We start from the raw sequence: 144179 nt of genomic DNA, 5'->3' as shown, positions 1-144179 counted from the left end.
TATTCCCCAATACAGACTGAACCTTACCACCAAAATGTGTGTTTTTTTGGTACATTGTTGATGAATTATGAGCATTTCTATCTAAGCCCTGCCTTTTTGCGAACACGTTTAGAGTACTGACGGCCACATTTATCGACTGAACATGCTCATTCCCTACGATAATGTGTCTGACCCTCCGGCGATACTGTATACTGAGTTTGGTGTTGAAAAACCAAAATTTGAAATTTAAGTGAATATTTCACTGTTTTTAACATTATGGTAATTAAAAAAAAATGAAGGAGGTGGAGCTTTCGGGTTCCAGGACATAATATGTAGAGTAGGTCCACCCGAATAAGTGGGCAAAAATATCAGGTCATTCGGAGTTATGGTGCCACTTTGTAAAGGTTTCCAAAAATGGAAATGTAGTAGTTTGGATGAATTTGTGACATGTAAATCGTCAAAAATGGTGTATTCGCTGTTAGCTTACGACCTCCACGGGTAATTTTTCAAAAATGTGCTCCTCAATTAAGTATCATATTGGATAGGGGCTGAACCTGTCCTGCATTGGAATTTTTCCGATCATTCCCCTAGGAGGAATTTGCAAGAACGTGCGTAAAATGGCTGAAAAACGCACATTTTTCAAAATGGCCGACTTTCTGGGGGGCGGGGCTAATGGAAGGCAATTTGAAATATGGGTGCAATCATAATAGCAATATGTATACAGCGTTTCGTGAATATCAGAATAACTATATCCGAGTAGTTTAGAGTAATTTGCGACATGTAAATCGTCAAAAATGGTGTATTCGCTGTTAGCTTACGACCTCCACGAGTAATTTTTCAAAAATGTGCTCCTCAATTAAGTATCGTATGGGATAGGGGCTAAACCTGTCCTGCATTGGAATTTTTCCGATCATTCCCCTAGGAGGAGTTCGCAAGAACGTGCGTAAAATGGCTGAAAAACGCACATTTTTCAAAATGGCCGACTTTCTGGGGGGCGGAGCTAATGGAAGGCAATTTGAAATATGTGTGCAATCATAATAGAAATATGTATACAGCGTTTCGTGAATATCGGAATAACTATATCCGAGTAGTTTAGAGTAATTTGTGACATGTAAATCGTCAACAATGGTGTATTCGCTGTTAGCTTACGACCTCCACGAGTAATTTTTCAAAAATGTGCTCCTCAATTAAGTATCATATGGGATAGGGGCTAAACCTGTCCTGCATTGGAATTTTTCCGATCATTCCCCTAGGAGGAGTTCGCAAGAACGTGCGTAAAATGGCTGAAAAACGCACATATTTCAAAATGGCCGACTTTTTGTGGGGCGGGGCTAATGGAATGTATGTACAAATATATCCGCAATTCCATGAGAAATGTCTATGCCAAAATTCGTAAAGTTTTGAGAAACTATATGTGACTACCACACAATAGGGGGCGCTAGTGAGCAGTTTTTTTGAAAATGTACGTTTTTTTTTTACATTTTCGAAAAGGTCCTGGGCTCTGACGTGTGTCCCAAGTTTTGCGTCCGAAGCTCATTTTATGCTATCGCAATTTAAAAATAATATATAGGCCACGCCCACATTCTGAATTTGTTGCGACACTTTGAATCTAAGTTCGTAGTCGCCCCGAGAGTATGTGTAAACAAAAAACAAAAAGATTAGTCCATCCGCTCTTGAGTTATAAATTGGTGGTGTTTTTGGCGCCCCCTATAGTCCAAAATGAAAATACTTTGGTGTGCCTAGTTCCCAAGATAGACTCAACGTTTCCACCAAAAGCTGTGATGTTTGGATACATTGTTGATGAATTATGATCATTTCAAGCCCCGCCTTTTTGCGAGGACGTTTTAATTCATGGCGGAAATATTTATCGTTTGAACATGCTCATCTCCTAGGGTAATGTGTATGACCCTCCGGCGATACTGTATACGAAGTTTGGTGTTGATAAACTAAAAATTGAAATTTAAGTGAATATTTAAGTGTTTTTAAAATTATGCTAATTTAAAAAAAAATAAAGTAGGCGGAGCTAAGGATTCCAATTGGATTATTTGTAGAGCAGGTCCACCCGGATATGTTTGCAAAATGTCAGGTAATTCGGAGTTACGGTGCGACTTTGTGAATTTTTCCGAAATGGAATTGAAATAGGTGGCGCTAGCGAGCAAGTTGGACAATTTGAACCCATTGACTCCAGAATAAGGTAGTTTTCACCAGTTCTGGCGTCCGTGCAAAATTATACAACTTTTTCAGCGTCCTAAAGGCCTCAAAAACAGGATACGCCAGCAGAAAAAAAAAAATAAGAATTCCACGAATAACAATAGGTATCCTTGCACTTCGTGCTAGGACGCCGTTGGGTCCTAGCACATCGTGCTCGGGCCCTAATTATGAATACAAATAAAATAAAAGAAGCCTCCCGTGAGTTACTACACGCTATAAAGTAGATTTAAAAAACGTTGTATAGAATAAAAGCTCACTGCGGGACGTTGTAGAAATGCGTGTGTGCACCACGACAAAGGAGCCTCATTCACTTTACATTGGTGTTGTTTGCGTGGTGCCGACACGCAAATGTAACAAAGTTCGTGACTCCACCACGCATTGTGGTGTTAAGGAGTCGTGGTGGAGTCACGCATTCTGGTGAGATCAGGTTGGCTCAAAGATCAACAGCCCCAGATGATCTTGGGGTTAATAAACCCAACCAGGTGAAACTGGATCGTTATCCAGGGAGATTGTTTTCAGGAAAGAAGCGCATTTTTGCCGCTGCATGGTACAACAACAGGCCATGGCTTGAAGATTCGTTCAAAGCAGACGCAGCCTTTTGTTTCCACTGTAGACAGTTTAAAGTAAATTATTATTATTACAGACTGATAAAGGACTGCTAAGGCATGCCGCATAAAAATAAGACATTTCATGTGAGAGTTTGTGGAGAGAGAGACAGATACGCGAGGAAACAAATAAGGAAATTAGAACTTTGGTGCGCACAGATCAGCTGGCACGGAACCTTTATTACGTGTCAGCTGTCGTTGATATTATAGCTTTTTTAGCTGTCAACCAACTCCCTCTCAGAGGTGACCACGATTCACTCCACAGCATGTCCGAGTCAGACAGTGGGCTCTTCCTATCGCTGTTTGAGTATACGCTGCACAAAGATGCAGAGTTGGCCAAAATAATGTTCTAACCAATCCTTTCGCTCGGCTGAGCGAAAGGATTCACCTGCAGTGCATAGGAAAATAAACCATGCCCAAGTCGGGCTAAACACTAACAGTAACAGTTCATCGTCTCCCTCTCTACTATTTCTCTCCGAGTGCAACGATGAGGAAGCTGCCATCCTTAACCAGTGTGCATTGCTCGTGATTTACCAGTGTTTGTGCTGCCACGCACACAATGTTTAAGTGGTTTATGTTACTCTTTATTTGTGTATATATTCGCGATAAGTGTGCGTCTTTACGCAATGCTGTTTGATATAGCCTATATCGCAGCACATGACGGTTTTGTGTGCCCTCCCATGAAAATCATATGCCCTCCCTAGTCCCTTTAGATTTATTCTGGCGCCGGGTCTGAGTAGGCGACACGCCCGTTCTAAGCCGTGTCCCTCACTCCTCACATCCCAAGCTGCATCCCCAAAAAGTGTATTATGTTGTTACATCGTTTCAGATGTTATGTTTCAGTTGTGCTCTGTCTATGTTAAAAAGCCTCAGTCACAGCCTCAGTCGCAGTTGCCCCCCCACTGTAGAGCCTTGCCCCCCCAGCTGCCCCCTAATTTTTGTTTCCCTAAAACTGTACTAAAACAAACCTACACTATTTCCACAAGCATCTCAAGCAACAAAACAAGCATTACATTAGTTAAAATTGAATCATTTTAAGTATAATTTTAGGCCCGTTAAAAACGTAGCTACGGCCCTGCATTAAACTGCGGAGCGGCGTTCACACAGACCGCGGCTCACACCGCTGCAGAGAGGGAGCGAGCTGTCCCAGCACCTATGGATCAGCTTCCCCTGGGAGCATTTCCCTTTCCACTAGTTTTGTTTTTACTAAGGACGAAAGCTTGAAACTAAATATTAATAAAACGCTGCCGTTTGAATCGATAGCGTTTAACAGACGGGCGCTGTTTGGGGCGTTACGTTACAAAATACTACGCAGACAGCGTTAGCTGGGAGATCGATCACTTTGGTAAACTACGCGGTAGCCTACTATTAAATCCACGTAAACTACACATCACAGCCATGAGGCCAGATCAATGAAACCAGGATACATCCTTTACCGTAAAAACTGGATCCAAACACAGCTGCCTGTGTGCGCTTGATCAATACTTTCTGATGTTATATTTATGATATTGTAGCGCCAGGAAAAGGGAGTCGGAGGCGGTGTATTCAGAACGGAGTTCCACTCTTTATTATCCATTAAATATAGAGAGGTCAACACATCGTCTGCTCTGCTTAACGAGCTAGCAGGAATGGGGGCTAACTCTCCAGGTATCCCCACTAAAGGGTCCGTGTGGCAACACAATAAGAGAGGTGAATTATGTCCCATAACGTGTCACCACAATATGCTACATATTAGCTAGGCTACATGGCCCTAACGTGTAAAGTTATACAAGCATTTGTACCAGTGCTTTTCACAAGTAGACTCTTGCAGGCCAGAGTATAGGAGTGATTCAACCACAACAAAAAGACCTATGAGAAGTAGGGCTGTCAAATTAACGCGTTAATAACGCGTTAACGCAAAAAAAAAATTAACGCCACTAATTATTTTAACGCGATTAGCGCATGTGTATTTTTTTTCCTCGGCCGCCCCGTAGTTTCAGAGCGCATCGAGTTTAAAATACCATCTGCTGACAGCCCCGCTCCTGCCGCCCGCTTGTGGCAGACCACACTTCCACGCTCACCGGCAGGCACCGACTGGCCATCGGGAGGACCGGGAGCACTCTATTGAAGTGTTAATAGAGAGAGAGAGACCTTACGTGCATTGTTGTTGTTGTTGTTAGCATCTGGTGCTAGCTAGCTGCGCTAACGGATATAAGGAGCTGTTTAAATGAAAACAGAGGAGCGACATTTCGCCACAACTGCACCGAGCACTTGACTTGATGCAGGAAGCCAGACAGTGGGACATTGTAGGAAAAGTCAGCACACTCATGATTGCAGCAACATGATTGCAGCGTCCAGGCAGCTCCCGTTCGAGCATATGCCTTGAGTTGCACATAGCTCCAACGATCCAACACACACACACACACACACACACACACACACACACACACACACACACACACACACACACACACACACACACACACACACACACACACACACACACACACACACACACACACACACACACACACACACACACACACACACACACACACACACACACACACACACACACACACACACACACACACACACACACACACACACACACACACACACACACACACACACACAGGGCCGGCCCTCGGCATAGGCAGTATAGGCGAATGCTAAGGGCGCATCAACCCATAGGGGGGTGTTCATTTAAAATAAATCAAACTCCCAAAAAACGTACACAGCTTCTGTGTGCTTTTATTAACATTGGAATTTACTGTGTAAGCGGCCGCGGGGAGAGCTTTAGAGAGCTCTCTCCTGAAAGACTGAGAGGCTCTGATAACCTCAGCTCAGTGAGGTAAAGGCACACCTTTATATGATCATTATAGTTATAAAAAATAAGAGAATAGGTGAAAAACGGGTATAAAATAAATATATGACAGGACAAAAAAGTTGTTATTAATAAACAAGAATACATTTTGAAAGGGGAGTGATTTGTAAAGTATCTATAAAGAAAAAGAAAATCTGCTTACAGTCCTGTTTCATCTGGGTGTTGAGAGATGTTTCCATAGAGCTCCTAATGTTGCTCTCAAAGTGCACCAGATTGATGCTTTTAACTTCAATATTAAAAAAAAAAGTATTCCCGGGGGTGCATGCCCCCGGACCCCCCTAGAGGAGGTGAGGTCCCCCCCGACTTAAATCATGTTCAAATGGATAGGAAACTAAATACAGTTGCACACATCTTGTGTCCATATCTTTCTGTGTTGGTGGTAATGCCACAACCATGCATGCGCGAGTCATAGTAAGTGTCTGCATTTGGGGGGGGGGGGGGGCGCCAGCTAAAATCTTGCCTAGGGCGGCACATTTGTCAGGGCCGGCCCCCCACACACACACACACACACACACACACACACACACACACACACACACACACACACACACACACACACACACACACACACACACACACACACACACACACACACACACACACACACACACACACACACACACACACACACACACACACACACACACACACACACACACACACACACACACACACACACACACACACACACACACACACACACACACACACACACACACACACACACACACACACACACACACACACACCATTTGTATTGTATGAGAGGTTCCAGGTTGAATTGAGGCGGATATTTGTAATGTTCAGAGGTTGTTGTGTTTAATATTCATGAGAATATTTGTCATTGTTCAAATGATAATAAACATTAGCATAAAGCATATTTGTCCACTCATATGTTGATAAGAGTATTAAAAACTTGAAACATATTCCTCTAAGGTACATTTAGAACAGACAAATAATGTGCGATTAATTTGAGATTAATCGCGATTAACTATGGACAATAATTTTTAATTAAATATTGTAATCGACTGACAGCCCTAATGGGAAGTGATCAGGACGAACAGAAAGAGGAAAAGGAAAAGAGAGATGAAGAGACCAGGAGGGTCAGAGCAGGAGGAAGAGGAGGAGATGAAGACATTAGTGAAGAAGAAGAAATATATGTGAGGAATAAAGATGAAGTATCAGAAAGAGGGCCAGAAGCAGGGATCAGGAGGCAGATGAAACTCCAGCTGGACCACATGGTATGTTCTTATTCTCCTTACATATTCCATTACAGCAGCACAATCTAGCAGCTCTTAGTATTGACAAATATTGATTGAAATGTGTTGCTGCACAGGTCACCTGTAGCTCTCTGAAGAGATGGATGATGTCATTTATGCTTAATTATAATTAAGTACTTACAGTATGCAGAATTCTGAGTATTCTCTGAATCGGGTGCCTTTTGGGTTTTTATATCTTTGAAAAATGAAACCAAAATGTTTGGTCATAACATCTGGTAGTGGACTACTTACATTTTCCCACCTCAGGCACAAAATATAAATAATTACTAGGAATTTCCTTGAAAAAATGTAACAGGGTTGAAGTTTTTGACAAAAAGTAGGCATGAGACCTTGTTTAGCTAAGATATGGCACCACATGGAAGTCAAGGACATTACAAAATTGTAATATTTTGCAAAACTATTGTTTATTTTTGTAATAAACAATTATTTACTATTATTAATTCATACAACATAGTTGAAATGTTGAGCTTGTCAATCTTAATCTGAAAATACAAAAACTGAAATATTGGTAAGAGAAGAAACTGACACTTTTGTGATGTAATTCCCTCAATGCAGATCACACATGGACTGATCCATTATTTTAATAGGAGGGTAAATGGTATGGCGTGACGGGGTTGAAACAAACTGAGGGACAATATTGCAATTTCATAATAATAATTCAAGTATTTTTTAAGAATTGATTTTTGATCAGTTAAAGTTGACAAGCATAATTATGATTATATTAGCAGCAACATTTTGGGATAATTGGCCATTTTGATTTGTTTAATATTAAATTAATATGTAATAATGCTTAGTGAGGACATGCAAATATGTCTGTCTAAGACAAAACATAAAATATATTTTGTAGTTTCCTTTCATTTAAAATGGTTGAGGTAAGCTTGGGGGACTCAAAGGGCACCCGATTGTTTGTCTGAACACCTTGTTTCTCTTGTGCATTAAGAACACTTGTGTTAGGGCATGAATTAACAATAAATAGGTTATATACAGTAGAAAATACCACATACTGTCCGCCCTCCTATGCCACCCTGGCATGACCTCTTGCCTCCCCTTTGCCACCCCATGTAAAATGTTCTAGAACCGCCACTGCTCAGTCACCTTAATTCATGTAATAAAAACATCTCAGGTCAGTAACACTCAAAGCTAAATGTGCAATACCATGTTCAGCTATGTTACTATGTATAATGTTATTGTTGTTACATCAGAAGATGTACATATTGGAATGATTTCTTAACTTACAGTAGACTATTTTTTACAATGTGTGTTGTAAGGATTTATTAAATTACTATGAATATTGTCATTGTTGAAGGCTTTTAGAGAAGGGTGAATTATAAGCCTGAATTATATAACATTTTATAGGCTAGCCTACCTAAAAACATAAAAGCCACAATAAATAAATCACAATTATTCTAGTTCTTTTTACCTCCCGTATTGTTTTCAACCCACCAGCTTTTATGGTGTTGTTACGTCACTAACTGTAAGCTTGTCACTCAGAGTAACCTACAGTTAATTTAGCTGCTGGAGAAGAAATAGATCAGGGGGGGAGGGGGGAGAGAGCTGTGGTTGATGGGCCATTAGTTGTGTAAATACACGGCTCAGAGCTGCCGTTTCATTAAGGCCCTGACACACCAACCCGATTTTGGGAGTCAGAGGCCGTCAGAGGCTGTCGGGCATTCGTGGCGCCGTAGTCAGGTTGGTGTGTCCCGCACCGTCGACCGTGACACGCCTTATTTGGACTGCCAGACCCGATGCATGGCCAATTCAACATGTTGAATCGGCCATGCATCGGGACTGGCAGTCGGACCAAATAATCACTCTGATTGGCTGTTCAGCTAGCAAATCAGTGCATGAGAAGCGAAGCGGAAGTGAGGGACGTAAACAAACGATTTAAGAAGGCACACACAGACTGCTATTCATTTTCATCTCATCATGGCGATCTGGAATGATGCAAACGAAGACCTGCTCATCACCTTGATCCAGGAGAGGCCAGCTCTGTATGATATTACGGAGAAAAGATACTCTTCTTCTTCTCTGTCTTCCGGTTGTTGCCTCTTTTGAATGACGAATACACACTACCGCCGCCTGCTGGTAAGGAGAGTTATTGCCACTCACGCACTGAAGTCGGTGCGGTGTGTTCCCGTGCGACACATGGCCAAAACGCAGGAGAACACGGCCAGGCAACAGCCGACTTCAGCGTCGGCTAGTCCTCTGGTGACTGCTTGGTGTGTCAGGGCCTTTAGGCGCATTCACACCGCAGTACTTTTCCCACAAAGGTTCATGAGAACTTATTTCATGAGAACTCTTTAGTTCTCATGAACTTTTTGGGAGTTTTACGGGGCGTGGTTTGCAATCCGCCCAGCCAATCAGACATAGGAACCATTTTCTCCCACGAAAGTCCCTGCTCTCAATAGCCGCGTTCACACTGCGGTACTTTTCCCACAAAAGGTTCATGCGAACTTAGTTCATGCGAACTCTTTAGTTCGCATGAACTAAGTACAGATCGCGTTCTGTCCCTGATAACACGTGTTATCACTCATATGTAAAATATCTGTAAATGTGCATAATTATTTACAAATGCCAAATAAAATGTAACAAAGACAACTATATTACTCATGAAATATTTAGTAACGAAATATTTCAGAAATGAATTTGAAACGTTATCAAATTAGGCTTCATCAAAGCAGCAACACACTCATTTAAACCAGACAGGTCACAACATTAAAAATGAGACAAAGGAAATTCAGCACAGATAACTGTCAATGCAAGGAAGCTGCATTGTCCATGGTCCTGAACTACAAATTATAAATGTAACATTTCAGCAGAGTCGTTACTAAAAAAAAGTAATATATTACATATTACATATTACTTAAGTATTACACTACTTCGTTACTCTCTACATAAAGTAACTCGTTACTTTACTCGCAGGGCCGGCCCGCCCCTCCCTGCAGGCAGATCACGCAGACTGCTAACGTTTCAAATGTTCTCTTTAGTTCAGTTTCCATCCTGAATGTTTTCCTATCTGACCATGGCTGTCCTCTGTCTCCTGCTATCTGTATATTTTGCGCAGTCTATCTCTGCTCACTCTGTTGCGTCGGCGTGTTCTCCTGCGTGTTGGCCATGTGTTGCACTGGAACCAGACACCGCAAAGACTTCAGCCGAGCACGTACGAACTGCGCATGCGTGAGTGGCAATAACTCTCCTTACCAGCAGGCGGCGGTAGTGTGTATTCGTCATTCAAAACAGGCAACAACCGGAAGACAGAGAAGAAGAACAGACTGTGATATAAACAAACACATAGCGTGTGCGGTAGCTCCACCTTAGCATGTATTATTTGCAGATGCTTGTTGAGGTTTGACGTGGTGTTCACAGCAGTGGATAACCGCTTCTGGCCTGGACACAGTTTGCACCTCACCGTCACATTCCTGTCTATTCTTCGGATGAACTCAAAATAATGGGCATACGTCCTCCACCCCTCGAGAGTTATTGCTGACTCAGCCATGTTTATGCAGCACTGCAGGTGGAGATGTAGTCGCGCAGATTACGTACATATAAACCTACAAAGTACTGATATAGTAAATAAAAAAAGAATTATTTTTATGTAGTTGTATATTGCAATAATAACGTATGGTTGTCACAAAATCCCACGGCACACCCGGACTTGCCTCACGGCACACCAGTGTGCCGCGGCACACCGTTTGGGAACCACTGGTCTAGAGGCAAGAGCTTCGGAGCTAAGAGGCGGCGTCGCTTACGTCTCTCTTACGTCGAGGCGGGGACAGGGGCAGATTCGTCGTTGAAGTAGACCACAAAGAAGTCTTGCATTTCGCATGTGATGTTTGTAAAGTTCAAAGTAAAGTCGTCCCTTGTAAAGTCGTCCGATGCCTTCAATTTCCTTTCGTAAGAGGATAACCAAAGTGAACAGCGCTTCAATACAATAGGCCATTGTTGTTGTTGTCGATGTGAGGGATTTCCGCGCGGTTTGGATTTTATGAAGCAGGCACGTAAACGGTGACGTCATGACGCAGCAGCCGCAGCTCTGGGCGGTGTGAACAGAGCGGGAGCAGAAAAGGGAAACCGGAGCCGAACCAGAAAAGCTCCCGCTCGGAGCTAGAAAGGGAAAAGCGCTGGTGTGAAACCCGCATTATTTAGCACAGAGTATGATATCCGTGACATATGGATCTTAACAAAGTTCCGCTGTACATCCAGCGTACTGTATCTGACTTTATTTCACATGAGCTCCAGTGTGGAACCCCACTGCACCCCCTGGTGGATCAATGATCCATTGCAGCTGGCTTCATAATAATTACATTTATTTATCACGGGGGAGGTCTCAAGTCAAGCTGGAGGTTTTCCCTTGAGCGAGGGCAGATCACGTACCAATCACGGCCCTCACGTTTCAAACTGTCTGAAATGAAGCGCTACATCTGTAACACGGACGATCAGAACACTCCCCGGTGAACACAGTCACAGACAAACGACGAACCAACAATGACAGACAGAAAAAACCGAACTTAAATACACACAGGACTAATCAAGGAAACAAGAGACAGGTGAGGAGGGCGGAGAAAACACAGGGGCACCAGGTGAACACAATCAAGAAAACAGGTAGGAGGGAACAGGTAGGAGGGAACACACTCCGTTTCTCAATCTCGAGGATTCTGGCTTCCAAACCAATATTTCAAGGATACTACGTCATCGAGTGCCACCGAAGGGCTGTTCCAATCTCCAGCATACTTGGAATTCCACGAGACCGCGTCCTTGGTTTGGGGGAAATTTCGAGGCTGCACATGAGTAGACATCACGTCCTTAAAATCCCCACAATGCTTTGCGCACGGACCAATTTCAAAAACCCTTGCGGAGAGTTGCTGAACCGACGCAGCACACATTTAAATGTAAGTATGTAGTGGGGTAGAACATGTGTTGGTAAATATGTTACTTTGTTACATTTGTTTGTTATCACCAAAAATGTGTTCCGTGAAAGCAAAGCAAGTTCATAATTAGATAGACATTGTGAGGTATTTATCTTCGGTACAGTTTATGTTGAAACCATTAGAGAGAGTGGCACACTTGTTAGCCTGTTCCATTACATTACATTGCATTTAGCTGACGCTTTTATCCAAAGCGACTTACAATAAGTACATTCGACCAGGAAGACACAACCTTGAAGAAAACAGAATCATATAAGTACATCAGGTTTCATAGAGCCAAACATTTCAAGTGCTACTCAACTGGCTATAGATAAGCCAGTCCTTTATTAGTATATAAGTGCTCTGTTAGTAGTTCTTTGTTAGTAACTCTATCGCTCGAAGTGGAGTCGAAAGAGATGAGTTTTCAGTCTGCGCCGGAAGATGTGCTGTCTTGATGTCAATGGGGAGCTCATTCCACCATTTTGGAGCCAGGATAGCAAACCCACGTGTTTTTGCTGATGGGAACTTGGGTCCCCCTCGCAGCGAGGGTGCAGCGAGTCGTTTGGCTGATGCAGAGCGGAGTGCACGTGCTGGGGTGTACGGTTTAACCATGTCCTGGATGTAGGAAGGGCCAGATCCATTCGTAGCATGGTATGCAAGTACCAGTGTCTTGAAGTGGATTCTAGCAGTTACCAGAAGCCAGTGAAGGCAGCGGAGGAGCGGAGTGGTGTGGGAAAATGTTGGAAGGTTGAAGACCAGACGAGCCGCTGCATTCTGGATGAGCTGCATAGGTCGGATGGCACATGCAGGTAGACCAGCCAGGAGGGAGTTGCAGTAGTCTAGGCGTGAGATGACGAAAGCCTGGACCAGAACCTGTTTTCTGGGTCAGCTGGGGACGTATCCTCCTGATGTTGTAAAGCGTGTATCTGCAGCAGCGGGTTGTAGCAGCTATGTTTGCAGTGAAGGACAGTTTGTTATCTAGGATCACACCCAGATTCCTTGCAGTCTGAGTTGGGGAAACAACAGAGGTGCCGATGTTGATTGTCAGGTCAAGAGTGGGACAATCTTTTCCCGGAAGGAAAAGCAGTTTAGTCTTGTCAAGGTTGAGCTTGAGGTGATGAGCAGACATCCACTGTCAGCTAGACAAGCAGAGATGCGTGCGACGACCTGGGTCTCTGAGCGGGGAAAGGACAGAATTAATTGGGTGTCGTCAGCGTAGCAGTGGTATGAAAAACCATGCGGGCTAATGACTGATCCGAGCGAGTTTGTGTACAAGGAGAAGAGGAGGGGACCAAGAACAGAGCCCTGAGGGACCCCTGTAGTTAATTGACAAGGGTCGGACTCGGACCCTCTCCAAGTTACCCTGTAGGTATGGTCTTTGAGGTATGAGGTGAGGAGGGAAAGTGCAGAGCCTGAAACTCCAAGTTTTTGGAGAGTTCGAAGGAGGATCTGATGGTTCACCGTGTCGAATGCAGCAGACAGGTCTAACAGGATGATGACAGAGGAGAGGGATGCTTCTTTGGCAGTGTGCAGTTCCTCAGAGACAGCAATGAGAGCAGTTTCTGTGGAGTGACCTGCCTTGAAACCAGACTGGTGCGGATCCAGAAGGTTGTTCTGATGGAGATAACAGGAGAGTTGTTTAAAGACAGCGCGTTCAAGTGTTTTAGACAGGAACAGGAGGAGAGAGACAGGCCTGTAGTTTATAACATCAGACGGGTTGAGAGTGGGTTTCTTTAGGAGAGGGTTTACTCTTGCCTCCTTAAGACTATTTGGAACGTGACCAGAAGTTAGAGAAGTGTTGATGAAATGGGAGAGAAACGGTAGAATATCAGGAGCGATAGTCTGAAGGAGGTTTGAGGGGATAGGGTCCAGAGGACAGGTGGTAGGACGGGCAGAGGTAATGAGGGTAAGAACCTCACTTGGAGAGAGAGGGGAGAAGGAGGTTAGTGTGTGGGTGAAAGGATGGTCTGGTGACCCAGCGGTGAGTAAAAGTGAGACAGAAAAAGAAGAGCGAATATCATCAACCTTTTTTTCAAAGTGGTTAACAAAGTCGCTTGACAGAAGGGAGAAGGGGGAAGGGGCTTTGGGGGGTTCCAAGAGGGTGGAAAAGATTGAAAATAGTTTTTTGGGATTGGAATAGGAATATTGGATCTTATCTTGAAAGAAAGTGCTTTTTGCCTGAGAGATCGAAGCAGAGAAAGAGGAGAGGAGAGCCTGATAGGTTAGGAGGTCGTCATGGTGTTTGGATTTCCACCGTTTCCGCTCTGCTGCCCTAAGGATGGTTCTATTAGCACGCAGTGCGTCATTTAGCCAGGGAGCAGGAGGGGACTGACGAGCCTGCCGAGATGTGAGAGGACAGAGAGAGTCCAGAGAGGATGAGAGAGTAGAGAGAAGAGTCTCTGCAGCAGAGTTTGGAGGCAGAAGTTGGAACGAGTCAGAGGAAGGGAGGGCTGAGAGCACCGATGAGGCAAAGGTAGAGGGGGAGAGGGAACGAAGGTTACGGCGGACAGGTGCAGGATGAGAAGAGATTAGTTTGTTATGTTTGGAAAGGGGTAGAGAGAATGAAATGAAGAAGTGATCGGATGTGTGGAGAGGTTAGAAGTAGAACAGTTCCTTGAGAATATGAGATCAAGGACATTGCCAGCTTTATGAGTTGGTGGGGATGGAGACAGTGCGAAAGCAAAGGTGGTTAACAGAGATGTTAGTTTGTCTATATTCCCTGTCTGGAGGTTGAAGTCTCCGAGAAGTACAGCGGGAGGGCCAGTTTCAGGGATGTGTGAGAGGAGATTATCTAATTCCTCCAAGAAGTCCCCCAAGGCGCCTGGTGGATGGTAGAGAACAACAGTTGGGAGAGAGCAGGAGACCAGTGCCACCTCCTCTGCCAGTGGGTCTGGGTGTATGGGAGAAGGAATATGCTGTAAAGAGAGCTGCTGGGGTGGATGTGTTGAATGGAGTAATCCAGGTCTCAGTGAGAGCAAGGAAATCCAGGGTCTGCAGGGAGGCGTAGCCAGAGATAAAGTCAGCCTTAGGAACAGCTGACTGGCAGTTCCACAGGCCACCTGAAACTAGATGTTGGATCTCAGTGGAGCATGTGGGATAGCTGAGAGCAGGGCGGTTATATCGATTAGGAGATACACAGGGCCATTGATAATTGCGAGAAGACACATGAACAGGAATGGAGAAAATACACATGATTATAGCATGAGGGGCTAGAAAACTAAATAAAATAAAAATAAAACACCAGCGGTACTTGGCTCAATCAGAGGAGGATTTGCCTCCTCTTTGCCACCCTCGTGACTCCTGCAGGACTCCAATATCTTTGTCAGTCTGCGTCTGTCTGACGCTGAAGCTGACGCTCCAGGAAAGAGCTACCTAAAATGAACGCCTGATTGCTGAGTTCTCACAGCTGTGGGGCCACGCCCCTCTAATTAGTTAACTCTCTACAGCTGATGGGCGACAGCAGAGTGTCTCTGCCTATATTGTATTGCAGGGTTGATTGACCCACTGAGACCTGTGTAACAGGTTCAGTTGAGCAGATCCAGATCCATTGTTCCATTCTTCTTCGTTTTCCGAAGCCGAGGCTTGGAAGCGTACTTGCTTCATTTTTTAAGGAAGTAACTTGGAAGTACACGACTACCAAGCCAGCATCCTCGTGATTGAAAAACACCCACAGACAGGAAACCAAAGACAGATCTACAAAACTAGGGCCACCAGGCTGGGTGGAGGGGGTCAGGAGGACGGGTTTGAGCTGACAGCCCAGGAGCACAGCGGAGGGCCCGGAAGAGATCTCGGGCGGACGGCCCGGGGGCAAGGCAGAGACCATGGAGGGGGTCTCGGGCGGACGACCCGAGGGCAAGGCAGAGTCCATGGAGGGGGTCTCGGGTGGAAGGCCCGGGGGCAAGGCAGAGTCCATGGAGGGGCGAAGGCCACAGTGGGCGAACTCAGGGGGCCGAGCATGAGGGCGAAGGCAGCGGCTGGAAGAGTCATTGGGCCGGGCCCGAGGGCGAGGACCGCGGCCGGGAAAGTCAGGGGGCCGGGAAGTTTTTCCTTGTACGATGTGAGGGTCAAAGGACAGAGGGTGTCGTATTGTCATACTGATATTCTGTACAAACTGTGAAGACCACTGAGACAAATGTAACATTTGTGATATTGGGCTATATAAATATTGATTGATTGATTGATTGCATGAGACCTCTTGTCCCACAGAGAAGCTCCTCTTCATCCTACTGGTTGTTGCGTATCACAGGAATGAAATGACCAGCCAGCCAAACTACACATACTTGAAGCTTTGGCTTTGCAGCCAGGTGTTTTTATTTACTTCAAGGAGTGTATGTATGGCTGTGTATGTCTGTATGCTAAAGAGACATTATCAAAGGACTTTGAAGTTCCAAACAATTCAAAACATCGAGGTCAAGCTGGGTCAATATCATACATCTGTTTACCTCTAAGACACATGAAACAGCACAAATGAAAAACAAAACGCCATGAGAGCACACTTAGTCCCGTCTCATTCTCACACACATACAAGGTATAAGGAGGTTTAATATGTAAGAGTGTGTATGAGTTTGGGAATGAGGGAGTGAGAGAAAAAGAGAGAAAGAAAGATAAGAGGCGAAAACTGTGACTTGCTGTAAACCAAATCTACTGTATATTGTTGTCTCTGTACACACACACTGTACATCCAGACACACACAAACACATTTCTCAGCTGATACCACTCTTTCACATCCATACCAACACACCTACATCATATTAGTTGCATACATGTATTCCAATGGCTGTCAGGGCCCCATTATACAACAGGCAAAGAAACCAAGAAATGACAAGCATGTAATTCAATGGTAAAATGTCACATCTGGTTTTTACAGTAAAAATGACAAATTGAACTATTTTCCTCCAATATAAAACCCTGACATTACAAAATGCATGATTTTATACCGGTATGGCGGAGAGATCAAAAGATGTGGTTATAATGGGAGTGGATGGGACATTTTTGTCCACGAGTGGCTAATGTGGGAGTTTTTTGTTTAATCTGATTCTGTGCAAAAACTAATAATCCACCAAAAATAAATGTTGTTGCCATAGGCGGCGCATGAGGCTCAGGTTTGGGAAGGCTAAATAACTTTTTTTACCTGACGCTGCCCGCCTCCGGCGTCTATAGAAAAGAGTTCAACTCAGTGTGCGGAGTTTAAATCTCTCAAGTCATATACAGGATAAAGGAAATACAGTTTAAACTGCCGTATGCAGAGAAGACGCCGACGTGTCGCACTTATCATTCATATTACATCATCAATCAGTTCATCGATCATATAATATCATAATATATCATATATTTCCTTATCTGAGTCAGCTTCTCCAGCCGTATCTGGCCGTGCAACACGTCTTACAGTGTCACATATTGTATGCAGAAGTATTATTTTAAGCAACACATTATGTTGACGAAACACTCGAGTCAAATGTAATTAAAGTCAGATCCACTCGTGTCTTAGATGGGGCAGTGATATCATAAAACTATACGCTTTCAAACACTCTGTAGGCCTAGTTATTTTTTAACCAGTTGTTCTGTATTCACCTTGCAGGTGCAACTCTGCGGCTTGTATCCTGGTATTACGTTACCATTGACTGTTAGCAGGCTCAATGTCGAGTCAAGGCAACATAATCAAGGAGACGGTAGCCGAAGTAATCAAAAGAAGAATTTAATTAATAATTACCACCCTGGTTGAATGAAGGAAATATAAAGTAATGACAGACAAGAACACATACTGCACAGACAGGATCAGCCACAGACAAAGGGGAAAACAGAATCCTTATACATGAGGTAATGACGAGACAAGACACACCTGGGTTAATTACAAATGGGTACACCTGGAGGGGAAACGATAAGGACTACAAAACCATAACAGGAAACTACAGCTAGACATGACACATCACACTAGGAGCGCCTGATCAGGGCACAACACATAACACCTGGATTATATGTTTAAGTCATGGATGTTTAAAGCTCATATTTGTCTAATATTAGTTTACTTTTCATTAATGAAGTATGACGCTGCGCTGTAAGTACACTTGTCCCTGTTTGTGATTGGTCAAATGTAGCTAACCCCGCCCCCGTGAACGCGCTCTCAGCTGGTGAGAGAAACCCTGGCTTGATTTACCGAGTTGATAACCAGTGTCGTAGGACCGCTTAGCGAGATCTCGTTTGTTAGTTTGTTGTTGTTAGTTTGTTTGCTACTCAAACATATCCAGGGTATGTTGAACTGGCTTCGTAGTACAGGGCACAGGTGGCTAGCAGCGATAATGTCAAAGACACAGACATGATACATTATATTTGTATTTTACCAGGATGCAGTGACACAAATATTTGGGAAGGCTTAGCCTTCCCTAGCCTACAGCACCCGCCGCCCCTGGTTGTTGCTAATCTTTGACATATCCAAGACTTTTTGATCAGGACAGAAGTTGATTGAAAGATTTAACCCCAAAAGGTTTTTAAAAATATTAATCTGTTTTCATTTCAGAGCAGTTTTTGGAAGTGGACATTTTTGTCCCGAATGACTAATGTGTGTTGTTTTGTTTAATCTGATTTTGTGCAAAAACTAATAATCAACCAAAATCAATGTTGTTGCTAATCTTTGACATATCCAAGACTGTTATAAAAAAAAAAAGAGCCAGTCCCCAGATATGTATTTTATGGAAAATAACTCATATTCTCTGTTTTCATCATGAAAAAAAACAGCGGTTTCATGTTTTCAAAATGGGTTAAAATCCTGAAAATGATTAAATTCTTGGTATTTTCTATTAGGCGGAAGTTGCTTTAAAGATTGAACCCAAACAAGTTGTGAAAAAAACCTTTTTTATATAATGTTTTTATCAAAGTCTTTTGCAGTGGACATTTTTGTCTCTAATGACTAATGTGCGTAGTCGATTTGTTACACAGTGAATTAAAGACCGATTTGAGAAATTGAAATTCCAAAAATACATCGAGAAAATAGCCTTGTTACAAAAAATCAGCCCATTTGCACCAATACAACCAAAGTTATTGCAAAATGAAAAGTGAAAAATGACCCATATGGACAAAAACATACACAGTGATACCGGAGGGTTAATTTACAGTAGAAAAGGTTTTTCTGAGAATGTTCTGCTTCAACTGTGGAGAGAATTGGCATGATCCTGTCAGTAGGTTGTTGAGAACTGTGTGGTACTGTGTGGTACTGTGTGGGTGGTGGAGGGCTGCCATGTTGTCACAGTGGATGGAAAAGCCGGCTGTAATGCTAACGTGCTTGCTACTAGCTAGGTAGCTAACTTGATCTAGCCACTCCTGGTCCTTTCATCAGACAGGAAGCGAAAGAACGAGCAAGACCCATTGCTGGTATGATTACAACCTGGTACTAAGCACACAGGCATCTTGTTAAAGTTATCTTATCTTAGCTATATTTAGTGGAAGAAAACAATTATGACATCACTTACGTGACTCCGATTTGTAGTCTTTCTAGTTGCGTATTTTTCATAGTCTTATATTTCAACAGTTTTACGACAAACTGTGACTTTTTTAACATGGAAATGATTTTTTAAGATTGACAAACATCATATGTGTAATACATGGCACAATTCAAACGGGATCGAAAGATAACTTTTCTCTCCCCATTGACTTCAATAGAGGCTTCCTAATGACGTCACAGGATTTCGCGTCAGACATCTTGGAGTACCACTCTACTGGCGGCAGTGTTCAAAAATAGCGAAAATGAAAGGCTACTACGAATCACTAAACCCGGAGGATAAGACCGTTTACAGAGAAAAATGTACGTTGATTGGTTCGGTGGACCCTTATTTGATTCCCGTTAAGGATTACAGCACCGATATAAATTCATGGCCTTCACTTTCCTACTGTGATATCGTAAACTACCTGTGTTTACTACCTGTGTTTACGCCTATTCCATTGTACACCATGGAGGAAATGAAGGCGTACAAAGGACTCTAGGCACATAAAGAGTTCACATCCGGGTGGATCCGCAACGTTTGCGTTGCATATCAAGGAGATGTGGCTGTAATAGCTGGAAAAGTGAGTACATATTTATTGAGGTCCTCTTCAGCTGGCTTTTTAAATATCCCTAAAGTCCCCCAAAATAAAATGGGTGAGGCTGCTTTTATCCACTACGCTACCAAGAAATATCAGAGGCCAACTCAGTGGAAATTTTTAAACACCAGCTTTTATTTTTGTTGTACCTATATCTATATGTTTACTTTATTGTATAGGGTTTTATATTGTTGCATCAATTAACTTAGTCTTGTGTCTTATTATGTATTTTTATTATCATACCTTTTACCTCGCCGTGTCTCTTAACCTTTTAAAATGTTAGATGTATATATATGTTGTTGCTATGTACCTGTAAAGGTCTTAACATCTGATCTGAGGGGAATTTCTAGTGGTTTATTTTTAACTTGTGATTGTAAAGCACTTTGAGCTACATGTGCTTTATGAAAAGGGCTTTATAAATAAAGCTTTATTATATATTGCAATATATTTAAATTCCAAAAGTTGTGAACCTATTCTTGGTTGTCAGCTTCTGTTATGTGCTACCATATAACAAGGTGGTTCTAAATAGTCAACAATCCAATAATATTTTTGTATTTTATTTTTCAGGTATTGCATTCTCAGAGTATTGGGCTGCCGCCAACATGTCCGTGGGTACTGATGAAGAAGGATGGTGCCGTCATCACAGCTAACTGCAACTGCAAGGCTGGTTTGGGATCAACATGTACAGTACCCATGTTGCATCTCTCCTTTTCTACATAGAAACATCTATACGGATACGTGATGCCAAGACAGTTACCCAGGAAAAGGCGTCCCCTCTCAAAAGAAACAGAAGTACTAATCAATCTGAATGACAGTGTATATATTTATTTGATTGAACTTGTGTCTTTTACATCAAATCTATATAAAGAACATGTAAGTACACGGCCCCTCTGTTGTTTCCCCGACTCAGACTGCAAGGAATCTGGGTGTGACCCTAAATAACAACCTGTCCTTCACTGCAAACATCGCTGCTACAACCCGCTGCTGCAGATACACGCTTTACAACATCAGGAGGATACGTCCCCAGCTGACCCAGAAAGCCACGCAGGTTCTGGTCCAGGCTCTCGTCACCTCACGCGCGCCTAGTCTAGACTACTGCAACTCCGTCCTGGCAGGTCTACCTGCATGTGCCATCCGACCTCTGCAGCTCATCCAGAATGCAGTGGCTCGTCTGGTCTTCAACCTTCCTAAATGTTCCCACACCACGCCGCTCCTCCGCTCCCTTCACTGGCTTCCGGTAACTGCTCGAATCCACTTCAAGACACTGGTACTTGCGTACCATGCTGCGAATGGATCTGGCCCTTCCTATACGTCCAGGACATGGTTAAACCGTACACCCCGGCACGTGCACTCCGCTCCGCATCAACCAAACGGCTCGCTGCACCCTCACTGCGAAGGGGACCCAAGTTCCCATCAGCAGAAACAAGTGGGTTTGCTATCCTGGCTCCAAAATGGTGGAATGAGCTCCCATTGACATCAGGACAGCAGAAAGCTTACACACCTTCCAGACTGAAAACTCATCTCTATCGACTCCACTTCGAGCAATATAATTACTAACAAAGCACTTATATACTAATAAAGGGCTGGCTTATCTAAAGCCAGTTGAGTAGCACTTGAAATGTTTGGCTCTATGAAACCTGATGTACTTTATGATTTTGTTTTCTTCAAGTTTGTATTTTGTTGGTCGAACGCACTTATTGTACGTCGCTTTGGATAAAAGCCTCAGCTAAATGCAATGTAATGTAAGTGTAGCAATCAAAACAAGTTGTGCACACTAAAATGACACACAAATCATCATTATTTAAACTGACACTCAAAGAGCAAAACCTCAGCTCAAATATCCAAAACTCTAAACACATGTTCTGCACCCAATTTGCAATTCAACTTTCCACTTTTTGAAAAGTAAAAGTATAACAACAGTATATTTGTTTTTCTGCACATATTTTGGAGACTTGAACAATCTTTATTTGCAGAATTCTCTATCAAATGCCATAAAACAGTGTGCTTGAGCACGATGGTGTGTAGTTGGTTTTTACAAAATGTCTTGTAGGCTACTATGAATGAAGTGTGTGTCATTTGGTGCAACAGTTTGGTTTAGGTAAGTGTTTCTGTAGTTCTGGGTGCAGTGCTTCAGTCTGCAGTATATATGAGGTGTTTTGCACTTTGTGTGTATGGTTTTGTGAATTGTGTTTAGTGTTTTGAGAAAATAAGCCCTGCTTTCAAAAAATGTGTTTTAGCATTGAAAAAAACTGTAATATGAACACAATGTTAATCTGTTATGTGAGGTGATCTCTGCAGCGTACAGTTAAAGAAGCATTTACTTGTTTTTCACTGGGTAAATTGGAAACCTGTAATAAATATAATACTTTGCCCTTTCAATTGTTTTTTTCAAAATGTATTTACCCAAGCTTAATCAGTCTGAGTTGCAGTGCCAGTCTCTGGTTCAATCAGTCCTTCTTCTGCCCCAGTGGCTCCCAGGACTGGTGTGGGTTCTTCTAAAGATGGTATATCATACCATGCTGTAGAGATGAAGTGCGATGGATGACCTTTTTCTGGCATGTTTATAACTGGCATGTGTAGCAGGGGAAGGTGCTGTAATTTTCTCGTGGCCCAATTTGACAGACGGTGCCCAGTTAGGATGATTTTTGTCAAAAAGTGCCACTTGTAGGTCAGTTATATCCTGCGTGAACTGTTAATTAATACAAATGTGACCTCTTTTGATAGGACAAGTCAGACTTTAGATATATTTAAAATGCTGGTGTCAAGACATTGGAACATGACAAATAATTGAGGAAACCAAAAGCCTCTGAAAAGGTGCCAGGGACTGTACAGCCTTCACTGTTTACATATAATCAAATGGCCAGTAGGGGGAGGAATTACTTTAAATTACAGTTAAACGAAGCGCTGCAGGGGATTGACAGACTGGTGTGAAGATGACCAAGGCAAGGGATGACTTTACTAGATACTCCACAATCTGAAATGTCGATCGATGACAGACTCCAGGATTCCTATTTCCTTGTTAAGATGCATGTCTTAGTACGTGGGTTATATGTTCATTTTGAATGTTTGTATGTAAAACCCGACACTTACCTGACGTGAAATGATCCCCACAAACGCGTAGTTGTGGTTGGATGGTTTGAGATCCTCCCGTCCGATCCTATTGAGCAATTTTTCCTGGCGACGCTTTGAAAGTTCATGTGTTGCTTCACCCTGGTGTGTTATAATAACCGCCGGTGTTGCAGTATAACGTGAGTCATGACAACTGGCGACATTCTATTATTTTCGTCATAGGAATCCGGGGCGTGTACATTGAGGACCCATTGTTGACTTACCATGTCGATCGCCTCGTTTGTCGTTTACGTTCATCTTTTGCTATATCTGCCTTCCTAAGATCACTTTGATGCACATTCAGTACTCGTATGTGAGGTTGTGGGTGAGAGGTGGATATCGTGACGCTTACAGGGAGGTATCGAACATTACAAAGTAGGAGACTGTGTGGATGCCTGTTCAAAATATTGCAAACTTGAATAAATCATTTAAATTATATATTTGTGTCCGACTTTCATTTGTACATCTTTCTTAATGTGATGTATAGTAGCTCCGATAGCGGTCCATACCTTCAGACAGCCTAAAAGTAAAACACAAGTCGTTTATTCACAGCCCGAACGCTCATCGAGATGACTGGATCACTCATGACAGGTTGTGATCAGCTCCGATTAAATTGTGATATCAATGCTGTAGCTATTCTCCAGGGAGCACGTTTTTTTATGAAATACCTGTATCCCTCTCAACACAACAAGACTCTACACTGTGCAGGAAAAACAATTACATACATGAAAATAACCTTGATGCATGGGAATGAATGGGTAAGAAGTTGTATTTATTTCCTGACCAACATTTGGCTGGAAGACTGGGATACACCATGGATTGGTTACCTCTACATCACTGGGTGAACACTCTCGATAACAGATATTATAAATATTTACTTTAATTCACCAAACTTGCATGTCTTTGCACTATGGGAGGACACTGGAGCAGTTGAAGAAACTTCTGCGCATGGACTCTAAACAGAAAGGAAAACAGCTAAGATCTAAAACTATACATTGCTTGCTTAATGAAATGTAAACAACTTCATTACTGCTTACTCTGGATGAGTGATGTAAAATGTTTGTCAATATTCTAACATGTCTTTTTTCTGTTTATTTTAAGATCGAGTGCAGATCTGGGTGCACTATGTGGTACCACACGTACTGTGTTGGGGAGCCCTCTGTCAATGCAGATTTATTTTGTAAAGGCTGCACTTCTTAGACACACACACACACACACACACACACACACACACACACACACACACACACACACACACACACACACACACACACACACACACACACACACACACACACACACACACACACACACACACACACACACACACACACACACACACACAGTTTATTATTTCTGTTGGCAAAATCCTGAATGTCCTCTTCCAGATGAGATTAACATGATAACAAAGGTATCCCAGCTGTAGCTGGGAACATGACAGGATGTGTGATTACCTAGAAGAGCATCAGGACTGTTTGAGGCATGTGATAGCTATGTGATTAACATGATGATTCAGCCTCTATGGAGATAGACATATGACAAGCATGCTCATTTCTGACATGGAGCTAATCTGAAGTAAACATTGAATACTGCTTTCTATTCCTCCATCTTGTGACTGTGTGACTGCCTCTCTTGGATATCGGCATGTGAAGGACACTGCTCAGGAACTAGTTGATGCTCTGCATGTGATGACTATTTCCATTCTGGAGAGGATCACAGATACATGGATCCTGAGGTTGAAGCTCAAGCCGGTGACCAGTGGGATTGTTCTAACAATTTCCAATAAATGTTATTCTGAAACATAACTATCACTGTTGTCTTTCCTTCTATAAATGAAGCCAACAATATGTCAAGCTGGCGCTTAGCCCTCCAAAAAGTGCATGGTTGCAACTTAGACAGTTAAGCATTTTATATCAGTGGGTCCTCATGGTGCAACACGGAAGGCAGACAGAATTGCAGACACAGGTGTCACATGAACTTTAAATGTTCTGGAAAGTTCCTAATACAGCTTTAGCCTTTTTTATCTCATGAAGTCCCTAAGTGACACACACTGAACAGTCTGGTGGGTTATGGTCCTTGTCATTTGCTTTTGTGTTCCCATAACAACATGTCCATGTGCCAGGCTAACACATGTGACAGAACTAGCTACATTTGGAAAGGTTTTTTGTTGCTAAAGTTAACATTCAAGCTATTTAAGAATAAAAATGCTTACATGACATGTCATTTGTTAAACATTAAGCTGTCTTGGGCTCTTTTCTGATTCTGATTACATATAACCTGTTGTAGAAACATTTATTGATGAAATTGATATGAAACTAATGCCATAAATATTGCTGTGACACTGATGTCACATCGGGACATTAACCCTAAACATTCACAGTAAACCCGGAGTGACATATATGCACAATTACAAATATGATTATGATCTGCTTAGTTAATTTAGCTGATTCAATTATATTTAGTTATACATACATATTCTTTATTATTCAATTCAAAGTATGTTCAAACACATGTAAACCAAAAAAATCATCCTCATTAATGAAGTTATAAATAAGAGTTAATTTACCATTAAAGCCCAATGTCACATATATGTCACATTTCAGATATTTGACACTGGGGGGGTTACTTGTCAGAAATGTGTTCTAGGTGGTCTATTTAGTCTAAATGACGTTCCCCTTAATTTCCCCAAAAGTAGAAATGGGTCCGGGTTCTTATGGGTTAAACTTATAAGCTTAAAGACATAATATAACTACTGTATTATATGTATTCAACTTGTGCCCTGCTGGACTTACTTTTCTGTGGTTGACCGTTACTGTGACATATCAGTATAGCCACGGAAGATAGTTTGTTTGTTTCATTCCCATGCATCAAGGTTATTTTCATGTATATAATTGTTTTTCCTGCACAGTGTAGAGTCTTGTTGTGATGAGAGGGATACAGGTATTTCATAAAAAAAACGTGCTCCCTGGAGAATAGCTACAGCATTGATATCACAATTTAATCGGAGCTGATCACAACTTGTCATGATCCAGTCATCTCGATGTGTTTTACTTTTAGGCTGTCTGAAGGTATGGACCGCTATCAGAGCTACTATACATCACATTAAGAACGATGTACAAATGAAAGTCGGACACAAATATATAATTTAAATGATTTATTCAAGTTTGCAATATTTTGAATAGGCATCCACACAGTCACCTACTTTGTAATGTTCGATACCTCCCTGTAAGCGTCACGATATCCACCTCTCACCCACAACCTCACATACGAGTACTGAATGTGCATCAAAGTGATCTTAGGAAGGCAGATATAGCAAAAGATGAACGTAAACGACAAACGAGGCGATCGACATGGTAAGTCAACAATGGGTCCTCAATGTACACGCCCCGGATTCCTATGACGAAAATAATAGAATGTCGCCAGTTGTCATGACTCAAGTTATACTGCAACACCGGCAGCCTGTAAAATGACTTCGGCCCCCTGTTTCGATCACCTCTGTTGCCGCAGCCAACAATGGCACAGAAGTTAACCATTGTATGTCCGGTAAAAAACAAACATTGAACAGGTATGACGTATTACGGTGTCTGTTTTGGTACTCCAGTATGGCCGTTGCGCTGACTTCACGGGTAACGTGACGTCATACGCAAAGCCTCTCTATCAGGGGTTCCCAAACTATTTCATCATGAGACCCAAAACAGAAATGTTGTGGTCCTAAGGGACCCAAGCTAAAAAAATGTCATGATTTTCCATAATATCTGTATACAGTTATAAACAAAGAATGCAACACACCATGAATTTAAAATGAAAATATTTATTTAATTATAAAAGTGCATCGCAGCAATTAGGTTTCTCACCATAACAACCTTCCCTTTGAACTTGCCCCGAAAATATAAGGATCAAAGCAGAAAGACGAAACATGGGAAGTGCAGTCAAGTATATACAGTACAAATCAAAATTATACAATTATCAAAAGTGCAATATTAAGTTTGTCACTAGCTCAAACACTATGTACACACCATTTTAAACTAAATGAACAAAGAACAAACATGTTGTAAACAGAAAGGGACAACACACTAACTATAGGAAGTGCAGTATACAGAGTACATCACAGGTGAAACCACATTTAAATGATCAGAAGTGCAACATTAAGTTTGTCACTAGATCAAAAACTATGTACACACATTTTTTAAAGACTTAAATGAACAGAGCTGTTGTAAAACACTGAGAGACAAAGAAACTCCAACACTTGGCAACTGATTAACTTTTTTTGTGTGGAGGCTGACTTGATAGGATGCTCTCAGTGCCCCTCTGTTCCCTTTGAATGCCTGAAAATAACAGAGAAGATATTATCATTAACATGGGTTATTGGGTGATTTTAAACACCAGACGGCGTACGTATACCCAATGTGGACCTGGCAACCGCATTTATCGCGCATTACATTAGTTACTTGTTAGACGCTTTTATCCAAAGCGACTTACATACTCAATACTGTGGGGAATCCCCATGGGGGATTTCTGCCTCGTGTTCTAGGCACTCCAGCACTCCCATAGCACCTTTTCTTTTTGGGGGGGGGGCTGCTGGGTGGTTCCAGCCTCAGACAGTGATGAGGGTGGTGAGGGGTCTGGATCATCAGCCACATTTGGGGGGGGAAGGAAGAGGACCAGGAAGCAGCCTCCGGATCAAAGAGGATTGTGGGGTTTGCCAAGGCTGAGGCAACAAGGACAGAAGGACTAATTGAAGGCCTTGCACCTATGGCCTCATCCATGGCCATGAAGAAGGGCCATGTTGCAGGGGTTTCTTCCCCCTGATCAGTCCCTGTTCCAGTCCTTGGCCTTTTAAGTTCCTATTGCAAACAAATGCATGTTAGAAATCTTTGTTCAGCTTTTTCAAAAACAAACATGTTTTACAATAACAATACACCATTTACCTTGCATTTCTTTTTTAGGTTCTCCCATTTCTTGGAGGCCTGTTTGTGAGACACATGTTGCCCAAGGTCCAGTTCCTTAATGATTGACCTGTTATCATAGAATATTTAAACAATATATATTGGTGTTAAGGCAATGACCCACAGTGCACATTCATTACTTTCATTGCACAAAATATGAATTGAGTATATAACTCACTCCCATGCTTCTTTTGCAGCATTGCGTTTTTTGCAGAACAGGTCATCCTTTTCCATTCTTAAAGCAATAAGTGCCTTGGTTTTTACCACAGTCCCTGAAATTACAAATCACACTTAAGTTTAAACCGATTTCGTAAGTGAATGGATACATGAATTGACACATGTGTTGTTAGTTTGATTCCGATTTAGATTTGTACATCTTCAAAATTAAAATCTAATGTAATCTTGGCAAATCAAATTAACACGTGTAGATTTATAAATACATGTTTTAGTTAAGGCAACGTATTATTTATCCTTTAAAAAAATAACCACATGGAACTCACATTTGTATGACGTTGTTTCCTCCATGCCCGAAAAACGGTTGCACACCTGTGGAGCGAGATTATCAAGCCTGCATCCATGCAAACTCGCTGTCGGAGGCTTTTATAACCCACTACGCCTCCGCCCTGATTGCTTTGGACCAGCCCTTAATATGGCGGACCCTCCGCGTGAACGCGCAAACGGAGGGGTAGGGTGTAGGGGGCGGTTTGGGAATGGGCCTTAATGTCGAGCCCTGCCGGTTACCGGCCGGCCCACATCGTCCGACCGGCCCACTTCAGTACAGGTGTTGTGTCACATTATGCCTCCCCGTCATGAAATGCCCCCCTTGTCACGGGAACGCGCATTTCTAAATGATACGTTCATTTCTAAATAAAAGTGTTACATTCCTGAAACTTGCTCCATTTATTGGTACCAGTCCTAGAACCATACCCTGAAAAATGCTTGAGGGTGGGATTCATATAAACCTCTTTTGGGGGGGGGGGGGCATTTTATGACAGGCCTGGTCATCACGATAGGTTTCTATGAATACCACCCTCAAGCATTTTTCAGGGTATGGTTCTAGGACTGGCACCAATAAATGGAGCAAGTTTCAGGAATGTAACACTTTTATTTTGTAAGATAGCAAGGGGGGGCATATCGTGATGGCCAGGCCTGTCATAAAATGCCCCCCCCCCCCCCCCCAAAAGAAGTTTCTATGTATCCCACCCTCGAGCATTTTTCAGGGTATGGTTCTAGGACTGGCACCAATAAATGGAGCAAGTTTCAGGAATGTCACACTTTTATTTTGTACGCATAGCGTATATAATAATATGCTGACAAAGACTATGTAACATTTGTAAACATATTTTGATTATTAGATGACAACTATGTAAAATTAAACAATACATTTTAAAGCACGTTTATACAGACAGGACGTAACAATAATGATTAAAAAAAAGATTAAAAAAAACAAAAACTGAAAAGGAAGTGACGAATGAATTTCGACATCTCAAATACGGAGCGAAAGTTAAACCATAAGAATCAGACTATGAGCTACCACTAAACAACTCACAGTCTGAATATTACCATTAATAAAAACCCTGAACGTTTACTTTTCGTTTTAAACATCTTTTTAAGGTGTAAACCTATGGTGTAAACGTGTCATTTAGAGGCGTAAACGTATCATTTAGAAATGCGCGTTCCCGTGACAAGGGGGGCATTTCATGACGGGGAGGCATAATGTGACACAACACCGGCTCCCGTCGTTCACTATAGGATCCGCCCCTATACGATCCGCCTCCTTGCTGCGGTCTGCAGCCAGACTCTATTGGAATCTACGGCACAACACCGGCTCACTGGTGGTGAAGCATCATGGCGGCCCCCAGCTGCAACAACCTGACGTCCCTTGCAAGGGCTTTGTCACAGCCTACACTGAATCTGAATGATAGTCCTACAAGGAGTATTCCGCTGTCCAAATGTCGAAGGAGAAAGTTGTCGATCTGCAACTCGACTGAAAGCTCTGAGCCTTCACCAATCGCTCCAGAGGCACACGTCCTGGTTATCAACACCGGAGGAACCATAGGGATGACACTTCACGATCAGGGTATGGCTAACTTAACTCATAGTGTTGTTGTTTTACAGTATCGCAGCCCGCTAGCTTTCTTGCTTTAAGCTGTTGTTTTGCAGGTTGTTCTCATAACTGAGAGCATGAGGCACGAGGAAGCAGTGTTGCCTTGGGGACTTTCTCGCTAATTCGGGCGACTTTCCAAACCCTCCACTGCGGTCAAGCCAGCCTCCACTCGGGAAAACCTAGTCAAGCCAGCCCGCACGTGATATTGCGGTGCGCGAATATCCTATGCATTACGGTAGAATCCTGGAAACACTGCCTCTGTGTTTAGATGAGAATAAAACAAAAACTGTCCAGTATCAAAGACTAATTTCACTTCAGGGTGATAGCAGGACACCCCATCTAGTCACTTAGAAAAAATCAGGACATTCTGATGTACAGTTTCAAAATAAAAGACCTTTGAAGTCTCATATATGAGCTATCATCCCTCTGTGTTAAGATGAGAATAAAACAAAAACTGTCCAGTATCAAAGACTCATATCACTCCAGGGTGATAGCAGGACACCCCATCTAGTCACTTAGAAAAAATCAGGACATTCTGATGTAGAGTTTCAAAATAAAAGAATGGTAAAGTGATGTGATGGTTTGCAACCTGCAGTAGAAATAGTAGTTAATTAATATATTTTCCTGATTTGAATTTAAAAATCTACTACTCAGGGAAGAAGGCCAACCAGTTTTAATTAGGCCAAATTAATTCACAGTATCTATTACAAGCACTTTTGTTCATGTGTAATCCATAATAAAATATAAAATTATAGTTGGATATTTGTATATTCAATATAATATAATATATAAAAGTTTGGGAACCACTGGACTAGCGACAAATTCAGCTACTTTTAATGGTGTTATTGGAGACTTTCTGGTGTTTGGAGAATCTGACGTGATGGCACGTAATTGTTATGCAGTTACTTTCCTCAACGAGCAGCGGGTGCTGAGCCCCTCCGCCGTCTCAAATCTATGGGCTTAGATATGTCTCATAATTATTTGTGTGAACATAAAAATGATTTGTGTGTAAATGTGATTTGTAAATGTAAAAGTACACTATCCACAAATGCATTTAAAAGATTTACAAACTCATAAATAAATTTGCAAATGTAAAACGGATCTTCAAATACGCAAAATATTTGTACAAATAAAAAAAGATCTTTGAATATCTCTTTTAACATTGACAACTTTCGATCAGGCATTTGTGAATCCATTTTGTATTTGTCGACCAAAAATGCGCTTCTGGATCTCACATTTCTGCTTTTGGATCTCAAATCTCTGCTTGTGGATCGTCTTTTTACACACACGAGTTTTGAGACAAACTTTCCGCCACAACGCTGAAGTTGGCTTCCGATTCAGAGCATCCGATTCGGCAGTTAAGGGACATTTAATTTACAGCGCTGAGCGAACAATCCTCCGTGTGATTTGAACCTCTTAAATCGCTGCATAGCCGATTTATTTGGACTGGATTATCCCAGAGAGTCTAAAGATTCTTTATAACCCAGTTTGAGATTTGTGAAAACTTTATTCTATTTGTGAAAATACAAACAAGGGAGATTTCAGTGCTTTTTTTCGCATCCTGACCACATTAGACCAGGTCCTGATCTAAAACCACTATACCTAGACTCATCAAATCTGGACTGGATTATCCCAGAGGGTCTAAAGATTCTTTATAACACAGTTTGAGATTTGTGAAACCTTAATTCTATTTGTGAAAATACAAAAAGTGAGATTTCAGTGCTTTTTCACATGTAGACCACATTAGACCAGGTCCTGATCTAAAACCACTAGACCTACACTCATCAAATCTGGACTGGATTATCCCAGAGAGGCTAAAGATTCTTTATAACCCAGTTTGAGATTTGTGAAACCTTAATTCTATTTGTGAAAATACAAACAAGGGAGATTTTGTTGCTTTTTTTTTTACATGTAGACCACATTAGACCAGGTCCTGATCTGAAACCACTAGACCTACACTCATCAAATCGGGTAAGTATGGACAGCTAATTAAGGAAGAATAAAGGCTTTACTTCTCAAATGTATTAGAATTTTTTGTTGCAAATAAAAATTCAACCGATAAGTAGGTATACTTATATAAACTTAATGTATTTACAGTTGCAGGCAAAACATTTCAACAGGAAATTAAATATAGTCTATAACTAGCATTGTTCAAGTTTACTTTAAGCAACAAGCTTTGTTTGCCTAATTACAGTATGTCATCTTGAGTACTAGGATTGCTTGGAATGTGACAAACATTACAAGATTAGAAAATAACACTTTGGTAACAATGGTATGAGAAAGTTGGTTCATTGTAATCCTGTCTTCTCTCTCAGAAAAATAATTGCTATTCATATTTTGCTTTAGGACAAAGCAGCAGAAGCTGTTCAAAGTGGATGAAAGACTGAAGGTTAGCCTTTTTCTTTATCTCATGAACCTGAATTCCTTTAACATCTCTTTAATGTTTTTGTTTGCTATGAAACAGTATTTAAGATACGAAAACTTTGTAGATAAAGAATTATCACCTAAATGAGGAGCATACACTTATTTTTATTTTTATTTATTTGTTTAACAGGGACAGTGTACATTAATTAACATTCCTGTAAATGTGCCAGAGTTAGCCAAGAGGCTATTTTTAATCTGTTGTCCCTGGACAGATTTTATAAGTGAACCTAAAACTAATTTCATTTAAACAAGTAAATACAATCAAATTAAAACATGCAACATACATTACTGGAATACTTAAATAAATAAAAAGACAGAACAATAAAACAAAACAAAAGAACATGTTGTGACGACCCCTCCCCCCTTCTGCCTGTCTGTGCTCCCTGCCTTGCTGTCCTCTGGCAGGTACTGGGAGTAGGCTTGTTTGAGACACATTGCGGCTCGCCTCGAAAGTAGACGAGAGTAGCCGATCGCAGCCGGGGGAGGTGTCAAAAAGCTCGTCTTAAGTCGGACAGCTCGGACTCGGAGTCGGCTTGACTGGCTGGGTTTGCAATGGCGGAAATTGCGTTGGCGTTTTTCGTTGCAGATGAAGTGGATGCAATAGAAATGCTCCTCCCTCTTAATGTTTGCAAAACTGATAGGTGGACAGGCTACAAATGATCAGTCCCTTCAGATCCGCACACATGAAGCTTAATGAGCATGAATTGAACAGACCTGCTGCTGTGTTAATTCTTTAGCTGCCACTTTAAGCTTTATGATGTGTACAACATGGATGTAATTTGATTTAATCTTGCCATTTTAAATGATGTATTCAATAAATAAGGTTAAACCAAATCATTACATTACAATAGATTTTATTTTAATGATTTGGTTTAACTTAAAGAGAATATGCACATATTACAGGTACTGAGACAACGAAATGCAGTTTAGCTTCTAACCAGGTGCAACAAGCAGTGAAGTGGAAAGTAATGTACACAATCTACAGAATAACATATAGAATGAATTGAATGATGAATAAACAGTGGGGTATGAACATGGGCGGCGCCAGAATTTTTTTGCTGCAGTAGCTTAGCAGTTGCTATATGACAGCACGGCGTTGCTAGTTAATTTTCAAAATAAACAAACAATACCAGTGGGCCAAGCACGAGCCTGTTCATATTGTAGCGTTCACCGCTATTCAAGATCACTCAAGCCTTCAATGTCGAAAACGTTCTCTTTATTTACAGAACCAATCAATAGTGTAACACTCATGACTTTCACGTAACACACACCGGAAAACGCACACACATACACACACCTGGAAGGGGCGGTCTCTCCCTAACTCCCACCAACAACATTGCCTAAATAACGCACTTTTCCTCCTCCTCCTCCTCCTCCTCATTCACAATTCCCCGTGTTAGATCTCACTGTCAGCACGCCTCGAACAATGCGCCATGTCGGAAAATACAACACATTCTTGATTCATTTAAAATGACCATTTGTAACTGAGAGAAGTGACTGCTCTTTTCTGCCGAGATGCTCAAAGGGTGAGACGCTGTGTCTGAGAATCACTGACTAGCATAATTTGTATATTCTGGAGTGGAGCTCTGCAGAGAGCAGGGTGGAGGAAATGAGGGCAGTGGATCTTCACGTGCGGAGAGGAGCAGCGCTTCCACTGCAGCTCGTGGTAGCAGCTAGCTGGTCCTGCTGCTGCGGGTGCAGCGGGTCAGTTGGTGTAGGCACCTGTTCTTCGTGGTCCCAATCCTCCCGGTTTTCATAGTGAACATCGGGATCCTTGTGGATAGCAGGGTTGTCCGGCTGGACCGGCTCCGTTGGAGAACGCGGTCGTTTACGCTGACTTGTGACTGAGAAATCTTTCCATTTTCGATCTACTGAGAATTTGCCAAGTAACAGTTCACGCAGTAAATTACAACGACCCGCCCCTGATAGATCCCGCGAAAATGTATCATATTTATACACATTCTCGCGGGCTGCGAGAATGTGTGGTATAAATATGATACATTTTCATATCAAAACAATGGGATTGCTAAGCCGTTGCTAGGCCAATTGTTGGAGTTGCTATAGCAACTCCTAGATACCCCCTGGCGCCGCCCCTGGGTATGAATACACTAGATATCAGCCTGTGAGCAGTATGAACAGTGTGTATGAATATGCTAAGATATACAAAGTATGAAAACGGTAAGCAGTATAGTATCAAATATATAGATATTAATTTCATGATGATAAACATTGTGGAACAATGATGCAAAATGGGAATGGATGTGGCGACGTAAAACTGACACAAAACAACAACAAACTTTTGCGGAGCCAATTGGAGAGTTTCATCAGCAGCACGTGGTAAAACCCACCAATGAGCGCTCAGCTCGAGATACCAGCGAGCCGTTTCCCATCAAGCATTTAGCTTCCGCAGCTCGTGGAGAGCAACTGCGCCAACTCGCCTCGCTCTCAAGGCTGTGGGCGTCTTTGTCCCGCGAGATTTCAAAGTCTCATGTGGGCGAGCCTCCAGAGCAAGTCGGACAAAATGACTAACCATCATGCAACGCACTAGCAAGACGTTGATCGCAACTGCGCAGGTCTTGCTTGTCTCAAACAAGCCTAGTGTCGTCCTGTTTGTGCCAGCCTATCTAGAGGCGGAGCCTCAAGAAGGCATAAAGACTTGCCCAGCTGGGAGGTTCACTTTCTGATCCTGATTCTGGCCTGCTGCAGCAACCTCAGCCTTCCACCTGTGTTCGTATTTTCACAAATAGAATAAAGATTTCACAAATCTGAATCTGTGTTATAAAGAATCTTTAGCCTCTCTGGGATAATCCAGTTCTGATTTGATGAGTGTAGGTCTAGTGGTTTTAGATCAGGACCTGGTCTAATGTGGTCAGGATGCGAAAAAAGCACTGAAATCTCCCTTTTTGTATTTTCACAAATAGAATTAAGGTTTCACAAATCTGAAACTGTGTTATAAAGAATCTTTAGCCTCTCTGGGATAATCCAGTTCTGATTTGATGAGTGTAGGTCTAGTGGTTTTAGATCAGGACCTGGTCTAATGTGGGGAAGATGCGAAAAAAGCACTGAAATCTCCCTTTTTAAAATTTTCACAAATAGAATAAAGGTTTCACAAATCTCAAACTGGGTTATAAAGAATCTTTAGACTCTCTGGGGTAATCCAGTCCAAATAAATCGGCTATGCAGCGATTTAAGAGGTTCAAACACGGAGGATTGTTCGCTCAGCGCTGTAAATTAAATGTCCCTTAACTTTCCCCTTAACTGCCGAATCGGATGCTCTGAATCGGAAGCCAACTTCAGCGTCGTCTTTCCGCCGGTCTCGGCTAAAATCTAGAGTTCGTGTCACTCGGTTATTTAGGTAAAATCCACCCAAATGACCCCAGAAGTGTTTTTTTGTTGCTAAATCTCTCTAAAAAGGTAAAATGTCACTTGTTTTGCATCAATCTTGATACAGGGTACTTATTATATGTTATAGTTTGGATTCCTAAAGCTTTTAGTCTCCGATCCCATCATTCAAGGGTGGTTTTCACTATAAGTAATGTTTTTTTTTTTTGGACGGACACAATAATTTAAATAGTTTTACTATGTTCAATCTGAATTTACTTTAAAATAAAAAAAAATCTATATTGATTCTGACTCTTCTACATCCAACTCACAGGTTTATCATTGCTTTGAGAAAAAATAAGTGAAGTTTTGGTCATTTGTTCTGGGAATGTCATTTTCAAGCCTCCACTTTTAAAAGATATAGCACTTTACCCTTTCACTGTAGCCCATAGCTACATTAATGGGAAACCCTACATCAGGGGTATTCAACAAAAATTCAACAAGGTCCAGTTAGAGAAAATCTCCCTATGCAAAGGTCCGGAACATCAACATGTCTAACTTGCTTTATAAATTAGTGTGATATATATTGAAGTAGCCTGTAGCTTTATCAACGTCTGCATGTAATCAACAACTGACTGCCAATCAAATAAAGAAAGTACAATTCAAAAACAACTATTTATTGTCAATTAACATTGAACTATACAGATATACAATAAAATACTGTGGATATGTGTAATGTTCCTCTCTGGCTGCATTAAAAAAAATAAAATGGGAGAAAAATAAATAAAATAGCTTTTGAAAATGTGTGCATCTTAAAAGTGCTTAATTTTAGATAAATAAAAATAAAGTGTAGCAGCAGCTTGAGTTTCTCTTTTTTCTTTGTTAACATTTTCACATCAGCCGATTATCGAACAATATCAGTCTTTACACATCATAACAATTGAACAGTTTTAAAGTTTCTCTTTCTTTCCCTCTTATATTGCAGTCCATGACTCACTTTTTTTTAATTCAGTGCAAGAATTGAGCTCGAGCTTGTCCTGCCAGGAGTTTAAATCTGCGCTGAAATGGTGTCAGTGCCATTCTCATACACACATGCAGGTGCTCATTGGTTAGCCTCGGTTAGCCTGCCCCTGGAACAATATTTAGTTTTAATTTTGATCCACGACCACGTGGACTAATCATATTGGGCTCTGAGATTGCTTATTTTTTGTGACCTCAGTTCTGACTTGAGGGAATGTTTGGTCAAACACTTTGTGTTTTGGCCCTTTTTAATCAGCTTTTAAAGGGCTGCTCGATTATGGCAAAAATAATAATCTCGATTATTTGGGTCAATAATTGATATGACGATTATTAAAAATGATTATCCATTTACTTTTTTTTGAACAGTATGTTTTGAACAGTTGATTACCCTGAACGTTAAGTAGTGCTGACTTCAAAATATCGTCGATGACATATTTCTGCGTCGACGCGTCGCTACACACACGTGGGTCACCCAAAGCAACAAGCAGTTCGCAATCGCACTTCAAACACAATGGAGACTGAAACGGCTACCACCTCCTCCTCACACTCACACACATTGCGCACGAAGCCCCCAAACGAAAACATCTCGCCCTAGGTCTTCAAAAGCATGGGAATATTTTAAAGTTAGTCCAAAACGCAAAGATATTGTCATTTGCAGTCTTTGCCAAATGGAGTTGGCATATCACACAAGCACAACGGCTATGTTGGAACATTTAAAGCGGCAGCTAGCTGTGGTGGCTACCATTAGCAGCTAGCATTTGCTCTCCGATTTTTACATAAAAATGAAATTATGGATTATAAATTCAATAATTTTTTTATACATAGACGTTAAAAACCTATGGATTAACCGATTCAGCCCCGTTTTTTCTCATTTTAATGCCATTGAACACGTCTTTTGATCAGATTGACAGCTACGGTGGTGAGACGATCTCCCTCGAAGCTCTGTAACGGCCCGTCTACACTACAGCGTCGAAAACTCCAATCTGCCCATTCACTTTCAACGGGGTGACGTCACGTTGCCTCGCTTTTTCGCCGAACTGAATTGTGGGTAGCAGAGCGGTCCGTCTCCGGAGTCAGAAGTTGAACAATGTTCAACTTCTGACGCCGGAGACGCCGGAGTAGCCAGCGACAGCCAATCAAATCCCGTTTCTGAAAATCTGACGGCTGAAGCCGTAGCCAATCAAACCGCGTCTAAGCTGGGAGAGATATCCCGCCGTTCATTTCTATAGTTCAAAAAAAGTTGGAGGAGAAACTAACTATCGCCGTAGCAATCACCCGGTTTTGTATGACCAGACCCTCTTCACCTACCGGGATACAAACCGGAGGAACCAGGCATGGAGGGAGGTGGCAGAGACAGTGGGTGAAACTGGTAGGTTTTCGCCTGTTTGGGGAGTTTATATATATATTGCTCCCATAAAATCCCCGGGGTTTTTTGCTTTGTATGTCGGGGGCGGGAGATTCATGTGATTGGTTGTTGGCCGTGTTGCTTGAATAAAATCCCCAAGCTCCAGACATGCCCAGCTCCAAGCTTTTTTTGAAGCTGTAGTGTGGACGCTCCGTAAAGGTACGTGTTGTGATGACTGTATTTGCTTCCCCTGTCGCGAGTCCGGATCACTCAGTGATGATACTATATACCTACATAATCTGTGGAGTCTCAGCTTTAATCGGATATATTGTATGTGCAGCTACGATAAGTAATAAGGGTACTTGTATCTTGAGTTCTGTGCGTTTTTTATGAATTGAACAACAGAAAAATAATCGTTAGATTAGTCGACTAATCGATCAAATAATCGCCCGATTAATCGTTTTCAAAATAATCGTTTCCCCCCCAGCACTAACGTTAAGTATAACTCAACTGAAAAACCAATATAAAAAAAAATTCTCCTCTCCGCTTCTCTCCCTGTATCGCTAATTATTCTCTTCACTCGCTTTCCTCTCCGCTTCTCTCTGCCGCTCTCTCGTCTCTTCTTTTGTGTTCTTCTGTGCTCTCGTCTCTTTCGCCCTCTGTCGGCGGCAGTTAGAATAGAATCACCCCGTCAAAATTGAAATCCCCTATTAATGTATTGATTATAGGTCTGGTCCGGATTCGGCCCTTGCCGACCCCTGTCCTAGATGTACTCAGCCAAAGACACGACTACTGTACAAGCTGCCCCTCAGGATGTAGATCGACCCCTCAGATTCTTTCAATGAATAACTAGAAGTTGACATGAGGCATTGGGCAACATCTGAGGCCTGTACTACGAAGCTGGATTTTCGCTTAGCGGGCTAACTTCAGGGAAAACTCGGGGTTTGCGGTCCTACGACGCTGGTTCTCTTTTTAGCGGGCTAGATCTCCATGGTAACTTATGCTGAGCGGCAGGTTAGGTTGCAGGCTAAGAGCTCAACTCAGTGAAAGCACTGCCTGCTGACCAATCGGAGCTCGGTGTGCGGAGTTTAAAGCGATCAAGTCATATTACAGGAGAAAGGAAATACAGTTTAAACTGCCGTTGCAGGAAAGACGGCCGGCAAAAATCACAGACTGTGGGAACGTGAACATTATTAGAATATCACCTCCCATCTTCAGAGCAATCTGACTATTATAACATTAGCGTTAAGAAACCTTAATTAAATATCTGCCACAACCGGAGCAAAGTAACATTACGTACAGTCCAGTATTATTCATATCATATCACATCATAATGTATCAGATATGTCCTTATCTGAGTCAGCTTCTTGAGCCGTATCTGGCCGTGCAATACTCAGTGTCACATACTGTATTCAGAAGTATTATTTTAATCAACACATTAAGTTGACGAAACACTTGAGTCAAATGTAATTAAAGTCAGATCCACTCGTGTCTTAGTGATATCATAAACCTGTTAATGTACGCATTCAAACACTTTTTCTTTTACTAGCTGTATTCACCTTGCAGGTGCAGCTCTGTGGCTTTGATCCTGGATAAAGTGTTTAAGTGATGGATGTTTAAAGTTTAACTTCTTCATATGTCTAATATTATAGTTGACTTTTCATTCAGGAAGTATGCCGCGCTGTCAGTATGCTTGTCCATGTTTGTGATTGGTCGAATGCTCCAAATACCAACCCTTTTCATGTGAACGCGCACCTAACTAGATAGGACACGGCTGGCTTGAGCGATCCACTTGATAACCCGCGTCGTAGGACCGTTTAGCGAGAGCGCGTATGTTTTGGATTAGGCCAACCGGCTAACTCAAACATATCCAGGTTAGGTTGAACCGGCTTCGTAGTACAGGCTCTGGAGCATGTAGTGAGGCAAACATAACATGCAAAGGTCCTATCAGCCTCAAGAACCAGGCTCCTTCATCCAAGGCCACCTATCAATGTTTTACTCTCAGTATACATTTTTCAGTATTAACTTAACTCATGATGGTGTTTGTTTTTTTGACAATACTGTTTGTTGTTTTGTCAATACTGTAATTTTATGAAAGTTATGATTGCTGGGCAATTTCCCCCTTTCATGTTGCTCTTATCAAAGTCTTTCTGTCTTGATTTCTGACCGTTGCTCTCATTACGTCCTTCAGGGCTTGTGCTCATGTGGCCTCAGCTGCCACGTGTCGTCCGTCATTTAATTGTTTTAATTGTTTTATTTAACCTTTATTTAACCAGATAAAAAAGCATTGAGATAACATCTCATTTATAATGCTGACCTGGCCAAGAAGTCAGCAACGTTACACATAACACTTAACACAAACATATAAAATACAGAGAACATAACTAAGAAAACAAAAGACGAAAAAGCAGTCACTACATTGTGCACATTTGGACAGTAAGAAAGGTACACTACTTATTACTGCAAGAGCAGCTGGTGGTAAGGACTTCAAACAACTTCAATGTAAAACATGCTATTGAGACAAGTGCCCTCAGTTTGAGGCGTGATTGAAGGTCATTCCAAGAGCAAGGACCATAATAAATAAGACTCCTTTTTCCAGCCTCAGACCGCACGGCAGGAACCTGGAACCGTATCCAGGCATTGGATCTGAGGTTGTAAGAGTCACACACTGGAGCAAATCTGGCACATATGTACAGTGGAAGCTTAATGGCTTTATACATTAATAAAAACCAATGCTGCATCCAATGCATAGTAAGTGAGGACCATCCAGTTAGGCTATACAGTTTAAATAGTAGTGAAGCATTTGTCCAAGCCTTAATTTAGAGTACCTTGAACCACAACTCTTATACAGCAACAGTGGTGCTGGGCCCAGTGTTTCACAATTGTTCACTTTTTTTATTTGTATATTCTATAACTGTTTCTTATTCATTGTCCCTCTAAGTGTTTGTTATAATATTAATTGGATTTTTCCAGCTCCCTGCAACAATGATAATTCTTACATTTACCACTAGGGTTCAGTGTGTGACCAATGTTTGGAGTTGAGATGATTTTAAACCCTTTGTATTATTCACCTAAGCTGATACTGAAGAAACTTGATTAGAGAAACCTATGAAATACTATTGTGAAAAAATAATTTAAAAATGTCTATAACCCACAGTGCTTGCTCCAAAAGCTAATGCTTTTGTTGAGAGCCTACGGAAGTTGCCTAACCTTCACGATGAGTATTATGCCCAGCAGTCCGGCTTGTACGACTACTATGGATCTGAGAACATCCTCGTCCTGCCGTAAGTGTACCCAGAATTCCTCCCTACTCATTCAGCACATAGCTATAACTTTACGTTGATTAAGTTACAATAATCCATGTTCTGCTCTTCACACTTCTATGCTCTTGCCTAGGTGTAAGGATTCACAGTACGATTGTATGTCTAATATATTTTACTTTAAATCTTTTGTATAAGAACCTTTCCTTTTCTCATAGATGCTATTAAAACATACCCATTAAAGTCATCCTCATAAACATGTCACAGAAAAATGTCTAATGTAAAGTTATTGTCATTGAGTGCTAAACCAGGCCTAAGTCGTTTTGTTTCTACAGTAGGAGCAGCAACAGCATGGACTGGATGGAAAAGACTCAGTCATGACTCATTTTAATATCTCTAAACTGCTTTTGTTGCTTTAGCCGGAATCCACCGCCCCAATCTGGCCATCAATACCACGGGTGCTGTAGTACTGGTTGCATTGTTTGTGCCTGCACTGTGGTTTGATGTCTTTAGACAAAATGTTTGGGTGTGCTTGCCTGTCAGGAAATGCATGCCTTTTGGAGGAAATACCAGGAAGGACACAGAGCTGTGCAGAGCCTGAAGTATTTTTCTGTTCTCTAACTCTACACTTGCTAATGTCACTAACAAACAGCTTCTTCAGCGTGTGGCAGAGATAACCTTATGTTTTTAGAAGTTTTGTCTTTAAAAGCAGCTAGGAACCACAAGGCTAATCTACTCTATTACTGTTTGTTTAATCCATGGTGTCTCCCTGTCTGGTGCATGTGCTGTGGAGCAGTGGGAGTGGAGCCTCCATTGACAGGCCTCTTAATTGTCAGTTATAGTGGGGCACCTCTCCCAGACACTTACCCTTACTCACTAATTTCCATACCCCCTTCATGTTGAGTGCCACTGTGAAAATCGACAGAGCGGCATAGGGGTGTATGGTAAAGATAAGCTATCCATACATCAGGCAGTGTTATACTGATATAGGTTTATACAAATGATGTAGAAAAGCCTTTTTTGGTTGAACTGTATTCAACCCTAAATGCTCACACACCGTCAGCTGTGTGGTTTGACTAATATTAAACATTTGCTAATTATAATATGTATTAAATGTTAACATAAGTTAAGTCGCTATTTTTCTAAACTACCGGAGTGGAGGTAAGATGTACATTCTTTTTATTTTAATTTTTTTCTCCTCTTCTCTCAATTAACTGTCATTGGGATTGGGGAAACGTGTGGAAATCATTTTTCGCAAGGACACATTAAGAGGATTTTCCAGGATCGAACTGGTTCATTTGTATTTTGTTATATTTACCAGTGTCTTTGCTTCCGGCAACAAAGAATGACGTAACGGACCACACCAACAAAGAAGGTAGTGGAGGGGGTCTGACAAAACAGTAACATACAGTTCTGTTTAAAATACAACCTTCCTCCTCCACTTTTATTTTGACAGTTAAGATATCACCATGTACACTCCTCCGATCGTTCTTTTTGGATTTGTCTTGTTTTTTTATGGCAATATATTGTTTGACATGTAAATGATCGGATGGAACATACCATGATGACATTTGGGATGCGGATTTTTATCTACCCGTCCCCTGTTAAGGAGGAAAATTATGAAGAAATTTATTTATTTTCAATGAGAACTGAGGATGGGAGCTCCAAGTTGCCAACAAAAAGAGGACATTTCGTTAGATCTGAGATGTACATTTCTCTGACGTTTGTTTCTCTCTGGGCTACAACAAATTGGGTAGATGAATTGCCAGGGTCAGAAGACCCTGGTTTGGGTGGGATGTTATATTGTTTTCTTTTTGCGTTTCTGTTACATTAGTTTTAATGTTAAATAATAAAAGCAGTAACAATCCCTTTTGTGGATGGGGCCAAAATATACAACGTATTAAATATAATCTCACAGATATGCAGCAGTCACCATGCAAAACATGAAAATCTATTCTTGGAATATTAAAGGCTTGGGAAACCCCATAAAAAGGAATAAAGTATTATCTCTTCTTAAAAAAGACAAAGCTGATGTGGTCTTCTTACAAGAAACCTTTCTCTCAGATACTGAACATCTTAAATTGAAAAGAGATTGGATAGGTCAGGTGTATTTCTCATCATATAAAACCCATAGTAGAGGGACAGCTATTGTGATAAACAAAACTTGCCCATTCGAATTACAAAAATTAGTTAAGGACCCAAATGGTCGGTTTGTTTTGGTTGTTGGTACTATTTTTGGAACCCCAATCACCTTTTTAAATATCTATGCTCCCAATATAGATGAACCAATGTTCATGTCAGACATGGTGCTGCTCTTCAATGAAAATTGTAAAGGATTAGGATTGATGGGCGGCGATTTTAACTGCACTCTTAACCCTACATTAGATAAATCTAACCAGTCCAAGAGCCACAATCTTAAATCCTCAAAGGTCCTTCAGGGGCTTTGTGCAGAATCCGGCCTTATTGACGTATGGCGTCAACTAAATCAGGATGTCAAAGATTACACTTTCTTTTCAAATGTCCACAACTCTTATTCTAGTATAGATTATTTTTGTATTCCCTCAAAATACATGCTTAGGGTAAAAGAATGTAAAATTGATTCCATTAATATTTCAGATCATGCAAGAGTTTATTTAACTATTTACTTGGAGAGTGGAGAATTGGTATCCAGGCGCTGGAAATTTGATAACTCCTTACTTAGAGACGAACAATTCTAATTTAAAAATGCAAATGTGGATCATTTACTATATAAAAGAAAACAATGACCCCTCTATAGATCCGAATATTATTTGGGAAGCTGCAAAAGCTACTTTAAGAGGACTTATTATCTCATACACATCTTTTAAAAAACGTGAAAAAATTAAGCTCGGACAAGAACTTAAAAGAGAAGTAAACAGATGTGAAGTACTTCATAAATCTGCATCGACAGATGAAAACTGGAAACAATTAAACACAGCCAGAGCTAAATTAAATATTGACTTAACAAATGAAATCATAACACAAATGAATCTTATCAGACAAAAGAATTATGAATTCGGCAATAAACCAAGTAAACTACTTGCCTATCAATTAAAGAAGCAGCCAGCAGAAAGGGCTATAAAGGCAATTCGTCTGAAAGACAACAAGATAACCTACCACCCAAAACAGATTAACCAGACTTTTTATGAATTTTATAACAAATTATACAAATCTCAAAGTGATTACTCACAAGATGAACTGGACAATTATCTCCATAACATTCATTTACCTACATTATCTGATTTAGATCAAGAGTATCTAAACTCATCAATTACAGAAGTAGAAGTTTTGGCTGCAATTAAATCTATGCCTATAAATAAAAGCCCAGGGCCAGATGGCTTCTCGGCAGAATTTTATAAAGAGTTTTGGACTGAACTTCAACCTATATTTATGTCAATGGTTAACAACTTCTCTCACAACAGAACACTTCCTCAATCAATGAATCTTGCATATATTACTGTACTACATAAAGATGGGAAAGACCCCTTGAATTGTTCTTCATTTAGGCCTATCTTGGATCATGATTATAAGATTATCACCAAATTATTAGCAAAACGACTGGAAATTATTTTACCTAAACTAATTAGTCCTGATCAAACAGGTTTTGTCAAGGGCAGATATTCTTCTGATAATATAAAGAGACTTTTGAATATTATAAACCATTTGGACACCAGTCAGAAGCCATCTCTGCTTCTTTCTTTAGATGCAGAGAAGGCTTTTGACAGGGTTAAGTGGAATTTTCTTTTTGCTATCTTGAACAGGTTAAATATGGGCTCTCGGTTCATAGAGTGGGTCAAATCAATTTATAAAAATCCTAAAGCAGCGGTTATCACTAACTGATTTTTTTCCACTAACAAGGGGGACAAGACAGGGATGTCCTCTGTCACCTTTGCTTTTTGCAATTGTAATTGAACCACTGGCGTCATGTGTGCGAGACAACATAAGTATTAAAGGAGTGAAGATTAACGATGAACACAACATTTCTATGCTGACGATATCATTCTTTACTTGACAGACCCAGAAAATTCAGTACCACACTTGAAAGACACGATGGAGCAATTTGGAAGATACTCAGGATATAAAATTAATTTTAAGAAATCGAATGCTTGTTTCTTAAATATGACGCCAACAGCAAATTTGGAAAAGTCTTGTTCTTTTAATTTGTCACCAGGTGGCTTTAAATACTTAGGAATAAATATAACACCACAACTGGATAATCTGTTTAAAGAGAATTACCATCCACTCATTGACAAAATCAAACAGGATTTATCTAAATGGTCCACATTACCAATATCACTGCTAGGAAGAATCAATGTCATAAAAATGAATATTCTACCGAGATGTATTTTTCTTTTTCAAATGTTACCATGCTATATATCCGCTGACTATTTTAAATCTCTCAATAGACACATCTCAAAATGTATCTGGTGTAATAAAGAACCAATAATCAAGTTAATTACTCTTATGAAACCAGAAACTATGGGTGGTCTTGGTCTTCCCAACTTTCAACACTACTTCTGGTCAGCTCAATTAAGAAATGTACTATCTTGGTATCTGGGAAGAAAGGATTCACTATGGGCCAATACCTTTGACCCGTTGCCAGTGGAAACTCTTATATTTGTTAAAGACTTCAATAAGGTGAAAAATATGGCCAAATGTTTTACAGTGGTCAATACACATTTAGCCTGGAGGGACTCTACAAAAAAAGTTCATGTTAACTCAGGTATTTCAATCTTTTCTCCTATTTTGAACAATCCTGATCTTAGCAAATATTTGTTGTCAATTAATATAAACAAATGGATGAAATCAGGTATAAAGCAATTGAAACATTAGTTCCACAAAGATATAACATTGAAATCATTTAATGATTTAAAAGCAGAATATGACATTTCAAATAAGGATTTTTTCAGATACCTGCAAATTAGGAACGTGATCCACTCAATTATTAAACGCAATAAATTGAGATCGGGATTGTTGGAAGAGGAGGAGATATTGATGTCATCGAGCACGATCAAAGGTAAAATTAGAGAATTTAATGCAGTTTTTTCTAAAAGAGCTCAGTCATCCTTTCCAACTTTAAAAAATATCTGGGAAAAGGACTTAGGGATACAGATAGATGAAACTACTTGGCTGAATATCTGTGAAAGAACCATATACTGTATATATAAATGGACGTAGGGTCCGTGACGTCACCCATATTGTGCAGAGTTGCCGAGAAGCCCTTAGTAGGCGGAGTCGGCCACTAACGGCTCGACAGTGACGTCAGAGTTCAACTCCCGCCTGTTCAAGCCTGCTCCAAATAAGGGCAAAGAGGCTCCTCCTGCCACCGAGCTGGAAGTTCCAGAGCTAGCTGAAGCTACCAAGCTAAGCTAACATGCTCCCCATCTGCACACTGCCGTGGCATTTTACGTTTCTAAGGTAAACGGACATGAAACTATTCAGCAAAACTATAAATAATAATCTAAGTTATTGAGTTTTTAGCATAATACTTCAGAATCTTAAAACCCCTTAACGTTTGTATGCAATTGTGCTAAATTCAACACTGGAATCAAGCAAATATTAATATGTTTGCATGACATTAGTTATTTATATTTTGATATCACTTAATTACACGTTTAATACATTTAAGTCAAGCTAAGGTACATGTGACGGTAGCTAGTTAGTGCTCTTACCTGTGATGCCTCCTCCAAACAGCATAATAACCAGACTGTATCATTAAAACTAAGTACCAGTTATAGATCCTTGACTTTAAACAAACAATTCAAAAGACAAAATGTATTTAAAGACCAATCTTTATTTGAATGTGCCTCTTAACCTGAGATATTAGTTATACAGTAATAGTATTGACAATCTAAAAAAACTGAGCAACTCAACAGTCAACTTTATATTTCTTATTGTCCAAAGCATTTATTATTTTCATTTTTCCCCTCTCATATTCAGTGTGGACGGATTGAGACAGCGTGGTGTTCAGAGAGCTGCAGAGACTTCTGGGAGAAACCTCCGTGTGATGGATGTCCTGTCTGTTGGTTTGGAGAGGACTGAGGGTCTTTCCTCTGCGAGGAGGACCAGGCCTGATGGAGGAGCCCATGCTGGGCAAAGCTGATGCCAACTGCACAGGCCAGTCTGTCACTTTATTTGACTAAATGTGTTTACTTATACATTTAATAGGTTTACACCTTATGTCCATATGTGCTTTTTATTTAATACTTGTTTGATTAAGTTTTGGTTCACATTTCAATAAATTGTATTCCTTTTGTCCATTATTCTTACTGAAAATGTTAGATTACACATTCACATCTGACTGAAGATTGGCCCCATTTATTTGTGACATTGCAAACTCTGCGGTACAAGGCACAGGTGATGTGAAGCTCATAAAGTGAGGCAAGTAGAAATAATCAGCTGATGGAGTGTAGATGTGGAAATAGGTGCATTCGATCAGCTGACTGTGTTTTCACAATAAAAGTAGTTTCTTAGTGAATGTCCTGTACTGGTCTTAAAATCTCATAACATCAGCTTTTAATGTTCCTCTTGGATGTTCTTCTTGACCCACAGAGAAGGAGAAAATGTTGTGTCTTTCAGGCATGTCCTATCCTAACAAAAATGACAGGAAACATAAAACATATTATTGCAGAACAAGTGTGTTATTTATGAAAGTGGTGTGTTTGTGTGTTTAGGGGCTGTTGATATAATTATCTTGTAATTGTAATGATTTTTTTTTATTTCAACAGTGAGCTACAAAGACGATCAGATTATGAATGAACAGTATGAAGCTCATCAACATTGAAATATGTTATTATCAAAATAATATGTAACTGTTATCAAAACGTAGTGCAACTGTAGAAGCTTGCTCTGTTGTCTCACTGAGAGAATAACTTTTACCAAGTTTTTTTCAGACAATATTGAGAGATAAATAGTAGCAGTTCTCACTGTGTTAAATATCTTTGCCTTCAATACATTAAATTAGAAAGCTGACAAAACCATATTTCTTTAGCCTTTATTTATACAGGTGTAGATCTCATTGAGACACAAGGTCTCATTTTCACACAATCATATTGCTTGTTAACATCTAAATGTAACATTTTGCATGGAAAAACCCCTCAACTTAACTGATGTGTAGGTGATCTAGTATTTAGTATTGTTTAATGGAATGTATAAAAGAACACATTTTCCATTCACAAGCAATAAAATCAAAGAAGCAAACTTTACATTTCTCAACAAATGTTAAATCCATAAAGATGCATAACATTTCCAAAGAAAACTCTTCAAAATGTCCGAGATGTAAAGTAAAAGAAGGAACATTTATGCATCTGTTTTGGGACTGTGATCTCTTGAAACATTTCTGGGATTCGATTCATGCGCTCACAAAAGCCGTTTTAGGCATCGAAATGAGCCAAAATCCATGTTTTTTCCTGTTAAATGACATGCCAAACTTTAAACTGAACCCCGAACATTACAGAATACTAATCACAATAACATATTTTGCCAAGAAATGTATACTTTTACTCTGGAAGAATGAACGTCCTCCGACATTTAAACTTTTCATTGATCAGATAACAAATGTCTTACCTCTTGAGAAAATGACATTGGAAAAATATAATGGTGGACATATCTTTCAAGCTCTGTGGTTGCCATTGTTTTCTTATTTGGAAAATATATCTGAGATATGACCAGTGATGGAATGGTGCTATTTTTCCTGACGGCCGGAAATACTAGTTGTGTTGTCATTGTCTATATTGTCGCTGTATTGTATAATTAATTGTATAATTATTTGTTTGTTTTACTTTGATGTGGGTTTATTTTATTTATTTTTTTCCGTTTTATGTTTATTTTCATGGCTCTGTTGTTTAAGTTATATTGATAAGCATTTTTTTTTGCGGGTGGAGGGAGGGACGGGGGAGTGTAGTGAGTGTACTGTGGTACTGTGATATTACAATATAAATGAAATGGCATCGATTACTGCACACTATAATGAAATAAAAAGACTTGTAAAAAAAAAAAAGTTAACATAAATTAGAGGTGTTTTGTGAGAGCATGTTCTACTTTTTAATATTTGCTAACCCTTGAGTTGGAATAATATTAGGATCAACTAAAGTAGGCTTATATGCAAGTCTAATACTGTTGATAGTATGCAGCTCATGTTGAAGGAGGGAATTAGTTTATTGATTTATTGAAAACCTTTATTCATGTGCTGATGAGAGGCAATGCCACCAGGCTGTTTGCCCCCCCAACTCTCTTCCACGTCTTGAGCCCCCACTCTTATCCACACATACATAGAAATTCATTATTTTTAAGCTATAAGGCATCTTAGCCTTGGTATGCTAATGTGTAGTGCACCTTAGGGTAAACTGCCGGATAGATGAATAATTGGTTATTTGAATAGTCTCTTCCACAGTTTCTTGTGGCACTTTGACTTCAAGATGATCAACAACATAATATGTTTCAGGGTCGTGGTTTGGACCTAAGACTAATTAGAAGAGGGCTTGTAGGACCCCTGGTTGGGTGAACTGGGGCCTGCTTCTTGTTCCCCCGCTGTTCCATTCAGCTCCCTTCCTGGCGCTATAAGGCTGCCCTATGGTACTGTGGGGGCTGTCCCACCCTGCTTCAAAGGGAGATTACAAATAAAATCTTTCCATGGCTGTTTGGCCAGTCACGCTACTTTACACGGAGTGTTGCAGGTGGGGCCCGGAGACACCCCAGTTGAAATCCAGTTAGAGGCGACATAAATATGTATACATGAAAGACTCACTCCTTTGTAATTGGGATGAAAATGAAACATGCCCTAACCTGATATGTTGTTTCTAAATAACCTTCAAGATGAGTCAAATCGGCCCCTTAATGTCCCTCAGCTTTGCTTGTATTTACAATACACAGTAAAGCTCCACAGAACATTAGGTTTTTATGGTGGAAAGGGAAATTGCAAAGTTCAAAGTGCTGCTCTCTTTAACATTATGCCAACATGCCCCTCCCTTTTACACTACTACACATTCTCTGTGTGTGTCTGAAACAGGTTTTGGCACCCTGCTGCCGAGACAGAAGGCCCGGTTAAATAGACTTTGTCTCGCTTCATAAAGTCAGCTGGTTTTATAGCGTTTCCCTATCCTTTCTTTAAACTCTCTTCTCAAAATTAACAAGAACTCTATCCAACTTTGTTATACAAGGGGGATGAGGACAAATAACCATTTGTCACAGTGAAGATAATAATTATTTGTTTAACCGTGTGTTTGTTTAACCGTGTGTTTAACCGTGTGTTTGTTTAACCGTGTGTTTAACCGTGTGTTTGTTTAACCGTGTGTTTAACCGTGTGTTTGTTTAACCGTGTGTTTAACCGTGTGTTTGTTTAACCGTGTGTTTAACCGTGTGTTTTGCAGTGCACATCGTCGAATTCAAAAACCATACGTTTTTACCATTTGTAATGTCTAATTTTTGGTTTATAGTGAATGTAATGACAACCACTCATAAATGTCTCTCTCTTCCAGGCTAAGTGAGGAAAAAAAGAGAATAGTCTACACTATTATGGAGTACTCACCCCTGCTGGACTCCTCCAATATGACCACAGAGGACTGGGGTAAAATAGGAAAGGATATTGAGGTACTTTCATTTTATTCATTTATACTGTAAACATTTAGTAATTAATGGCTCCTTAAATAATTGATATTGTTTATGAAATACACAATATAATATTCCAGGAAATGATGATTGTATTCATGTCGGTACATGGTCTTTTTGTCTTGTTTAGGAAAACTATGAAAACTACGATGGATTTGTGATCCTCCACGGCACAGACACGATGGCTTACACTGCCTCTGCCCTGTCCTTCATGTGTGAACATTTAGGCAAACCAATCATTGTCACCGGATCACAGGTACGGCCTTACAAAAAAAGTTCCTGCATCATTTTACGTTTTTAATGCCCTTTTTAAGACAAGACACTTTCTGTCTTCAGGTGCCGATCTACGAGATGAGGAATGATGGCAGAGCCAACCTGCTGGGGGCGCTGCTGATTGCTGGCCATTTTGTCATTCCTGAGGTGAGAAGAGGGGACATAAATCATACTCCCATATATAATATATGATTAAAGAGACATTTATTTGACAATCTCATTGAGGGAGCATTACAAATGTGCTGTGTTTGGGAAGACAAAACAGTTAATAGGAGATCACCACTCTCCTTAGTGAGCTTTCCTTCTCTTTCTAGCAATATTTTACATGTGTGGGGTTTATATATAGTTTATACATTCATTCTAAATGACCTGACCTCATTTATATGTTTATGTTGACAACAAAAACTGGGATTTGTAAGGGCAGGTGTTGAGGCTTTTTGTATTCAGAAGCATACAAAAGCTCTCTTTAACTACTTGTCTGTTGAGAATGCTTTCTAATGACAGTGTTTCGCAATACTGAGAAACAACGGCTATACATAAAGAACACTTGACAGTTATCTATCAATGTACAAAATGCTGTAAGCATTTTATCCTTTGTCTTTCCTCAATTGTGGGACCGTACTAAAAACAGATTTAAGTATTTGCTCTGTGTTTTGTTCATTTATGTTATTTCCTGCTGCATAAAACCAATTTTCTTTCCCAATTCAGGTGTGCTTGTATTTCTACAACAACCTCTACAGAGGGAATCGATCTACCAAGGTGGATGCTGGGAGTTTCAAAGCGTTCTCATCTCCTAACTTGGCTCCTCTGGCCTGTGCTGAAGTGGACATAATAAGTAAGGCAGTAGTGGAATTTGTCATCACCCTGATGTGGACATTAAATCACTTCTTTTCACTTTAATCTGTTGTCTTTACTCTTTGTTTTCAGTCAACTGGGATACAGTGTGGAGAGCAAACACCACAGCAAAGTTTCATGTGAGCACTGAGATGAACAGGAACGTGGGCCTGCTCAGGCTGTTCCCAGGAATCACTAGTGCTACTGTAAGTGTCTGCACTGGACCACAGATATGTACTCTGTCTGCCACAGCCAATTAATGTCCAGAGGTTACTCGTCGACCTTGGGCCTTGGTTGATGTGACACACAACCGAATAATTGAATAGGTTTTTTTCTCTTAGGGGAATTCATTCAGCAGCTTATCGATTTATGTGTTTCCTCTATCATTTCAAATATAATTATTTGCACACTTAAATTAACAATCCTTAAAGGGGACCTATCATGCAAAATGCACTTTTTGATGTCTTTTGTACATAAATATGTGTCCCCGGTGTGTCAGGGAACTCAGAAAATAAAACCCTCTCTCTTTTCCTCCGTACCCAAATCTCTAAAAACGGGGGTACAACGGAGCTGATCCCGATTTGCGGCCGATATGACGTCATATCGGCAATGCAGACCCACAGCACTATCACAGGGTTCCCGCGGGGTCTTAAAAAGTCTCACATTTGATAATCATAATTTAAGGCCTTAAAAAGTCTTAAATATGATCAAAAAAATTAGAAAGGTCTTAAATATGATTTAAAAAGGATTGGATTTGAAAGGTAGGCTACTTCTGTGTTGCGATCACGTCTAAATGTGTTTTGGGGAACATTTCCGTGCTGCGAAGTAACCAGTACGGTAATAGCCTTTCAGTTCCCCCCAACAATTTGTATTGAAATAAATCAACATGGAACCAGTAATCACTAACTTTGCACCCCCCAGGCCCCTTATCGGAGAACACCCAGCTAGTAACCTAGCAACCAAGCTCCAGCTAGCGAGAGCACGCTCGTGAACCGTTGCGCCGGTGTCATGCATGCCCGTCGAGAGATGCATGCACCTCGCGGGAGCGCGCACAGCGTAAAGCAAAAACTCCCAGACATTTCAATGATTTGTACGGTTTGGAAACGATATCATTTCCTTTTTGGAGGGCATGCATAACACCGGAGCCTCGCTGCGGGGAAACTTTTGCGCTGTTCTGAGTTTGTTCTAATCTGTCAAAATGACAGACTGCTTTTAGATTTTTCCATCATTGTTAAAAAGAAATCGTCATAGACGGAAAATATTCGGTTAACGCGACCACGTTTGGGTCTACGTCAACCCTAAAAGTGGAGGTGCTGTGGACGCTAAATACCGTAGCTAAACACCAACATACACACACACACACACTTTCACGGTTAGGCAGTTATTTTTGTCCTGGTTTTTAGCTAACTCAGTTCTGTGTGCTGTTATGTTCAGTCATCGTTCTTATGTTGAACGCGAATACTTACTTTGAAAGTAATTATGGGACGTATTTCTTCTTTCATAGCAATTTTCCTTCATACTTTCTTGCCGTGAAATAGGTCTTAATTTCTATTCAAAGTGGTCTTAAAAAGGTCTTTAAAAAATCTTAAATTTGAGTTGGTGAAACCTGCAGGAACCCTGTATCAGAAACGTTGCTATCAGAAACAATGCCCGACTGTTTTGGACGTAATACGGTCGGTGTTTACATTAGCATTGCTAACACTCAGAGCTAACCTATACGGCAGGGAGCATGTATGTGTGTGAAGAAGCAGGAAATAAAAAGGAACTCACCTTGTGGTATAACCAGCAAGAGAGAAAGCCTTTGAGCTCCATACTGTTTCAGAAATAATCCTTGATAATCCATGATATGGCGTTTCATTATGGCAGTATCTGCCGGTAGAATCTCCCGCTTGAGCAGGCATAATCTCCGCCCCTCTTTTTTTATCAATTTTTCTTTTTTTAAACCTTTATATCCAAAATTAGCACTTTTAAAATGGGAAGTGAAATAGAGGGATATGAGGCATGGGGCATGGCTAGAATGGGTGATCTGTTTGGTATTTTGAGCAAAACACTTCATAGAACTGTTTTTTATATCTGAGACCTATGCTAATGCATTAAAATAGCATGATAGGTGACCTTTTAAGAGTGTAATCTGATGTCTTTTCATTATCTTTTAGTAAGAAATGCCTTAAAATCAACACCAGATTATATTTAGTCAAATTGTACAAAGAGTAAATACAAATATTGTAGCGGTTGCATATTACAAAGTTTTTCTTCATACAATATTAACATGTAATAAAATATATGCTCTTCAGAGGTAACTGACTGCTCAAAACTGCTGTTTTGTCTACCTGCAATAAAATAGTTAACTTTAATTTAATTATGCTATTACCCGTCTTCCGTTACCTTCCCGGTCATGTAAACTGCCATCAAAGCTCAGCCCAGAGAAAGATGAGAAGGAGTTATGGGCCATGACCAATCACCCTGTAAAGAGGGAGGATTGGGCTAGATACTGTAACATTTAGCTGCACCTCCCCCTGCAGAGGCTGCTGGGAGAGTGACTTTACTATCTCAATCTGCTCTCGCTGCCCAGCTTGGCTATCAAGATTTCCTTACAGCCTTTAACTGCCTTTATGAGGCACTGTTTTGATTAGACACCGGGCTCTCATGCGCCCGCTGTCTCTGCTCTTCGAGAGCTTCATTGGTAATCTGCATCAAAACATTTCTGTCAAACTGCTATCACATCAAAAAATACTGACCGAGCCTGGCACATTTAATGTCACATTCTTCTTACAGTTTATGGTAACTGCTTTGGTCTTGCCAAGTGAGTTTATGCTTGCTAACACCTTCAGATTAATTGCTCTCCTTCCTGCCATTTCAGTCATCAGCAATTCTAGTCATATGCCATGGCTAATGATGTGGTGTAGGGTCTCCTGGTGCCAGCCAACCAGCGACTGAGATACTGGTTGCATAGGAGGCACCAGATGGGCTTTTAGGAGTGAAAGTAGCTGCAGGAAAGATAACATGGAATACTAATTTCCCAATTTGATTCTACACAGCTGAGAAGCCAGTTCAGTAATCAATACATCTTTTGGGTTTGTAATTTGAATCCTTTATATGTCTGTGTCCAGATGAAAGCTTTCCTGCAGCCGCCCATGGAGGGTGTGGTCCTGGAGACGTACGGCAGCGGAAATGCCCCCGACAACCGTCCTCGCCTGCTGGCCGTGCTGAAGAAGGCCATCAACGATGGAGTCATCATCATCAACTGCACCCAGTGTCTGAGGGGGACTGTGTCCGCGTCTTACGCCACCGGCAAGGCAAGTCGCCTGACCCATTCAAACCACACATTTAATTTCTCTCTAAAGTCTTACCTGCCTTATTCCAATGTTTTTTCTTTATAAGAACGATAATTGACAGCATACTCAAACATTTTGTAATGGGAAATTGCATGTTCATGCATGCGTGTGAATTTCGCCTGCATAGAATTTCCAAACCCCAGGCTTATCACCCAGTCACCGTCAAGGCCAGTCAAGCAGGAAATCAAACTGTTACGATCACCGGTCGGTTGATCAGTGCATTTCAAGTTTTTACTACATTTTCTGAGTCATTAATTTCCCACATAGAAAACAAGGAGACTGTCCAGTTGAAGGAATCAATCACATCATATGTACCTTTGGATATTCTCAGGTGTTGATGGATGCAGGGCTGATAGCTGGAGGGGACATGACTCCAGAGGCAGCCCTGTCAAAGCTGTCCTACGTTTTGGCCAAAAAAGATATAACTCTTGATGCTAAGAAAAAGGTTGGTGCCTACATTCAAAATTGGATCACCATGTAGATTACAATAATAATCATAAGGGGTGTTTTGTGTTACCCTGTGCAGATGATGGCTCAGAACCTGCGAGGTGAGATGAGCGGTAACTTAGCAGGAGCCAAGCTTTGTCTGAGCGATAGCCGCTTCATCCAGGTCATCGCCAAGTCCCTGAGCATCAGCTGCAAGGAGGTAAGGCTATACACAGACCTAAGCAGTGTGACTACTACAGTATATTACTATCACTTCACCCAAAAAATAGCCATTAGGATTATTATTAACAAAACATTGTTTTCCTTTTTGCATAATTTGACAAAAAAACCTTCAACCCACATAGAAATCGAGGCAATGATTATGAATTTTTAGAAACCTTTAAAAGCCAAAGTTGATTCATTTACACATCGGTCAAGTTGCCGTTTTTCTGATGGAGTCTGTGGTGTGTTCAGGAGCTGGAAGCCATCCGAGATGCCCTGACCCCCCCTCTGGCATGTGCTGCTGCTAAGATCGGAGACATTGAAGCCTTGGAAGCCCTAAAGGAGATGGTAGGCAACACTACAAACTTCACTACGGTTGATAAGGATCAACTGTTTGCACTTGTTTGCAAAAAAAATTAAACCCTTATTGACAAAGTGGAAGTTCTCATCTTCAAAACAATAGGTCATAGGCTGGTCACCCAGAGGAAGCCAATGAGTCGCCATATATATATATATATATACATATATAAAAAAAAATTATACTCAATTATGATCTAGGAAGGCCAATTGTAATGTGTGTTTTGGTGCCATTAGGGGTGGTAAAGGGGGTTACTTTTGTGTATGTGTTTGCACATGTTGTTATCAATGTTAACCAATAATAAAGTTGATAACAAAATAATATATTTAATAACTATTTCATAAACGCAGTGTATAGGGAAATGCCCTGTGCTGTCATCATCAATATCAATATATATCCACCTGTATCGGGCTATGAGACTCTAAACACAGCAACGCACTCAACTCTTCTGCCAATAGAGCAGCATTTACCGGCCTTGTCTGGATTATATTTGTTTAGTAGGGTCAACGCACACAGGTGAACCTTTCACACTGATGGTTCAACAACAAAAATCCAGGGTCACTATTCCTGTGTTAGAGGCTTCAGAGAAACAAACAGGCGCCAAGCAGAACAAAACATGAGGCCCGACTGGTAAGGCAGGCCCAGAGCCGCCCCAGCGTCACGTGTTCTTCGGTGTATGTGGCTCGACTTGTATGCAGTTGCGATGGAATAAGCGTGATGTTTTTATAGACACTTTTCAAATGTGATTATGCTACTGTATGTTCACACCTCTCAAATCCTTTTATAATAAAAAAATGTCCCTGCTTTTGATGAGCTTTTTACATATGTTTTTTCATTCATCATAATACTCCTTAGGGTTTGTTTCCCTTTGTTCTCATGTGCTGCTGAACAGTAAAGGGGGTTTAAAAAGTCGCCCTGATAATTAAAGTTATAAGACTGGTCATATTCTACATTGTCAACCATTCCATTAAAAACAGCAATGTGTTAGTATGTCTCGTAATATTTGTACATATATCCTAAACTGAGTCACATTAATTGTAAATTACAGTGTTCATGGTCATTATTATAAAGGAACGGTGATCTGTGTTAATAAGAAACATTTAGATCGCCAACAAATCAATCATCTTATTTAAGAGTGCAACACAATTTTAATGTTATTAAAATAAATATTTAACCATGGCAAAAAGAGAAAAAACACATTTCCCACACCCCTGTCATTAGTGTAGACCTATGGATTTGTAGAGTTCTTTTAAAAGCCATTTTAAAAGTTTAGTTTGAGAGTTTTGCTTGAAACAATTAACACAGGCCATCTAGTCCTCGTGCATGCATAATAATGCTATTGTGATGTCCATATTAAATAAACTAATTACTATCCTTGACCTTTAATCACCAGGTGAAGTATGTTAACATTCTCTTTATGTTTGTCTCTCGCACAGGGCAGTAACTTGTTTCTGGCCGACTATGATGGACGCACGCCGCTGCATGTTGCCGCCTGTGAGGGCCACCTGAAAGTGGTGAAGTACCTACTGAGTCATGGAGCTACAGTCTATGCTAAAGATCGCTACGGCGACACACCCCTATGCAACGCTGTGCGCTTCAGGTACGGCTCGCCTCATTTTGAACAATAAGGGCTGTTTTTCTAAGTAGTAATGGAATCCATGAAATTGCAAACACATTTAAAATGCCCCTTTGTCCATAAGCAGCCATTTGAGTATTCTTGAAAATATGTTGTTAATTTCCGCTAAAGAAGGGAGTTGATTAAATGAGCTGCTGCTAGGTACGGACTCTGGCTCTGAGTAAATGACAGAAAGGGAGCTGCGGGGGGGGGGTAACCAGGGGAACAACTCTAATGGAGTTTAGAGGCCAAACAATAATTATAAACTAATTAGGCTAGTTGTCATCTGTCAGCTAAGACGCTGTTTATTTTTACCAAAGTTATTTATTTTTTCTCCATGTCATTCGTTGACATTGCTCTGAATGTCTATCAGGGGAAAGCCGCTCTTAATGTTATAGTGTAAGCCTCAGGGTGAAATCGTTGTATTTGCCTAAGCTGAGCCAAATGGCTGTTGTCCTATTTTAACGGTTGGTACTGCAAGTGTGGACTTGTTTCCTTTGTGATGGTGGAGGGATGCATCGGAGCGTCGACACCTGTCGTTACACTTCCGATGCTACACACCTCTGCTTGCTTTGCCCTGTCTACATTTATATCATGAAAAGACAGTAAGTCATAGAACTGGAGTTTTGAGTTTGAGCCATAAGGTTGACACCATGTCTGATACACTTTGAATGGCAGACATTTCACAGTGCACCACAGCACAATGCCCATATAAGGAGTGGCGGAAAGCATACAGAAAAAGGGTGAAAGAACAAATATGGGGAGTGTCCCCTAAACCAGTTCCACCAACCTGTTCCCAGTTTCACAGATGAGAGATACTGGCTTCTTTACGATCTCTACAGGATGTTTTTTTAAAAACCTTTTTAGTTCTTTAAGTGACTGTGCCTATGGAGACCTTTTTAAAACACTTTAGCATTCATTTCAACTGCAGGTTAACTAATGTTGTAGAAAGTCAGAAACCTATTTAAAGTTTCCTGTCACCACAAGTGTCACTGCAGGTGACTCCTGCGTGGGTGTTCATGCACGGGCTAAGGAACTTGTTTTTACATGCCAAACTACAATCGCTGCCAACGGCTCTGTCAAAGAAAGTACATCTAGTCTTCCTAAAGGGAGTTAAAACTACCCATTGCATTATGACATGTTTCTTGCCAATACACTAACAAACTGAGTGTAGACAATTGGAAGATAAATTAGAAAATAATGATACTTTTAATAATACTTGGAAACCCATAAAGAGAAAACATTTTCCTTTTTATTTATTTAACTATTTAGTCCAATGCTTACAATGTGTAAGCAGATAAATCACGGAATGTATGTTAGGGAGTAAAACATAAGTGGTTTTCTTTACATCTATGTGATGTCCGGCAGTGGCTCAGCCAGTAGAGGCTTGGACTGGGAGCTGTAGGGTCGCCGGTTCAAGTCCCCGACCAGACCTAAAATATGGAGTGTGGACTGCGGACTGCTACTTGGAGAGGTCCCAGTTCACCTCCTGGGCCCTGCTGTGGTGCCCTTGAGAAAGGCACCGGACACCCCCCTTCCCCCCTCACTCCCATTGCTCCCCGGGCGCTGTACAATAGCTGCCCACTGCTCCTAGTACTAGACTCCTGGTACTAGACTCCTGGTACTAGACTCCTGGAACTAGGATAGGTTAAAAGCAGAGAACACATTTCAAATTTCACTGGGTGTTTCTCAATGTCGAGGAGGCTTGCTTGGTAGCACGGAGTGAGTTCCTTCAGAAGCGAGGCAAGAATACCTCCTAGCCTCGGAAAACAAAGAATGGAACAGGCTAGCAAGTGTGCAGGTGTGTGTCATATAAGAGGCCCCGCCTTACATTTTCCGCCAAAGATTTGGGAAATTGGTCCGTGCGCAAAGCATTGTGGGGATTTTAAGACCGCTGAGTCTACACATGTGCAGCCTCGAAATTTCCTGCAACTAAGTACGCCGGCCTCGGTAGAATTCCAAGTATCCTGGACATTGGAACAGTCCTTCGGCGGCACTCGATGACGTAGCATCCTTGAAATAGTGGCTCTGGAGCAGCTTTCCTCGACCTTGAGAAACACCTACTGTGTGTGCTGTGTGCTCTGCATGTGTGACCATTTTAAAGAGGGTTTCATCCCTCCCAATTCTTCCAAATATCCACTTCTAAATACTTGTAAACTGTATCAGTAGGAAGTCTTAGCGATATGGTCTGTTTCTCATATGTTACTTTTATCAACTCGCTATCAACTCTCCTTTAGATATTGTTTCCTGACTTTGACTTTCTTAACAGCATTTAAGAGGTTATGATTTCAGTATATGCTGGTTTTAACTGAATGATAATATATCACATAATTTATAGAGAATCAAGAATATAACTCTTTCGCATGTCTTCTCACTAACTTAGGCACAAGGAGGTGGTGAAGCTGCTGAGAAAGACCGGAGCGCACTTCTCCAGAGACAAGTTTGAGGAAGCAGGAAATGAACTGTGCAGGTGAGACACACAAAGCACGTCTTGAATCAATTGCACACATAAACAGGCACAAATTCTCTGTTGATCAGCCATCATCGCAGTGACCCATCCTACATAGCTGACACAGGTTCAACCACTGTTGCACAAACTGTAGGAATGCTCCCCGGCTGCATAGCTTCAGATCTGTTCTGTGTCTCAATAGAACAACACACCGTATGCTCCTGTTATTCAGCTCACTGAGACACCCAACAGGTTTTGTCAAGAGAGATCCAATTTACAGTTTCAGAAACACACCTTAAGTTGAATTATGATCAGCATGGCTTGCTAGCTATTAAAACAAAACGATAAGTCAAGAAGTTCAGCATTATTAATTGATTCCCTTCATGTGTTTGGCCAAGTTCCAGAACAGTCTCTTTACACAGCAACTTGTTCTTCACCCCAGTGGCTTTTTGATTGTTTTTAGTTCTTAATTTGGTAAACGGAACCCTTTGCTGTGATAACTCATGTCATGTCCTGTGTCAGCCTGGCAGTCAGCGGGGACATGGAGGGCCTGGAAATCTGGAGCCTTGCCGGAGCCGATCTGAATCAACCAGGCTACAACGGGCAGTCAGCAATTCTAATGGTGGGTGTGATATGAAGTGGAATACTTTAAGAACACAGTTCAAGTGAAACCCCATCTTATTCATTATGCTCATGTTTTCACCTCTCACAGGCTGAGGCTGCTGGCCTGTTGGAAATGGTGGACTTTTTATACCAACTCAAAAATAAGGTATCCCTCATTCTAGCTTCTTCAAACCTCCATGCTTCATATTTCTACATCTGTCAAACACCCACATAATCACCTACTTTCACACCAATGTAACTCTCAGATTGATTACATGTTTGTTTTGTGTAATTTCAGACAGTAATTGGTGAAGATGATGATGATGATGATGATGATGATGATGATGATGATGATGATGATGATGATGATGATGATGATGATGATGATGATGATGTAAATACGATATACTGTATTTGTGTTTCCCAGTTTGTGCATGTCCCATATTGAGCATGAAAACCCATTCATACCCTTGTGCCTATTATTGTTATTCCTATTGCTATGATATTATTTTCAGAGATGCATCGAACTATCAGCTTGATTTACATTTCTGTGCCAAGCTTATTTTCACTTATGTTTTGCTCTGTAGGCCTACATTCAGAGTATTCCATAACGTTTTCCATGACTCTTCTCCAATATGTATGAATTTGCAATTTAATTTTCCATTTAAGAAAATTGTTGTGTATATCAATTTTAGTTCTACAAAGAGAAATGGCGAGTCAGACTTTTTAAGAAACGGAAATTGGAAACGGCTAAGAAAATTGCAATCGGTGCATCTCTACTGTAATATCAACCGTCCATTCATCCAAATTATAACTGATTATCCTGCCCAGAGTTTTGCCGTGTGTATCCCAGCATGCATTGTACACGAGGCAGAGTCAAACACTTCACAAAAAGGTCTCAGTTGTTTCTGCTGGTGTTAAAAACAAGGGACAAGCAACAGTGCTAACCACCAACGGCCTATGCAGTAAAATGGTCTGATAAAGAGTTAGCGGAAAACTGGTCACTGTTTTTGCAAATACATTTCTAAAAACGGAATAAAGTGGTTCATAGGTTAGTTGAATCAAACTATCTTTCCATGATAAATGAAACTTTTATTTTGTGAGTAATTCCTATTTTCCCCTTTTTTTTATACCATCATAAATCCAGTCCTGTGAGATTGTGACCCTTTTTCTATACTTTATGATTTGTAATGGATACATATTATATTCTTTAAATTGAAAAACACAACAATAAACCTTAATTAAAAGAATTGTTAGTTGCAGCCCTGGTTTTGAGAAGCAACATTTAGGCTAAGCATGTCTCAAACCTCTCTGCTTCTTCAGCAATCTACATAAAATCTGACTTCCTCTGCTGCCTGTGAATGCTGAACCTGTGTAGCCTGCTTTACAATTGTGTGTGTGTGTGTGTGTGTGTGTGTGTGTGTGTGTGTGTGTGTGTGTGTGTGTGTGTGTGTGTGTGTGTGTGTGTGTGTGTGTGTGTGTGTGTGTGTGTGTGTGTGTGTGTGTGTGTGTGTGTGTGTGTGTGTGTGTGTGTGTGTGTGTGTGTGTGTGTGTGTGTGTGTGTGTGTGTGTGTGTCTAGAGCACTGAAACACCCCTCCCCTCTCCAGCGCTGCCTGTTAATCCTGTCTCTTGTTGTTTCCGTGCAGAGCGAAGGGATCGAGTTCATCGCCGCCCCGACAGGACAGTGAGCTGACGCTGCCTCCACCAGCCAGAATCTTCCTCAATGTGCATCCTCTTCTCCCAAGCCGTCCTCTACACACCGTCCTATTGAGTTTCAGAGTTGCTCTCACTTCGAATGTTTAGATTTGACTTTTTTTAAAGCCATTACTTATGTTTCCCTCCAAACTCCAAGCCAGCACAACATTATTTAGACACTGCTTTCACTAAAATATGCCCAAAAAAGGGCAACACTATGTATACGTTTGATTGTTGCACAGTAGTATACGTATGTATGTATAAGGAGAAACATTATCATCCTGAATGTGAATGTTCAATCAGGGATAATTGTGAAATTCACCCGTCTTTTAGCATGGAGAGTGCTATAACCTCCCTTTACTCCTTCAATGGAGGATGGTTGTTAAATACATTTGTATATGTAGTAGGGATGAGAATATATATATATTATGAGGTTTGAGTCTGTGTGATCTGCGTGTAGGGAGAGAGAGAGAGATCAGCACCTGCAGCTCTGCCTGCTGTGAGGGACCGTGAGCGGAGCAAAACACACCTTTAGACCCAACACATTTAGCTATGGCACTGTCGTATACATTGAATTATTCCATTTGATAATATGTAATTAACTTAGGCGCCCCTCCCAAAAATTCGAATACCTGAATAATTTTGAATATTCGATTAATCGTTCCCATCCCTAATATGTACTAAAATAGTTAAAGAACTCTCACTGCTGTAACAGTATTACAAAGTTGTGTGTGTTGCTGTAGCAATATATTAAAAATATCTGTAACTACAGGCAGGGTACATCACAGATTTTATTTGTATGGGTATGCAATAAAGACATTATTTTCACGAGTTAACATGATACTCTCTAGCATCTCACTGTAAAAATACAGTGAGATCTTAGAGAGTATCATGTTAACTCGTGAAAATAATGTCTTTATTGCATCTGGGACGTTATTCAACTGTAGCTCTTGTCCACTGCCCTTTCCTGTTGCTAAAACAGGTACAACCAAAACCTGCAGTCACCTCTCCAACTCATCCGGCCTGTTTGCTGCACTGATTACCGAGCTTGAAGAGTGGCACATCTCACTCTGAGATGGACTGGGGGAAATTTAGACTATTGTTTGAGCCAGATAAAGACTCCCAGTTCCCAGTTTCTGTATTTTCTTTTACTTTGCGTCAAAGATCATAACAAAATAACTTACTTTTCTTTCCTTATCTTTGTTCTGTAATGTGTAAATGGTGTCATACATCGCTACTTTAGTTTGCTTTAAAAAGAGAATTTTCTGGGATTAATGTGATGTTAAAGTGCAACGAAATGATATGAAAATGTTCCTGCTGTTTTCAATGCTTGGTTATTGTCCCGATTGTATTGTATTTACAAAGAGTGTAAAGGATGGTCTTCTTCCTTCTGTGTAAAGAATAAATAAAAGCAACAGAAATAAATCTCTTGTATCAAAGTCATGTCTCCTGTGATTGCTACTGAAACTGAAACTCACATGAAACTGCATAAATTGCTCCTGGCTAAAGACTCCTGAGCAATTTCCAATTTGACATGGTTTCTGTTAAAGCGTCCAACCAATTGTTAAAGGTATTTTTTCTTCGTGTACCGAGTCCCTTTGTGTTCTCTAAAGAGATGTGTTCTGAATAATAATTGGATTCATTGACTGCATTGGGCATTTAGAACTGAGTCTACATCAAACCCAAACGTAGAGCTTTCTGTGAACTCTCACTGTCTGAGTGTGAGATAAATCAACAAGAAATGAGAGAAACTAAGAAGACAAAGATGACATTACAAATTCCATACGTCCATGGGACTTCTCCGTCTGTAGTGGCTGGTATTTGCTATCTCAGTATTCAGGGCGGCTACCCCGCTGCGCTCATTGCTGGAACCCAGCTCAGCCGGTCGGACCAGCATGGGCCTCATTCCTCGCTGACTGAGAGACTTGTATGAACCTGGCCCAAAACACAATATAAAGAGCAGAGACTCTGCAGTGATTCAGTCTGGGCTGGGATGGCACCTAGGAAACAACACCACGAGGACAGAGCTCACCTTCCCCAGGTAAGCACAGATTTTACTACTCATCTCTGTAGATTTCTTCAGGGACTTGTTTCAAATCCGACGTAGTGATGTGTTCACTACCAACAGATCATTTCAGGAAACTAATTCTGTCTTCCGTTTGTTTTTATTCTAGTGGAGACAACAGTTGAAGGACAGACTTTTCCCTGAGGAAGCTTGTGGTCCCTCTGATTAAGTGGTTCTCAACAGTTCAACAGTTCTTTACAAAAATTGTGAAATGTTTAGGACCACTTGACCAGTCAGACAAATGCTGCCAGTTTGGGAAAATGCCGCCTTCGAAAGGATCTTTAAAAAGGAAAACGACTCTCAAGGCCTTTATGTAAAAGCAACTGTGTGATTTCCTCTGGTTCTCTGTTTCTTTACTGTATTGCTCTGTCTTTTACTCTCATTTTGGCCTCTTGTGTTTCATTACCAACTGTAGTCCAGGAGTTTGGGGGACTATAAAAGTCATTAGGCTTTAGTCATTTCACTTTGCTGGCAAATTTGTTGGCATTTTTAACAGCTCTGCTGCTGCAGTAACATTCGTCTTTCCTCTTTTTTACTGGTGCCTCTATTCAGAGGTACTGATTAAAACAAGTCCATAAAGAACCATTTATCTCTGTTGAGTCCGTAAAGGATGACAGGCCGAGAGTCTTCATGGATGGTTGCTATCCAAAGTACTGAAACTCTAGTATATCTGTTATCATTTTCCACCTTATTTTCCAGACTATTTTTGGCCAATGAAGATAAAGAATTAGCATATGATATTTTTGTGTTAATATTACTGCTTCATTGTTGAATAATATGCTCCTGTAGTTGTTTACAGTTGTGCTCATTTTAACTCCTTTATATACAGTTGGATAGTGTAAGCAGCAATGAGTCATATTCAGAGTCTCGTGAGAACCCTGTATCTCTAGAAAGTCAACTTTTCATGAGCTCAGAAAAACAACCCTGTTTGACACCCTTCTCACCGAAACCTGACATACACTGCATTGTCCTGGATAATGAGTTTTATTTGTATTGTTATTTATTGTATTATTCCTATTTTTATTTATGTATCTATGAACTTTTCCTGTATCTTTTTCTGTACATGTTATATTTATTTTTTTGTTAGCTGCCTGTGACCCTGGATGAAAACAGGTTAGAGTGGTAGTATCAGGGAGGGGTTGATTGTAACACTTATTTCCTTGATGTGCTGGCCAAGTTTACATGCTACGTATATGTATAATTGACTGTCCTCTGTATATTGAAAAATACTAATAAAAAGAGTTAAAAAAAACAGCCTTGTGATAATGCATTCATAATCCAAATAGGTTTTTAGATAGTGTTTAGAGTCGGTGAGGTCCTGATAATTTATTCCGGTAAATTACTCTGACCTACTAATTGACCTGACCGAAGTTATTGAGTCTATGTAAGTTTACTGCTTGGCTCAGATCCACCAACGTCAGCAAGATCTCACCTCTATTAACTCCCCGAAGAACCAGGTTCAATTAACTGCTGTTTCAATTCAGACAACTCTTTTAAATCTGTTTAAGCGATCCCGAAGGATTTTGGTATCAGTAAATGAGGTGTGTTCCTACCTAAACATGAGTGTGGCAGGGTGCAGTCTTACCTTTGAAGCAGGAGAGGAGAGCACAGATGTCCTTTAAGTTGTCCCAGTCCAAAAGGTGGGATCAGTTTATTTGAAGAAAAATAGGTCCAAACTAATACAGGGTTTTTACTTTCTCTCTTTACAACATTATAATCATACTAAAAAAAATGATGCTGTGATCATGTTCAAATATGAAACTTTAATTCACAGTCTTACATTTATTACCAAAATGTTTCACTTCAACTGCCCAATTCAGTTGTGACATTTCAAAATCTCCCGATAGAATTTAGAGGCATTTCCTCATAAAAAGACCGGTGATAATAAAAAGCACATTCAACTTTTCATTCACCAAATCAATTCACACCAATTCCATACCTTTTTTCCGTCACAGATGGCGGGTACTAACATTCAAAAACACATTCCTATCCGCATGAATTCGGAGGAAGGTCCTCACAGGTGGCGGGTACTAATACTCACAAACACATCTTCCATCAAATCATTCCACTCAGCAAACAAAGAAATTCACTCAGCATTCAAAGAAATTCACTCAGCTTTTCAACCAAGAAAATCAAGAGATATTTACCAAGTTTGAGAGAACCTTACCGAGAGCTATTAACCCAGCTCTGAAGGACAGAGCCTACCGGGAGAGAGTATACCAGGGGCACCCCCCTCTCTCTCTCTCGCTCCCAAAAAACCAGTCCCTTTATCCTCAAAAAACGATAGTTACGGCTGTAACTACGGTTCTATGAGTCCCGGATGACCGCCAGAGGCGGTGCTTTTAGCACTGGATGACTATACCAACCATGTCATGAAGAATCCGAACACTTGCTTACCTAGCTGGAAGCAGCGGAGCTCGGCAACAGGACCACGCCCAAAGGATGGGGAGTGGCGACATTGACCCGGTAGAACCTGGAGAATGTGCCAGACGATGCCCACGACGCCGCAGCGCAGATCGTCTCCAGGGACACCCCTCTCAGGGCAGCCCAAGACGTTGAGATGCTCCTTGTAGAGTGACATCTCACCCCTGATGCCGGGGGGCGGCCACTGGCCCCATAGGCATGTGTGATTGTATCCACAACCCAGTGGGACAGCCGCTGTTTGGAGAGAGCACAGCCCCTTCTCGTGCCGCCATGGCAGATGAAGAGCTGCTCTGACTGTCGTATATGGGCCGTAGCACCAATATACACCTCTAGGGCACGCACAGGGCACAGCAACTCAGTTGTGCCGTTCTCCTGTGGGACATTAAAGCGCGCCAGCTGGATAGGCCGATTGGAGTATGCTAGTGGAAGCACTTTGGGCAGGAACGCCACGTTTGGCCAGAGGGCAACACCCGAGCCATCGGAGTTCCACCTCAGGCATGTATCACTCACAGAGAGGGCATCTAGCTCTCCAACTCGTTTCCCTGAGGTCATGGCAAGCAGAAATGCTGCCTTCAGGGACAGCCACTTAAGCTCCACCTGGGCTAGGGGCTCGAAGGGAGGAGATGACAGGGCATCCAGCACTAGGGGCAAGTCCCAAGCTGGAGCCCTCGGGGTGCTAGGGGGACGCTGCCGTAAAGCCCCTCTCAGGAAGAGGGACAATAACCTGTGGCGCCCCGCTGTGGCGCCGTCCACTCCCACATGACGGGCAGATATAGCAGCCGTATAGACCTTCAAGGTGGAGTGAGAACGACCACTATCTAGAAGGGACTGCAGAAACTCTAAAATGGTGGCCACCGAGCAACGCTCCGGATTCTCGGCCTTACCCGAACACCAGTGGGAGAAGAGCTTCCATTTGTACTCATACTGTACTTGAGTGGATGGTGCTCTGGCCTTCAGGATAGTTTCCCTGACAGATGCCGTGAAAACGCTCAACAGTGGGTTTGGCCCCTCAGAGGCCAGGCCCAGAGCTGAAGGCGGTGAGGGTCGGGATGCCATCTCCGACCCCCGAGCTGTGACAGAAGGTCCTTCCTGTCGGGGAGACGCCATGGTGGGCTGCAGCAGAGACTGCGCAGCAGTGGGAACCAGACTCTCCCCGGCCAGCAGGGGGCGACTAGAAGGAGCCTGTGCCCCTGAGTAAGAACCCTGTAAAGCGTCTGCAATATCAGAGGCAGTGGCGGGAAGGCATACAGGAGACTGTCTGGCCAGTCGTGCGCCAGAGCATCCTGCCCCATCGGGCTAGTCACCTCCGACCAGGAGAACCAGAGGGGGCAGTGCCTTGATTCTTCCGAGGCGAAAAGGTCCACCTTGGCCTTGCCAAAAAGGCTCCAAATTGTCTCCACCACCTCTGGATGAAGCCTCCACTCCCCTGGAAGATAGGCCCTGTCCCCCCAGCATGACAGAGAGCAGAGGCACAGCTGTGACACCCTGACTCTCCTGTGCCTGTGCCACTTGGCATCCAAGTGGAGGCTGTTCAGCCACATCTGTATGGGGCGCAAAGACAGCAGGCTTAAGGGCACAACGGCTGAGGCAGCCGACAGTGTGCCCAGGAGCCGGAGGAACTGGATGTAAGGCACCATCTTGCCCAGCCTGAAGGTGGGAAGAAGGTGGGAAATGTCGTCCACACGACGAGGTGTCAGATAGGCCCTCATGGCGACCGAGTCTAGGACCATCCCAAGGTAAATAACCTGTTGGGCAGGGTCCAGACAACTCTTCTCGATGTTCACTCTCAGGCCCAACCGGGCTACGTGAGACAAGAGGCGCGCCGTATCCTGGGCCACTTGAGGCCGGGATGGCGCGCAGACCAGCCAGTCGTCTAGATACGGCAGGACCGTTACGCCCTGCTTTTGCAGGGGTGCGAGAGCTGCCGCCACGACCCTGATGACCACCCTTGGAGAGAGGGAGAGACCGAAGGGAAGCACCCGGAACTGAAAGGCGAACCTCAGGAACTTCCGGTGATGGGGTGCAATCGGCACGTGGAAGTAGGCGTCCCTCAAGTCAACGGTTGCGAACCACTCCCCCTGTGTGACAACACGAAGGGTGTCTGTTGTGGTCAGCATATGAAAGGGCAGTACCTTGAGGAATCTGTTGAGTCCGCTGAGGTCCAGCACTGGACGGTATCCGCCGACTTTCTTGGTTACAAGAAAGTACGCCGAGTAGAACCCCTCGGTCTGAAACAGAGGGTCTACCGGCTCGATTGCGCCCTTGGCCAAGAGGACGGATAACTCTTGGGCCGGAGCTAAGGCCTTCGCCGGGTCGCTGACAACTGTCATTCTGACCCGGTTGAAGGCTACGGGCCGGCGTCGGAACTGCAATTCGTATCCCCGGGTTAGGATAGAAACTACCCAGGGGTCGGAAGTACAGGCAGCCCAGTAACTGAGCTGCTGCTGGGAGAAGCAGCTGACGACCAGCCCCGGGGCTTCAGGGACTCGCCCCCCGGCCTCTGGAGCCCCTTGGGGGGCGCCGGTAAGGCGCTGGGGTAAGAGGCTGCCTAGAAGGCCGGCGATCAGGGGCCCGAAAGCCACTGGGAGGCAGTTGAGTGGGCCGCCGCGAACCACCACCATACGCTGGTGGCTGAGTGTGCCTGCTAGAGGGGCCGCTGGGCCTGCTGGGAGTGGGCACAGGCCTATGAAGACCCGAGAGCTGCTGCCTGGTCTGCCTAGCTTGGGCAGCCCGCTCCAGTGCCTCCAGGGCAGCTGCTCCAAACAGCTCCCCTGGCTCGACTGGCACGCTACGGAGGACTCTCCTACATGTCTCCGTTAGAGGAGACTGCGCCAGCCACACCTGGCGGCGAGTCTGCACCAGAAAGGACATAACTCGCCCCAGTTCCCTAGTCATTAACGCAAAGGCCTGTAGTGATGCATCACTGAGGCCCAGCAAAGGAGGCTCAGCCGGAGCCTGCTGCAGAGAGGTGGAGACGGCCAGCATTAAATGGGAGAGGGAGTTCCCGATACGACCCATGCGTGCCGCTGCGTTGTAGGCCCTACAGAGCAGTTCGTCTGTGACCCTGCACTGAGGCCGAGGGCACCTGGCATCAGGCCTTAGGGCCTCATCAGGAGCCAGAATCAGGGATGCGATGGTGGGCTCAATGGGTGGCATGCGACCCAGCCCCACTCTCGCCGAATCCTGCATGGCAGCCAAGGTCCGGGCATCAGAGCCGGAGTGTGCGAGGGCCTTGGTGTCCCTCCAGCATGCATGGAGCTCCCTCAGGTACTCCTCTGAAGGAGGAACAGTGAGGGGGACAGTGGCAGGGCTACGCCTGAAAAAGGCGCTAGCCTGAGCCGGATCGGCCTGCAGAACCGGAAGCTGTAAGCGTGTCAGGGCCGCACGAATAATGGCCGCCGTAGAGGCGTCCTCCTCCTGCAGAGAACCCTGAGCAGAGGAGTGGGAAGCCTCCTCGGGAGTGAGCAGGGCCTCGTCCTCCACCTCTTGATAAAATAATAAAATTCAATAACGTGCTTTAACCACCAGGTGTCCCTTTCTATCAGCTCTGCACCGTTATGGTGTAAATACAGCCTATCTACCAATTGGATCAAATATAAAAGTCAGCCGAATTAGTGTTGATACTGCAAGGAGACGTATTGTGTGAAAATAAATGTAAGATGTTGTTTAATTGCTTATATATTTATGATCTACGTCACGTTTTCAGTTTTGGCGGCAGTTCTTCCTGTTTGTCTAGAGGTCTTCTCAGCAGGGCTCTATAAATAGAGAACTACGGCAGATATGTAATATTTAATGCAGCCGAACCGTGTATTACAATTCTGTAATGCGATGACTTTCAAAGAGAAAAGCAAGCACACTCGGAATAAAGTTTTATTTTGTTTTTAAAAAACATTTTCAGATTTCACATCACATAAACCCCAAATCCCAGCATGCATTGCGGCTAAACCATCCAATCATCGAGCTGAGGATCTTGCCTACGTCAGTTTCCGGTTTCATTTATCACCGATGTATTTTGTTATACATACATTCCTTCACATTTACATTTTAATTTGCATTAAAGTATTTCGTGAGGCCTTCTAACATGTTTTTAAATATAACTACGGTTGTAGTTGAAAAGTTTGTAAATTAACATGAACCGAATGTTGCCTGGCAACTCAATCGCACAACGTCACGTCCGTTAATTCCACATCCACACGCATGGATTAACATCGATTTAATACATTAATGTAGCCTTTGTTTCTGCTAAAAGAGGTGTCGACCAGCTGGGGCAACAACAAAATTGGCGTAATCGAGTGTGAATATTAAAAAATAAATCATTATTATATTAATATTGACAATAACAACCGACCGTCGGAGTAGCATTTGCTTGGCATTTCCGGTTATTTCTCCAATGGTTAACATGGGTTAACAATACCGTGTAACTGTCACGTTTGAAGGGACGAAATCGTGACATCTTCACGTCTCCCAGCATGGTAAATCGTCTTGCTGTGATATCGGGTTGTCTATGGCTATGACATAACCACCTTTTTGAGGCCTCAATGCATTTCTCCTTAGGTCCGGAGCCCCCCTCCCTGTGTGAGAGGAGAGGGAAGAAACTGCCTACTCCCTTATCAGTGACACCCATAAATCATTATAGGTCTTACACTCAACTTAAAAAACCACTTGTTTTATACTGTAAATATAGAAAAACATAACATATGAAACATTTTCATTGTGAGTTATACAAGAATATAATTGATTATACTTGATTATAATTAACTTTTGTTTTAAGTATTCAACCTGATATGGAGATCTCAACAATAATAGTTAATATTACTTTCAAGGTTGGATAATTTTTTCAAGCGGTAAAGGAACACTTCCATCCTTCAGTTTATCACAAACATTTTAATTACAAATCTCCAAATTAGGTAAATGTACTTAGTTCCATTCTATCACTGGACATGAGTAATATATTTCTGCTTTTAACCTGCTTTAAGACACACTTCCTGGACTTTTGCTGTCTTTGTTAAACTGATCAAACCACTGATAAGTCCAAATCTGGACTCACTTAGACTGTAAATTCCAAACACATGTTTGCATTCTCTTATTTTTGGAACTAGTTTGATGGGAAAACCAGACCTGAAGACTCAAACTCTGACACAAGAAAATCCGAATGCCCTTTTCCCAAGATATAGACAGGCTACTTTATACAGCATAAATCATTCATGAAAGCACTGTGCACGATTATTCCCCCTCTCCTTTTAGACAGCCCCCTCTCCTCTTCCTTTGATCTCCTCTCTGCGCCAAGAACTATCAATATTTGCTAAACGTTTCTCACAAAGCCTGTCCGTGCACCGGGAGAAGCTGCATAGGTCTCACGGGCAAAGGGATAAGAAGACATAGGAGAGGCTTTAATGAGATGCCCGGAGCGATTCCCCTGTGCGTGCGCAAGGGCAGCAGATGTAGCGGCACAGGAAGTCCCATGGGACCCCGTCCTCGGAATTTCATCAGCGGCCGGGGAGAGACCCAGCCCAGACCTCCTCCTGTGGGGAGGGCCGGGTGACGGTCGTGGTAAATCATCTTTACTATGGATTGTAATTATCGGTCTGCTGACAACCCCTGCCCCCCCTCTCAGTGTGTGTGTGTGTGTGTGTGTGTGTGTGTGTGTGTGTGTGTGTGTGTGTGTGTGTGTGTGTGTGTGTGTGTGTGTGTGTGTGTGTGTGTGTGTGTGTGAGAGTGTTGCTGATGAGTCGCGTGGATTGAGGAGTGTTTTGTGGGATAACAATTAATTAATGTATTCATTCTTAAAATATTTATTATTTACCCCCCCTGCTCTGCTTTCAAAGCATAATTGTTGTGTGGGTAAATCTTTATTCTTTTAATCATCTTTGACCTTCTCAAAAAACGAAACTTCTGAAAGCAGCACAAACTTTGGTTTCTGTCTCAGTAACCTGCCCTTTTGAAATCCAGAAACATTGAATTACATGAATGAAAGTTCTATAAATTATATAATATAAAGCCTGGGTTACAACATTGAAAGGACATTGAATGATGGGCATTTACCAAGGGAAGGTTTGATGCGTCATGGAACAAGAACCAGTGTTTTTTGTAGAAACGCCAGGATATCTCAGCATCTCCTGCTTTGATTTTAAACATTTAAAAAGATCTGTGTCTGTGGAGTCCTCCAGCATCATGGTGCAAAACAAAATTGCCTTCTGTTAAAAAGCTCTGAACCACATATACAGTTTTTATTTTGTTGTCACCTTCAACATGAGTTTGAATGCAGTTTTCCAGCTGCGAATCTAAAACATGTCTCAGTAATATAACTGTATACTGGCCCATACTGTCTGTGGAGCAGCTCCACGTGTGGATGACATCATCACTACAGCCTGTCTCTCTGCTGTTGTGCTTCAGGAGAAACTGGTTCAAATGCAAACTGAACTGACATAATGTGAAACATGTTTTTAAATCAGTTTTTCCCATTAAAAACACAGTAATTCACATTGACTTCAATACTGCACGGCAGCCTAATTACATCAAAATGCAACTAATTATTCGATAACCTCGGCCTGCATGGTGAAGGCTATTCACTGAATATCGACTGGCAACATGGATTTTAGATATAATTTTTTTAACATCAATGGCTACAAACCTTAAATTATGAAATATGCTCGAGTCACACAAAGCACATTTTTATTTGATTTGGATAAAGTCTGCTACAAAGAATATTAAAATCAAATCAGTTTTATTTTATTTAGAAAAAATTAACCCCTTCAGTTGATCTTCATCATCAATAAGAAATCAAGTGGCTCCTGTCAGATTTCCTCTTGGGAAAATACAATGCTATAAAGCAACACTATAACCATTCATCCTGCAGGGATCTACAGTATAGGGATATTATACAGGAGGAAGACATACCATAAAGTATGCTTTGATGAGGTCATTACTGCTTGCCAGACACACTATAAGCCCCTACATGAATAGTATATGAATATTACAGGGAATCTGTCGTTAGGGGTTATTGCCAGGGTTGTCATTGTGCTTTACATCTTCATGTGGGGGCTGACAATGATGCACCAGCAAATCGGGTGAGAGAGCAGGTCATCACTGTCTGACAGGGGGGAGTGAGTGAGTGAGTGAGTGAGTGAGAGAGGGAGGGAGGGAGGGAGGGAGAATGGGGAGTGAGGGAGAGAGATGCTGGAGAACAGAGTAGCACATGCACAAGGTGCTCCATCGCTCTCAGATCTCCAGCGCTCAGAGATCAGGCATGACCAGCCTCGGGGTGGCTTAAAAAAAAGTATTTCACTTGGATGTGAACCTTTTTTCTTGCATACCGGATGGATTGTATTGCTTTGTTGTCTTCTCGGACTACTGGAAACCTGAGAGGTGATTTTACGCACACGTGCACACAGCCCTCACCGTGAGTCACCGGATGTCCGGATTAAAAAGCGTTGTGGATCTTTTTGGAGGGTACGAGAGAACTGATTTAGATGGATATACAAATGAAATAGGTTTCCCAAAGAGTGGAATATTTTCTCTAGGCTATACTCGCAGCCCACATGGCTTTGCCAAACTCATCGGGGTCTCCCGGAGCTGAGAAGCCCAACCCCAGTGTCATAGACCTGGGGACATTCTTCGTTGACTCCGATATCATATTTGGATTTACAAGTCATCTGCTAAAGAGAAAAAACAAGGTAAGAGTAACCTAAAGTGATGATTGAAACAAATATAGAAAGGATGATGCTTATTAAGAGGCGAGACAGACTGAGGTGCGTCTCCTGTCCGTTACTCAGGACCCTGAACAGTGCCTCGCAGCATCCTCAACGCCCTCTCTTGCTCACTAACTTAATCCTATCTTACTCCTAACCCATCATATCTGCGTGTCATTTATCACTTTTAGTCAAATGTTCCTGCGAGAAAAAGTGTCTTTGCCATTAATTACATTTTAAAATCCTTGATGATTGTAATGGCCAAAATGCCACTGAAAGGTTTGCCAGAAGTTGTTTAATCAATTAGAAGAGGCTCAAAATGAACACCAAGCCGATTTATATTTTCTTAATAACTCTTTGTTGTACCATTTGTGGACTGTAAATGTTTTTTAATTACTTGTGTTACTGTGTCTTAACACACATCTTTGTGTGTCCTTCAAAAATATTCGAGTATTTTGCATCCCAACTTGAAATTCTTCAAATAAAATAAAATTACAATTAAATAAATGTTTTTATTATTTATATTTTCCATTTAAATGTGTTATACGGCATGAGTTTGACAACCAGAGGACACACGACTATGGGTTTCCCTAAATAGGTCGTTTGAGGGCAGGAAAAGATAAATGTTTTAGAGCATACTGTCGCTTACATCACCCACATGAAATATTTAAAGTGTACTAATTAAATATTTAACCTAGTACCCCCGCACCCTTTTAGCTGGAGAGATACTGTTCTGTGTGTTTGCCAGAGGATGGCGCCAGACACCAACAGCACACAGAGGCAGTGCTGCTGAAGAGAGGCAACAGTTGAGACAGAAAACCTAATGAGAAAATTATCTATGGACTGATAGTTTTCTAAAAGTGGTATTTGTTTTCTCCTGACCACCAGTGAAAACTCCTGTTTTCCAAACCATTTTCAAGTCCACATCAATTATAAATGGAGATCACAACGTTGTAAAGGATACCTAAAATGTAATTACATTGTAGGTAAGTATATGGAATAAAGAGTCAGGAATAATCAATATGTTAATATCATAGTATTATGAAGCCATACAAACATGGAGTCTGGTGGTTAGAGCTGAAAAAAGCTGATAGAAAAGCATGTGACTGTCAGACTGTGTGGAATCAGATGATCTCTCCAGCCCTAGCAACAGGAAATATGTAATGGGGTTTAAACTATTAGAAAATTATATCACGTTTCATCACAAAGACGATTCAGAGTGGCTTCATAACCGTCATTTAGTCTCCCCCCCCCGCACACACACAGTTTCCACCAAAGTTTTCTTCAGCCCTCCCATTCTCAGAGTAACACCGCCTCCTGCGCACCGCTGAGCGCCCTCCTGTCCCAACAAATCCTCCGCTGTAAACTTCTGGTACACACTCACCAGTTGCTTTCGATCAGTAGGTACTGGTCCAGTTCAATCAGACAGATGACTGGTAAACCCCAATCATGTCTCCAGTCTCGCCTATGGCTATGCCCAGCGTTTTTTCGCGATAAACCTGTGAGACTCTCGAAGACGTTCTCCTGAAGGTGTTAGCTTGATCTGGGAGAATGAGCTCATTTGGGGGCAAATCAGCTCCTGATGGAAGGGACCATAACAACCGCATGTTCACTGTAAGTGTGGAACTGCACAATATTTAAGTAGGATTAGTTTCAGTCGTGTTTTTACGACTTAACAAAATAACAGCACAACTTGCATCTCATTGGGGCGCATTGGACAGGTGCTCTGTTTTCAAACGTATCGTCAAGGTACAAACAAACAGTTTCATGCTCACGCTTCGGCGAACTGGAGGTGAGACCGGTTGTTATTCTCACATTTGAGGTTAACCAAACTTTTCCTTATGCTGAAGGTGGAGGGATGTCCGGGTGGAGAGTCTCCGGTAACCCCCAGGAAAAGGCTTCACTCGGCGGAGGACGCGCGGTGCAGCAGCCGGCCTCCCCCCGAAGGAGCCGGCTCGGTTTCCATCTCCGAATCGGAGGAGAAGGGAGGCTTTTGCCAACTATGTCAACAGAAAGTCACAGAGCTGAAGAAGCAAGCTCTAGCCCTGGCAGACCAAAATTCACTGAAGGTTGGTTTTTATAACTTTTCCATAGTTTTAGGCCAATATCCTTATGAAATGTTAACTTTTTTTTGCAATTATTCACACTTGAAAGTTTTTAATCCTGATATCCTTAGCTCAACAAGTCAAATTATGTAAAAAAAAAACGCATGAAATTAGCATACTTTCACTTATTGTTTAGCACAAAGCAGATATATGGAACCTAGTGTGAGCTGCTTTAAAATGTATGTTGCCCGTCTTTTGGCCCTTTTTCCCCACCTGCACCTGCTCTTACGGCTGTTATCTATGAACAATGACATTTGGTCCTCTCTATGGTTTATAATTATACCAAGAAATTCTCACCATCTACATTGTAAAGTTGTTTATTGTAAGCTTGACTTCAAATTCTAGCCATGGATGTGAAAATGGAGGCTTTTGAGACTTTGAAAGTGGTCCATTGTTTGGCTAAACAATGCTTATCTCTTTATTTTGCTGCTGGGTGTGGGGGGGGGGAGTTGAAATGAGCGACCTGCTCACGTTGGAGACTGAGGAGGAAGTTAAGTCCCAGTCGACCTTCGCTGTGCATTGAAAGTGTTCCTGTATGGCTGCTCCCACAATTCCCACCGCTGTTAAATATAGGCCCTGAGACTACTGTTGTAGTGGCGGGCCAAGTTTGCCCTCGGGCTGGTTCTCCTCTGTTGTCCAGTTTTAGAGAGAGAGACCCAAAGTCGGATTAGATTACATCTCTTCAAGGTTCACCCCAAATCCCACAGCACCCAATGTTCCTACAGGGACAGGTAGACAAGGAACAAGGGGCATTTCTGAAGCACCTGGACCCTCTGTTTCAGACATGTGTGGTCTAATCTTTGTACTGAGCATATCAGATCTATGTTCAGGTATCAGGTAAGTCCACCCTGTAAACACATTAACTGCCATTATCTGCCATGGGAACTAACCTCCCCTTTTTATTGTGAGACCCTCCAGCAGTACTTTGTGGCCTTTACCAGGTGCTCTGTGTTGTAGAAAGAGATGGGAGCAGCCCCCTTACCCCCCTATTTTGCACTTGTTGATGGCTAAATTGGGCCTTAATTCTGGGGTGACAAACGGTGATGGCAGGGTGCTTTTATTGAACCAGGGTTATGGTATGGAAGGATAATAAACCCATTGTGTTTGTGAGTTTGGGCTGCCCACCTGTTGGGCCTCATAGGATGGACGGGGTTACGGATGATCGCTTCCAAATTGCTTCCTCGGCAGAGGCAAAAAGGTCAACAGGGCGACTCAGGTGGCCCGTTGGTGTGTCTGGGATCACGATACCTGCTAAGGTTTGGCCAGTGTTGTGTCTGTGGCGCTCATGGGAAAAAACGAGAGCGGAGACTGTTTACCCGAGGTCGCACTTCCCCTCCCGCCCCATCCGCCTGCAGTCCCGTTTTTGTGAAGAGGAAGTCGACTCGGTCCCCAGACATCCCTCTCCCCCTTACCCTGCTGCAGACTTATTGTTTGAATACAGTAGTAGTAGCGAGTGTTTGGGTAGAGTGAATGTGATTTTCTACATGAAAACTACTAGAGGGGAAAGTGCACTGTTCACTGCTTTTGTGTTTTCCTGTTTGTGTCTAGAGGAACCTGCAAGTGGGAACATATAGGGAAGTAAAGGCCTTTTCTCTTCACACTGTACCCCCAAGTTAAGTGAAGAAACTGTTGGTCAGCATTAAAAAACTCAAAATGACAAATTACACATACTATACATTCATATCCAATGGCAGCAATGAAATGCTTTTCATGCTTCCTGCCTCTCACACCCCGGCTTCAACATCAACTGTGCACACAGTCTTGTGTTTGCCAACTATTTAAACAGCACATCAACCAAAGTGCCCATATACACTTAATTTGAAATTATATTCTAATTACAAATATTGTATGACATTGTGTCACAGGCCTCAACCCTAAATTAACTTTGCTGAAATTATGTTTTTTAGGAAGCACCCTTTTCATCAGTCATTGCCCTTTTTATTTCATTCAAAGAGCAAATGGTTAAAAACAGGAAAGCATGAAAGAGCCACTGATAACCTCCAAACTGAATCTAATCAAGGGAATTCACCTACTTAATTTGCATAATTAAAAACGTACAGTTATAAATGACGTCACTAGTGAATAACAGACAGTCTGGATTCAATAATTGTAGACTGTGTTGTGGCTGGACACAGTAACTAGGTGAGGTATGATAAAAAGAAAGACCACTTAAACCTCAACTTCAAAGAAACCAGTTAGCTTCTTACTCCAAGTAGAGGCTCTGGATTAGATCCAAACTCTGCTATAAATGCTTACTGTTCTCTGTCTCTGTCCTGACACTCAGAGTTGTTTAATATTCTAGTGTTGTTATGATGAAACTGAATGAGAGGAAAGGGTTTTTTGTGCCTGTGCCATCAACCTTCTCATGAAAAGTTAAGAGAGTGTCCGTGACAACAATTGGCGATTAAGTTTGTAAAGAGCCAGCAGCCTGTGGTCATTGTAACCTGTAAGGACTATAATTCCTCGCCCGTGGCAGGGCTGCAGCAGCTCAAGCCCCTCAGTCACAGTTTAGACATAAGCTCTGTTACTTGATATCTGTTTTCTGAAGACTAACCATAATTGTATTCGCTGATCCATGAGAGAGATGACATTCAGGGAGAATGGGAGTAAAAAAGACTTGATTGTGTTGATGAAAAATGCCAGGAAGTGGATCAGTGCTAAGGTTCACACCATACTTGAAGATCAAGTTTTACAAATAAAACTATTTTTCGAAATGCGATTTCTCACAAAGATTGTCTGTATGGTCATTATGTAGCTGGGGCCAGCTGTTTATTAGCTAGGATTAGCATAAAAACAGGAAGTAGGGGGAGGGGGAAACAGATTCAGTAGCATAGCTCTGTCCAAAGCAAAAAAACTAGGAGCTCTAAAACTCTGTAATTAGCAAATATTTGTTATACTGCATTAAAACATAGGAAGAAAAGAGAGTGGAGAAGACATGTTGCATGATTGCATTCATCTATTTTTCTGCCAGGGGGAGTCACTTCCTGATAAACACTGCTACTTTGACTGTTTCCCAGTCTCTTTGCTAAGCTATAAGCTAACCAACTGATGGCTGTAAATCCATATTTAGCATACGGTAAACATGAGAGCAGTATCGATTTCTTCATCCAACTCTCTGCAAGAAAACGATAAGCACATTCACCAAAATGTCATTCTTTTAATATTTTAGCCAAGAATATGTGCTGTTGCCCTCTCTCTAAGGCAATGGAAGTTACTTTACTGATAAGACAAAAGGTTGGAATATGGAAAAATATGAAGTTTTCTTATAATTTTTAAGCCAGAGATGAAAAGCCCACACATTTTAGGTTTGGTATGTTGCACGAACTGTGGTCAGTGATAAAGTCAACTGCTCATAAATACTGAGGCCCATGAATATCCAAGCAGTCCTGGACCTTGTGAGCTCCACTTGTACACTGACTGATTAACAGAAAACGTCCTGCAGGGCTGTGACGGTTTAACATTTGGATTAAGTTGAGCCTTCCGAGGTTGAGGTCAGTTGCAGCCAGGCCTTACCTTTCTGATGACCTTTGCCCTCTGGATATAAGGAAACTGCATTTAGGTGCAGGTCACTATGGAGTTGAAGGTTTAATTAAGTTAAATCTCAGTGATAGAGAATGAGCACACCGCCTGCTAATCACGAACACTGTGCACTGCTGATGTATGCACGATGTGTCCAAGCCTATTATGGATGGTGTGTATGAGTGTGACTATGAATTTGGCTGCAGGAATTAATTTGTACCACGAGGCCTTTTGCCAGTCTTTTTTCATGTTCCGTTATTAAATAATTGGACCAGTAATTCTTGCAAACGACTCATTTGAATTCATGTTTGATTTGTTTCTGCTTTGTTCCTTGCTTGAACCTTGATTCATTTTACGTGCAGAGTTATAAGTGAATTTATGTTAATGTAACAAATCAGTTTTTCCTGAAGCACTGAAGAAAGAACAATTAATCATCCACATTGTGAAAAAAAAAAATTTCCCGGCCAGAAAGTCAGAGAGTGTACGAGCTGAGTTTATTTAACTCCCTGTGAAATGAACATTTGTTTTCACATGTCATTTTCTCATGCCTTCTTTTCCAACTTTCCCACTTGTGGATTTGTATAGCTGTAAACAAATAAGTGGGAGAGAGTGATCGGTTGCACTGGCCTGAGGAGACAGCAGAAACAATGCTTTGATGATGTCACTGTGAATAGATGAGTGTGGGAGAGAGACATTTGCTGGTGAACGGCTGCAGATCTACCTACCTGGCTACTGTTTCTCGGGCGGTCAGGGGGGGGGAGTGTTTCCTTTGTTGACTGACCTCTGACCTTTCTGTCAGTTCTCCCAGTCTTTATGGTGGGTTAGGGTTTCAGGGGGCTGACCTGGGCTGGAACAGGTGTACGCTACCAGGTTCGCTGCAGGAGGGCAGACGACAGGACAGAGTGACTGGCAGACGGATGGATTGAAAGCTAGAAAAAAGACTGTGTGAAAAACCCCTCCGGTTGTGAAACTTGAGCTAACGCAGAGTTAAAACAGAGCATGACCATATGATTCTATTCACCTTTAAGCACCTGAGCCCCTGGGGGCTCTCTGTGATGTGTGTGTTGTGAGTCTGTGTGCTGCTCAGCAGTGCATGCCCGCCGGAGAGTCTGGGAGGAGATGAGAGACGAGAGCGAGAAAATAGAGGAGACACTGGGCTTCTCCACGCTCCGTCCCTGCATGCAGTGTGACTTGTGCTTTATGGCATGTGGCTGTATTAAACCGCAGCGTAATAATCTGGTGTCAAGTGGTGCAGAGACCAAAGACATAAGTCATTGTGCTACCATTCTATACTATATCTCTGAGCCTCAGCGGCATGCAGCTGTTCACCGCCACTTTAACTCAAATCCCCACAGCTTTGTTTATTTTCTCTTTTTATATATTGCATGCACATTTGTCACATGAAGACTTTTTTATACACTTCTGTTAGGGCTATAGGTAGATCATACATATTCTTTCTGTAAGAGCTGGGTAAATATGTATGTAGCACCAAGTATTACAAATGTGAAGCAGTGGCCCATTTAATAATCTAAGTGACTTGTTCTTTCATTAGTTTGATCTCTCCAGACTGCCTTTTAACATCTAAAATATAAACATTACACATTTTATAAATATTAAAAATACTTTTGGAGAAACACGTGGATGTATTCTCACACTTAAGTATTAAACAACCATCATTTGGGTAGTTGATTCTAAGCTTTCATATTACAAGTACTATTCAGCACAATACCAAGCTGTAGTACTGTACAGTGTTATGGTACAAATGGACACAGTGAAGTAGAACAAAGGGCTCAGTTTGTTCACTTTTTGGTTCAAATGCTGCAGGAATTTACTTCCCTTGAAGAAAAATTACTTGATCTCCTCTACTTATATGGCGCATTGCAGCCACAGTACTTTAAATGTGGACAGTAGAACAGGTAGGAGTTAAGATTTTCACTTTTCTTGCCTCCAGATTTTCACAGCTGGTCCTGCTTTTCAAGGTTTCTTTCATTGGCCAGAAACCTTTTTTTTCTCCTAGCCTTCAGGCAGCCCTGGAATGAGGGTCACATCTTCACTATGGCTGCTGCAGTTTCATTTTACATCTTTAATTTGCTGAGCTGAAAGTGAATTGACTCCTTATCGCAATTGCAAGGGTAAATTGCTGCAAGGCCGATAGCAGGAAATGGGTTCAGGGTGTGCAGATGCAAGGGTTGATGGGTCCGGATGGAAAGAAAGTGAGCAGCAGTAAGGCTGATGCTCATCGCCTTTCATCAGGAGGACAGTGAGAGAATCTGTCTGAGTCGAGGAGTATTTAGGAATTCTCCACCTGAAATGATTGCAATTCCTTTTGTCTGCACTCCACTGCTGGCAGGATGAAACAGGAGCTGACTGGGTCTCCTCAGCAGATGCCCACTAACACACACAGGTGAACCCAGACTTAAGCTCAGACACACACACAAATGCACAGAGTTTACCTGAATGTGTCCTCTTCTGGCCATCTGGTCCTTTCTGGTACGGCTGCATGCCACTGTAATGTCTGCAGAGAGCCGTCCAGATGTTCCCTCAGTTACCTGTCAAGGTGAGAAGAGCTATTTAGGGCTGCTTAGACCTGGAAATCCACTCTGCCGTCTTCAGTTATTGGTGCAGTGCCTCTCTCATTCACTGAAGTCCAACATGTAAAGACAACCTATTATCCTTAACAGCTATTCAGTAAATATGTTCAATCAAAGTGTGTGACTGGGAGGACCAGCTGCACCATAACCTTATAATGAGCTGATGAGAAAGCAATAAGCTAAAAGAGGCTTAAACCCCTGTAAATGTTGGCCTGAAGTGGCCTGATCCATTTAGAAAGAAATGGGTTCTTAACAAATAATTGGTACTGCAATATAAGGGTTTAAAAGAATTGCAAATGTGGATTAAAAATATCTTTAAATAGTCACTAAATCTTGGTTTCCTTGGCATTTTGGGCAGATTGATACCACCCTAACAATGCCTGTGAAAAAGCCCAAATTGGAATACTAGCTAGTTGATAGGTAGTTATCTTCTTGGCATAACTTAAATACTAGAAGTAAGGGGGAAAAGACAGCCTTGTTTTGTCTCAAATTGCCTACCAGCACCCTTGAAGCTCATTGAAGCTATTTTTATTATATGTACAGCACTTTGGCTCGACCAAAAATCGTTTATAAATGTGCTATATAAATAAAACTTGATTTGATTTGATAAATAAACACATAGCCGTTCATCTTTTTAACCTGTACAAAACCTGAGGTGTAAAAAGAACAGTTGTGATTTTTATTGAACATTTAACAGAGCCAAGCTAGCTGTTTCTCCCTGCTTTTGTCTTTTACTAAACTAAGCTAAATGGCTCATGTCTGTAGCTTAATATGTAACATATAGTTATGAGAGGGTAATGTAAACTCACAACTTAAGTGGAATCAGTTCATAATTTGACTAACTATTTAAATTAAGACATGATGATGATGGGCAATCAAAACTGAGGCCTTTTGTGATCTTTTCACAGAATTCCTCGAACTGAAGCACCAGGTAAAGCTGACTATTGTGACAACACCTTTATTCTTTAGCTGTTTTCCAATTGTTACTGAATCTGAGGAATTATTGCCATGCATAATAGCACTTGTCTGAAAGGGTTTGCTGCTGTTTGGTGAAGGATCATGTGTTACAATGAGCCAGACTGAAATGAAACAATGGATCTGCTGTCTAGGCTGACAGGGCGATGTGTTACAGCACTGGTCTGCAGAGCATGAGAACGGAGCGACAAAGGCAGAAATGTCAACGAGCGAAGAACACAAATGCAAACGAGAAGTGTAACCAGTGAGAATTAATCATTTTGACTTGTTAATTTAGGGCGAGCCGCTTGTGTGTGTGTTTGTTTTATGCAATCCCGGGGCTCCTACTGCCCGGCTCCTCATAGTATTTCATGCTGAAGTGAGACGTGCATGATCCAGGCAGACTGCGGTCTATTATCCAGTCTGATTCTCTGTATTGGAAAAACATAGTTGTTGAGATACATTTTCAAGACGTTACACAGACACTGAGAAGCACTGAGTTGGAGGTAATCTGTTGCTGGCTCCATAAAACACGCTCAATTGACAGCAGGCCTTGTGGTAGCAGACAAATCGCCTGGCTTATAGCAAAGTGCTGAAAGAGAATGCCAGCGCTCTGTGTCCCTGCCAAGATGGATATGCAGACAGCAATCTCCGGACTGTTTGGGCGTGGCTCCTTGCTCCAAGCAAACAGCGGATCAGTAGAGTATGGTGCCTCAGTCTGACTCGACATCGCCTTGTTTGCTTTTTTCTTTGGCAGACGTCAATGGGGCTTCTGCTACTTCTCACCTGCTGCCTCTGAATAAGACCTCTTTGGCAATATTTACCCTCAGAGGCTGGTGCATTGAATGTTAGATATTGACTCTAGAGATGCAGATTTGCCAAATTCATTATTTATGTATACAATAATCAGATTATTATTATCACAGCAACACGCTGATGGTGAACATGCTTGCAAATAGTTGATGATTTACACATCAAGCAGACATGGAGGACATTAGCATTGGATTTGATTCTTGGCCGCCTGCCAGACATAAGTCAGATATTCACAATCCTTTTAGCTCTGTTTGGATCTCTACTGATCTCCACCAACTCCTGAGGGAAATACTCTTTTGTGGCTGAATGCAAGCACAATTAAAAAGCTTGTAACCCTAGTAAGTTAATTCATAGTTCATAGATATAAATGGGCTCAATACAAGTTCATTTTGAATGTAGTTAAATCCAATTTCTAAAATATTATTGTATACTGAATCCAAAAACCACATGTTTTAAGAACTACATTTATGATTAAATAGAGGTTTGCTTTAAAGAGATTTTTTGTTGCATTCAAAATAAATAAATTAAACATTGACATGGTCATCCTAGTCATCAAAGAAAAATGTACTTTTTCACATATTATAAAAACACATCAGATAAGGGAAACAAAAGAACATAGAAACACTCTGCAACACATAGCACTTTCAAAATGACTGGACACCTTGACACCCAAGAAACTCCAATAGAGGTTTCCGGATGTTTGCAAATGCTCCTGCCTTTCCCAAATTGATGTTTTGCTAAAGCAAAGCAGTTGATTCCTAGAGGAGCCTCTCAGTGAACAGAAGTAGTAAACTGTGCCACTTCTGTGTGAGTGCACCAGTGTGCTTTCATGCCATATTTCTATATATATGTCCGGGTGACAGTATGCATGCATCTCTGTGTTAGTGTATTTGTGTTTGTGTATTAGTAGATGAATTGTGATGGGTTGTGTTGGGATTGGTAGATGGTCTTACTGGCCTCCGCACCTATACGTTGGGCCATTTTTCTATCGTCAGGAGCTCATTCTGATACGCATATAGTGCTCCATAAATCGTGGCACAGTGTGAAAATGCCAGTCAAAGTTCACGCTGCTCATGTTCATTTCATGCTTGAGTGTCCAGCATTGTGAGCTTGGATGAGTGTGTGTATTGATGATGTGTGAACGTGCGTGTAAGTACCAGAGGAAAAAGAAAGATGAAGCACATTCAGAGTCCTTCCATCCTTTCCACTTTGCCGCAGAAGTCATCCATCTTTCTGAACTTAACTGCTACCAATTTATGATTGCATTATTACAGTCCGTTTTTTATCCTCATTCCAACACACAGGCCTGGTGGTGGTCTGGTTAATGGAGAAGGTGATGGAGAAGGTGACTGGCCAGTGCTATTACTCAGGAACTAGGTGGACTTAGCTTTAGGTGGAATATGATGAGAATATAACCTCTCTTTAGCTCTTTTACGTTTACTTTCTCCTGTTTTGGTCCTTTATATCAGGAACTAACATGCCACTTTACTACAGAGAAATCAGTTAATAGCTTAAATATTGGTTCGTTATATGCAATAAAGACCTGAAGCCTCCAATTGGCACCAACAGATGAAGCCTTTCTCCAGTCAGAAGAAAGAACAAATAGAAGCAAAAAGAAGAAAAAAGCTGTAAAGTGAATGTTTCAGTCTTCATTTTTCTTTCATTATTGAATGACTTGACTTAGCAATTTGCCTGCTGACATTTGAAAGAAAATAGCATAGGATGCATTCTACGAAATGGCAGCAAAGTTGCATTTAATCTGCTATAAAACTGTGTCGGTGAGTATCTCAATTGGTGCAAGAAAGAAAAGGTCAAACTCGGCTGTATGGATTTTCATAATGGCTTCTTACCGCAAAGAAGTCAATCCAGATACAGTAGCAGTGTTGTTGGTCTGTGATTGACAGGTAAAGTATTTTTCTGCCATTATTGCGCTTTCGGGATATGTTTCCTTTGAAAGCCCGATGAAGGGCTGAGTTACATTGTGGCTTTTGACACTTTTGTACAGCTAGACATAACTTAATTTGCTCCACTTTAGTTAGTATAGCCTTAAGTACTGCTACTTGACAGCTTTCTTTGAAATGCCTGTCTCATCCTATGATTAGACAAGATTAGCTGTTAAGAGAGAAATAGGTACTCCTACTGTACAATACATGTACAAACTCGTAAAAGTAGCACAGTAAGGAAGTGCCAGTTCTTCATAATTGGCAGGTTACAAACCTTTTTGGTGCAATCATAAACTTTGGAGGTCACAGCATTTGTTTTATTTATATTCAGATCAGCAGAGATATACTGTCTTGAGAAACAATGTTGAGTCTGTCATCTCTCTCAGAAGATTCTTGTTGTGGAGTAAACCGTCCCCTGCCTCTCTCCCATGATCCGACTCCCATTAATAGATACGTCCTGTATGCTTCCCCTCTTGTTACTGTCGCTCTATTTTATGATGTCACTCTCCCCGCTGAAGAGCTCTGGGCTGGTTTATCTCCTTCGTGTGTGTCTGGCACTTAAACTTAAACCTCTGTTTACGAGTCCCAAACTGCCTCTCCATCCTCTGTGTTTGCTGCTCAGTATCAGTTGTGCTTGCCCATAAAAGCCGTGCCATCCTCGCTGTTCTGGGAACAACGCTGTTGGGCCTCACTGTGCGGACCCCCAGCTAAGTGCTGCCTGATTCCCATGCTGAGTGTGAGAACAAGTCTGCGACAGAGTGTGTGTACAACTTTGTGTACATGTTTATTCATAGGATTGTCTCTTTGGTCTAACTGAAAGTGGTTAAATTGCTGTGCCATTTCACTTATGTTTGAAGCTGCTTTCAGTTAGTATTTTGTTCCTACTTGCTGCACACGTTTTATTCCCTGAAAGTGTCATCATTAATGTGGTATGCTTTGGGTGCTTCTGTCAGAAGCGTTTAAATCAAGACGAAAAGTAGAAGCTGTTGTTTACTGCTCTAAATGTATGCATCAAACAAAAACATTGCTGGAATGCCTTTGAACGTGTCTGTGCAATACGGAAGCGCTTCCCTCCCTCTGTGAGAAGGAGGGAAGCTCACAGGGAGCACACCTGTGTCTTTGGCTTTGGTGGATTCCTGCACAGTTTTAGGCCCCGGCCACACGAGGACGAAAACGGCTAAACGCATAGGATTAACGCAATCGCAAAAAAGCTTCCGTCCACACGCAATATTCACCGGATAGTGTCTGTCCACACGAGACCGCTCCGTTTAGCTCCAACCGCTGGAGAAGCTGCAGTACATATGCAGGAGCCTGTACATGGCGCTGTAACTTCCTCCACAAAAGCAGCGAAGAAGCATGGTTGTCATGGTTCGCCTTCTGTTTATTCTCCGCGCTGGGGGGCGAGGGAACCGGGCAGAGTTTTTCGCCAGTCAACGTGTATTAAAGTTTAAATCTTCCGGATACAATTATAAAAGTGCCGGTCAAAGGTCTTCTTTGTTATTTATTGAGCTTTAAAACAAATGAATAACGAATCTATATAATATAATAATAAAATACATGGAGCCTCAATTTTGTCTGTTTCATGCAGCAGCTGATCCAGTAATGAGTGACCGGCTGACAGTAAAAATAAACATATTTATAACTAGTTTAGGTAGTTTGAGAGGTGTCTCCGTCCTGTCAGATTAGACTTCACTCGCGTTTATGTCCATATCGAGAGAAAGATAAATAATCTGAATTCAGTGTGCAGTTTACTTTGACTCGGGGGTGAGCAGCAGAGGTGGGGAGAGGCGGGGCTATTGCCTCATCATTATCAGAAAATGATCGTATAGGGCGTACACACGGAGCCGTTGGACCCCCCAGAGCATTGCGTATGCCGTTCTATCCACCTTGGGACCCGTTATCGTTTCCGCAGTCGTTTAGTGCCGTATTCGGTCGTCCTCGTGTGGCCGAATGGTCTATATGACACTAAACAGTAACGCAAACGACCGTTTTCGTCCTCGTGTGGCCGGGGCCTTAGTTTTCAGACCGGGAGTGGATGCTTTCTGCTGTGTTCAGTCCTCTGACCCTCTGCTGTGTCCAACTCACCTCCCCCTTCTGTCCTTCAAGAGTAGCAACTCAACAGCTCATCGGGAGCCAAAACTTGTCATTGTCTTGTGTCCGCTGCAAGTCCAGACAACCAGCAGGCTGTAAAACTATTATGTGGTTAAAAATAAATGTGTGGTTTTGTTTACACACAGCATTTTACAGGTTGGGTCAGCTTGAGTTTGACGTTTGAGCAATATGTTAGTTTCCAGGGGAGGCGTTAGTCATACAAAGCAATGCTGACCTTTGGCCTGACTTTAGTTGTGAATGCAAACATCATGATTTTCTGTTTCACCTTTATTTCCTTTTCCTGTGCTGCTCCTATCTGTGCCTGACCTTAAACACAGGTTTTTACAAAACTTCCATGTGAGCATTCCTTCAAAAAATGTGTTCTCCACTGTCACACGGTCATTACCACATCCATCTAGCGAGATGTTAATCTCCTCCTCCTCCCCCCTACCCTGTCCATCCACTGACCCCTCTGCTTCCCCTCGTCCCACGCTGGGCATTTATGTCTTCATCGCTTTGTGAGTGGGACGCTGTTTTGGCTGCAGCATCTAATGGAGGGGTGAACCCAGGGCACACTTGAACTCCCACAGAAGCAGTCGCTGCAGACTACATTTGAACTGAATTTGACCTGTCAGACTATACCTGATCTGTGTGCTACTATCTCTTTTATGCGCTTCTTTCATGCCCTTACACACACATCTATAGTACATTTTCAACAGAGCCTGGTTCCCATACTAAAAGGCTGTTCAGAAAGTGATTCCTGCTCGTGTTGTTAATTTATAGAGGGTGCTGTAAAAGCCCTACAGTAGCCATTCAAAGTCATGGTGGTGCTATGGGAATGGAGGGCTCAAGGCTGGAACAATGCTTAATTAGCTCATAAACAAAGGCTGCTGGGGGATCAGAGAGGGCAATCAAAGGGTCCCGTTCCTTTGAGCTTCTCTCGCCATCAACAAAGCCCCTCTAATGGCCCCGTCACTACACTTGTTGTGTCTCACCATGGTGTGCTTCCTGACAACATAAAAGGCTCACATTCCAAAAAAAGTCTCGGAAAAGAGACGATCCACAACGCCTTTGGTCACTGCGCTCCCCACCCTCCCCTCCCTCTCTCTGCTAGATATTGACTTTGCTCCTCCGCTCACCTCTGCAGTGTATGCTTGGTTCCCCGTGGCGACCATAGGAGCTTTTATCTTCCTTCTTTTAGTCTTGTGTCCGTGACTTTGGTGGTCTGTTTTATTGCGTTCCTTTGTGTGAAGCTGTGATGGCACGCTGCTGGGACTCTGAGAGGAAGCGCTGGTCTGTGCCAGCTTCTGGAGAGGTTATTCAAGCTTGGCATGAAGACAGGTGTGTCAGGGATGTGTGTGTGGCCACGTGCACGCCTGCGGGCTCACGGTGGCTTGATGTCCATGTTTGCACAGGACAGTGAGTGTGTTGTTTTTCGAATGTTTGGACACGAGGCCTTTTAAAGAAAACAGACGTCCACAGCCACACGAGGACGGCCAGGCAGCAGGTCGGAGGCAATCTCTGATTGTTTGTGCGACTATCTTATCATCTCCTGTTTCCTGTCAAAACAGGAAAAGACTGGGGCGAAAATGGAGGCTAGGAAAGTGCTGCCTTGATGTGTATTGGCTGGAGGTCCAGATCTGCCCAACAGTGACCCTTCTGGTCAGGAAAAACAGACCCGTCCAGGGCGTAACCCGCAGCGGGACACTTCATGCTTTTATTTTTATCACTTTCACAAAGCAAAGCTAGGGATGCTTTTCCCAGCTGTTGACACGGGTCTGGTTCATTTTTGTCTCCAAAACAGCCAATGAGCAGCAGGCGGAAAAAGAAAGGGAGACGTCCCATCTGGCTGTAACCTTTTGGCTGGGAGCCTTACACTACAATTGTTGCCTCTGTTTAGGAAGGGAAATCCTTTTTGACATTTTGTTAATCATGAAAGCGAGACACTCCTTTTCTTTGGATGATCCCTGGACCTCCATCACAATACCTTTTCCGTCAGGCTGGAGTTGTCATGTGATTGTATCCATCCATCACACATATGTGTTACTTCTTTACAACAGGATGGCACACACACAGCAGACCTGGTAAATTCTCCTTTACGGGGCGTATGTGCGAGTACATTCCAGGCAGTAGAGTCTGCTATCAGTGTGGTTCAGGCGGGGGCTTAATGCTGACGGCATGGCAGGTAAAAGCCCTGGCGTCTGACATGGCTAAATGAGAAGGCACGGACAGGCACGCTACACAAACAGCTGATTACGGAGTCGGCTAATTATTGACTGTTGAAAAATGATAACCATCTCCTGCTCTGCCTAGGGAGTCTCCGTGTAAAACTGAGAGTTGCTCTTGTGTGGAATTCCAAGAGTTTAAAGGCAGAGCTAACTTTATCCCTTTCTCTCTAAAAAAGAAAGAGCTGCTTGCACAAGAATGCTATTGTTAGATGAACCAGATTGGACCAAGCAGGCTTTTTTGTTTCCCCAGCCAGTTGTATTGAGTGACCACATCTTTTATTTACCATGCAGAAGTAGCAATGGATTGCTAACACAGTTTCACAGGCCAAGATTGACCTCCTTTAGAATGTTTTTTTGTGTGTATTTGATGAGTAACTGGATATGAAACCAGGCAGGTACACATTGGCAATAGCTCCTTCAGCACGTAGCGTTCAGAGTGGCAGCAGTGGTCTGCTCTTTTCTCCGTGACCCAGATTAAGATTTGGCGTGTGCTTGTTGACTGGGGTCAATGTCATCAGCAGCGAGGTCGGAGTTCATTTGTCTTTCTTGACAGACCTTCAGGTGATGTTCCAATGCTCTGGCAGAAGGCCACACCAACGCTGACCTCCACCAGTCGCGCAATTAGTTACCCTTTGACCCCTCAGTCCCACAATCAAACCCTGAGCATAGACCAGGCATGCTTCTGCATCCCCAGACCCACTTTACGTGTGTGTGTGTGTGTGTGTGTGTGTGTGTGTGTGTGTGTGTGTGTGTGTGTGTGTGTGTGTGTGTGTGTTTGGAGCTCAAAAAGGCACAGATGTATAATGGGATATAGTCTGACATGATGTAATAGCTTCTTCTTGTTTCCCTCTACTTCAAACACGAAATTAGCTAAATAAAACGTTTGGAGACATGCCTAAAATGTTACACCCCCAACTTAATCTGGCTACTTTCCATTCTTCATAAATATATAAAAGAGCCATTAGTCTGCATCCATCTGTTGAAAACGGTGCAGCTCTTCCCTCTTTGAGTGAGTATTGTTATTTAACTGCTATTAACTGTGTGTTTCTCATGGTCCTAAGTGCAGTTAAAGCGCATCACTCAGGGCTTATGCAGACAGACAGACTCAGATGACTACCATCATACCCTGGAGCCAAAAATAAAAACCTCAAGCTTTGCTCTTTCACTTTGTTTGACATGTTCAACTCTAAACACGGAATTCAGCTGTGAACCTGCCGATTACCCCAATTCTCTCTCAGGACTGCATGTTTCTCCCTCACCATGAATTCCTCAGCTGTGTTGTGACATTTTATATAAGCAGGCAGAAAGAAAACCCCTGAAGAATGTGAAAAGCACAATTCAAGACAGAACTTAACAAAGCTGCCAACAACTCCAAGGATATCTCTTCATTTGGCAATGTGAATTGACAGCAACAGCAACGTCTGCCCATTTTTGCGTCCTTGTGAGAGTAGTAATGGTTTTGTAACTTGTTTCCTGTATTGTTGGCTAACTCCTACAGTTATCTTGTTTCTCCTTGGACAGTGATCTGTTTGACCTCTTAGTCGTGTAGAGGCTCGTTTAAACAGGATAAGTTACACATCTTTAACAAATCTTGGTATGAGCTTAAAGGTGGGGTAGGTAAGTTTCAGAAACCGGCTCGAGATACACTTTTTGTTATATTCCTTGGAATGCTCTTAACATCCCGATAGCAATGAATATCTTAAGTGCTTTGACAAAAAATCCATAAAAAAATGTCATCTGTAGAAGCCGTAATACTGTAAAAAGTACAAGCAATCGGCTAAACGGATTGGATGGCCTACCTGCCTGTCAGCCTTCCATCGGGGCACACATTTATCTTGTGCCCTCATTGGTCATGTGCGCGGTCGTGTGTGTTGGAGGAGGGGCTCTGTAAGGAAGCGGCAGATTTTCTCCGGTTGTGTATTTTCAAATTCTAGCGATCTCGAGCCGGTTTCTCAAACTTACCTACCCCACCTTTAACGTCTGGTCTGCTAGTATTTTCTAGCCACACTAGCATCATGGCTCTAGAGACTTAGATATTTCAATACTTTTGTGATCTTCTTCTCATCCTTTTCCATCCAAATTTCAATGTTTCCAATACTTGGGTTTATTACCAAATACCTACAAAACAATTAAGGTTTTCCCATTAGCCACCTAGGCTGCGTTTCGTACTACTCGTTAGCAATTGTAGCATGCTAACAACTAATATTAATGTTCACACCTGCTTAACACATTTGAAGTCGACCGGTATGGCTGTAGAATCTTAGTGTTGTTGTAGTTTAGTATTATGAGAAATGGGTTCCATTTTTAACATTATTCTTTCACATGAATTAATAAACTTGAAAACTAATTATTTTGAATCCCAACCAATCCTCCCCCATTCATTTGAATATAAGGTGAAATGGTTGTGGTTGCTTTTTAATGCGGGCCATAAGGCAATTTCTAGGATACTATTGTTCTTAAAAGACAAAGTGGCAAAATGTGCATGTGAAAACATTTTGATAAGCCAAGCATTTTCTAGGACTGTGAATGAAAATCCCTTGCACCCAGTAAGTGGATTAGTGGGCGCTTTTCTCCACCGAGATAGTTCCGCCGACTTCCTTATCTCGCTTATATTCAATTGCATGTGTCTAGACATATCTCAATTAGCAAGGACAAAAACTGATAATGGTTAGTGTTTATCTCAGTGTGTTCTTTCTGACAGTGCTCTCCCCTGCCCTCAACAACTAGTTCTCATAAACAGACAACAGTTTTCCATCAGTACATCCCCTTCGGGGCTGAAAGCCCTGGGCTGATGTTGAATTTTCTATTATTAGTGATAATTGTGTTCTCTGAGAAGTCATTGGCATGGTAATGACATCTTTCATGATAAATTAGTATTCCCCCCCTCTCTCTGCCTCACCTACACTAGGCTGTTGCACAAGACTGATTCCGCCACTCGCAACTCTGCTGCTCCATTGTTCTGCCAACACTCAGCGGCTTTGTGAGACACAAAGCATGTCACTCTCTGAGATAATGCTCTGCAGAATGGGAGGGGATGGGAAAGGGACGCTCAGCGAAGCTCACCTTGGCTCACCTTGGCTCAGGATGTTTTGTGCTTTTCTGTAGGAACATAGTTAAGGAGGCAGAATGGGGGACTAAGCTTTAGCTCGTTGTACAGTCCCTATGGCTTTGTGCTGTTCACATATCCTCCCTGGCACATGGGTCGATAAGTGAAAATTTAGATATCTGCTAAATAGAAATGTGCCATGCTCAACAATAACCACTTTACAGTGCCTCATTATGTGTCTTCTCCTCACAGACTATAGAGTCACTCCACATGCCGAGAGAGAGTGGGAGGGAAACTCCAGCAGCAACTGAAAACTTGAATATTTATCCACATGGCAGCTTGCCAGCATAATTACTGTACCGTCCATAATTGAGAGAATAATTGTCGTAGGATACTCAACATTTCACCTTGTCATCACTTTTATACCACTGTGTTTTCATGACTTGATGTGAAGCTATGCATTTTTCTTTGCTTAAGGTGTCTCGGATGAAATATTGTAATAACCATATTGGGCGCTCATGTAGTTTTCTCTGTGGTGCTTGGGTTAAAAAAAAAAAATGTGAAAGTTGATCTAAAAATGATTAATTCTTATCATGTTGTGTTGATGCGTGGACTGAGATATTTTCCATTACGGGATATTGAAGAAGATACCGTATGCAATTACTTCTGTTTGAGCATGAGTAACTCCCTCTGCATTTTATGTGATCATTTACCATTCACACACACACTTTAGGCTAAGGGAGTTCTTCGATGCAGATTAGATGCCATAAGCTTTAGCAGCAGTTTGTTTTCTCTCTAAATAAACTGCAGGGACCTGGGAGTGCTTCGTTTCACAATCCAAACGAAAAGCCCTCCTGTAGAACAAACTGCAGGCAATGCATCTCTCTCGGTGTGACAGTTCAGACAGAGCAGAAGCAGGTGGCTGTCATCACTGCGTACAGACTGAGAAGGGTTTGAAACACAAGCGAAGTAGTGCTGTGGGCTGTTGGAGGGAACTATTGTATCAGAAATCCTCTATACTGCAGTGAGTGTTTTTAGAGTGGGCTCTTAGACAAAAATAGATCTCTCAACAAGCTCCAGTGGATGTATACCGAACACTGTTTCAACTTGGCACAGCAGACTAATGAGGACTTTGCAAATGTATGGAACTGTGGGGAAATTGCGAATCTGACCTTCAAGTGCTCAGTTATAACTTTCAAGTGGTTATGTGCTTTTTACCCGTGCCTCCTTTTGTAAAAATAGTGAATCAGAGGTGCGGACTAAATCCTAATCTCTTATTCTTATAACCCTTTGGCTCTGAGAATGTGCCAGATGATTTGAAACCCTCCATCCCCTCACCCCACCTTTTCTTCCTCCCTTGTGCCCTTGCTTTCACCTGCGTTTAACAGCAACACCTGGCTCCTGCCGCTCCAGCTTGCCTGTTGAATTTTTCATTATGAGCTCATTTTGGTTCGTTTCCACTGCCAGGCCAGATTTGGAGAAAAAGGAGAAACTACCTTGAGAGCATCTCAGAGCCAAAAATCTGCCATTCTAATTAGAGGTGCACAATTGTTGGTGCAAGAACATAAACACAATCTATGTCCCTGGTGAGGATGGAATAGCAAGCTGTCTGACGTGCTCCACAACTGTTATGGGCATCGAAATGGAAAATCTTTTTAGGGGAAAAAAGTGTATCTAGTGATGCAGCTGAGCATTATTATTTCACTAATGAGAAAACTTTGGAGTGATGGTGCATTCTGTTCTCTTCTCTCTCTACATTCCTGAAATAAGTTTTGGATTGAAGCATTGAGACCAGTTTCTGGCAATTGCTAAAGTCCCTCATTCTCCCACTTGTGAGTCCAGGCTGGACCTCCCAACAGTCTGACCTCGGCCCGAGCCGATGAAAGCTTGACCAATTCGGGGCTGAGACAGTGAGGAGAGAGAGAGAGAGAGAGAGAGAGAGAGAGAGAGAGAGAGAGAGAGAGAGAGAGAGAGAGAGAGAGAGATGTTGGAGAGGGGGGAGAGAGAGAATGAAGTCTGTCCAAACAGTCTGAAAGGGGCTTGTTTTCTTTATGTGCGTGAGTGAACAGGAAAAGGTAATTAACTGGCCAAGTGGCGAAAGGCTGGAGTGATGGATGGCTGTGATGTAAAGACACACACACACACACACACACACACACACACACACACACACACACACACACACACACACACACACACACACACACACACACACACACACACACACACACACACACACACACACACACACACACACACACACACACACACACACACACACACACACACACACACACACACACACACACACACACACACACTATTCTTCCCTCTAGTGTGAAAGCCATGCTTTAGTAAACCTTTTATGTAATTGCACTTTTATAAAACCATGTATGTGAGTCTGCCGTCAGTGAGAGGAGCCACAAGCACTCCCATCCTGATAAATGGGACGACCATATGGAGTGATGACACGTCATTATGTGAGGTCATTAATGGTTGCAGGGCGGTTTGGCAAAAGACCCATGAGTGATTACAACTGACTCTATCTATGTTTAACCTGAGGGTCAGCAGGATCTATGGCCTTTATTTTTTTTTGATGGACAGCGACATCTGTTTTCATGGATGACAGGAGAAGCTGCAGGCTGCACTATAGTGTACAATGACCCGTGTGACAGTGCTAGTCAGCCCAAAACAAAGCGACATGTCACACCAGATCTTATCAAGATATTCTGATAAAAAGGCCAACATTTTGTAGTAGATCTTGTGTGCTCATTCTAATGGGGGATTTGCTCAACCCTGTAATCGTTTATCAGAGGATGTGTCACTGTGATATTCTGGACAGGTGGGTATGTGTTGAAAGTGTCACTGAGCCGATTTGCATTTTCTGTCAGCAGTTCTCTGACAGTTAAAGGGGGATAGGGCTAAATCACACTGGGCAGACAGACTGACGTCTTTGTGAGCTCCTCATAAACACATGCGTAAAGCAAGGAGTTGGCTGTTCATTTAAGGGAATACTGATGCAAGAATCTGATGCACTTCCTTCAACAAGGTAATCTAAAATCTAACAGCAGGAAGTTTGTTCAATGTAATGTTTTGTTAACTTTTTAAGTGAGCAGTTTGTCTTCAGGATAGTTTCAAAATATGGTAATGCCATGTTATCTCTCTAGGAACAATGTATCGCAAAGTTAGATGTGAAAATTATTTTTATTGTATAACAATTATTCAGTATACGCCAATAAGTGCTTGTTTTTTGTGTTTCATTGTGTTAAAAAGAGGATCAGTTAGAGATCAGACCCCTAAAAAAAGAGTAGAATCCATTTTGCGACCATATCTCTCACAGAAGCTTAAATTCAGATAATGAGATGAGACTCAAAATGTAGTCTGACTCAGACAAAAGCCTAATTTCATATCATAAATGCAGGAAAAGCAGGAGAGCTATTTCATTATTATTTGATGGAATCTCATTGTGCTCGAATGCAAAACCCTAAGAGTGACAGAAAAATGAATACATTTTTCACACAGCCACAGAGGGTGAATGAATTCATATCATAGTGCTGTGTGCTTTATGTCTGCGGTGGTATTATCAGGTAGGTAATGACAGATTTGCTGCAGATACCGCTGCTTTGTTTGCAGGAAAGTCTTATTACAGGTTTGTTTAATCTTGTCAAGTCAGCAAACAGGGACAGACATCTGTTTCATGTGATTTGGTTAGCCGCCCCATTTTGTGTTCTACCAAAGGCATTCCCGCAGAGTTAAATAGCATGCTAGTGTGACATCCTGAGTCATTGTCTTCTTTGCCTCCGAGCAGGGAGTGGTTAAGTTTAATGGTCTGTATCCCAGATCTGCTGCTGCACTAAAAGCTCCACCTGATATCTAATCACAGTCACAGGCCTTCCAGCTCTGCCCTCTTTTAGGGGATCCGGGTCGAGGCGGTGGGCTTTAAGATGGAGGTGGTGGGAGTCGTTGAGAAAGAGCAGGGGGCAGAGAGGGATTACACCACTGGATGTGTTGCTTTCATCCTGGGAATGTAATCTGCCGTAATGCCCTGCACTCACCCGGGGCAGCTGTGCTCATTCTTCTCCTGACTCCTGACTACCTGTGGGAAAGCAGGCCTGCTGGAAGCTCTCATCCTCACCCCGGGATCTGGACTGGGCTCCTGCGGTTTATTGGGGGGGGGGCAATCCCTTCGAGACGTATAGAGACGGTGTGTGGTTAGGGTCAACACTGTCTCAGGCCAAGTCAACATAGATGGCTCGGTCGCATCCTCACAGGGAAGCAGAGAAGGGGAAAGTCAGGAGTTGAAAGGGCATTCGATTCGGCAGCTGCTGTGTGGTCTTCACTTTACAAGACATGCAGTCATAGGAAGTACTGAGGAGTTGTAATGTGTAAACAGGACTGGTGTTGGTGAGAACAAAGTTGATTGAGGACAGATATAAAGCAGCGAGGTGTACTGACTCTTATGGAGGAATGTTTCCATGCGGGTAAGTTATGAAAAAGAAACCTGGAAGGGAGCAGGAAGGAATGAAAGACTGAGCAATTTAATCTCCCTGAACAGTTACAGAGAAGGAACACACAGGATGGAGAAATAGTTAAAGTACTGGACCTTTTCTGGCAAATCGCACTATGACTGATGTTGGAAATGAACAAATAAATCAAATTCAGCTAGGATGCAACAGAAACTGAAAAACAGTTCAGATAAGATCTGAACTTTTCTCATCACAGATGCACATTGATACCATTTTGTTTCATTGCTCTTTCTGCCAATGCTGCTGTGAGTTACAGTGAGCTTTCATGTCTGGGTAATATCTGTTGGGCTCAACTGGAATAGAAAATATGGTTTCTCAGGGTACTTTCAATGGAGCGTGCCTAAAAGTCTCTTGGCTAGTGTGGCGCCTCATGCATTTCAAATCACTATGACCTTCCCCTTGATTTAAGTCAGCTTGCTAGATCTGGCCTGGCGCTCCACAACAGAGGTACATCAGACTCTGAATCAGAAACAGTCAGAAGGCAGGTTCACTTTGTCTGGTTAGAGAAAAGGTGGACTGAAGAGTCGAGGTAAATGAGGTGTGAGTGGAGAAAAAATCCTACCGTACGTGTGACTTTGCCGGGTTTTGTAAGGAGACCTGGGAGGGGAAATCATGCACATCTCTCTCCCTGTCTCCTTATCCATACAGTAAGTGGTTACGGCTCAGCTTGTTCCCATCAGCCTCTGGGCATGGGCTGTCTGTGATGACGCTCTCCATCAGCCCAGAGAGACAGTCAGTTAGTCGGTGGCTCTCCCTCCTGCTGCTGCTGCCCTGCTTTTCATCACTGTTAGTGTGAGGGACAGAGACAAACTTGGGTCTCTAAGGGCAGCAGAGGGCTCATTCCAGAGGCAGGGCTTTCTTTCCCCAGTGAGCTCGGCACACCTCCTTTCCATAATAAGGCCATGGCATCTGACTACATTCGTCCCTAGAGTTTAATAAAGATCAGTGCTGACAGGCAGTAGACCAACACAACCACCCACAAGCCTCCAGGCAGGGGCCACAACCCCATCCACCTCCTCCCACATGTCTTTCTCTCTCTGTCCTCTTATCCTCGCTCGTGCAGTTTGACTCTCTCTACGGATAGACCTCGGGTTGAAAACCAAAACGATCTCTTGTACACTTGTACAGAACAATGGCCGAGGAGTCCGAGCTCTGAAGTAGCTCCACGCCTTTCGGGGAATGCTTTGAACAATTGGTTTGTGTTGATGCCGTGCATAACATGCTTCTCCCCAGCAGTGCTGCTCTTCACACCCACTTGCACCTGTCAGTTATTTATCATATGGATGATAAAAGAAACAATATGGCTTCAGGGGCTGGGTGTTATCCTGCATTATATGTTTCGTCTTCTCCACGTTATGCTGACGCAGATGCTCTTCAGCAGTTAGCCTGGTAGCAAAAATAAACAAAAGAGTAAACTACTTAACTTACAGTATAAGCAAGCTACAGCTGCAATGGGGAATTGACTAATCGACCAAAAGAAAAAGAATTGCCAACTTTTTTGATAATCAATTAATCACGGAAGTAGTCTTTCATGCAAAAAATGCTGTTTCAGACTCAAATATGAAGGTTTGCTACATTATGTCTGGATTCTTTTTCATATTGAAGGCATTATCCATGGGCTTTGGACATATAAAGACATCCCCATGGACTTTAAGAAATCTATTCCACCTTACCTGACATGTTAATGACCAAATGATTAATCCATTAATCTTGAAAATTATTCGAAATTAAGCGGTAATAAAACAACGGTTAGTTGCAGCCCTAGTTATATCTCTATATAAGTATATCTTAACCTACATTCCCTGAGCGATGTTTAAGATTTCCACCATTCTTGATGTCTTTTTTTGATATCCACTTCTCCACCTCTCATGTGGCATATCAAGATTGATTCTGTGGCCTTGAGTTTCATCACACCCACATCATTCTCCTCCGCAACGTCAACATCATTGTCCTCATCATGGGCGCCATCATTCTCATAAGCCCTGTGGCCCTGACCCTTTATTCACTCCGCTGGGCATAAAGCTCACAGACAGTTTTACAGGAGAAGACCCGCTTTCTAACCTCCAGAATCCTAACTGAATAGCAGATGGCTCAGCTTTGTGTGTCTTTTTATTAGCTCTCCTAAATCAACACCTAACAATGCATGGAGAGAGAGAGGGAAATTGATTTCTTCCATCTACCAGTGCCCCGAGGTGGGTAAGGGGTGTTTGGAGGGTAAAGGGTGAGAGGTGATGGAAGGGCGGAGTTGACTGGTTTTGACTTCGCTCCAATTTCCTGTCCAGGAATAATATACATGAATCCAGACTAGACTGTGAAGAAGGCAGCCAGAGGTGTTTTCTTTAGCTCCAATTTGTCATGGACTCTTTCATAGTATTTCAGCAGAACTGTCCTGTCTTGTGCTTAAAAATCCTGTCTGAGCGTGGAGATTGTTCACATGCCAGGATCTAGTTTCATTAGATACCTTCTTTTTTTTTTTTTTTTTTTTTTTAAAGCTCTGTCATATCCTGATCTTTTCTATTATAAGCTTCTTACATTTAAATCCATTCCTCGCTATAGCATCAACATTCACTTGATACCATACTGCACTTGATCTACTGTCAGCTCATCTTTCGTTGGGAGATTTATGGGATTTCCTACATCCTGAGTGTATTCCTATGTTGTGCATGTCCATGTGTCGAGCATGTAGCCAATAAAGTAAATCATTACCCAGAAGTATTCCGTGGACACCAGGCCAGCCGAGTTACAGTCCTCCACATGATTCTCCTTTAAAGGTCCCATGTCATGCTTTTCTGGTTGTTACCCGTCCCCTCGTGTGTTATGTAGCTTTTTATGCATGTAAACGGTCTGCAGAGTCACAAACCCTCAAAGTACACCCTGTAGCGAGTACAACTCTAACACAGAAAATACCTGTCTATGCTGCCCCAGAACGCCTCGTTGGAGATTTTTCTTTTTCCATTGTTTACTTCTTGGGTATAGTGATGTATTTCGGGTATAGTGACGTTACATTACGTCCGCGGAGCCGTTACGTTTGGACCAATCCGCTCCAACAAGCCGTTTAGGACAGAGTGAATACACATACTATACAGAGATGCTGTATGAGAAACCAATGTGAGTTTGGAAAATTGCACAATATAAATCTATTTTAGTATACCTCAACAATGGAATTATGATCAGTAGAAATGGCCATGGCATGGGACCTTTAAGTAAAGTGATGATATTGAGATTATCCTTATAAGAGTATAAATCAGTGGATACCGCTTTCTGTCCATTTTTCAGAATAACGGAAATGTACAGATGACATGTGTCCATTTTCTGTAAGGCGTGATCAACCTATTAATTCTGATCGTGTTTGCAGAGAAAGGTAGTCTAAAAGTCTCCGTATTGAGCTGCTTTCATGGCGAGGAGATTTAGAGTTCCCCACCCTGCCTCTTTGGTCTCTATGTCTATTGGGTTAGCTGTATTAAGTGGCACTGCATTAAGGGAGAGGATTGCTGTTTCCCTGCTGCCTCACTCCCCCTGATCACCTCGGAGGTTCCACAGAGCAAAGGCCTCATAAACATTTATGTATGTGCTGTGGGCTCCTGTCTTAGGCCACGACTCCGCTGGGCAGAAGCCCACCGCCCCTTTATGCCTCTTAAGAGACTGTTTGTTTGTGTGTGTGTGTTTGTGTTGGTGTGAGTGTTTGTTTGCCTAAAACACAGAGAAAGTTATGTTCCTCCCTCACTTAGGATTTGAATAGTTCATTGATAGCTCTGGGTGCCTCAAGCTTCCTGGTGGAGGTGGTTATTTTCACATTTGGTAGCTTATCATTATGTTTTCACGCTGGGACACTTATCGTATGTAAATTGTATGGCTTTGGGCACTACAATCCCCTCAGCTGTTGTTTTCCTTTTGTCAGTTCTCCCAAGCAGAGCTGGACACCCTAGGGAGCCTTCGCAGAGACAAAGTAAAAGAACAAAACTCCACTGGACATCATCACTACAGCAGTAATAAGCTGAAATCTGCTAGGCTAGGCCCCTCTTACATATCTTGCTTGTTGTTGTTTTTTTGTCAGGAATGTCTCTGTGGGATCTTCAGGTAATCCCTTCCGAGCGTTATTTCAGAGTCTCCTCTCGTTTGGTTTGGTCTCAGCTTCCCGGCAGACAATGTGAAATAAGCACATGCCTGATCAGCAGTCTTTAGTTGCATGCACCCAAAGCATCTCTGTCTAAACAAACAACCATCCCTAAACAAAAAGGAAGTGGTTAAAGCAGGGGTGTGAGGGTCCCAAGAGGCCGTTAAGGACCACACTGCCAGCAGACCACTGCCGAGCTTGGAAAATATGAACAACATGCAGGAAATCCTTTGAAAATATTAGATAGTGAGAGTTAAGCTTGCTAGAGTTGTGTTAAAGGCCCTCTCTGTGTCTGTTTTCTCTGCAGGACCCTGGATATGCATCCTTCCTGTTCGAGCAGCTCCAAAGACCCGGGAGCCATGAAGCTGTCAGCTGTTGCCAGGTGTGCTCCACCCCTCTCCACCAACTGAAGCAGGAGGCCTTGCAGACGCTCCACGCTCCCACCCTCAGCTCAGACATGGCAGCGCTGCCAACTAAATCCTTTTTACCGCAGCCTGCTAGATACACTGTGTCCTCCAGTGTCCATGCTAAACAGCTGTCTAAAGGACAACCAGCTGCCCACTCTGTCCTGCCCTTGGGGGAGCGGCACAGGGTACCAGGCTGGTCGCAGAGCCCCTCCGTCACCTCAGGGCCGAAGACAAGCGCCCAGGTGACGGTGGCAGGAGGGCAGATCAGTGGATCCGTGGGCACCATTCAGGCACAGCAGTACCTCGAGGGCGTGTGGAGCGTCTCCAGGGTCAACAACTACGTCCCTCAGCCTAAACCGGTATGTCTTCAATGTTACCTTTGCAATTTTATATAAAATCTCATGCATTTTAATTGTTTAAAATTAGAAAAATTAGGAGTGCAACAGCACCAATTGAAGACGATGAACAGTTAGGATGTGGCAATATCCATTTACAGTGGATCTGGATAAAAAACACTCACAATAAATTGATCAAGGTGAATTTCGGTTATCAGGATTATCATTAATTTCCTCACAAGTTATTTGAAAAAGCTGTCCGGGTTGCTCTTACAGAGAAGTGAAAATCGCCCACAAGAAAGAAAAGGAAAATGTTTTTAATTATTGATCTTTTTTTAAGCAGCGGGGGCTTATGATTTATTCATTGTTTAAAATGGATTGTATCGCACTAAAAACGATGTTCACTCAAAAGAGGCGTGTCCTATCAGTGATGCAATATTCATTTTAGTTTTTTTAACAAAACGTTATTGTGACATTAGATTTTAGGGCCATAAGACCATCATACACTTTGACAGTAATTAATAAAAAAGATAAAGGAGACATTTGAGGACAAATGCAATCCTGACAAAAAGTGATAATTAATATTACAAATAACCAAACCAAATCTGAAAGAAGATAACGGAACATTTTGATAAAGTACATTTAATGTCATATTGTTCATCAGACTGCATTTCAGACCTTTAAAAGCCTTGCAGAGGATTGGTGAGTCAGAGCTCTACAGGAGAGCTGACCTCTCATTCCTCAGTAGTCAAGGAGTCTGAGTGATCTGAGGTCAGAGGTCATCACAACACTAATCTGCCGACCTTCTCCTCAAGGGCATTTTAAATGACCACCCCAAAGCCTCACCATAACTCGTCTGTGCTTCGTTTGATGTCTAAGAGACTTGGAATGATCCAGAGTTTTCCCTTGGTGTCATGGGATCATGCTGTACCTTGTTTACAACTCGAGATGATGTATTTTTTACATTAACATAAGCTTTATGTGTAAACAGGGAATGTTAGCGCCTTAGAGCACATTTCTGGCTGGTGATATGTAACTTTTTCCTGATGTGTCTTTCCCTACCTTAAAAAATCTTTAACTTCCCGAGGTGTGCAGATCAAACAGCATGCGCTCACATTGTCTGGTTCTTGCACCATAATTCCCTTCATAAATGTAAACTGTAATTCTGCCATTTGTTCTGTGGATAACTGCAGCCTGTTACAAGTCTTGGCAGTGTTATTTCTTTCTGCTTGACAATTGAAGACAGATTTTCACTCCTCCCGTTTATGTCAACAAATGCCTTTAGAAATGGTTTATGGGAGGCCATCAAAAGCTTTTAACTGCAGGTACGCAATCTAGGGAAAATCAAACAGCCTGGCACAGAAGGGAGAGGCTGCCTTGTGTTCTCCATCTATGTGTCTAAAAAGCAATTAGTGGCCCTTTGAGATTGGATGAGTTCATCAATGGTTCGGGCCCTGCTTGGACAGACATTTTTTTCCCTTCAGGACATAACGTTACAAACACAGCAGAAATGGGTGTTATTTTCTCCAGCTAGTTTCTTTCATTAAAACCAGTCCCTTCAGAATGACACAAACCCACACACACTCACAAGGATGCCAAAAGGCACAAGCTTCAATTCATGATTCCCTCTTAGTCTCTCTGTGGGGAAAGCATGTGGCGGTGTTCAGGCAAAGAAGCAGATATGGACTTTGTGTGTGTTGGACAGAAATCCTCTCAACCAGGGAGCCTGGGGCATCCCATGCAAAGCCCATTATAGGGCACCAGAAAAGGCTCTGGTTAACATCTGGAATGATGTTTGTGGTCGTAGGAATTGAAACTATCTGGCTGCCTCTTTGTAATTGACTGACTCTGGTTCATATGTGTAGCTGCCTTGAATTGAGCAAATGGCACCCAAATGTGCCTTTCTGAGAAAACCCAAGAGACTTAGATAGGCTCCAGCTTCACAATTGCTAAATACATTTCTGGTGTTACTGGCTGTCTGAATGAAGACATTGAATGTGTTGTTATGCTACCATTCACAACAAGAAATCAATTGAACCAAATCTGCAGTTCTCTGTTTTACACCATAAAATCCACGGTCACTTGTGTGATAATCTACAGAGAGAGTGCTTTTGACCCGTGAGAGTTTCCGTTATTGACCCACTGGTTGCCTGCTGCATTGGTTGCCTCCATTGCCACCAATTTGAAGCCCAATGGATGATCTTGGCTGCTGTTTCTTTGGCGCAGCTGTGCCCGCATGGCAACGTACCACAGAAAGCTTTGATGACAAGAGTAGAAAAGGACACAGGAAGGAAAGGGAAAGAACATTCTTGCCAATTTAAGAAACCATATTTCGAAAAATGGAAATAGATTGGTGAGTTCTGTCCAGAGAGAGTTCAGGGTGTTTGTGTACTTTTCTCACATGATAGTATCGCTATAAGTCAATTCTCATCTCAGTTGCACTCTGTAGGTGACAGAGGCCAGCCAAGCACGACAGCCAGATTACCACAAGGCCTATTTCACTCCGCAGTAACCGTCTGTTGACCGCTGGGATCAAAGGTCACAGGGGAGTCCTGGTACTCTCAGCATCGAGTGAGAAGATGGTCTCCTGATAGGGTGCTGGCCTACGATGCTACCTTCAGACTTCACAGCTAGGTCTCCACTGAACTTTTTTTCCCCTTTAAACTCTCTCCATTATGTTCAAAACACTCTCGCTTTGTCTCTTTCCCCCCCTCTTTTGTCTGCCTATTCCTTCGAGTGGCAAGCCAAGGCAAGTAGATCAGGGAGGGCTGGGGGTTAAAGGGTGGAAGGCCAGCTCATTACTGGCTCTCGGTACAAATGGGCGAGCACACATGGCTCCACTGACACGGCCTAATTACCTGACCAGGGGATAGATTGTTCTTTTCAGCCAGAATCAGGGCCAGTGCAGGTCCAAGGCTACAGACAGCAGCTTGGCTGAGGGGCTTAAGTCCCCATTTTTTAATACCATGGGGAATACTCTTTGATAGGAACTGTGATGAGCTCCAGTGTGTGTCTGTGCATGTGTGTGAACCTATATGTGTGTGTTTATAGTTTATCAATTTGTAGCCTGCACCCCATCTACAAACAGCTGTCCCTGTGTGCTCCTGAAAATGTGCCGCCTCTTGACCGACTCAATCAGTGACAGATTTGATGAGCTACACACATCAGCTTCCTGTACGGCTGCGTGTGAAGTACTCTAGTCTTTCGTGCCAGAGTGTAATGGGAGTTCCTAACCTGTCATCGACACCAGCATGGTGTGAGGCTTTCCGCTCTGGCGTCTGCGTGAGGGTCTGTATTTGGCTCATTTCAGTTTGTGTTTTCTGTGGTGTACTTTCCAAGTCATAACTTCACATACCACAGCTTGATATCAGACTTAACCTCCATGATGATGTCTCAGGAGAGCAAAGCCAGACCTCTAAAACAAAGCAGTGATTCTTAACACTGATAACAAGCTCAAAGGGAAGAAATGGGAAAGTGGGAATGCATGGAGAAAATGCTTTGCAGGACCATCATTTGACAAATGGTCAGTGAAGCTTTTCTGTGCTTTAATATAGTAACAGATTGTACTGAATGTAAAGCTAACACTCTGCAGAGCAATAGCCAAGCCTCTTATGTGAATGCCAGAATGTGAGTATGTCCTCACATCCTGATGTATAGCATTCAAATGTCAGGCTTGGCATATAAATAGTGCGGCTGTCAGCCCGTGTTGACAAATGGCAGATAATAGATGGCCAGACACTTTGTAATAAAAAAAGATTTAATTGTAGGTGCCAAGCATGAATCCAGGGCAAACAGTGAGGTAAATATGCAGAGGCCCTGAACTGTGTTTATAATACATCTGCTGTCAAATGGCACTGAGGCTCCAGTGCTGCGTTGTTCTCAATACAAGGTCGTTGCTGATTACACAATGTTCATGTGTCAGTGTTATAAATGTTTTTAGGAAAACTTTGGCCCTTATTTATTTAATTTCGGATGCTGAAAAACCGCAGAACTGGTTCTTGTCAGCTGCTATTGATCACTGTCTCGCAGGATAAACTAGCGGCTCCGGTGAGGATTAACCTTTTGTCAGTATGGTGACTCCAGCTGAAGCGCAGTCACGGAGTTGGATTTCGGCTTGTATAATTAGGTCTCTGCACTCCTTCAGCTGGACTGCAGCAATCAGTGATCCTCTGCAGGCTCCAGAGCTCCAGCCAAACCTTTATGCTTCATCTCCACTGAGCTAAGAGGGCTAGAAGGCTTAGTGTATGACTGACTTCTAATGGTGTGGTTTTAAATCATTATCAGCCATATTCACTTTTAACTAACTATGAAAAAGCTCTATCACCATTAAAGAATGATCATCTTGAATTGACTTTTCTGTTTACATCAAAGAGCAGAGTAAATTAAAAGTGTACCAACATTTTTTATGACTTTCCGAGTTTTGGTTTCGAATTGATTTGGCATTTACGGGAATTCTCCCAGTTGGAACTTTCTTTCAAATGATTAATACGCCACATGTTTTTAGCACAATGCATGCTAGTGAAACAAGTGAAACTTAGTTTGAGAATCCACCCAGTAATTTGGATTGGCTACAAAAATGTTATGGCCATGTTACACCCGTCTACCCAGTTTCATGAATCTGGGCGTGGGAGTTTTTTAATAATCCTGCACAATGACAAACAGACAAACCGAGCAAATAAACATAACTTCCTTGGCCAAGGAAATGAAAATGAAGATTTACAGGTGATCGAACCAGTGTGTCTGTCTTTAGTGACCAGAGGCCAAGGTCTGAAACAAATGCAGCTCACCTCTGTTCACCCTTCAAGGCACAGTTTCCATACCTCGTAAACATTTAGAGAACAAATGTCATTACTCAAATTGTTGTTGATGTCATTTATTCCCATAGAAACTCATCCTTAGATAGTTTAAGTATAACTCAACCTATTGGACGACATTGCTGATGAGTGAAGGTCCAAATTAGCCGTGGAGGTATAGATATAATCGGGAGTAGAGTGAAGTGAATCGCTTGTGATTTAATTACTAATTAAATGTGGGTCATCACTTAATTACAGTAGGCTACAGCCAGAGCAACCTCAAGAGTGTTGCCAGAATCAATGAATGGTGCAGCATCCTTGCTGTTCTGCAGGGAGATCTCTGCTGTGGATACTGCTGACTCCCGCTAACCAGTGCTGGCTGCAGCAGCTGCCTGTCCATCTGTGGCACAGGGGGAGTAAATGGGGTGGACGGAAGGTGGGCAGGAGCAGTACAACTTGTAAGTGATGGTTGTGGTCTTATCCCTGTATCTGTGTGTCAACAGGTTCAGGGTTTGATGAGGGAAGCAGACAGGGATGTCTCAGCCGCGGAGGCCTCTGATTCCACCATGACCACCAGCAGCAGCAGCACCTTGACTTCCTGCCGGCTGAGGAACTCCAGCCAACCGGGACTCCCAGCAACCGTCACCGGACCCTCCCCCTCTGCTTCCTCCTCTGCAGCAGCCTCCTTCTTCATTAGGTAAGCGCCTTTCTCATCCGTCCTGTCAAATCACACCACGGTTGAGTCTGTCAAAACGTTCAGAGATTGGATTGATGTGCCGTGGTGCTAAATGAAGTGTTTAGTGTTTGTGTACGTACACACCTGCATGAATTCAGGCTTAAGTGTGTGTGTGTGCGTGTGTGTTTACAAAAGGAAAGCCGAATAGGAGATGTGCACAGACTTGCTTACCAATGTCTGTGGAAGGCAGTGGTTCATGGTGTTCCCTGTGGGGCACATATTCTATGGAGATGTTGTTTTTGCCATGGTAGAATTATAGCATTGCCCTGAGATACGCACCATCATGGGACTAAATGAACCTTTAGTTACAGGCATCACTGCCCGTGAATGGAAAACAGAATTACATCATTTGATATGAAGAGGGGGTGCCTCACGAAAGGGGCTTACGTTAAAGCCAAGTATTGTCCTGAGGTATTTTATGTTTAGTTATTCTTTGTTTCGCTTCTTCGACTTTAAAATGGCTTTTCAGGATTTGCAGCTTTGCAGGACCATTATTTTGTGAAACCATTTGGTCCCCATGTTTTTCAGGCTAAGCAAGGATTTTTCAGCACTGCTTGGCTCTGACGTTGTTGTTGCCCCGGAGAATACTTCACCCTCTCCAGGCGGGTGCAATGTGCTATATTGTCATTGATAGATTCCCTGGCAGGCTGGTCAGTGCATACCTTCCCTGCTTCTTCTCTCCAAGGAGTGCTACACCATAATGAATGCTTGCAAATGGGAAGCTGGCTAAGGATGATACATAGGACTATTGAAGCTCTGCACCACAGGAGGTGAAGGGACTTGTGGAGTGTGACAGCATGCCCATGGGGGAACACTGTGGGGCTCAGTTTTTCTGCAAGCACCCCAAATGGATTTTGTCTTGCCAGCGTTCACAGGGTCCGAATATATCAGTGGGTCCATGAGGCCTATCCTTTGACTAATGGGGACATTCCTACCCATTCCAGATCCTCCACTAAATATGCAACTTCCTGTTCACACCACTTCCTGTCACAACAGAGAGGTGTAGACATCTGCTAGACGGGGTTAATTCCTGACATTGATTTATTAGTTCTCATGTTTTCTTTGGACCTGAGCTCAAAAAGAGTAGCGTATAAAGCTCAGTGCAGGGGAAACAAAGGGAGGTGGACTTGTTTTTTCCCTTGCAGCAGGTCCTGGTGGGGCAGAGGGGGTGGAGGTGGAAGCGCAGTAAACGGTTCCACCTTTTATTTCATCCCAAAGATAATTTGCTGCCAAGAATGTGGTGTTTTGCTTGGCCCAGAAAACATAATGACGGCTTCAAACCGCATCACATTCCGCTATCACAGTAAAGTAAAGGGTGCTGGAGATGCACTGTGCTTGATTTGAAGCTCACGCCCGTTTCCTGACCCTCCCCAGCTGCCTGCAACAGGAATATCATCATCATCACCATCATCATCCTTTTGTTGTCTTCATTTTGTCTTCTTGTATACCGCTGCTGATTGAAATGTGAATCCTTAAAAGTCTAAATAAATTGAGTCAATCAGCAGACTTTCTTGTTTTGAGAAAAAAAACCCATAGTGTTTTGGACTTAATTGAAAACTCATATCTGATTAGTATTCCTCTTTGTTCACAAAATATACAATTAGTGGTATGCATGTGTAAATCCTGAGAGTCCAGGAAGTAGGAGCGGAATAACCAAACAGCAGTTTCTACCCCAATGGAGGAGAGAGAGCTTCTCAGACACTTGTCTGACATTCACTAACACCGTTCCACTCAGAGATGACATTTTAATTAGAATGCAATTAGCCAGAGTCTAACTGCTTTAGCAAGTCTGCTGCTGAGAGAAAAGAAGAGCATGGTGAATAATAACGATTCAACGTTTACATTTTTCTATGCAAAAAGAAGTCAACCGTTCAACGGGGCAAAAAAAAGCTTTTCATTTGTTTCATTTAGGATGTCCACTGAGTTGAAAAATCACTTTAGTATAAATGTCAATTTGACCAGAAGGTCAGAGTCACATTCTTAACCAATTCTGTGCACAAATTAGCAATGTGTGCACAGAATGATAATTGATGCCCCTTCATATTTTGCCGTAAACTAGCTTTCCAATTTTCAACACATTTCTGAAATTCTTTCAAAATAAGGTCTTTTTTTAATAAACTACTGAATTGTTTTTAATCATATTCTTACTATTAAGTTAATCCATTAATTTCAGTATTTATACTTTCTATATTTTTCTGTTGAACACCATCTTTTGTATTTTTCACTCCCCTGAAACTCATGGAATAACAGATTGTCAGTGTTATATGGGTAGACACATTATACATTGTGGAGAGCAAATGATTAGTTTTAAAGAAGTAGTTATTAATTCAAGGGAACAAATGACTAATTTGTACACATGAGTATCAGACTGCTTAACTCTTATACCTTATGCCTTATTGCCAGACCGTGCAATTAATAAGAATGGGATTCTACCGTCTGCACTGTTGGTCATGGAAACATTTGACAATAAAAGTCTGTCTTTAGATGTTATCTTGTGATGCCTCTATTTTCAGAAACTAGAAAAAGGTGTTAACTCACAGGATTACTGTATCTTTTATACATGTATCTCTCTTATCCAGTTTTGAAAGTGTTCTTTGATCCTGCTTCCTGTCTCTGGTAATTGTGTAAAGCAAAGAGATGACCCCGGGGTCAGTAATGACCAATTGGCAATTAGAGTGACTATACAGTCGCAGAGAGACAGGAAGAGTCAAGGGTCAAACTCTGACCGGATTTGCGTGTGTGTGCATGTGTGCATATAATTATGTGTGTGTGTTTGTCAGAGTATAGCTGGGGGTGGGGTAAATAAATTTAGAGCCATGTGTTCAGCTGACTATCACGTTAAGCACTGATTGCCTTGTGACAGAGCATATGATCAGTGTATTGACATAGCGTTGTGTAATGAAGGCAGGCGGAGCTCACAGCAGGAGCTGGACGGTGAGGCTAGCTGCGGCCCTGCTGATCCCCCTACCCATCTCTCTGTCCCATTAACACCTGCTGATTGTGCCGGTGTGTTCATTACCCACTGTGCCCGCGGGATTTCTCAGAGCTCACTGCTAAGAGGAGTCTGCTGCTCACTTTGTACATTACTTTCTAGGCATGCTCATATCTGCATATCAGCATTAGACGGTTTCTTTGGTCCGCTGTTAGTCCCTTGTTTATGTTTGTTTGGAGGAAGGTTTAGTAGCCAATTCATTTTATTACCTCACACTAATCACACTCTGGAGAGTTATGATTTACTCACTCTAAAGATACATGGAGGTAATGAATATGAGAGAGTGGAAGACCTTGGGGACACAAAAAGTGTGCAGAGATTCTCAGAGCTCGGAGGTGGCACAAAGGCTGGCGGGCGGGCTGTTGCAGGGGCAGGGCGGACAGCTGTTTGCTGGAATGCGGCCCTGGAGGAGTGTCAGGAGGAAGTGTTTTTATGGTCATCCATCGCCTCCGTGCAGCTGCTGCCCAGGTGAGGGTTTGCGCGGTAATGACTGTGATTGTGCAGAAGGAATCCTCCTGTAATTGTGGCAGCAGGGCCATGTAGCCTCTGTTTCTCCTGCACACACAAGACCCTGCCTTTGTGTCAGCAACACTCACTCTGCCCTTCATCCCCCAGGCTGCACCGAGTAACCATAGAAACACGTCATTAGCTTGTGGGAATAAAATGTGAGTGTTTTCTTTTTTTTTTTCGAAAGTGGAGATTGGAAATCAGGAACTTGAAATAGCCCTCTCTACTCCACTGGACTATAATTTAGTCAGAGGGAGAGGGACAAGCATCTCTTCAATAATGAATCCTGGGTGTTACAAAGTGGAAGCACTGCAGGATCACAAGTGCTCTTTCTTGTTCGCGACAACACATGCTGGCTGCCTTCCTTAATTACGTTGTTTAATCAGTTTATAGTTTGATTGTTTATGAAGGAAATAGGTCACCCTGTTTGTTTTTCAATGGGAAGCTAGTAGTTCTAACATCTTTCCTGTTAGAGGGGTGATCAATACAGAGAGGCTCAAAGCAGACAAAGCAGGACAGTGCTCTGTTGTGTTGGCTGTGCTGTGATTGACAGCAGGGATCCCGGTTACTGACAAATAGGCAGGACAGATTATGTGGAGCGGAGGGGTCTGCTGAGCAGTCGCTCTGGCCCACATGGCAGGGGGATCAACATACAGAGCAGGACGAGGGTTGCTGCCCAGCACGAATGAGCTTGTAAATGTTGTGATTCAGAAGGCTTGCTCCATCCCGACAGCATCATAGACAGGAAGTCTGTATCTGTGGAGAGCAATATTGGATTCACTACCATGCGAGTCAAGTAAGTTATGTTGTACACAGACAACATTGAGCTCACTTGGATGCGTGATGTTCTTGATGTTCGTGTTGTACATGCAGGCAGTTTTTTTTATTCTACATGTTGAGCACCTCTCTTTCCTCTCTCTCTCTCTCTCTCTCTCTCTCTCTCTCTCTTTATCTTCCTCCCTTTCCGCTGTGTGGAGTGTGCAGTTTTGTGCAGTTAGAGTTGGACTGTCTTTCTCCCTGGAGGTGAGAGGGTAATGGTTTTGTTGTCAAGCCACAGCGAGATGGATTCCTCCAACATAGTGAGAGTGTGAGCAGAATGTATAGCATGGCAGAAAACATACTGTTGAAATGCTGGCTCCATATACAGCCACAGAGGAGCTGACATGTTAATACTACCTGCACCTCCAGAGCCTGCCTGACAAATGAGAATTGATTCATATCAATCTGTTGAATCTGTACAACACATGCCCAGGGCAGCGAATGGCTCATCACAAGTATTGAGTGGGTGGTAGCTGGGGGGGTTGAGCTGCACTGTGGTATTTGTCTTTGTTTACTGTTGGATAAAACACCAGCTGGCATTTTGCTGCCATAATCAGGCTGATGGGACTAATGGCTGCCTCAGTGTAGCGGCAGACGCAGCGGCAGCACCAGCTGAGGCCATGAAGGGGCTGCAGCCTGTAGATAAGCCCAGGTGTGAGTCTATCCAAGGCTGTCAGGCGCCGTCAAGGCTGAGGTGTTGATGGAGAGCCAGTCTGGCCCTGCAGCCTCAGGGAACTACAGCAGGTAGATGCATCCCACTATCCTCATGCACTCATAATCCTCCATGATTCTGGTGTCACTAACATTGTTTTCTGATATGGAGCTACAGATTTAATCTTTACTGTAGCCAACATTGTTACAGGAAAGACCATGTCCAGGCAGCCTGGCTGTCTCGTATATATTGCATGCTGCACAGTGGTATGAACTGAATATTGCATGAGAAACTCTTATTTGGATTCTATGTGTTGCTCTTCACTTTATCGGTGTGCAGAAGAATTTGCTGCTCAGCTGGAGTTCAGCTTACTCGCTGTGGCAGATTCCCCAGCTTCTTTTCGGGTGTCATTTCCCCGGGATATGATAACATGGTGTGATAGTGCTGTGCCCCTGCAGGATCAGGGTGATGGGCACTGTTGTGGCAGGCAGCGTGGAATCACTTGTGCCTGTCATCATGAATGGCAAACAGCTCAAGTGATAAAGAAAAGAAAAGCGGAGCGTTTGTCTCAGCCTGTGTGAGGGATAACCCCGGTGCCCTTTCTCCTGTTCCCCCAAATAAATCCCTGAGTCAGGAAGTCTGTCTGGCCCACTCATATAGCCTGCAGGGGGGCAGTGGAGGGGGGGCTGACAAACAAAGAGATGAAGTGCTGACTCAAGCCTGTGCTTTCACCCTGGGTCCTCGTGTACTAAGCCCTGTGGGGAGAGGGGAAAGCACTGCCATCAACTCCTGACAGATTACTTTCATAAGTGGAGAAATTAGAGGATGTGAAGCATAGCCCTCTGTCCTGTAGGTTTGTCACCTAACATAGGGCTGCCTTTGTCTCAGCATGTTGGTAAGAGCAATCAAAAAGGATAGGTTGTGTGTGACTAGTTTAATGTGGGCAGGAGATGTCCCGCCCTCAGCATCTGTCTATTTCCAGCTTTGTTTGCCTTCCCACGTCGGGCATTTCCCAACTGGATATCGGCTCCTATAGTTGCCCACAGGGATCCATGATCAGCACATTAGTGTTTAGTTCTTATGCTCAATCCTCCAGACCCCATCCTGTTGAATGGATCCTATGCATCAGGCCTGTGGGGGCGGAGGGGTGCCATCTAAACCTCTTTAGTGTCCTTCAGTGAAAGGTGTCATGCAAATGGCGTCTATTATATTTGCCATTACTGTCACTTCTGCATCGGTTTGAGACACAGTGTGAGAGTGCTGTGGAATAAGAAAGAAGTCATTGCAATAGCTGGTGGCAGGGAATACACGTTTTATGACCCATTGTGTACAGATGCAGAATAGAGCCGATGGCCTCTGCTCCCATGAGCTGCCTTTATGTCTTACAATCCAGAGAAACAAAGATGGCTCCTGGTGGCGCTTCACTTCAGGCATCACTGCTCCTGAGTATTCAGCCTTCTATGTAACATGAATAACTAATAGCTGCCTAATCAGTGGTTGGAGGTTGATTTCCCCAACCACTAGTGCTTGACGTTTTTTCAGACACACATACAGCATCCCTGTCCTTCTGTTTGTCAACGGGAAGGGTCGAGTTTTTACGGATGGAGCTCAGATTACCTCTGTGGATAAGGCCATTTTCATGACAGGTGGTTTAGCATTTACCTCATCACCCACAGCCTCAGTTGCTGACACATTTCACCGTCATCACTCTGCCTTCTTTTAAAAAAAATAATCTCCATCAACAGGTTGATGCCGGAGGGTTGAATAGTTCAAACGGCAACATTGCAGCTGAGGGGAAAAAACAAGGAATTATGGAACTGATGAAACACACTATATATACTGAGTTTATTATCTGCAAATGTAGACAATTAACCTTTGGCTTCACTGTAGACTGTAGTGATACATATATAACGATCCACATTAAGACACAGCGGAAAACATAATAGGCTAGTGCCTCTACTACGTATTCCACATCATGTATGCAGCACTTCTTAGTGGAGAATTAGTTAGGATTAAGAGTTATTGTGTCGGATATTATGCCCTCGACCTTTTCTTTTTGGACACATTAAAAAACGTTTTTACCATTTTCAAAGTCGCGAAGATGATTGATGTCCTCTGTGTTTCTGTGCTTTCCTCATGCACAGCTTCTTGAAAGGAGAGGATTATAGCCTGTAATCGGTTCACGACCCAGCACATGAGAGCCAGCTGCAGTGTGCTAAAAATCCCATTATCCCCATACGCTCTATGTGGCCCAGTGCTGTGTGTTAGCTCTGTGGTCGACTTTATGAGTGTGTGATACGGGATAAACTGCTTAACTGAAATAATGCAGTTGTAGTCATTAACATCTTAGCGGCTTTTCTCAGGGACACATTTTCCCATGCAGATTATTACTCCCCTTTTCAATATACACCTGTGATGCGTTTATTGATCCAAGTAACCATTTATTCCCTCATGTGGATGAGACATGTCGCTTCATCTTCTATTCCCAGAACTGCTATCATGACCATCTCCTTGACCGTACAGCTCATTTCACCTGACTTGGGACGCCCTCTAGTTTTTTGTTGGGTTGCATATTGACTTGAATATAGATGAAAGATTAAGAAACACGTGTTAGAAAACCCCTCCCCCTGTGTTCTGTCGTTTCTTTTCTGTCTCTTAGTCTTCGGACGGACCACTGATTAATCACTCCCAAATGTTCTCAGCAGCCTGCGGGCCTGTTTGTTGTGATAGCCTCTGTGTGTGGAAGTGCAAATAAATAATCACTAGGTGTCTTACCCTGGCACCAGATGATTAATGAAGCAGAGAAGTGGAGCAGAAGTATGGTGGCTTTTTTTTTTGCCTCTATCTTTCTTTTCCAAACTCATCATTCTCTCTTCATTCTGATATAGTGTTGTGAATGAATCTTACGAGGACGTTATATTTGATTAAGGGGGCACTCCATGTTGCTAATAATCCTCATTTGTCTTTCGTACATCAAATATCCTGTCTCCACTGTGTTCTGGACAGGACAGGAGACAGTAAACGTCACTTAGTAATCGTGAGTTCTTCTTCCTGAGAAGAACTGCCTGGTTTCCAAGGCAAGGCGTGGGTGGGATGTTGAAGGTGAATCAGAGTTCAACATGTGTTTGGAAAACGTGAAGTTATTCCAGTTATAGCAGCCTTGGAGAGAGTAGCATAGCAGAATACCTGGAGCTGTGTCTGAGGAGCAGAGCAGAAACGCACTGGAAGAGATGAAAGCAGCTGTTGTCAGCAGTGCCAGGGGTGGGTGGCTGCCGTCTGCAGAGCAGGGAGGAACATGTCTTCATTATCATCTGTCACCCATCAGCTGAAAAGTGAATTTTTTCCCCACATTTTAATTTTTTTGCTGCCTGAACCAATTTTTACACAACAGCCGAGCACTTTCTCCATTCGTACCCGAAGATGTCATTTCCTGGAAGCCTTATGCAAACAAGTGAGGGTCGATTACTAAAGATATTCCTTCGAAGACCTTTTGACTCTCCTTGCAGGTATCTCCAATACATCCTCAGTCTAGGGGCCTCAGGCTCCTTTATCTCATTGACTGACAAATGGGTGGTGCAGAGCTAATGCAAATGTACTTTGTTCACCTCTCCATGGCCGAATGTTCTAGCTATTTAAGGCCATATTAGCAAAGTGTGATGCTGATTGCTACGAAGAACAACACAATACACTTTGAATAGAGTTATAACCCCTGACTTTTACCCTTAGATTTCCTTCTTCTGCTTGTCTTAAGCCCTCCTTAAGCCTCTAACTTGACAAGCTTTGTGGCTTTTCAGTGTTGGGATGGTGGTGAGTGGAGGGGGTTTGTGGGTGTGTGACTGTGTGTAGGGTGTCTGGCACTTTATTGGCAGAGCATTAAACACAAAAAACAGCGGATGTCAGTGTTACCACAAAAAGGGTTTGTCACACTCTCCTGCAGAGGCTAACTGCACCAGTAATACTCCCATCATTAAGGGTTTGACCTTGGCACAGACACAGAGCAGCGTGTTTGCTCAGACCTTTTGTAGGGGACAATCTGTTCGCCTTGTGATGTACAAAGGAAACATAAGATGAATCAGCCAACCAAAGTTATTTTGATATTTCTTGTAAAATGAATGACGATGTTTCTTTTACCTCTGCGCTAACATCCACTGTTGCTTGCTCTGATGAGCCGTCGGACCAAAACAGGCTTTCTTGAATATTTATGAGTTTTTCACTTTTTGGCGCCAACTGTTCCATTTATTCTCGGCTGACTGGGGATTCCCATCTTTGGGAATAAAGCAATTCCAAGCTGGCTGTGGCATGGCCCCAACGATCATTTTTACCTTTTTCCTTCTCAGGCAGAAAATAATGTACCTCCTCATGGACAGCATCTAGCTGGCACAGAGCCAGACCCCCTGATCGAAGAGAGGACTTGGCTCTGCTGCTCCCTCTCTTGCTGCCTCTTTCGTTATTTCTGTCCTCTCTTCCTCCTTCCTCTTCCTGACTGTATTAGGAGATTCTTTATCCTATTCCATCTCAGTGCTCCCAATTTTCTTTTCATCACATCTTCTCTGCTTTATTCCCTTTTCCCCACTTGCACTCCCTTTAATTCTTCCACAATATTTCAAATGATCCCCCGTTACTCAAGCTATTCTCCAGAGGATGCTCTAATCCCTCGTTTTCCAGCTCAGTCCGCAGATCGTTTCCAAAGAGTTTTGAGGGTGCTGTGACAGAACAGGTTCACAAACTCCTGTTAGAATGTTATTTACGCAAGTCAATTGCACAAGGACATTAGTTTTGTGGGGAATCTTTTTTTGTATTCACAGATGTTGCATGAATGCTTTGGCCTTACCTAATTGGCCGGGGATTGGTTCTGTAAAGATGCACGTGCAGCCTTGGGCTGTCAGCAGTCAGCGCACAAATGATGCCCCATTTGGTATTCTGTTTCCAAGGCCAGACGCTGTGCAGGAACAAAAGCCTTGTTGAACACCTTGATGGAACAAAGAGCTTTTCTAAAAGGCGTTGGTCCAAATGTGTATGGAAGGTGCCAATATCCTGATATTGCTCTGCTAACTGGACATCACATTCATAGCTGTATGGCTGAGCTAGGATAAGTTTATCTATTTCTGAGGATTTATAGGAAGTGTATAAATCCTAGCCTGGAGGTGTTTGGCCACTTCCTGCAAACTGCTGTTGTAAAAACTGACACAGGAGCTCTACCTTCCAACTGCCATTAAAGCAGCCAGGCAGGAGAAAACAGGCTGCCAGTCAGTGGAAACCGTCTGAGCTTTGGATTGATAAGAATCAACTGACAGCCAGATAAGCCTGTTGGTTCTCTCTTCCATGTTAATGCAACTTGGGCTGCCGAAGGAGAGAGGAAACACATTTTCAAAAACGACTGGCAAGGGTCTGGGTTTTGGTTGATAGTAATCTGAATGATAAGATAACCACACTGCACGAAATGTCTGTTTTTCTATCTCCAGGTGGGAGTTTTATTTTTTCTGTGAAGCGAAATTGCACTTTTTTTTTTTCTACAGTCCAATTAACATTTGTTGAACCACATTCCAAGATGAATCACTATATTCAGGATGTTTCAGCCTCGGACATTTTTTTTGTTTTGAGTGATTTAGGATAAGGGAAAGGTAGCGAGAAAAATTAATGTTTATACCAGTGGTCCCTTGATTGCAGAGAGACTATAGAAAGGAGACAGGCTCACAACCAGACTAAACCCCAGCGCCACACAGGAGGCTCCAATCGTCTTTGTCATACATTCAACAGCCTCTGTTATAGTCGCCATGTGCCTAATGCTGTGTCTCTCAGGTAACCCTATCCGCATATTTCTTTGGTTATTTTAAGAGGCTATGTGACCCCCTGAGCTTTTAGTGTTTGGCTAATGCATATATTTATACATGAATGGCCATAAATCTGGTGGATGCTGACACTCACAGCAAACTGTCTTTCTTTACTGACCCATATTAGATACAGCTAGAATGGTTGACTTTAAGAAAAAGCGTTTTATGGTGAGGGAAGCATTCGCCTCATACTTAATGATCGGCATCCTGACCCCGCTTGTAAATCTTGCCTGGGTGGGCCCTTATGCTGCCAGGGCTGGTTGGCAGAGTATGACATCATCTCCCTTGTCTATGCGCCACATGAATCTGTGTGTGTTCACAGGCTGATGTCATGCTTGCTTAATCACCAGTGAAGCCGAGCGGAGGCTGGTCAGACTGCAGGTGACCAAGAGGGTAGCACAGAGATGCAGATTTATTATAATTCACACTAAATTTGGGAAATCAAACTGCAATATCTTTCTTCACTGCGGAGCCTGGTCATCAGTATGGTGCTCTTGCTTTAACTAAAGTCTGAATCCCTCTACCAGCTCAGTTGGTAGATGTATGTTATCCCCCCACACCTTTGGGGCACAGGGCTGTTTGATCGTGCCAAGGGCAGCCCATCAATAAGACAGTGTGTACTGATTTTAGCTCTGGGGAGGTTTCCTATTGATTATCTTACGGCTCAAAAGCAGAGCACCTCACCTGATAGACCAACACCCATCCAGCCTAATCAATCATGACCGTCTGCTGATATGGCATTATGGGCTAGCAGTGTCTTCAGCATCCAACAACATGTCTTCAACAACTCCAAAAATCTCACAAATGCCTTTACTACTGAGTCCAGCGAGGGAGCCTGACTCATTGTGCTGTAGTCATAATCATTGCATGGTGTAGAGCAGGCCGGGGTTTTCAAAGTGTGGGAAGGTGAGCCTCCCCTCAGAGAACAGAAGAACAGCCGCGCTCCCCTTCCCAATTATTATTGCTATTATTATTATTATTATTATTGTTGTTGTTGTTGCAGGGTATTCAATTGCATTTCAAAGAGGTCCAGTAAGAGACGTCAACTTTGCCTCCTTATTACACTCACCCCTACTTTAGTGGGAACAATGAGTCTGCGTTTTTGATGCGCACAGGCGGATGATGCGGGATGCAATGTAGACAGGAATAAACGCAGATCATCCTCTGGCTGCAGCCTTGACCGGTACTTGCTTTTGATCAAAGTAAGTATTATTCAAATTAAAATAAAGGGCGGTGCCGGCCGTCAGCAAACCGAGCTGGCCGTCAACGGCCTGCTGACGACCGGCCGTTCTGTTTTTCTCCAGAACACACAGATGGCCAGTCCGCCCCTGCCAGGACCGGTCCATGAAAATCCTAGCTTCAAGTAATCGTGGTCATACTTCCTCCGTTTTCTGCTAGACGCTGTCTCCTCTCTCACTTTAGGTAACTTCACAAAAAATCGATCCATGTTGCCGCTCGCATAAAGTTAGCTGAAGTTAACTAGCTAGATTTCACTGTTTCTCGTTATTTTTTTCTCACGCTGCACCTCCCCTGAAGCTCTCTGGCGCCCCCCCCCCCCCCCCCCTCCCCCGGGGAGGCGCGCCTCACACTTTGAAAATCGCTGGTGTAGAGCCTGGCAGGAGCCCAGTGTTCCCATCTCCATTCATAAAGAGCTATGCCGACCTGCTAATCATCAGCAGTGTGAGGCAGACTCTCTGTGGGGGGGTGAAAGGTGAAGCAGCCTGGTATCAGACCCAATGATCTGATCCCTGCATGAATGGCCAGAGCTTTCTTATCTTGTCTGCAGAGGAAAAATAAGTAGAATCACAGAAAGGAAATGTCAAGGATAGTATATATGGCAAACATGGTCATTGGCCAAAGACCGGGGCTACCTTAAGAGGTGTATAGCTGGCTAGGAGAACAGAGACAAATGCACAAACAAGCTAATGGTTGCACCAGCTAATGATTCTCCGGGGCAGAGGAATGTCTCTTGGTGATTTGACAAAGCTTGAAAAGAGGACTGGAGCTATTATTGACAGCGGGCCAAAGTGAGGCTTTGAAAGCAGCGGGCGCTCACAGCTTGCACCCTCTCTCTGTTCTGCGGTCATTGACCTGCTCCTCCTCCTCACTCACTGTCACTCCCTTTATAGGTAAGGACAAAATCTAGATGTCCTTCGTTGAACAAAGGCAACAGGAGACCTTTTATTGCAAACGATCCTTGATTTTACATCTGTCTTGCTTTGGCTCATTTATATATATTACGATCATTATCTGTCCCTGAGGTCTGTTCATAAGGAGACAGTGATGGAGCTAACAGGCTATCAGGACCCTCCCAACTGTGGCTGTTCCACATTATGACGTCATTTTGATGTATAACACTTGAAATCACAATAAGGGCTGTAGTAATGAACTGAGAATAATTACCGGTTGCATTGTCCGAGTGATCAGTGTGCACATTAGTATTGTCTCAGACTCATCTGTTGCCAGTCAGGATCCAAAGTGTAAAAGTAGCACGTGGCAGAGCTTCAGGAGGCGTGCTCTTTAAAATCAGACCAGCTAAGGCAAATTAATGTGGACACTGCAGAAAAGCAGAGGTATGCGTGGCAAAGAAGTACGATAAAGGTTATGTGATATATCAAACAGCTTAATTACCACTGTATACTTTGCTCTCCAAATAAAAAAGCAGTGGTGGGTTTTCAGTTTTGTTGCCTTCAAAATGTAATCCAGCTGAGTTCATATCAGGGGCACTGTGTCGGAGGCAGAGAGAGCTTGGTGTGGGTTTGTGTACTTTCATCTAGCAAGTCTCACACCCACTCTGTCTGCCGATATGTTGCAGTAGGCACTCTGCAGCCAAAGCAGCAGCCTTTCAAAAAGGCTGGCTAGTCGGGGGCTGAGAGGGCTTACTGGTAAATTGGCAGCCCAGGGAATACCGGGTACTCTCACCCCGGCGCTCGCCCACTCACATGCTTTCATTCCCCTTTTTACCCTTGACCATTGACTGACTGCACTCTTTCTCTCTAGCAAGCATAAATCTGCCTTTCTAAGAAGTCATTTGTTCATTGTTTGTCCTCTCCCCTACTCTCCCTCACTTTCACTCTTCTTTTTAATCTCTCTCAGTTTTCCAATTGACTCAGAGCATCGTTCATTCAGGCAATCCATCTTTCTGCTCTTAAGTATATCCTCCCTTATCTGTGTGTCTCTCCTCATGATTAATAACACTCTCAATCATCGGGCTAATTACATCCTTCAACAAAGGCAAAAAAAAATACAATTGTGCACAAGTGTACACTCACTAGCCGCACATACTCTCTCGTGCTCATGCATGCATGCACTGTAGGCATACTAGCCAAATCTGTTTGAAGTGAGGGACCCTAAAAGAAGAGAAGGCTCCTGTATGCATTAAGTATTCATGTGACGTGTGGTGGGGGGTATACATGTGCTTGTGTGTGTGTGTGTGTGTGTGTGTGTGTAAGGGGTAGAGAGAGAAAGAGAATACTCGCAAATTGCGCCGCGAGCAGCCAGCAATCGAGCGCTGACACCTCGTCTGGCAGTTGGAGGGAAAAGGGGCTGGGCTGAGGAAAGAAAGAGAGAGAGCGAGAAGAGGGCGGCAGTGAGAGAGGAGGGAGTTTGCCTGTGTGTAAGTGTGTGTGTGAGAGAGAGAGAGGCAGGCAGGGAGAGAGAGAGACACGGCAGGACAGCTGCCAGCATTTCTCCGATAGCAGTGGAAAGACCGAGAGGCGGAACAGGAGTAGGAATTCTCCTCATTCTCAGCCAGCCAAGGAAGTCTTCCAGTCCAGCCAAGCGTGCTGAATCTCTCCCCCTCCTCCCGCCTGTACGCAGCAGAGACTCTGGGAAGGACCTGGGCATCAGGACCTGAAGCCACTCACAGCAGACGCACCACAGTGGATTTACTTAATGAGAGACAACCATGCTGCCTCTGGGAAGAATGCAGAATTGGATGTGAGAGAAGGAGTGAGTTGGAGAGCAAGCTGGTGCTGGGTTTCTGCATCACTAAACTGACGCTGAACTTTGTCTGGAGGAACAAGCATGCGGAGAGTTAGAGGTGCTTAAGTGGTGCATGAACAGAGGAGGTGCTCCTTCTCATCCTGACCTCCTACAAAGCTCTCTGGACCACCTGCTCACTGTGAAGCTCCTGCAGTCTGCTCACCTCCACCCTGACCCACCTGGCCCTTGTTCCATTTAGCTAGTATGACGCCCACGCCTCCTCCTCCTCCTGGTTCTCCCTCGGCCCCCCCAGCTTCTTACAAACCTCTGTGAAATCAAGTGGAACCTCGATGATTGCGATCGGAGCAAAGAGGACCCCAGTGCCCCAACTAGTGAGCAGCCCCGCCTCGCTCTGTTCTCTGTGACTGCATGTGCTGGCGTGTCAAATGTGCAAGTAATGGAGAACAGTGGCAACACAGACATGGACCGCAAAGTTGAACTCTATCGGTTGTCCGTTTTTGGACTATAAGCATAAGCCAGATAATGGATTGGAAGGAGCTGTAAGTACACCATTGCAGCATGTTCTTTTCTGGTGCATGTTGAAACAAACCTGTGGTTCAGCTCGAGTATACACACTGCGGGAATATTTTGTACAAACTTGAAAGGCACAGGTTTTCCTTTGAGTGTTTAAACCAAGTTGTGTAGGAAAACGGCTTCATTAGCATGGAGATTGGGAGTGAACAGGTGGACAAGCTGTTGTGGGCGAATACATCTGAGACTCCCCTCACCGCCTATTTTCCATTGACTGATCATATAGTTGGGCAAGGCAGCGAGAGGAAGAGGGAAGGAGGGAGCAAGGGAGAGATAGAGACATAGAGAGAGAAAGTGACAAGCAATTAATTTCCCTGTGCGCATGTGGTTGTTGTCTACCTTGAAGAACACACGTGCACCGGTCATCATTGTGCAGCATGAACAAAACCTCAAGGTTACAAGCACTGCTTTATGTTGTGAGCAAGACTGTTATAAATCAGTACAGTATACTTGCCCTTTTTCCCTCTTGATGCTTGATTTATCTCTTTGCTAGAAGAGGACGGGGGACAGAATGAGGTATGTGACAGAGACAGAGAGACAGGGTACATTTATCTTGAATGAAGACTGCGGAAACCTCACATAAATGCGCATACCCACTCTCCAGCCTGCACACACACAAACGCAGTCGCACACAGCCACGTGTACTCTGGTGTAGTTTCCCCTTTCTCTCTCTCTCTCTCCATATCACATTCATCTATTCCATCTCATTTTTTTTCAGTCACACGATCCGTCTCGCATGCTATCACACATCGGCAGCTCCCTGGGGAGAGCCTTCTCCTGTAGCCTCCTTGGATGCAATAATTATTCCATCAGCCGGCACTGTGTTCCCTGATTGTGCTCTTGGGCTGTCGCTGCAGGGGGCGCACAGTGGAGAGGGGAGTGTTGAGGAGACGAGGGGGGCCGGTTGTCACTCCAGGACGCAGGGAGAGGGAAGTGGAGGGGGGGTTGTCTTTTTGTCAGCAGCCCACCCAGTCCTGTCCGGAGCCCAGAGCAGGGCTAATGAGCTCAGGCTGGCCTATTAGGAAACTGCTCACCGGGACACACGTGGCTCTGCCCTTTTTATGCTCTTTCACATGCCCTGCTTCTTTTACTTCTCCCTTTTTCCCTTGCTCTGCAGATTTCTCATCTTTCAATCTCTCGTTTGAATTTTCTTTTCTCTCTCCCCAGTGTTGACAATAACATCTTTGTCTGCCCCGCATCGCTATGAAATCTGACTGCTTTAATGAAAACCATTTGAGTGCATTTGAATTTCCTCAGAGTATTACTTTCCTCCCTGACCTTGAGTTTCCAGCTGAGGAACGGTGTTAGCTGATCCAGGGCGAAGCCATACCTGGAACCACTCTGAAGTCTGGCCAGATTCCCTGCAGGCGGTGCAGACTTATTGGTGCTGTCCTTTGAGTTTCAGGAGGTTAGACAGAAAGGAGAGCATGTGCCTGATTCAGTTGGCCCTGTGACCAATCCATGTCTCCCTAGCACGACTCTCGGAGACAAGAGGCCAGGTTGATAGTGGATTTTAATTAGAGCACTGTCAAAAAGCTGGATTCAGTTACAGCTGAGGGTTCTGTTGGATGCCAGCACAGCAGAACTCATCAGGCAGACATGCCTAATAAAGAGAGAGTTGGGTTTACCTGCCTGGCTCTCAACTGCTGGTTCTGGCCAACAAGTCTGTTGGAAATGATCAAAGATCCCAACAAACAGCACAAGCTTTGACTTAAAATAATGGGTGAACACTATTGTAATTGTTTTGCTTTGGTAACAGAGATAGACATGACTGTATCCCAGAGGGCAGCGTTTCAGCACTACTCTCCTGTCATGTCTATGACAATTGTTTTGTGTTTGATCAAAGATGAATGCATGCGTTTACCGTGCCTTCCTGCTATGACAGTCTTTATTTAGTCCCTGATAGGCAAAGAGCCTTGCCTGGTGATAACTGTTCTTATGGATTTGCAGTGTCTATAGCAAAATCAAGGCATAAGTGCACTCTACCTGCTCCAGTTGAAGTGGAGGGGCTGAAGCATTATCATTCCTGGCAGGGGAGTTTGAGGTGGGAGTTGTAAGAAACATCAGTTTTAGAGTGGGAAATGGTCGGGAGTGGTGGCACCATGTAGCTCTCCTGCTGACATTGTTTTCTTTAGGGGAACTAAAATGAGATTGTTGACCTTTTATGTTACTGTTTCAGCGTGGGATTTCTAAAGGCTTTGCAGCACACCCTTATAAAAACGTTGCTTGGTACCATGCTGTGAGAAAACATAAGAGGAATACAAACAAATATTTGCTTATGTATGAACTGTTTGTATTTGTGGTTTCTAAGTTTAGCTTCAACCTCAAAGCGTTATTTGTTCTCTCTTTGCAGGGCAGCTCAGAAGCTGAACCTGTCCTCTAAGCGGAAGAAGCACCAGCCCTCACTGCTCCACCCGCAGGAGCCCTCCATTTACCCCACCAACTTCAGCGGCATCCTGCAGGTCTCGCCGCCCGCTGCCCCGCCATGCCTGCTCCGAGCCGTGTCCAAAGTGAAAGAGAACCCAGGGATGGGAAAGGTGAGAACAGACTTGAATGCATAACTCCATTGCTTGTAAAGTACATACACATGGAGACTCTGCTCATTTAAGCCCTATTAACCCCCCTGCTACACACCCACACACAGATCCACACAGACCCCTATTTAAAGGGGAGAATGCAGGGTGGTGACACACTTGTCCGCAGGCAGCGTGCCGTCTGGTCCAGTCCATGCAGATGCAGTCAGATAAGCCTACTGGAATGTCATGAGTTCATGCTGTTTGTGAGAACAACATTCCTCTGTCTGAAAACAGAAAGACAGAAAAAACTATAATCCACAAAATGGAGGACACGTTGAAGAGCAGGGTCTCTAATTCCCTTTTAGGTACAGTGTGCAATGATGAAAGTCAGGCTGGCAGCAGTAGGACGGTCATTAAACAAAGCTGTATAAACACATCGCTCTTCCTTTGTGGTTTATTTGGTATTGTTTGTCTGAGCGGCGTCCTGTATTTCTGAGGCAGAAAAAGTCCCCTAACAAGATTAGATCCCACCTGGATAGGAAGCGCTCTCTTCTGTTGTCAGGTATCCAGACGGTTGAGATTTTGACACATATTGTAACTCTTCCATTCAGACAAAGACTTCATAAAAAACAGTGTTATTAACAAGCCTACTCAAGCCCACACCTGAGGTATACTATACATCTGTGCCGCTAAAAGGGATGGTTTGAAAGGGAAATCAAGATTTATGACATTGTTTCAAGCCCTGATTTTCAGGTTATTGTAAAGGAAATACAGCAATGCTAATTATTTGTCCCTGTTTCTCTCTTTTCCTTTGTGGAATCACAGTGGTAATAACATTTGATGTCCCCTACATGGTTTGGATTTTGCTTGTGACTGTTTTATATTCAATCTAAGACTCTGGTGAATTTCTTGTTTCCATCAACCGTATGTGTGTCACTTCCACTTTTGACCTTAACACAGTTCCAGACGTTGACTGTTGAGTGGTTAGAGGAATGCCAAGCCACACTAATGGATTTTCTGGGGGGATCAAGGGACACAGAAACAGGGCCATTAGCACAGAGTCCGAGGTGTGAAAATACTGCACCCAGTCCTCTGTGGCCTGCAGTATCTGATCTCTGCCAACATAAATACAACTGTGACATTAGCTTGCCTGGTAGCCTCTGTCTGGTCGACAGACACTCGGTAGTCATATGTAGAAGCCCAGTTTAAATGTCATAGCAAATGTAATTTACTCAACATATGCACACGTCAGTCACAATCACGGCTCCCTACGGAGTGTAAAGAGACTTTGCACTTGGCCTTCAGAATGCAGGATGAATTCACTCACTGAAAGAAAGGGATTTCCACTGACATTGTTTCAGAGAGCTGGAGCCTACGTCTGTAGAAATATTTATATACTAGTCGTGGGAAGAATGGGCCTTTTGTGTAGGCGTGGAGACGGTGGAGAGTCCCAGGCTGAGTGAGACAGTCTGTCAAAAAGAAACAGGAGTTAGTTTTAAGGTTTTTCTTTCAATGCCTGAGAGGCTTCTTAGGTATTTTTTCAAAAAGCTTTGAAATGGATCAGGATGGAGTTGCCTTTCACATATACTTAAAGATATAGAAACTGTTCTGTTGATACAATGCTAGGCACAACACTAAACACTCAGGGGTCAGGAGAGACTTCTATACATATCCCACAAGCTGTTTATGTCTCCTGTCTGTCACAGACACATTCCCACAGTGCCTTTGGAGATATAGTCGAGGAGTATTTCTGACCATGAGATAGTGAGGCAATATAGAGTTGTCAGCAATACAAAAGAAGGCACATTGAAAGTCAAATGGATTGTCACAAGCACGGCCACACCCACAAAACACACAGTCAGTACATCCTCACCGCATGTAGAGGCTGGAAATGGTTAAATGTGTGATTTTGTTTGTAAGAGGTGCCACTATACACTGGCAGAATGACCTCACTCCTGTAACCATGGCAATGACGTTAGACATGAATGGGCTTGTCAGAGCAGTGCCGAATCAACATCTTTAGATTTAAGCCGCTATCCTTTTTAGCGTTTCATGCGGGCATGATGAACTGTACCCTGACCTGTGGAATGTGTTAAGACTGTAAGCTCACGTTATGAATGTCACGCCCCAGAAATGCAACAGGGTATGATTCGAGCTTCTTAATGTAGAGCTGCCATTTTCCAGGCCACGGAGGGGAGGGAGAGGAGAAAGAAGGAAGAGTATGTAGGTGGAAAAAGAGGGGGGCCATATGCTCCTGCACTCACATGCTGGTGAGCTGCTACCGGTCCAGAAAAACAAACCCCGCTTCGAGGGATAATCCCCCAGCGTGGCAATTCACACACATTAATTTCCACCATTTTCTTCTGTGACTTTCAATACGCACTTTGCTGGTTTTCACTGACACCATTAGGCAGTGTGTTGACCCATCAGGTTCACCAGTCAATGGTAGACTGGGTGTTTCCATGGAAACCGCCGATGTCCATCAAATTTGACATAGTGGATGTGATGTTAATGCACAATGCGGCTTTCATTTTAAATACCTAAAACTTATATTTAAAAAACGTAACATTCATGATTTCTCTTTCCTCTGCTAGTGCACTGCCAGTAGAATGTATAAACCTCAGCCTGCAATTGTGTTACTCTCCGTGCTTAACCTGAAAAATGCTTCCTTAAATCCCACTCCGTCTGCACATTTTTCATGTGTTATGCTTTTTCACTTTCTAATCCAGCCTTTTCTTCTGCTTATCTACCTCCCTCTGTGGTTCAGGTGAAAGTGATGATGCGTATCTGTCCGTCCCTGGAGACTGCAGACTCCTCAGAGTCTCAGTCCTTCTTGAAAGTGGACAGCAGGAAGAAGCAGCTCACCCTCTACGACCCTGCGTCCAGCCCACACTCCAGCTCAGGACACAGGAGATCTGCCACTGTGGCTGTCCCAAAGATATTTGCCTTCGATGCCGTTTTTACCCAGGATGCCTCACAAGTAAGTGCCAGCAGGGAAGGTGTACTATATGTGTGTCTTCATGCTGGCAGGGTGTGACCGGGGGCTTAGAGAAAAAATGCCTGTCTTGGGTCAGGGGGCATTCTTACCAGTGTGGGCCTAACAGCTGGGCCTTTTAAGCCCCCTGGGGAATGATTTGAATCCACCCAAGTTATATCTAACCTCTCCTTTCATAGAACAGCTATATCTGACCTCAACCCTCTGTAACACACAGCAGGCATACCCACGGAGATCAAAGACAAAGGTCAGATACATGTTTACTATATGCAGACCAGTTTTGCTCTCTCCACAGTTTAAAACAAACACCATAGTCTTTTAATGAAATAATTGTATATATGTCACTCATTGCAACATTTCCTAAAAAAGAAATCTGAGGTCAAGTATTTTTTGCATTTCCCCATGGTGCTGTAAACTCTAAATAGCTGTGAGTATTGTGTCTCTGTAGCAATGAGAGCTTCAGATCTTATATCATGCCACCTACATGGAGCAAGTCTTTTCCTAAGTAAGCTGCTGATAGCTAAAGCCCAAATGTTGCTGCTGGAGAGCTGAGGCCAAGCTGCTAGATTGTGCCGCTGGGACAGCACTGCTGGTGGCTAACAGTAGCGGCAGGCTGTTCTGCTGTTGGAGGTCTTGTTTGCAGTGTGATGTATGGGAAGGGGCCTCCGCTGCAAAAGCACTGCCCCAGAGGACCCATGCTGAAACAGATTGCAAAAAAAGAGCCGCAAGTTGCAGCACACACACTCCCGAGTGATGAAAAACACTCAAACCATTAATGTGATTCTTTATAACCAATGCATAATAACGGTTTAGTTTCTAGGATATCGTTTTGGATTCATTGTTCTCTGTATGCCAGTTTCAAAGTCTTGGATGTAGTTCAAATGTAAATTGACTGTGTGGATGCTGTTTGTGTTTCCACAGGCTGAGGTGTGTTCAGGGACAGTAGCCGAGGTCATCCAGTCTGCGGTGAACGGTGCAGACGGTTGCATCTTCTGCTTCGGCCAAGTCAAGCTCGGTAAGCTCTTCCACTGGCAAGAGATTAAACAAGAGCCTTTGTTAGTCGAAGAAAACTCTCATTGCTCTTTGTTGGCTGCACTTGATGTCCACAATTGGCTTAGCAGTGCACTGGAGTGAGTCAAGGAATGGGAGATTGGAGGAAAGAAATGGGTAGTGAGTCTGGGGTGGGGATGAGGGGTAAAGTGCTGCATCCATGCTTCAGGGCTCAGTCTGTAATTAAAATCTTAGTAATTGGCCTGGGCAGTGCTCTCAGGCTGAAGGGCTAGCTCTCCTCATGCTGCGGTTTCCACCAGGTATAATTCTCCACAGAATTACTGATTCTGGAATGAGTCCTTGGAGTAGAGTCGTTTTAGTTTACATTTACTGGATACTACCTCGAAAGCCCCACATCAGCCCCTATTATTATTTTTATAATCACTTGTATATTATAACCATCAGAAAATATCTCATGTTCTTGTCTATTAGTTTGCCAACTCACTGCGCGTTCGAGACTTGATGAGAGAACTCATTTTAATTTTGAACATATAGTGAGAGTATAAGGCAGTATTTCCACATTCATCCCCCTCTCTCTTTCACACATCCCCAGGCAAGACATACACCATGATTGGCAAAGACAGCTCCACTCAGAGCCTAGGCATTGTGCCCTGTGCCATTTCCTGGCTCTTCAAGCTCATCAATGAGCGCAAGGAGAAGACGGGCACCCGCTTCTCCGTTCGAGTGTCTGCTGTGGAAATCTTTGGGAAAGATGAGGAGCTGAAGGACTTGCTGTCTGACGTGTCCAGCGGCAGCCTGCAGGAGGGCCAGTCCCCTGGCATCAGTCTGAGAGAGGATCCAATCTGTGGCACTCAAGTGAGAAACACCTCTCCACTCTTTCTTTGTTCCCTGAGCCTTCCATTCTCTCTGTGGGTTTACAGTCTTAGTCTGACTGAGTATTGATCTTTTTATGTCTATGATCTCTAAAAGATATTTGACTTTCACTTGTGAGTGCTCTTGTGTGTATGTGTGTTTTTTCATCTCTTTTTGTACTTCCCAGTCCACCTCGCTCTATCCTGACTCTCTCTCAAATCCCCCCTTTATATTTCCACCAAACTCATCTGTGGTATTGATGGCTTTCTTCTTACCTTTGTATCGACTCTTTTGTCAGCATCTGTCAGCATCTATTACCCATGTGTTATTGCTGGCCCTCTGCAGCACAATAGGAGCATTATCGGGCGATGGGGGAGGACCGTATGATTGCAGGCACTCACAGGTGTCGCTGTCAGATGTTGTTTTTTGGGGATCTGTATGGACTGTGACTTCAAAGGCTGTTTAATTCTGTGAAGCGCCTTCTTGCTTCGCCCTCTCAACAGCCACATGTGGGCTCCCTTCATGATGCCCCCCGCCTTCTCTCTCTCTTTTACCTCCTCCTTTGCCCCTCTTCTCTTTCTGTATCTCACCACCAACATCATCACATCCACGGTGAGGGAAGTGCCCCTGCCTCCTGCTCCACCATTACCTCTCCTAATCCTCCTCCCTCTGTGTGCATATCTGCTGTTTTAATCGCCCCCGAGACCCAATCTAATGGGAAAGAAATGTGTGCTGGGGTACTAATTGGCTCCCGTCTCATTCTCTTTCCTCTCTTCCCTGGTATCCTTCCCACATCCGTCCTCTTTCTCAAGCCCTATGTGGCCTTCATTGCTCAACCCTAACCCTATTTTCCATCTCTTCCTCCCCCCACAGCTCCAGAATCAGAGTGAGCTTCGTGCCCCAACGGCTGAGAAAGCCGCCCTCTTCCTTGATGCGGCCATCTCAGCACGCAGCACCAGCAGACCCAGCGTTGAGGAGGACGAGCGAAGGAACTCCCACATGCTGTTCACTCTGCACATTTACCAGTACCGCATGGAGAAGAGTGGCAAGGGAGGAAGTTAGTAGAAATTAATTACTGCATTTACACCACTAGCCATGTTCCAACAAGTAACCACCTTACTGTACATGTACAGTATGCAATACACTACTATGGTCATTGATCGATTATTTAGCACTTTTACACATAGTTTCACATATGTATTCAAAAATAGAACAGATGCAGCATAATTTCTTTAGTTGTTTCCTCTCCTGATTACAGTCAAAGGGGACTTCCATTATACACTGAATGTAATAAGGTGATTTTGTGGTGATGTTGATGGCAGAAAAGTTGACTATAAGTATGAATAGAGCAAACAAGTCGCTTATTTGCAATGTTTATGGATGACTAGGTTGTGGGCTCTGCACGACTGAAATGTATTTGTATGCATGTCTTGTGCTTTGATCAACAGCAAATTAAGATTTGAAGCCTCACTGACAGGAGCTTCATGTTTTGCTGCTGCACTAGCAATTACATCAGTCTTCCACATAACAATGTGCTGCCCTGTGATTTTTACAATGACAGCCAATTCCCTCTCGCTGTATTTGAAATCAGATGAAGAGGATGTGCCTCCTCGTTAACATGAGGTACACATCTGGTGTGACTTTACCAGTCAGTCTGCAATTTGAATCACTTCCGTGTGAAAATACTGATACAAAAATAAATCAGAGAACTCTGCCAATCTTCTGGGCTGAGCCGTGGCACTCTGTCCTCTTAGCACTGTGCGTGAGGAACTGACTTCAGAGAGGGAATGTCTGGCCTGTGTTCACCTGGTTGTTCTTCTCTTTTTGGCACAGTGTCAGGTGGACGGAGCAGGCTGCACCTTATCGACCTGGGAAGTTGTGAAAAGGTCCTTAGTAAAAGCAGAGACGGAGGGGGAGGCTTGTGTCTTTCTCTCAACGCATTAGGAAATGTCATCATGGCTTTGGCAAATGGAGCAAAACATGTACCTTACAGGTAAGAAATGCACCATTAGTTATACAGCCTCTCTTACTGTGTTTTAGCCTCTGTAAAGTTGTGTTATAAGTAATACTTTCAGGCAAGTTGCTGCATGTGTCATCAGCCATGCAGGTTTTCTGTCTGAACGTTTATCTAGTGTGTTTAGTTAGCATTGTATAATAGCTTTCCCTGTTGTTGCACAAGATTATATTAAAGGAACTCAGGTATGACAAGACTAATGACATCAGCTCAGTATTTGTCAGCTCAGTGAACTTAAAATGGCTCCTCCTGAGCTCATGTCGGCTACCGTTATTGTTCTTTTGAAATACTACCATGCTGTTTGTTAATAACAGTGTTATGCACCCTGTAGGGACAGCAAACTGACAATGCTGTTGAGGGAGTCCCTTGGCAACATTAACTGCAGAACCACCATGATCGCCCACATCTCTGAATCCCCCGCCAACTATGCTGACTCACTCACCACTATCCAGCTGGCATCCCGCATCCACCGCATGAGGAAGAAAAAAACAAAGGTACAAGGATAGCTTAAAAAGCACTGATAAATATGACGTAATAAACTGATATTGAAATATTGTATTCAATATGCATGAATATTAGTTGTACATATTTAGAAGTTAACAACATAGTTGTTCAGCAACTTAAATTACACTTCTAAATAATGATTTAGGTAGTAGCGTTGCTACATCTAATGGTTTTGTTTATAAATGCAGAGTAATTGGTAATTTAACATTATATTTAAGTGTTGCTATTACAGCAATTACAATCTTAATGTGCGTGTGCCACTTTGATAGCATTCATCACATTTCATGCCACGACTCACGTCCCTAAATCTTTCATCCCCCTGCAATTTAGTAGCTATTAACCAAACGAATGTGTGAATGCTTCTGCAAATGAAAGATTATTAGTGCACTAACTCAGAGCTAGTTTTTCGAGGCTCCTCAACGCATAATCATGTAATCAATAGCACTGCCCGAGGAAGTGTGTAATGCATTCCTTCGGATTAGGGAAATATATGCTCCAGATAATTAGGGGGAATGACAGCATGTATTTATTTGGTACCAGTCCCAGACATGATTATAACACAGTCTACATACAGCAGTTTATATGATTGACATTAATTTCTGTGTGACTATTGACGTGCACTTTTAACCTTTAGATAAATATCGACAGGTAATTTCATAGAAATAAAAAATTACCCATTGATTGATTTCAATATGAAATCGCTGAGGAAATGAATCTACTAAGGATTAAAACGTTTTTGTAAAAAGGAATGAATGTTATATTAATAATGTAAGACAATAGAATCACATTACTGTCATCTCTTAATTAGAATATATTTAAAACCCAAAAGATTAACTTCTCTTCTGCTTTATCTCTGCTTTACAGTATGCATCCAGTTCATCTGGAGGGGAAAGTTCCTGTGAGGAGGGGAGGATCCGCCGGCCGCCCCACCTCAGGCCGTTCCACCCTCGGACCGTGGCACTGGACCCAGACCTGCCCTCCATGCTCAGTGACCCCGACTACTCCTCCAGTAGTGAACAGTCTTGTGATACCGTCATCTATGTGGGCCCTGGTGGGTCTGCCCTCTCGGACAGGGAGCTTAGTGACAACGAAGGCCCACCTGCCTTTGTTCCAATCATCCCCTCCCTGAACAGAAGGAGGTGTACAAAAGAGGGCTCTATGGACAGAGACCAGTTCTTTAAATGCAACACATTTGCTGAGCTGCAGGAGAGGCTAGAGTGTATAGACGGCAGTGAACAACCCACTGCCTTTGTTGGAGAGGTCAAGCAAGGCCCGGCTAGCCCCAAGACCGACATCTCTAAGGAGAGCGAAGGTTCTGCTTCACCAAAGACTGCAGCAAATAGTTCTCACACTCAAGAGGGCGACTCCGAAAACCAATCCCCTAAATCTGGTGCCACAAATCTGCCCTGCAGTCCCACTACAACATCTAAACTAGACAATGCAATGGCACAATGCACACCTGCAGAAGAGGTACCTTCAGACAGTGTCCAAAATGTGTGCAGAACAAGCGCTGATGGTGAGAAAGCCTTTGTTTCTGAAAACATAGTTAGCGCGAATAAACTAACAACTGCTTCTGGGACTGACTCTGAGCCTGTGGTGAGAGAGAAGGTGTACTTTAACAAAAAAGCTTTGCCCAAGCCCTCCCCACCACCATCACAGCAGAGAGACCCCAGCAAGGAACATGCTGGCACTGTGGGAAGATCCAGCACCAGAATGCCTCCTGTAGGAATGAGCCACCAGGTTGTAAAAAGGCGGGATCCTTACACTTCCTCTCTGCTCAGATCTCCTGTGGAAGTGTGCCAGGTGCGCTCTACCTTTAGGGAAAGATGTCTAGATCGGGACATCCTTAGAGCCACTGTGACCGTGCAGCAGCCTGTGGAGCTGAATGGAGAGGATGAGATGGTGTTCACCGTGGTGGAGGAACTGTCAATAGGTAGTCTTGTAGATGGAGATCGGCCATCCAGCATTATCAGCTTTAGCAGTGACTGCTCCCTTCAGGCCCTAGCTTCTGGTTCACGACCTGTCAGCATCATCAGCAGCATCAATGATGAATTTGACGCCTACACATCATCCATGGGAGGATCAGAGGTGAACGTTGCAGTGGGCACACCCCTCCAGGAGGGAGCGTGTATAGATAACAGGGGTTCGTCTATCAGCTCTTGGCTGAGTGAGGTTAGTGTCTGCACCTTGGAAAGTGAAGGGGCTCATTCATCGGACGTCTTCCTTCCACAGGCCAAACACATGGGGCCAGAGGCCGCCTTTTACTTTGATTCCCTGGATATGTTTCATTGTGTCTCTTCTCCTAGAGATCCCAAGAACTCCCTCAATGACAGTGGGTTTAGTTTTTCAGAACATGATAGCGATAGTGCTGCCTCAAGCAAACTATCTTTGACAAAATGCCCCCCATCTCCGGAATCAGCCAAAGGCTCCCTCCGATTCACATCTAAAATAACTAAAGCTCACTCGCTTAGCTCGTCCCAACTTCCACAGGGCCCCTCCTTAGTCCACTCTAGTCTTCCCAGGAAGATTAAACCTACCTCATCCATCTCTCATAGTAGTAGCAGCAGAGAGCCACCAAGGCAAGAGGCTAAGCAGGAGGATCCTTGGCAGCGCGTTGACAACCACTCAGATCCTCTTCCCGACTCCAGCAGCACCAGCAAATTTCTCCGAAATCCCCCCAGTGGTATCCCCACCAGCAAGACAGCACACAACAGCAACAGTGTACCTCGCCCACCCAAGGTGCAGGGGCCTACCTCATCCCAGAGGGTGGTCGATGGCTGTGAGAAGTCAGCCAGCAAGAATCCACCCAGCAAAATGCCTCAGCTGAGACGAGGTGCCACCACCTTGGGAACAGTGCCCGTGATTCATTCTTCCGCAGACTACAAGGGATCTCTAGATATTATTGCATCGACCACAAGCCTTAAATACTCCTCCCTGGGGAAAAACAACAAGGCCATTTCACAGAAAGCGAGCAATCTCCCTAAACCTGGTTGCATCTCACCTCCCCCTCCTCCAGTGAGAAAGTCTAGCCTTGACCACAAGACTAAGATCCTGCTGCCCCAAAGTGCCTTAAACTCAGCATATGGGGAAGCAGGACGGGCTTCTGGAGCAAGGACAGCTGTATCAGAGGATGAGCTTGAGGTACGCCACAGAGCAGACTCTACCAGTTTCAAAACCTCCAGTCTCAACATAGCCAAAGTTACCTCCAGCCTGAAGGCCAGAGGGCCTAGAGGAGCGGCTGGGCAGCATTATGGCAGTCAAATGTCCCTGGAAAGATGTGAAAGCCTGTCCTTATCTGGTTCCAGACCGACGCTTAGTAGGGAGAATAGTGGGACAAGCCTGGGGAGCGGTAGTAGCAAATCCAGCAGATCCATTCCTAGATTTGGAATTCCTAATTCATCCAGCTCTCCAATAGCTACCTGCCCATCATCGCTGAGTGGAGGAAGTATTAGCAAAACAGGTCAGGTTAAAGCTGCTGTGAATCCCAGGTCATTAGGGACCCTTAATAGTAGTAAGGCACGCTCACTGTCAGTCAACAGCTCCAAGGGCCTTAGCTCCTCCACCAAATCTTTGGCCGCCCCTTTGACCAGAAATACCAATGCTAACCTCCCTCCATCAGGGCGGACATCAGCTCCTCGAACCAACACTGCTACTGTCAGCACTAAGCCTGGGAGAGGAACTATCATGGGCACAAAGCAGGCCATGAGGGCTGCCAACAGCCGTGTGAGCGAACTCGCAACAGGCAACATATCAGGCAAACACATAAGAGGAGCAGGAGATTCAGACAGCGGGAATGACAGCGGTGTGAATGTGAATGAGGACAAATCCCCGATAGCCATCCTGCCCTCCCCATACAGCAAAATCACAGCACCCAGGCGGCCTCAACGGTACAGCAGCGGCCATGGCAGCGACAACAGTAGTGTGTTGAGCGGGGAGCTGCCTCCGGCTATGGGCCGCACAGCTCTGTTCTACCACAGTGGTGGCAGCAGCGGATATGAGAGCATGATCCGTGACAGCGAGGCCACGGGGAGCGCTTCCTCTGCCCACGACTCCATGAGCGAGAGTGGCGTGTCGTCTTCAGGCAGAACAAGGAGCTCCAAGTTTCCCAAGAAGAGAGCAAATGGTGAGAATCTCATTTTGGGTTTTTGGGCCATAAATGAGCCAATGCGAGTGCCGTTAGAGGTTACATGCATACCTATCATACTGGCAATAAGAGTGTTGGTACGATCTATCAAACAGTACATGTCCTTGAAGCTACGCACATTAAATCCAGAAATAAATGCCCTCTCCTAGGAAATTAGCCATATAGCGCTTCTACCTTCATGAATCCATTCTTATTACATTCACGACTTGCTGCTTCATTGGATTTTCTCTCCTCCTGTATCAGCAGAATACATTATTCATACATATATGGGGAAATGATAATGCATATATCAAACAACACAACTTTGCACTGTGTGATAATCAAATAAGATGAGTTGTACATCACCAGCAATGAGCTGGTTCAGGTTTTTGCAACCCTGTATATATATAACCATTTGAATTAATGTGCATTAAACCAACCTGATTTCATTCAGGCTGTGTGTGTATCGAATAGCAACCCATGAAACCCTCATAAATATGCAATCACAACAACTCGGCTTGCCTATGTAAGGCCTTGCATCACTTTACATCTCAGAGTGAGACTCATACATATTTATTCATAAATCCCAGCAAATAACACCATTGTATGTCAACAACTCAACTGGTGCCTGTCTGACCTTATGCATGTGTTTTTAGGCTTCCAGAGAAGACGACTTATCCCGGCAACCCTGCCAGAAACCAATTCCCTGGGGAAGAAGGTGGCCACAGCCGGGCAGTGGGTGGACTTGCCCCCTATGTCGGGACCTCTGAAGGAGCCTTTTGAGATCAAGGTGTATGAGATCGATGATGTGGAGAGGCTACAGAGGCGGCGTCAGGAGGAAACTGCAGAGGTAAGCAGAGGGTCGTCCCCCACTTGTTTTTCATAGTCAAACATCTCGCTGAACTTGTTTAAGATAATGTTGTGTCTGGGTCAAGGTGTCGTTAATCCCTCTTGCCAAGCCTCGGCCATACTTTCCATGTGCGACATTGATGCCATGCATGCCCAAGACGTGTCACATTGACTTGTGTTGTGGGAATGTCTTAGTTCGCTTCTTCCCAGTTTCTTTTTAAAGAACAAGCAAGTTATTAGATGTCTCAGACGTCTGACCTTCAGTTAGCTCAGTGGCAAATCCAGGAGTTCAGATGTCTGTGTCCAGATTTCCATAGCATGGTATTTTTGAAACGTTCCAAAGGAGTGTCAAGAGTTCAGGAGGCAATTACTGACGGGGGTTAATTGGTTTGGATATGAGTGATGACTCGGCTTACTGCTGATGCTGATGTGGGGGGTTAAGAAAGAAAAGAGGAGATAGTGTGAGAAGATTGGTCAGGGAATGTGTGATGAATGCAGGGGCGCCCAACACCAGCTCAAATCAGCTCACTGCTTGCATTCCTCACTGGACGCCTGACTGCTTTTTATAGCCGACTCTTCATCTGTGGATCATTAACTGCTCCCACAAGTTTGCTGCTGCCAGACAGGGATTTGTTAAGAGAAGATATTAAATCAGCCCTATGGCGGTTTGATTTTCACTTTCAATTAGGAGACAAATTCATGTTTTTTTCTCTCCCAGTCATCACTGCCCGAATGAGAAAGTTGCTTTTCTGTGCTATTTTGAAATTAGCATTGGTGTCTCGTGCATCAGTAACCTTGTCTACAGTTTATGTATATATTATATTTACACACTGTTTATGTGCTATTCATATAATATTCTGTCTGGTTTAACATGCTAACTTGTTTTATTTGTTCCCCCCCATTTTGTCATCAGCAACCATTCCAGGATGTTGACAAGGTGAGCTAATTTTAATGGTGACCGAGGTTTCAGTATTAGCACAAAAGGCTGTACTAAAGCAGTTACATTATCATCATAATAATTCAACCTACAATCGCCATCATACTGTAAAATCTGAACAATGCCCACATCACAGCACAACTCAGCTTAAGACTTTGTCTTAAACGTTATTATCGCAACAAAAATAACATTTATTCTTTGGGGGCAGGGTTATTTAAGACTAACTATAAGTACTAAGGTGGCCAATGGTTTCTTTTGTATAGCTTTATAATGACTTTTACTGGTAGTTTTCCTAATTCATGCTGTGCCAACTTGAACTGTGTACTAATAGGCACTTCACTCAACTCATCTGTAATTAAACATCTTTGTATATCCCTTAGGGCCTGCTGTATTTTAACAATAAGCTGAAGATGTTAGAGAGAAGGCAGCAGAAAGTGAGAGAACTGAGGGCAAAGTATGAGGTGTTAATGGAGGAGCTAGAAGACACCAAGGCCCGACTGATGATGGACCCCAGCAAGTGGATGGGAGAGTGTAAGTAACTGCTTAAATGTTCTGTTACTGTTAGTTGATAACTATATAATGTTAATTATTTTAAGACAAACTGTGTAAACAAATATTTTTTACACTTTTTCAACAGTTGACGTGGACCAGGCTTTGGATAAAGAGTCTCCGGAGTACCATGAGGCCTTGGCACAGGCCACAGAAGAGCTGGAGTTCTGTGTCAATCTATGCAAGTCCCGTGTCATGATGGTGACCTGCTTTGATATCAGCATGCCAAAAACTGGTGCTCAGGAGGGACTGCGTGAAGTCGAAGTGTGAGGACAAAAGAAAGTCGAGCTGGAGAAATGAGGAAGTGAGAAAACAAAGGATGGTAAAATGTAGCAGTCAGTGATTAGATATCACTGGAATGAAGAACAACAAGTGACAGAGATGAGATGAGAGTGGATCTTCGCATGAACAGAGGACATCTTAAACACCTAGCTACAGTGCCTCGTTGCCTAAAGACATATTTAAATGGCAGAGATATCAAACGTGAGCACAAATGCTGTTGCTTGTATTGCAAGGCAGTGGCCATCACTTACTCAAGAGTCAATGAACAACACCTGGAAGTGCCTTTTGTATTGTTTTTGAGTTATTATTTTTCATATGGTGCAGGTATCCTTAAGCATACCTGAGCAAACCCTGAACATATTGCTTTTAAGAAAAATATTTTATATTGCATTGTATAGTGTATTTATATGATTATGTGGTGTGTACAAATATCCTTTTAAGGGACAAATAAAGAGGAAAAAAGAAAAAGCAATAAGCTAATGTTATTGCGCTCCCAGACTTTGCCTTTTCTCTTGTTTCAAACCTCAGTCAGCATTTTATTCATGTTTATTCAGCCTCTTGCGCCTTATGTTAACTCTCTGGTTCTGTAGTTTTTTAGATTTTCATACTGGACTACGTTTTCTCATCAAGGACTGCATTTGCTGTTGTCGCTCATAGCCTGCCAGCTGGCCTGTGAAAGCTAGCAGGGTTGAGTGAATGTTTTCCCTCCAGTTGCCTTGATCAAAATGGGTCTCAGTGGATGTACTAAGGTAGAACAGCAGTTATATTGGGGAGCTGGAAGGCTTATAAAAGCTGTGCTTGCCTGTGTTTATCTCACTGAAAATGAGACATTACGCCAAAACATATCAATCAGAGGGCCACTGTGATGGATAGGGAGGTATTATTCTTGATTCAGCCATTCTCTCTGGTGCCTCAATGCAACATGTGGTCAAGCAACCCTTGGAGACCCTCCCTACACCAGCCTACGAGCAGGAGGATAGCATGATGAATGGGTACACTGATAGCAGTGCACCTAATTTCTCTCTAAATAGGCTTGGGGTGGGTGATATCTATACACTGTAAAACAAAGCAGCACACATGAGACAGCACAAGTCTACTGGCCTATTATACAACACTTTTTCAAGCGCTACCAAGCCTCGGCTCTATGCATTCCAATACATTTACTGCAACTACTGTAAGAACCTCAATGCTGACATTTTGGCATCTTTTATCCCTAGTTATTTTTCTTATTTTAAATAGTACAATTAACTAGGTTAATGCAGTTTCTCAAGAACTTTTTGTTTACCATGAGTTGATGCAGTGAATAAGAGCAAATGATCGGGACATTTTGTTTAGAAAATCAATCATGATGTCAGCTCTTTGTAGCTGCCAGAATGTGTTTGTAATGATTCAAACGGCTGACGCAAAGAAAACAAAGATGATCGGTGCAAATTATTGTTGTGAAAAACAAACTGGCTTTGTTGAATTGTGGTATGTTTGATTTCTATATTTCTGTTGCAAATATAACTTTGTTTTCTTTCTTTAAAAAATATGTACTCTCTCAGGCCCTTTCTGAAGATGCTGCATGAGCTTTTTTTAATCATTTTTAAGAATGATTTCTACTCCATTTTTTACCATTCTAATTTTTTACAATAACTTCAATTTTCACTAATGTGGGGTAAGGCTCATAAACTAAAAAAATATAACCAAACCAAGACCTTTTTTCCAAGAAATTATTATATGTGGGGTCATATTTCATATCAAAACTCATATTTTCGAATATCTTTCTTTTTGTATAGGATTTTCCAACCCTGTGTATAAATGTATGATATGGCAGCTTGTGTTTTACTTTTACAGTACCTGTGAATAAAATGTTTCTTCTTACTGATGATTCAGAGTTGACTTTTGTTTCCCAGATTCACATATATTCTATATTCATGGGATTGTTTGTTCACAAACAATTGAACAGAAGATAAGACTGAAAGCACTTTATGTAAGTCTGCAATTTCCTAGGGAAATCCAAACAACAATCATATGCGGCCTACTTGCTTTTTCAATTCCGATTTTTCGTCGTCCCATACACAACAGGTAGCTGCAACCTGAGCCACATAAGAAATGTAAAGCCATCTGACACAGGTGACATTGGTGTAGCGTGCTTACTTACTTCATTTGTTTAAAGCAATTTATTAACACATACACAATGTCCATTAGTTTGATATAAAACAACACAGTAGGCTCATGCAGAGGTGGCACAAATACTCATCTTGTACTTGTGTAAAAGTAGAAGTACCATAGTGTAGGAATACTAAGGAATAAGTCCTGAAACTCAAGTAAAAGCAGAAAAGTATTGGCATCCAAATATACTTAAAGTAACAAAAGTAAAAGTACTCATTATGCAGATTGGTCAATTTCAGAAGAATATAAATCATATGTTTTGATAATTATAATTGATGCATTAATGTGTTTATCAAAGCTGGTTAATTTACTTTTGTTGTATACCGCAGGGAAGCTTTTCAATCATAAATCAAAATCTCCAAAAGTACATCTGTAAAAAACGCAGATTTTAAGACCCTTAATATTTTTCAAAGTGTCTCTTCTGCCTGAATGACCTTTTACTCATTGTGGGCGTGTCAGTCTGTTGATTGACTCATGCTGCACCTGAACACACCGTTTATTTCCAGTGTAGAGAAGATCATAAAAATACTATATAGGCCTACGTCGTCTTCTGTGGATTATACAACATTATTGTGTAGTTGTATATAAGATAAGCGTTCCAGTTGAATTTCGCTAATGTAATATGTCAGTGTTGTGAACTTGTGAGCACCAGAGCAACATTACATCAACACCACGGTAGGCCTACTGGGATAGCGACAGAGACGTCAGAAAGATATCTCAGAACAACACCAACCACCAGATATTTTCAAGGCTAGCTACTACTAGAGGTAAGTGCTAAAATATCTGTTTACATGTGGTAAAATCGGTCGAACTGACA

General features: G+C 42.8%; 2 protein-coding genes across 5 annotated transcripts; both read left to right on the top strand.

The window, feature by feature from the left end:
• The first annotated feature begins 29746 nt into the window (after window positions 1–29746).
• aspg (asparaginase homolog (S. cerevisiae)) lies at window positions 29747–64321 on the top strand. 3 transcript variants are annotated; one of them, XM_071201690.1, is made up of 18 exons: window positions 29747–30050; window positions 41345–41471; window positions 41867–41905; window positions 50942–51053; window positions 51202–51327; window positions 51408–51491; window positions 52053–52179; window positions 52272–52384; window positions 55289–55474; window positions 55845–55958; window positions 56040–56159; window positions 56414–56509; window positions 57956–58119; window positions 60518–60604; window positions 61106–61205; window positions 61296–61352; window positions 61485–61580; window positions 62834–64321. In XM_071201690.1, the coding sequence occupies exons 1-18, from the start codon at window positions 29819–29821 to the stop codon at window positions 62873–62875; spliced, it is 2022 nt and encodes a 673-aa protein (XP_071057791.1). In that variant the 5' UTR covers window positions 29747–29818; the 3' UTR covers window positions 62876–64321. The 3 variants fall into 3 exon arrangements, with proteins under 3 accessions (XP_071057791.1, XP_071057792.1, XP_033967408.1); XM_071201691.1 differs by lacking the exon at window positions 41867–41905; XM_034111517.2 differs by lacking the exon at window positions 61485–61580 and having other exon boundaries at window positions 29748–30050.
• A 12138-nt stretch (window positions 64322–76459) lies between these two features.
• On the top strand, window positions 76460–143076 carry kif26ab (kinesin family member 26Ab). 2 transcript variants are annotated; one of them, XM_034111749.1, is made up of 16 exons: window positions 76460–76673; window positions 76910–77128; window positions 103297–103755; window positions 109028–109221; window positions 126930–127113; window positions 129860–130072; window positions 131009–131102; window positions 131691–131953; window positions 132824–133007; window positions 133784–133943; window positions 134296–134458; window positions 135333–138591; window positions 139248–139441; window positions 140354–140377; window positions 140758–140908; window positions 141015–143076. In XM_034111749.1, the coding sequence occupies exons 1-16, from the start codon at window positions 76611–76613 to the stop codon at window positions 141194–141196; spliced, it is 6006 nt and encodes a 2001-aa protein (XP_033967640.1). In that variant the 5' UTR covers window positions 76460–76610; the 3' UTR covers window positions 141197–143076. The 2 variants fall into 2 exon arrangements, with proteins under 2 accessions (XP_033967640.1, XP_033967641.1); XM_034111750.1 differs by lacking the exons at window positions 76460–76673; window positions 76910–77128; window positions 103297–103755; window positions 109028–109221 and adding an exon at window positions 123786–124545.
• Window positions 143077–144179: the final 1103 nt, after the last annotated feature.

Source organism: Pseudochaenichthys georgianus, chromosome 22, assembly GCF_902827115.2.
Source record: "Pseudochaenichthys georgianus chromosome 22, fPseGeo1.2, whole genome shotgun sequence".
Lineage (NCBI taxonomy): Eukaryota > Metazoa > Chordata > Actinopteri > Perciformes > Channichthyidae > Pseudochaenichthys > Pseudochaenichthys georgianus.
The sequence above is the reverse complement of the archived record's forward strand: the minus strand, read 5'-3'. Positions and strand labels throughout refer to the sequence as shown.

What these genes read in the sequence shown, in the direction of transcription:
- aspg (XM_071201690.1), top strand. Translation starts at nt 29,819, where the DNA reads ATGGCGGCCCCCAGCTGCAACAACCTGACGTCCCTTGCAAGGGCTTTG. An exon ending in GCCATTTTGTCATTCCTGAG is followed by an intron (nt 51,492 to 52,052) that starts GTGAGAAGAGGG and finishes TTCCCAATTCAG; the next exon opens with GTGTGCTTGTATTTCTACAA. An exon ending in TGCTGAAGTGGACATAATAA is followed by an intron (nt 52,180 to 52,271) that starts GTAAGGCAGTAG and finishes CTTTGTTTTCAG; the next exon opens with TCAACTGGGATACAGTGTGG.
- kif26ab (XM_034111749.1), top strand. Translation starts at nt 76,611, where the DNA reads ATGAGCTCATTTGGGGGCAAATCAGCTCCTGATGGAAGGGACCATAAC. An exon ending in GCAGCCTCCTTCTTCATTAG is followed by an intron (nt 109,222 to 126,929) that starts GTAAGCGCCTTT and finishes CTCTCTTTGCAG; the next exon opens with GGCAGCTCAGAAGCTGAACC. An exon ending in GTCAGGAGGAAACTGCAGAG is followed by an intron (nt 139,442 to 140,353) that starts GTAAGCAGAGGG and finishes TTTTGTCATCAG; the next exon opens with CAACCATTCCAGGATGTTGA.